Here is a 116,946-nt window from a genome sequence, read left to right as displayed (position 1 = left end):
AACAAACTCTTTGCACTTCTGCAAGCAGGCACAGAAGGATGACCAGATCCTCTTTGCCCAGGAGAATCTTTTCCCTCTTGCAATACCTCATACCTGCCTCTGTCAGTGACATCCTCTGAGATGCTGAGGAATGAAAAGAGCTCTTTGGCAGTAGAACTTCAGCTCTGACTCCTGACAGATAAGAAATTCTGTCTATGCTTGATACTTTTTACATTGCATTTGTTTTCTTGTTTGGTTTTCTACTTGGAGGATTCTCTACTAAAATGCCTACCACATTGAAGAATATTGTTCTTGGGAAGAAATGGTATATTTATGGATTGTTTATCTTATAAAGAGATGAATACCCTCTTTACTGAATTTGTCCAGTAGTGACTGCAAGGTAGGATAGCCAGTACATAAAAGCTTCCACTATGAGGAGCTGGTGAGAGTCAGGCTGGGGCAATTACACCAAATAATTTGGAAATTCTGCGGGTTTCATAGGATTGCATTTTCCAAACCCCTGCTGCAACATGCAAACTCTGCTCTTCTGTCTGATTTGTGTGTATGTCTTTATTTCCCACATGGAATGGTCTCTTTATTTTCAGAGTCATGTGCCTATTCAGCTGCTCTCTGGTGTTAGTGGTTGGGGCTCTCTGAGGGAGAATGCTGCTGAGAGTCCTTGTGGGTGCCTTGCCTGTTTTCATTAATGATTTATTGAAATAAAACCTTGCTTATGGTGTGGGGGTGCCTCCCCCACATGCTCTCAGATGAAAGAATTCTTCCTTGAATCCCAGTGGAAGTGGTACACTGGAGCCCTTTACCTCTGGATGAGACAAGGGGCCAGCTCTCAGAAGTCACAGGCATGGTTCTGAAAGGTGTGGTGACTGTTGCTGCAAATGCTACCACCCAGTCTGTGAAGCAGGGGATGGTGGAGAAGTCAGTGCTGGAGTGTTTACACTCAAGCTTCTTTACCTGCTCAGGAGACCAGCCTTCAAGGCCCTAATTGCACATTTAGCATCTTGGTGCTGTTAATTTCCAAACTTGATTAGGCAGAAACAAAGTGCTGGGAGGGGTTGTATTTAGTCCATGTTGGGGGGTATAAATATTCCTTTCTAAGCTGCTCTTAATGGAGCTTGTCTCTATCATTTTCCTCCCCTACATGCATACGCTTAAATTTATGAAATGCAACTTCTAAGTTTTTAAAGGAACCTTTGATATCTATTAAGAACCCAATGAAACATCTGGATGTAAATGTATGAGTCAATGTTTTTAGAACAAAGATTTTGGCTGTTCTGAATTAACCATCAATATCTGTCAGATTAGGAAGGCCAAAAAATGCAATCAAAGCACCCTTCATTTTACTGAAAGAACCTGCTAAGAATAGTTCCTTTGTAGTTATCTTAACCACACACCAGGGGTGTTTTTGTGTTCTTTCTTACTTTTTCAGAGCTGAAAATCACAGGGGCACACAGCTTTCTAAAGGTTTTTCTATTTTTTTCCCTGAACCTCCCCCTTTTAAACTGTTCTGATATTCAGCAGGGTATGCAATACCCTCAAGCTAACTTTGTACCTTGGAGCCTTCTTAAGTCACCCACCCACACACTGTGTGTGTATTGTCAGCAAATATGTTTGGTGTCAGAGGTGTGGGCTAGATTTTGGATATCAATAGTTTGAAACCGTGAAAAAAAAGATGGAGTAAGGAGTCTAAAGGTGGGGGGATGGAGAGAATGACATAATCTTAGTGAAGCTGAGCCAATACCCTTGTAGTTGATCACTGGCTTGGGATGTTTCAAGCACTGTGTTGTTAGGTATCACATTTGAAAAGGATTAATTGCTTTGCTTTCATTTAATTCTGATTGAGCCTTGTTGATGATTTCAAGAGCACCAGTGAGAGGGGAAAGTGCAGAGATCTCCTTGCTGCTGAATATAAAAGTTGATGACTTTCTGTTTCTTGTGGTACCTGTGGTGCAAAGTGGTGCTTAAGTGGGTACCACACAGCTTTCCCTTTCAGTTTGCAATTAAGTCCAGAGCTGTTGTGGAGTGAGGACTAATTATCCTCTGATGAGGTGCCCACCTGCAGAGCCATTCTAGATGCTATTGCAATATAAGGATTGCAAGAATAAATATCTGAAAGCAATCAGCTTCTAGGCATTTTTGTCTTTGTAGGGGTCTCTGACAGTGCCCCTGATGCTGCAGAGGTTTCTGTAGCTTAAGAATGCAGATAACAAAGCATTTACTCGGCTTTGTGTATCCTGATACATTATATCCTTCTGTGGTAAAGGAAGTAATGTTTGCATAATACTAGAGAACTCCACAAACACAGGAATAACCAGAAAAGTTAGCAAAATCTTCATTTTTTGGAGGAAGAGAGTAACAAATAATACTGTAACTTGTTTTGTAATGCAACACATTCTCAACTTTTCCTGTTGGCTGTATTGAATGTCTAGTCTTGAACACAGCCACAGTGATTTGGTTTGCTTCTATCTTAAGTATCCCTATCTCAAATATCAGAAAGGTACTCAGGGTAAGGGAATGCACCACACTTGTGGGTATGGTGCAGGTACAAAGGAGGGCCACAAAATGGCTGGGGCACCTCTTTTCTGAGGTCTTGAGAGAGTTGAGTTTGTTCAGCTTAGAGAAGAGAACATTCCAGGGAGACTGAATTGTGGCCTTCCTGTACTTGAAGTCCTCAAAGAGAACTGGAGAGGGACTTTTTACAAGGATTTGTAGTGATAGGACAAGGGGAATGGTTTTAAACTGAAAGTGGGTAGGTTTAGATTAGATATAAGGAAGAAATTATTTACAATAAGGGTAGTAAAATGCTGGCATAGGTTGCCCAGAACAATGGTGGATGTCCCAGCCCTGGAAACATTCAAGACCAGGCTGAGCTGGACTCTGAATAACCTGATCTAGTTGAAGATGTCACTGCACATTTCAGGACTGCTGGACTGGTAACTTTTAAAGAATCCTTCCAATCCAAGCTTTTCTATGATTTTATATTTGCAGGAATATCCTAAGAAGAAACATTCAGTATAAGTGTCTGCTCTTTAATAGTCATGTCTCTGTATATGAGCACAACACTTCTTTGCTACTGCTGATAAAATATATTTTTCTGATTTAAGACAAAAATAACCTAGATTAAAATGCTTGTTAGCACAAGAAAATTAATAATTTTAAAGCTTTCTTTTTATTCCTATAGCATTTTAAAATGTCTTGCATATTAAAAAAAAAAAAAAAAAAAAAAAAAAGAAGAAAAGTAAAAATAAACACAAATAAAATTGGCAGTCACTAGCAGCACTGTTCACCCTTCTTTCCCCCTTTGAAATTCATTCTGCACTGAGTTGTAATTGTGTTTTTCCTTTATTTAATGTTTGTGCAGAAAATGCTTGGTCTTTGGCAGTACAGTTTGAGTCTGAAGAGGTAATAAGGGTGGGACGGAGTAGGCACACTGCGTAATCCAGGCAGTATAAATGATAATCTACCTTCCCACCTTTACTCATAAAAGCTGCTGGAGCTCACTGTAGCTGCCAAGTTTGCATCTTAGAAAGAAGGGCTCCAAGACCCACAGGGAATTCCTCAGCAGCAGCTTCAGCTGCTCCCAAGTCCTGCAGGCTGGATGGACCTTTATCTGAAGAAGGTAAGCAGGGACAAGGCGACAATCTTTTCTCCTCTAAAGGAGAACATCAGCCAGCAACCTGGGGAGAGGATAAATAAATATACTCCCTGCCATTTGCACTTCTTTTGCTCCCTTCCCACTCACCCCCTCTTCCCTGCTCAATCTCCCCTCTCATAGGCACAGATGTTCTCAATGCAGAGGAAAGTGAAACCCCACAATTGGGTCCTTCATATGTTGTCTTCAAGAGCTCTGCCACAGTGTTACTGAAACAGGGAGATGCCTCATTGTCTAATATGCTGTTCTCCAACAGCTTTTCTTCAGCTAGATAGAGAGTAACAATTATATTGGAGATTAGCCACGGTGTTGTCAGGGCGGACTAGGCTGAAGAAGTTTGGGGAATAGAAATGCATATTAAAAAGTAACATTTACTGTTAAATAATATCTTTACTATTGACTTTGCCACATGATCTCACCAGGCAGAGGCATCTCTTTAATAAGCGAAATAATCAGATCTTAAGATTGTGTCAATTCACCCAAATGGGAAGTTATTTCTTTTTAAAAGCAACACTTCATGATTTTTCCTGATCTTTTGTGCTGGCAACTTTTCCACTGCTCCAGCTTTTGCCTGGCAGCCTATACACCCCACTGTGATGACTTTCTTTCTGCAGGTAAGGTGAGTTAGGTTGGCTACATGATTGCTGTACAAATCAGTAGTTTAGGCTGGGAACAAAGATTTTATTCACTCACTGTCGAAGGCATTCAGTGATGAAGCAATTTGGCATCATCAATTCAGAAACTTCCATTAACTTCTCAACCAGTTATAGTATAGCCTTGATCTTAGCATACTCTTCCCAGTAAAGAGAAAAATTCAGATTGTTTATTCTGGCAGACACTGGAGTGAGATTTTTTGTTGTTTAATCCCTGCAGTTCTAGTTTTATGATGGAACTGCACCTGAAAAAAGGCAAGTGCCCAGTGAGCCAAGCATTTTCTTGCAAATCAATCCTCTTGACATCTCCTCTCCCTGCCCCCAGTCCCAAATTTACTGCTGAACATTGCCAGGACTATAGAAGTTTGACCTCATGTTTCCTTTCCCTCAGACATAAGATATCCGTAAACACTCTAGCTAAACTGCAACTCCTCTGCATTTTAGGTAGAAATTATTTCTCAGAAAAAAAAAGTAAAAATTATGAGGTTTATGATTCATCCAGTTGCAAACACAGCCCTACAGAAAAAAAAAGTTGCTAAAGGGATATTTTGTAAACCATGCACATAGACTAGAAGAGTTCTTAAAACCCAGAAATATTACAAAAAGACCACAAGACTAAATGAAAGTAAGAAAAATATTTGAGAGGAGAGGATGAGGTAGGAGAGACAGAAAAGGATCTTTCTATAGCTTGTGCTACAGAGAAGGGCAGAAACAAATGTTAACAACTGTAGGTCTGAGAAACTGGAGATGACTGTGGAGGGTTGTACTGATTAACACTGTGCAACATTGTTCTGGGCAATAAATGGTGGCTGTCACCCTGTACAGATGTCTCAAATTTTGGAAATTACTCTTCTATGAATAGCTTTCTGAGGCTGGCCTTCTCTACAACCAGAAAAACCATCTTAGCCGTGGTTGTTTTACAGCTTTGGGAGGGGAAAAACAGGAGCTGTTCTGCATGTTGTGTTTCATTTGATTCCTGAGAATTCAGTAGTTTGGTGGAGTCATTTTGGCTATGATTCTAGGGAAGTGGTCAATTCCCTGAATTTTTATTCACTTGCCAGTTATTTTGTTTTCAGGGAGGGTTGCATTTGGGGTAAATATGTAAGGAGGGCTGAAGCAGAAGCAGGGATGCATTAGGAAGGTTTGCAAAAGGATTAAGAAGACCAAAGTAATGGCATCATAGTAATATGAAGAAATTGAGATATACAGCCATAATTCAGTTTGGCTGTGCATGAGTTGTTAGGAGACAAATGTATGTCAGTCTCAAAAACTTAAACACATAACAAGTCAAATATTTTATTAAATTGCATTCAAAATTTCAAGAAGGCATAAATATTTTTGCCTTGATTACATCCTTGAGGTTGCAAAACGAAAGGGTGTTGTATTTTAATTACATTTTGTTCTTTATTACTTTTATGTCTCATCCCTGCCATTCTGCCAGGAAAGTACTATTGAAATATGAGGTGTTCCTTATGCAGGTTTTTCATTTGTGCTTTTCAACATGATTCCTTTGCACCAAAATCATATCTCCAATATTCCTGTTCCATTCTGTTGGGATGTTTCTAACAAGATCACTGCCCCAAGCTGTGTTCTCTGCTTGTATGCAGCAATTCCAATCCCAAAGGAATGTGAGGACATGACTCTTCAAGACTGATATAATTTGAAAGGTGTGTACAAAATACTATGGAAGAGGTGGTAAAATCTTATGTTAATCTGACTTGCAGCTCTTTGATGCTAATATTGAATATTTTCATCTGGCAGCTAAACTTTTTTTTTTTTTGAGACATAAATTTGAGCTGGCCTTCAGAAATTGTTTCTAGAGGGAAAAGGGAGGAGGTTCCTCAGCAAAGTGCAGTCTTTCCTCATTAGGTTTTGCCATGTAGGTCCACAGAGGATCTTTTGATGAAGTCCTGAAAAAATCCGACCAAAACCCGACCAAAACCATTTAAGGAAGATAAAAAGTACATTTTCAAATGCTTTACCAGGAAACCACTTGTCTGAAAAAATTTTCTTTATCTGACTGATAAAGAAAAAAAGACATATGGCTTTATAAATCAAAATAAGAAAGGAGAATTGTTTAAAAAATCATTTAACCCAGTTCTAACACGAGCTCTTTTTAGGAGTTGCTTGTTTTGTTTTTTCTACTTATGCAGGGTTGCAAAATTTTCCATGGATACTCATTACAGAATACTTCCCACTGTGCTGAGTAGTGCCTAATGACTATTACTCATTATGGTGCTAATAGTACTGATTTGCTTTTAATGGGTGCCAAGGTAACTTGAGTGTTTGTTCTGTGAAAGATGCTGAGGGCAAGGGGGTGAAGAAGATTTAACAGGATGGCACAGGACTGGGGCTAGTCTGGGCTGCTATGTGGGAGTCATCTTGGATGAGAACAAGTATGTGACCACTGCACCTCTGCTTCTGAGGTAGCGATGGGGAAATCATTTATTTAAAAAATCCAACAAACCAACAGTGTCTTCTTGAAACTCAGGCAACAGCCTACCAGTGGAGTCTGAAGCCTGAGATGCTGTGGCATCCCTGCTTAGGCTGTCTTCTCCATCAGAGGCTCAGAACAACCTGGACAAGCTCCACACCAATCACTTTATTGACAGCTTTGTTTCTCACCAGATGTAACAGCAAGGTTTGGTAGCAGTGCAAGATCTGCCCAAGATCTGCAGATGTTATCTGGAAAACCCTCAAAAACTTTTGTTTTAAGTTATTAGTCCAGATGCAGGTTATCTGGAAGAATAAACAGGTGACTGTAGATATCCCTTGAGCTGGCAGCAATGTTCTTCACAGAGAAAGCTCTGACAAGAGGCTGTGAGCAATAAACTAGTAATTTGCAAGGAAGTCTGGGTTTGGACCGCAACCTCACATCCTACCACAGATAACAAGAGTATGGTGCTAAAATAACACAGATGCTCCTGAAAATGCTGAGGAGTCAGACTCTAGTCTATACTTAGCACTGTGAAATTGCAGTACAGCATCAACAAACTAAAATTCATCACATGTAGTCCTTCTATTTAATTGAAAACTGGGTTTGGCTATTGCAATGTCAGGCTTGTAAGAATAGAGAGAGATGACTGAAGCTAAACAACAAAAAAAAGTCATTATGATTTAAAGTCTGTGAAATGCCATTACTTACTGAAAATGACACACTGTCCATCTAGGTTGGAAAGAAGAGGTCAACAACAGCATCAGTATCAAATGAGTCTTCTGAGGTTGTGACCACAGATGGATGTGTACTGTGACAGCCTGACAGCCTTCTCCAGCTTCCAGAGGGTCTGGGAAAGATGGTGAATTCACTTTTTTTCTTTGAGGAACTCTGTTTCTAAAGCAGAACCATTGTAGGTCCAGATATGTGACCTCCAGAGTGTTATGCTGCCAGAAGAATATGTTGATCTCACTATGGTGGTATTTTTCTCCTGCTGATTGAAGGAAAAGGGAAAAAAACAGAAGGGAAAAAAAGCTTATTTTCCTGATAGAGTAGTGTATGAAAACATCACTTGTCTTCAAAATGCTGTATCATAAATAAATAATGGGCTGGGGAAGAATTTTTTGTTTACAAGGTGCTTCACAGACTCCATTGTCACACAGCAATTCCCAAGCTGCTTGAAATCTTGGCACCAGCACAGAGCATTTAAGGCAAAACCCCCCAATCCTTTGCAAAATAGCAGTATGGGGATGCTTCTGACATCCCCAGGGAGGGACATTTGAGAAGGATGTTGGTGCACATGTTTTCACATATCTGGGTTGCACAAAAGCCACTTCTCATATTTTCACTGTTAATGGTTTGAATGTGAAATTGCTGCCGAAGTCTGCTCTGAACACACCAGAGCCACTGGCTTTGCCAAAGGAGTGCCCCTGTTAATTTACAGCTCGTAGACTAGATCTGACCCTACAATCCTACAGGAATAGGGGAGAGCTGTTTTCCTATCTTTAAGGTTTTTTTTCCTCCCAGAAATCTTTTCTCTTTGGCAGTGGGAAAAGATAACCCCTGCTCTGGTGTTTCTGTAGAGGAGTATGAGTGGAACAGGGGGGCTCCCTTTCTTTTTGTGCAACCTCTCCTCTGCTTTCCTCCAGCCCAATCACAAGATAATCACACAATCTGAGCTGGAGTAAATTTAGGGATCAAGTCATCAGTCTTGATCCTCATATTCAAAGTAAGTGTTTACATAAACAAAAATAACATTTAAGATATTTTGGGGGGTTTTTGCCAAATTTTCATATTAAAAAGCTGCAGCTAGTTCAAAGCAAATTTGGTTGCCTGAAGAGGGAGTTTCTTTTTTCCACAGCCCATCAATGTTTTGTCAAAATGGGATTATCTGTGTATTTTGTTGATATCATGACTTGTGGCTAGTACAAAAGAAATTAAAGCTTTGATTAAAACAAAAGCCAGCGAACAGGCAGATGCTTCTGCATGATGTTTGTTCTCCCCTCTCACCCATGCACCTTACCATGGAGACATATGATGGGTTATAAAGCAAGCAAGGAACCAAACTGGTATCACCTGCAGAAAGTGTTAACTACAGCTCCTTCCAGGAGTCCCCACAAATATCCATGCTTACAGAGTTCAGCTGGATCAGTCACATGTCCAATGGTTGCTTATATAAGTCTGAGTTTCAGGCTACAGTCTCATGGGTATATTAACCAACCTGTCATCACCAAAAATTGAAAAAACATGTATTCATGCTTTGGATTGGAATTGTGTGCTCCAAGCAATGATTTGTTTAGTTATGTTTGGAATACCCCAACTTTGGTGAAGTGAACCCTAATTTGAAAAATTTTGTGCCTAGGAATGTTAGACAGCTGCAAGTCTGTATTGTAGTGCTCATACAGGAAAATCAGACAACTGCTTTTCTCCTGAGGTTTAGAAGAAAAAATCTGCTGTAGTCTGGAGTCCAACTTTCTCAAAAACTCTAGAAATCTGTCTATCATGCCTGCTGTTTTTCTGCACGACTTGCATAGTGACTTTGAAAATATGTCAATGGTTTGTGCAATAATATGTATTGGTAACACTGTATCCTCAACATAGCTGTTTTATAAAAGAATAAGAACACAAATGCGTAAATAATTCTTTGAGAGTAATTTAAATACCCAAACTGAGCATCAAACTGCCTTTTCAGTGTGTGGATCCTGGCAGAGGGACACAGTGCAGCAATGCTTGTCTTCTTCCCTGGTGGCAGAGCCAGTTCTGCTTTGTCTTGTTGTTTCACACTGGAAGTTCCTGCTCAGTAGATTTTTTACTAAGGGTTAATACCAAGGGTCAACCTCTTTCAGAATCACAGCTTTCAGGTTATTACTTTTTCTGTTATATACCTGTGGCTTCATATTTTGTTACACTTGATCTTGTAGTCCTGCATTTTTTTTATTTCTTCTTCAAGGCTGTTTTATCCCTGGATGTTATTGATCCATTGATGACAATGTCAATAGGTGATGTCATTTGTTAATTTTTGTTAATTTAATTTCATTGCTTTTTGTCATATTCCTTTTACTTTCATCATAAGAGTGCTTGTCATTCTAGGCTGTAAACTTGACAAAAACATCCATGACCATGACAAGCAACTCAACAAATTCAGGAGAAAGGTCCAGACACTTTCATGATGGCCACGTTGAACATCATCTCTTGGATATCTTACATTAAATTTACTGTTGAATCAGCAGGCAAGAATCTCATCCCTCAACCTGTGTACACTTTATATGCACACACTTTATTTATAAACTCCATATTTCAACAGTTTTCTTTGCTTCAATACAAGTCATCTTCTGTAAGTGCCTGGGGGCAGGGATGGGAGTGTTATATATGCAGGAGCAAAATGTATTGAATCAGTTCAAGGTAAAAAAACTCATCAAAATGCTTAAAAGTTTTAGAGATGGGTATTTTTTCCCACTGAGAAATGTCTTCCTTCTCAAAAGAAAGGTTACTTCTGTTTGCATTAGGAATTTACCAGTGACTTCAATTAAAATAGGTTTGGGTTCAATATTTTGCTGTGCCAAAAAATTCTAGAGAGATTTTTGTTAGATGGAGTAACTGCAAGCTAATCTTAATTTGTGGGAAATACAAATGTTACTGTGGTTGTCCAGGGGAGAGAGAGATTTGGCACCCTTTTACTGCTGCTTTTCTGTTTTTTGTGTGCTTTTATAGGCTTGGCTGGCCCTAACAGAGGTTAGAGCATGGGGATGCTCTCCCTTTCTGCAGAGCAGCACATGCCCCCAAAGGCACCAAGTTCCTCCTTCTGCTCTCCTTCTGTTTTGTGTTTGTTCTGCTAATTTTAGCATTATAAATAAGAGGGGAAGACTAAACCCAGAGGTCAGTTATGCTCTCTGAATCCATCTGTCCAATTAGGAAAAAAAGTAGAGATTGATCATCGAGGTTTAAAATACTGGGTGCCTATTGAGCTGATATTGATATATCTAATATCTAATGCCAAAAAACGTTTAAACTGTCTATGTCCTGTGTGACAGATAGATGGACAGACAGCTAGAATTGTAATCACTTAGCAAAGATATATATGAAGCATAAGCAACCATTTTAAAATGCTACTTATCCTTAAAAGTACCTATGTTAAAAGCTATTCCTCTTCACAGAACACCAGCACCAGAGCAGATACACTCAGATTTTACCAAAAAATAAAAAACAACTGAAACAGGTTAAATTCAAATAAAATGGAATTAATTCTTCCCCACACCTGAGGAGACATGACTGTGTAGAAATGCCATTGCTGAGGTATGCCCTTGTGGGACTTCCTATGAGCCAGTGCCCAGGATTACACTGCAGCTAAGTGCCTCCCTTTGCAGAGGTGCTCGTAAAAGAGGAGAAAAGACAACAACCACAACCAAGGGAAACAAGAAACTCTCTGCTGTAAAGCCTTCTGGCTTTTCCAACTGGTCTAATAAAACTCTTGCCCTCCAGTTTTCTCTCCCAAGAAAAGTAAGAAGTTTTTATGAACTTGAGTCAAGGTATTTGGAAATTTGGCAATGTCTACAGAAACCAGCCTGCTGATGAGGAAAAGAAAGCTAAATCATTCTGGTTTTGCCCTGAGCACAGGGCTGGATAAATATTCTTTTTCTAACAATGATTTTATTTTGTGTCTCCTCAGGCAAGTAATTTAAAACATCAACAGACATGAGTCCAAACTCATCATAAGAATAGCTGAAAGCATACTAGTCTTTATTTATATTAGTGTGAGATTAACAGAACTTTTGAAGTGTAGATTGTATGTAGCACAGCAGAGCTCCAAAACTATCCTAACTTGAGCCAAAGTCAGGCTGAGTCAAGAAAGAAAGGTAGAAATGGTTTACCTCTGTACTCACTAGTCCCAAACTTTGCTTCCAGCTCTGGTGATTAATGTGTATTACTTCATAAGAAGAATTTATATCTCCTTAGTGTGCCTATCTGAAAGCAAAACCAACCATGTCTTCTTCTCTACTTCTTCCTGAAAAAGAAAAGAAAAATTCAGTACAAGGATGTAAAATGCATGGAATGAGAATTAAAAATTTCTAAAAACCTTCACACAGTTACTCTGTTTACAGTGATCACTTAAATTGTAGGCATTTTCTCCTTTGAAATGTAAAAATAATATTCAAGTATTTGGGAAATGGAGTGGGGGAAGAAAGAGTGGAATAAAGCTTTAGAAACCAATACACAAGTGCTACATTTATATGGCTATATTGCTATTCTCCCCAGTGCATCTTTAATCAACATTAATAAAATAAGCAGTGTTTTGTCCTCTTACCTTGGTTAATATGGTTAAGACAAAAAACAAAATTTGATGACTTTTTCCTTTAAGACTTTAAAACATGTTTAAAAGCAGGCAGGTTAACATGTGTGCCCAAGAAAATGTCTGATGCTTACAGAGGCATGGGTGGAATGTGTCCACCTTGCTCTTCTTGAAGCAATGGACTTAGGTCAAGACAGAAAAGTTTTCTCCCTCCTTCTACCTGTGCTGACAGCAGTGTTCCCTAGGAACCCATCCTGCTGGCTCAGCATTCCAAAGACATCACCCAGTTCAACCCAAAACCTTTCCTGCTCTCAGTTCCCTATCCACATCGAGCACAAACTGGATTGTCAGTGAAGCTGGTTTTATTCTGCATAGGCATTACCCCACTTTAAAGATTCCAGCTGGATCTGCAGGATTCTTCTCTAACCATTTTGCATTGCATTGATGTCAAAGTCTGGATTTGTGGAGGTCATTTCAATGATAAAAATCATTACATTAAAAGGGTGAATGAAAGGTGATTAATTTACATTTCACAGGTGAGAGCAGAATTCTTGTTGCCCTCTATTAGAAAGATGGTGTAGCTACTGGCTATCTACTTTACAAAAAGTTTATATAAGACTTTGCATTAATTATTAGTATAAGATCACTGTTCAGTATTTAGACTGATTTCGACTGTGTTTTCTTCATATATTTAGTCTCCTAATGATGCAAAAAAAAGTTCTGGTGAAGTTGTCAAAGTCTCTTAATGTGAGTATTGGGAATTGTACAGCTCTGCCCACAAAATGCCTCTTCTACTAGGAAAGTTTTATTGCATGAGTATTGTTCTTGGGATTATAAATAGCAGCTAGTTGGAAAAGGTTGGTTTTGTCACAGTATTTGTAGATCAAGCGTGCAGCTCTGTAAAACTGTTTGGATGATTTATGTTAACGGAAAAATATTTGCTGGAAATTGGAAAGCAATAGGACTGCTATTCCTGCACTTCTAGCATTGCCATCACGATGGAGTGAGCAGTGCTGCTGTGCGTGGTATATTGCTGGAAGACAGGATAACATCACCCCCAGGTTTTGGTAGGAAGTCACAAGGATTTGGGATTACAGACTTCAGAGCTGCAGAGAAGCAGCAGACTGAGCTCAACAAGACAAAATCATTTGGTCCCATAGGAGATTTCAAGAATTCAAGTATTGTTTCCATTCCAATTCAAAGCCTTCAAAATGCCAATTTTCTCCTCATAGGCAAAGTAAAGCTCAGGGGCAATCTGGTGCTAGCTCCAGAGCCAAGGAATAAGGATGCCCTGGCCATGGGCTCTGCTGGCACAGGTCTCCCATGCTGGGCTGGGGGGAACTGTCCCCCCTCCACAGCCACTGCAGCTCACCAGAAATAGCACAGCTGTTTCCCATGAGTGTAACCACTTCTGCAACAAAACTCTGGCTTGTCTTGCCTGAGATCCTGCAGTGTGTCCAAGTCACTAGATGGTCCTGCTGCTTTGGCTTTTGGCTGAATGACTGGGAAGACCCCATTGGGGTTTTCTTTCTGTGCCTGTTTGCAGTGAGAGAGCAGGGAGCTGGACATGCAGGGGTCAGGTTGTGATATTGGGTGGGTGTGCAGCTGTTCCTGACAGCCTCTGCAGTGCACACCTGTCTCCAGCTTTGCTTCCCTTGTGGCATCTGCATCCAGGCTACTTGGGAAACCCTACTTCTGTCTGCTGTGCTGTGCAGGACAGACCACCATCCCTCCCTGCACTACAGCATCCCATGTTGTGTACAGGCTCCTAAAATATCATCAGCACCACCCTTGGCAAGCTGAGACATGCTGGACTACCTCAAAGGGAGTGTTTTGCACTCTTTTGCACAAATGCTTATACAATGCATGCTCTGGGAAGTACTAGTTGGACTTCAGTGTCTACCATCATGCTTTAAAGACAGCAATTTTGTACTAGATGTGTAATTCATACTTTTGAAGACTGAGTTTGTCATCTCCATGTGATTGAAACTATCTAGGGCTTTCTGTCATCTAAGAACATAATGCACAGTCTTCCTTGAAAATTAGGGAAAAACCTAAATTTAAGAAACATTCTTCATTCCTTCATCATCCTTTCCCTCAGAAAAGCTAAATGTGCACTTTTGGAACTGTTCTAAGGATCCCTCCTTTAGCACACAGCTTTACAAAGGCTGAGTGCCCCAGTTAGGTCACACCTTTGGCCTTGACAGGGCCTATCACACACTTGTAATTTCTCCTTAAATTAATCCATATCCACTTGCAGGTGTTAACAATTTTGTAGAAGAGAGTCTAAACACTCAGCATCTCACAATTTTCTGTTTTTCAGTAATCTGAGTCTGTACCTTTGAAATTACTGCTATAATAGGAAGAAAGGTCACACTAATCTATTCCCTCTAAAAACTGCTTTCATTTCACCAGTATCTAATTTTTTTTTTCTCTCATTGCTTGTGATGCCTTAGGTAAAACTAATTTTTGGTGCTTTCCTTTAATATGCATTTTCTTTTCTAGAAGTTGTTTTGTATTTTGATATGTCCCTCACATCACAGTGGGTGGTTGTGATCTGGAAACCCCAGTGACACTTGTGAAATATTGTCATGCAAAAGCCAAAAAAAGAAAGCATTACTAATTTCCTTCATGTACTAGTTTGATTGGTTTTTACTGAATTAATATGCTATTTTGGTTGAGTACCAGGCTATTTCTCTTCCATTTAAATGTGAAGAAAAAAAATTTCAAACAGCATAACTTCTTTTTAAAACTGATTTCATACAGCTCAAAGCTTTCAAGGGTCAATATGCCTTTTTGTGGGCCCTAACTTCCCGGTTTGGGGTGCCATGCTATTTTTTGTTTCCATCCAGGTTTGCAGAGGGCTGGGGAGCATTCCTCCAGAAAGAGAATCCTTCTGCTTGTTGTTCTTGCCCCCGCCATGGGAAGGGAAGGGAAGGGAAGGGAAGGGAAGGGAAGGGAAGGGAAGGGAAGGGAAGGGAAGGGAAGGGAAGGGAAGGGAAGGGAAGGGAAGGGAAGGGAAGGGAAGGGAAGGGAAGGGAAGGGAAGGGAAGGGAAGGGAAGGGAAGGGAAGGGAAGGGAAGGGAAGGGAAGGGAAGGGAAGGGAAGGGAAGGGAAGGGAAGGGAAGGGAAGGGAAGGGAAGGGAAGGGGAGCTCAGCTCCTGCTGTGGGAGTGTCGGGCACCGCACCACCGGGCAGGGCTGCTGGGGTGGCAAGGGATGCCAGTGCGGTTCTGAGATGCGCTTTTGTAGCCGTCTCAGTGCGAACCACTCGGGAGGTCCTCGTTTTCCATTTACAACGCAAAAAGAGCTCTCCCGACGGGGAATCTCCTGCTTAGCTCCGTCCGTCCGCCGCACCGTGCGCTCGCACTAAGTGCGGAGGCGGTGGAGAGTGGGAAGCGCTCCTTTGCCTCCGGGCTTCCTCCCGTGGAGTTAGAGTTGCCGGGGGGCCGGGGAGCTCTCCCGTCCACCGCCTTCCCCCCGCTTGCCCGGTGAGGAGGAGGAGTTGGGGTCGCTAACGCGAGCTCCGCTCCGAGCATCTCGGCGAGCAGCCCCCGCGGCGAGGCCCGGCAGGTGCTGCGGGCCCGGCCCGGCCCGGCGGGGCTCGGGGGAGCCGCGCCCGGCGGGAGCGAACAAAGCGCTGCCGAGCGAGCGCTGCCCCGACGGGGCCGGCGCGGTGCCGCCCGCAGCGGGGGCGGGGTGACCGGGGCACCGGCCCCCCTTCCCCACACACACACACACACACACACACACGCACAGACACACAGACACGGACACAGACACGGACACACATCCCCCGCACACGCACACGCCGAGGCGCGGCAGCGGGTGCGCGGCGAGAGGATGCGGCTGCTGCGGCCCTGGGCGCTGCTGCTGGGCGGGCTCCTGTGTGCCGGTGCCGGTGCCGGTGCCGGTGCCGGTGCCGGCCCGGCCCTGCGGAGCTACCCGCACAGCGCGGTGCTGGACGGCGCGGGCGCGTTCCGCCTGCGCTGGGGCCGCCGCGGCAGCGCCCTCGCCCTGCGCCTGGAGGTGCGCACCCGCGGCTACGTGGGCTTCGGGCTCTCGGCCGCCGGCGGCATGGCCTCCGCCGACATCGTGGTGGGGGGCGTGGAGGGGGGACAGCCCTACCTGCAGGTAAGGCCCTGCTCCTTCCCCTCGACCGCCGACCGGGTCCCCTTTGTCCGCCCGCCTTTCCCCCGCTGTCCTCTCTCGGGACGCCCTTTCCCTGCCCCGCGTTACTTCTGCAGCCTCCTTGCCCTGCATCCCTGTGCCTCTTCTCTTCTTCTTTCCACCCTTCGGGTTACCCCTATTCTTCTGCGTTCCTATCCGCTGGAGGAGATACTTCTTTCCGATCCGCTCCCTACCAACCTTCCCTCTAAACTTCTACATGGATTCCGTTAAAGGTGTCGGGTTTCTTCCCTCTTTATCCAGAAGATGAAACAGCCTCTCTCCTCTCTCTCCTTTTCTCTCTCCTTTGGGCTGTCCTGCCTGCCGCTGAGCCCAGACCCGCGGAGGAGAGGGGTGGGAGGGCACAGTCTCTCCCAGGGAGGTGTGGCACCTTTCCCCTCACCTTGCCAGTAGCTGGCGGAGCTTGCCCGTCCTGGTGCCGCCTGAACTTGCTCTTTCTAATCCCCCTGGCATGAGGGCAGCTTCCCACCAGCTTCCAGCCCTGCTGACGTCCCCTTCTGCCGGCGCACAGCCGGCGCTGCTCCTGTTCCTGCTGTTCCTCCTCTCCTCACCTCGAGGTGTTCTGACCCAGATGTTGGAAAGGACTTGCAGATAACTGCTGGGAGGACTCCTGGTACATGTCCTTGGTCTGGTAAAGCAACCAGAGGTGCCCAGCTCTATTGGCATAACTTTTTGGGGTGTTTCTGTAGTAGTCTAGATATTGTCAGGGCTACATCTGGGACAGGAGTGTGGAACAGAGGTCTTGATGCTGCTGACTGCAAGCCATCCCCTCCAAGAGGCACTGGTGGCTGGCAGAGTAGGAGCCATGAGAGGGGAGGGGACCCACACCCTTGGTCCCTTCTCATCAACCTGAGATCCAGCAGCTGGCAGGAGTTGCTCTGGGGTCGGGGGAGCTGGGTCAGCTTGTCCCACGGATAACTGAAAGGGGAATCACGTCTGGAAAGACGTATTGTCACCCCCAGCTGCTTGAATAATAACTCAGATGCAGTTTAAGAGCAGAGTTGGTTGTTAGAGTATGGTCTAGGAGAAGTCATCTGTCTTTCCTTCATTTTGTTAGAGCTAGTTGATATTTGAAGCTGCTGCTTAAATTTTAAGAGGTTTTTCCTTAAGAATATGGATTTTCTATTAACAGTTCACCATAAGAAAAAAAAAATTATCTCAAATAGTAATTTGTCAAGGTTTTATAGAATCAAAACTTTTCCAGAAGAACTGAGCTTTTAGTATAAACACTTTCCTTTTTAAAATTTCTTTTACTTTTTCTTCCCCCCGTTAGTTTGCTGTATGAAGTTCAGGCAAATATTTGTCTTCCTTAAGTTCAGACCAGTGATTTTCAGAATATTGCTTTCTCTGTGTATCAAAATGAAGATAACTTTGCTTGAAGTGTAAATAAGAGATCAATAGTAGTAAAACAACCCACTCTAGGCTGCTCATGGAGCAGTGAGCTCTTCACTCCCAGAATGAAAGGCTTTCTGAAAGGCTTTGCAATTCAGAAGACACACCTATTAACCACTGAAAGAAACCCAAGCTTTTTTCCTGGTAAGTTCGTAGATCCTGCTAGGGTAAAGCAAGCCTTTGTAAAAGGCATCCAAACCTAGTGTAAAGGCATCCAGTGGTGGAGGATCCATCACTTTCCTTAATAGTTTGTGGCAATAATGAGTCTCTGCTGCTCCTGATTGCCAGGATTAGTTTGTCTTGGTTTAGCTTTCAGCTATATATTTTCTCTACTTTATTAAAAACTCTGCTCTCCCTGCATACCGCCTTCATAAAGTTATTTATATGCTGCAATCAAGGCAATCAAGTCACTCCTCAATTTTCTTTTTTTGTTAAATAAGTAGATTTAGCTCTTTAGCATCACAGGACGTTTCTCCCAGCACTCAAAGCACTTTTCTGGCTCTTTTCAGCACCCTTCACAGGTTTTCAACTTCCTTAAAAATGGCCCCATATTAACTCCATTCTTCCAGAGGTTTTATCCACCAACATTCTATTACAAATAGGGAAGGACTGTAGCAAATCCATGCTGATACAAACCTACTGACATTTTTTTCCTGAAATTCTAATTTAGCACATAAATTGTTATTCTAAGAGCTATGAGTTATTTTGTTTCACTTTTAAGTAGGTAAGGTACAGAAGAAATAGTTTTGTCATGCTTTCTTGCCACTTGAGGCTTGCTCCATCCCCGTTCCTTCATCAGTTCTATGTAGCATGGTTTCTTTCTAAACTGAACTGGGGTTTTTAAAGAGTTGCTCAGTTAAAATTTTTCCTTGCACCAACAAGGAATGGCCAGAAACAAAGATGATAAACAAAAATTTATCCAGAGGCTTTTTCTGGTCAGGCAGCAGGGATTGCTAGAAAATGAGCAAATTGTTCTAGGATGTTGTTTCAATAATACCCAATTTTTCCCTTTTCTGGCCAAACAAATACAGTTAATATTTTAAAAATACATTCTGTGTTAAGTATATATCACCATAATTTAGATTATTTACTACTGAAAAAGATTTTTTTCATAGATAGCACTCTTGAAAGTATGTGGTTTTATGCCTAGCTGCACTCCATGAAATATGTACACCCCATAATGAATGTACTTACTTTTCTTTCTGGTTTTAGAAATATGTTTTTATTCCATGACCATCAGTTGGAAAATGTGCATCGTGGTCTAAACTCTTAGAGGGGTCATTTTTTGGTTTCTTTGAAAGTTTTGAGATGCTTGTTAGTGGCCTGACATTCAGATGTTCTGAAACACCTTTACAGCCTTTCAAGTGGGCATTGAAATTGCTAGTCCCTTGGGTCAATTTTGCTTTTCCCCCTCCCCCAAATTCTCTCTCCTTCTGTAAAAATAGAAAGTGTTCTCAGAGGTGAGAGTCCTCTTCTGGGAATTAACACGTAAATATAGTTAGACTACAGCTGCCAGTTGGGGTAAAAGCACGTACTTCTCCTGGCTGTGGAAGATCCATGTGTTGGGGTAGAGGAAAACTGCCAGATAGATTTCAAAGAAAAGAGAGAAAACCTTTCCTCTGGCATTTATTTCTCATCCTCTCAGAGCAAGTAAATGCTGTTCCCACCATCAGCAGGCAGTGTTTGCCTCGAAAAAAGCTGGTGTCTCAAAGTCCTGGATATCTAGGGTTGGGTTTTACTTTCCCAGTTTTCAGTGTATCCTGAACTTGGATGGAACGAGCTGTTTGTTTTGGTTTGCTTTTCTGTGTTTGAGCTGTATTTAATCTGAGTGTCTGACATAAGGAAAGGCTAAAACTATTTGGAAATCTGTGGCTTAGTTTTGTCTAAATATATCAAGATGAAAAGAGTTACGATGTCATGAAAGAAGAACAAACCTGTACTCATGGTGTACCAGAGCAGTTCTTTGAAGAGCAATGGAATGATCAGGGAATTATGCATTTACTGTCCTAATATTTCAAAAGTTTGATACTTGAAATGGGAACCTAAACGTATTTTGGGAGGATGCAGAGGACATAGCATGGATGTGTGTATACATACCATGAAGGAGGCAGAGCAGAAGGAGAAAAAGGAGATCAGTGAACAGACTATTCTCACACACCACTGAGAGCCTGGGGTGTCAGAGCAGTAGATTGTGTGGCTGAGCATGTTTGAGAACAAGAAGATACCAATGGGGGTCTGTATTGGAAAGCTGGGAGCTGCCTTTGTCTCTGTAGGGAGGAGTTGGACTTAGGGGAGTTTATTAGCAAAATGTTACCTTGAAATATTTCCATGGTCATTTGCAGCATGTGCTGCTCTTCATACAAGATCTTGGGGCAGCCTTGGATTTTTCATCTTGTTTTTTTCATTACTTTATGGTTTTTTTTGCTTTTCCTTTTTTTTTCCCCCCCTTTTTTCTTTCTTTCCCCTAATGCATCTCTTTTGTGCTTATGAATTGACACAGCATGCATTTTCTTGCTAGACCCATGCCTTTTCCTTGGTCTCCACCCCTGTCTGGAATTGTGCATCCCCACCCACAGCACGTAGCTGCTGAGAGCCCCGTTTTGGGGAGAGTAATCCTCCTTGATGAATGCCTATTTTGTGCAAGTTATACAAGAGGGTTGCATTGTTAGAATCTTCTGTTGAACTTGCACAAAAATAGTCCCTACTCAGGGTGAATAGGGACTGTGTGTCACTAAAAAGTACTTTATTATTCATTAGAGCCTTGCTTGTTAACTGTCACCCAAACTAAAGAATATCTGTTATCAAATGTATCCCATAGAGTTAGCTTAATTGCTCACAGGGAAGTACTTGGAAGAGATTTTAAAGGACAGAAAACAGTGAGCATTTTCAGTACTTAACGATATGCCGCTTTTAAGTGCACTCATGCCAACAGCAACAAAAGAAGTGTTTAGAAAACAACTTGAAAGGCACCAAGAGAGAGATGCAAGCGAGTGCCACACTGACATGTCTCAGTCGGTGTTTTGTTTCATGCCTTTGGGCACTGGGGCAGAATCTCCAGATGACTAATGTCTCCCTCTTGGCTTCAATGTGGGGCATAAAGAGACACTCCATGTACATCTCCACTGGCTGGGTGCTTTGTAGTTCCCTTTGAGAGGTACAATAGTTAACACAAGGAAGCAACAGTTGGTGAACAAAAGATGAGAAGAATTCTGAAGCTTGTAATTTGCAGGCCTTCAGGGGACTGTTTTCAAGAGTTTGGTTGGGGTTGTTTTTCTTTTTGGGTTTGTTTTCTTTGGTTATTTTTTTTTGTTTTGTTTTTATCTTTGTCATATTTTTTGCTCCCCTTTGCATTTTGTAAACACCAAGAAAATGAAATCTTCTCACATCTCCCAAAAATATGGAGTTTTAGACACTGTGAATGTTGCAAAAGCTTAAAATAATGGGGGGATGATTTAATTCCCAGTACAAACAAGTGCCACAGAAGGAGGAAAGAGAAAAAGGGAGATTTTCTAAGGCAGATCCAGAAATTTTGGGAACAAGTACGCCTAATTGTTGTGCTTGAAAATCCCCTCAGTGTTTTTAATCTTCCTCATAATTGAAGTAATTAAAGTAATTAAACCCAGAAAACTTTTACTGGATAAATGTGGCTCCTGTGTAAGGAATGCTCCTTGTGATAAGCAGCTCTAAGATTGTATCATGCAGTATCTCCTCCTTACTGATTTTCTTTCCCTTAAAACACTTTATTACATGTTTTGTCTAGTCTCTTTATGTCAGGACAGCCTTTAATATAGCTTTATATCTTCTGATATAACTGGAACATAAACTCTTAAATTAACATTTATTCTTGATGTAAAGACCTGTATAGGGCTTTGGGACTCTACCACAATGTCAAATTATCCATGTCAATATGCAATGTGGTATTTCAGCCTCTAGCCAATAGTGCCTCTTACACCTTCTTGTGCTAAATTAGACAGGTCTCCTTTACACACTTTAGTGTTTTCATTTGTGTGCAGAGAAGGTGATATGTTTTACTTCTCAGGGATATCACAGAAACAAAGGCATGCCACTGCCAGCTGTAAGCCACCTGGGCAGCATTTAACTGGATATAAGAAATATACAGAAGTGTACTCAAGTGACCCAGTCTGAATGAGAAAAGGCATATTTCTAAGTAAATAATTGTGTTTAATGTGTAAAAAATATAATCCCTCCTTTTGTGAAGAAAACACATGAACATATGCACACACATATACAGGCATTATCTGTTTCTGTAAACACACAAATGAAAATGTGCATCTCTGTGTCTATGTGTATGTCTGCATTTAAAGCACAGAATTATTTGCTAGAGATAAAACTTTTCTGTCCTTGTCAGAGTTAGTAGTGCACCTGAAGTGAATAATCCACACTCTAGTGTCAGCCAGTTTGATTGGAGTTGTACCAGCAATTGTGTCCAGCATCTCAAAACTGCCTGTGTGAGTGAGATCCAGGTTTCCTAGCAAGGACTGAATCACTTCATGCTAATCTGATATGTAGGTAAAAAAGCAAACAAAAAAACTCTAGCCCCCCTAACTCCCCCCAAAAACCACCCACCCAAACAACCAGAAGCAAACAAAAAACCCCCAACAAAAAAACAATGCAACTTGCCCCCACTCTCCCTCAAACTAGTAAATTAATTATAAACAGACTGCTCAAGGGACAGTGGCTGTGAACTTACTGATCCCAGTTACTTTAGGAACTTACTGCAACTTCTTGATTGCTGTTGCTGTACACTTGGTGTGGTTATTTTTTCATTTGCAGCCCATCTCAAGATTGGTTCAGTCAACTGGAATGCTCTCAAGGTGTTCTTACACAGCACAGTGATGCTTTCAGGCCCCTGCTTTGTGTTAGGGTGCTATGAGTGGGCTCTGCTTTTCCCCAGCACAAGGGCAGAGTAAGATCTTTGCCTGAAACTCCAGCTGAAATCTATTTGAGGTTGCAGAACAGTTTGGTTTGCTTATTTGTAAACTCATGCTCTGTTTGGTTCTTGCCAAATACAGTGTAAAAGCAGCTTCTTTTAGGTGGTAGCATCTAGTGTGTACTGGAACCTTGAGCAGCAGGATTCCATTTAAATTGAATGCAACAATAAAAAAAGAGAGAAATGTTAACCACAGTTATTTTTTTGGAAACCCAGAAAGACATAACTTGGTTACTATTTCAAACAAATGTTTTATTCAGTTCTTTTCCTTACTGTAGCAGTTTATCCACCCTATTTATACTGAGATTAATCCTCTCCTGCACCAACTTTCATCTTTGTTACAACTTCATGATCCTTTTTGCCAAGCTTCTCTTTGGTCCTGGTCATTGGCATCAGCTTGGTAATTTGGGGATTGTCCTGGGGTGACTTTAGGATGCTTTTTTCCCCAATTCTGTTCTGTTTATGCTGGATTATTTCTGCACCTTTAAAACTAGATCTGAGAGTGAAGAGGGGAAGAAGGAGAAGTGGTGGATTGTCTGAGGTGGCTGTATTCAAAAACACATGGATAAGAGCTTCAGCATTCTTGCTCATGGACTGTGTTTTCTACAGCATGGACAGCAGGAGAGAGCTCTCCTTTGCTTTTAGTTAGTTTTAAGCTAGCTGAGGCAGAGAAGTTCCCCAGACTGTGGCTTTTCTTTTTCTTGGGACTGTTCAAACCTGCTCTGCTCTGGACTGAAAACCCAGAAGAACAGCAGGAGCTCCCAGCTGTGTCCCACTGGGGCTGGGATGCAGCATTTCCCAGGGCAGGAGGGACTGAGAGAGACTGAGCGAGCTGAGCTACACCCCATGACAGAAACGTTCTGAATTTGCCATCTCTTCAGAACAGTGAGAAGTTTTATTGTTTAATATTATTCATTTTTTATGCTTATGAATACTTTGCTTGTTAAACAGTTTTCTTTCACTTTTCTCCAAGGAAATCTTTTCCTGAACCAGCTGGGGGAGGGGTCACTTGAATCTGCTTTCTAGAGGGACCCCTTCAGAAGTTTCCTCCCAAATTTGCTCTCAACCAGGATGTTCCAAACCCCATGGGCTGGCTACAGAACATCAGTGAGGACAAGTTGAAACCCAGCTTGTTTCCTGTCATTTCCCATTCCTGACTTGTCCCCTTTTTCACTTTTAGACTGCTGCTGGAACAGCAGTGATGGTCCAGTTCAGGAAGGGCAGCACACATAAATTGGGGTGGCTGAGTTCCTCACAAGCTGAGCCCACAAGGTGATTGCTGGATGGGGCCACAACCTGAGAATTATTCTATGCTCCTTGAGGTGGAAAGGTGATATATATGTATAATTTAGGATGGGAAATGGATGTAATAAACAAAACAATCTTGTACATTGTAAAGGTGTGGGGAGGGAGTGCCATAAACACCTGTTCCAGTCTGTGATGACAGCTGGCAGGGCTTTTGGGGTCAGGCTTCCCTCTGCAGCTGTGCTTGCATTCTCAAAGGAGAAACCAGCATCTCTCTACATCCTTAAGAAATTACTCTCCCTGACTGTTTGTGGAACAGAAATCAGAAACCATATATACCACAAAATGTTTTTTAAGAATGAGAGAGGCTAATGGTATCTGAAAAACAGTGTAACATGATCTGCCTCACATCTGGAAAAGAGTATAAAATATCTTGTAATGTCAGGAAGATTTTTCATTTTCCATATGTTGTTTCAACTTGTAGGTAATGTGAGGAAGGAGATACTTAATTATTTGATGGATTACACAACTTAGTGCAGAGTTCAACATGCCATTTTATGCAATATTATCGAAGGGAGTACAAAAAATTTAAATGTTTCACATGTAAACAATTCACATAAGTAAGCCCTGAAATAGACATTTTTGTTATCATGTAGCATGGCCAACACTGCTGAAGCTTTTTTAAACATTTAGTCTTTAAATTGCCAAATATATTCATATTAGAAAAATATAGTCACTTCACTCCTCTCTTCTACTAATTCTTATAATTCTGTAAAGCTGATGTGTAATTTGAAAAATTTCTCTTCATTAAACATATGATATGTATTTTTTGTGTGTATAAGAAACTGGAGAATGCAAGTACTCAATCATTACATAAATTCATGTTGTGGATTTATCCACGCACACTTGAGCATTTCAGAAATCCAGTTTTCAGGACTTGACAGTTATTGTAGATCTGTTGAGACTCCATGAAATTCCAAGGACTTATATCAGTATAATTTACCCTACAAGAAACACAGGTTTTCTAGTTGTATGGGGTAGCAAAACTAGATATGTGTAAAAAAAGATTGCACCATGTTACAGACTTTTCCTGCTTGTTGGGAAGAATAAAATGTTCCAGTACAAAGCCCATTTTAGAACTATCTGTGATAGATATCAAATCACTGTAATGCTGTGGATTAAAACATCCCACTCCTTTCTTCACAGAATTAAATAAGTGAAACTTGTGAATTTGGATGAGTTCTGTATTACAGTAGTCTAGACCTGAGAGAGTTTCAAATTAAATTTATTTTTCCTTTGTTTAGCTGAAGCCCAAATGCCCAACTTACCCTCTCTGGCTTCTGTAGGTCCATCCTCTGTACTGCCACTTTTCAAAGGCCTTCCAAAATATACAGCTTTCTCCTTTGACTAGGCAAAAGAGTGGAGTGTAGGCAGTCCAAATGTGATGGTTTTGATTGCATTTGCACAAGGACTTTTGGCAGCAGAACTTTATTTTAATTTTTCTACTCTGAAAGGAAGCGTAGAATATGAAAGGTACAGACATAAATTTACACAGATATATTTTTAACATGTTTTTGCTTTTCCATATTGCAGATTTTTCCAAATTCTGGCTGAAAAAGATGTGGCATCACAGATTGTCACTATGTCATTTTTGAAAACCTTTCCTTCATTCTGTTTTAAACACAAGCACACCTTAAAAACTTTTAAGCTCTGATGAGTAAATTGAGCAAAGTCTACAAAGTTTGACTTTAAATCTTCTGTGAGAACAGAGAGATTCATATGGTTCCTGGACAATATGGCATTCTTTTGTTTCAAAACTGGAAAACAAACCACTTTCATGTGAGAAGTTGAGCAATCAAATTTTGAGTTGTTCAAGGTTTTTTGGTTTTGTTGGTTTTTTTGTTGTTTTTTTGTTTTGTTTTGGGTTTTTTTTTAGTGTGTTTTTTCATGTGACATGATTTGATTTTATTTTTATGATGGACATCTGAATAGTTTTCAACAAAGGAAGTAAAAATAGCATTGCATACCTTTTCTTCTCATTTCTCAGCTTCCCTTCATACTGCTTTCAGGCAGAGTCTTTGATGAGCAAAAGCTGCTCTTGAATTTGTATTCCTCAGTATTTCAAAGTGTGGGTGCATTCACATTTGGGCAAATATGTCACACTTCAATAAAAACTGATGCTCACAAGGTTTCATTTCTTGTCCAGACAAACGCTCACTAACTTAAAGATGGAAGCAGAGATTCCACAGAAGAGTGTTTTTGGAGCAGGAATGGTGTCATGTATAGGCAATACACTGCCTCTTTCCATGTTCTGATGGAGGGCTAAAGTGGAGTGTTTTGATCCCATAAAGCATCTATCTTCAAAGAACCATCAGAAAACAAGTCTTATTATTTCTGTCTGGAAAACAGCAAATCCAAGTTATTTCTCTAAGCAAATACAACTCATCAGTTCACTTTCTTTCAGGTCCCAGGCCTGTGTTTTGCTCTTTTTAGTAATTTTTTTTCCATCTGCCTATTATCTCATGTATGTACTTAATCATTTGTATTTGTACGAAGTGGTGACGGGAAAAGAACTCTCTGGTGTCTTGCCCACACACAGATTTCTAGAGTGGAATTAAATTTAAGATTACAGCTCCTAAATGAACTTTTAGTGAGTTAATGAAGTTTCAGTTATTTTTTGACTGGTATTAAAATACTTGGGCATAACATTTTTCAGATTGGTTGCCTCAGTATTAATGGAAGGTGAAAGTTAGAAATCTCTCCAAAAGTGAACAGAGGTCCAAACAGCTACAAAAAAGTATAAATGCCTGCTGGGACCAGACAGTGCTGCATTATTTTACAAAGACACCACACAATTATTGGTGTCTGCCAGTAGCCTGTTTGGCATGAGAAATACATTGGTTAGTTAAAAGACCCTTCCCCACCCAGACCAGGCAGAAACAGCCTAAAGCTCAGGGGAGGGTGTGCAGAGTAATGTAATTTCTCCTAGAGTTCATGACATCCCAGTTATGATGAATAAAGCTTCTTGGTTGCTGGGTCCAACCTTTATTTCTGCAGTTACGTACAGGCAGCATGTTGCTAAAATTACTTAAGGCATTCTTTAACCTGTTTACCGAGGAGAGTTGCTTTCTTGGAGATTTTGTATAAAAAATAGTTCAGTGCCACCTCAAATTTATTGTTTGATTCCAAACTGACGTTGCAGAATTTTACATTCTTTGAAAAAAAGCTCAGTACCTGACATAGAGTTTAATTTTTAATATTAGATTTTAATAATGGACCACCTTTCTTTTATAATAGGATTATTTTACAGATGAAAATAGAGTACTAAAAAGGGACCCTCAACAGGATTACCATCTGGAATATGCCATGGAAAACAGTACACATACAATACTGGCTTTCAGCAGAGAGCTGCACACTTGTGACACAAATGACAAGAGCATAACGGTAAGGGTCTCTGACTATATGTAGACAGATGAAGTAATTAATACAAGATAAATGTATATGTGATTATTAAGCTTGTAATTAAAATATCTTTTTAGTAAGAGGGCAGAATTAAAGTCCAAAATATCTGTTTGCTCAAATTAACCGTGTAAAATACTTGTGCTAGTTTTATTAAACCATTATGTTTAAATTTCAGCTTTCTTTCTTCTTCTACTTTAATACATTATTTTCTGTAGTTTCTAACAAGTGTACACAGGATTGAAATAGAGACCTCTGGGCCATCAAGTCCTATATGCCATTGTTATAACCAGTCAAGAAAGGCCAAATTGAGAAATACTTTTAAGATTCTGCACTTGTAATTGATCTAAGAAACAGACTTTTTAAAAATTGGAGAAGATCTGTTTAAAGGGTCTGTTTGTTTTATTTCTTTATTCAAAACTGAAAGTGAAAAAATTTAAAGGTAAAACTTTCCATGGTAAATTAATTTTCATGGTAAATACTTCTGTTGCCCTAGGGATTGCTGTGCTATTTCCTAAGTGTCATTTTAAATCACATGAAGATGATGACTTCGGTATTGGAAATGACAGGTTAGAGAGATTTGCAAGGCTTTCTATGCTTTGGCTGTTTACTGCTTCTTTTGGAAGCATTGCTATAGGAGTAAAGCACTATATTAATTTTCTGTGTTTTTACAATATATGCAATTATAGCAACATGAGAGGCTGAAAATGCAGGAAGCAAGACCCACCTGTATAAACCACCAGTTTTCCAGGCACTCAATGGATCTCTGGTTTGCACACCTGCTCCAAATTCTTAGTACAATTTAGCATTTTGAGACACTTTAGGATTTATTATAGCACTTTGTCTCAAGGGTCATTATTGTAATCTGAGAATGGTTAACAGAGAACTGATCTGTGCAGTGACTGTAGATTGATTTTTAAGGTTTAAATCTGCTCTGTAATTGAATGTTAATTCTCCATAATATCTAAGGACAGTAATTCACTGAAGCTATTCACATCTTCACAGATATAAGCCTGGAAATTTTTTTTTGTGGGGGGAACATTCTGATTGCTGTTAAATAAGTAACATCTCTAGAAAAATGTTTGCATTGCAAATAGCTGGCTACTTCTTTATGAGTCTGTTCTGCCATTTGAAGATATGATTTCAGTTCACAACGTTAAGGGAGGAATCTATTAGAGAACAACTTAATTTCTGTATGTTTCCGTGCATTTCAATTAACCCATTGAGTACAAAACATTATTTATTTCAAAGGCCAAAGTGTGTAGGTAGATGGCTGCTCCTCTAGAATACATTGTCATAGTTTAAATACACCTGTGCCACAGCTATTGTAGGAATTACAGGAACTGTGTGAGGAAGGTGTTGCTCCTATCCCTTGTGGACATTTTGCTTTGTTTTTTCAGGAGAGCACAGTGAGGGTAATATGGGCTTACCACCACAAAGACATGGGAGAAGCAGGCCAAAATTACCATGGGTCTAACCGTGGAACGAAGAGCCTGCGTTTGCTGAACCCCGAGAGAGAGGAGGTCTCGTCTGCCTCTCTGCCATACTTCGACCTGACAAACAAAGACGTAAGTTACTCCATGTAGTGGGTGTCTGTGCAGGTGGGAATGAGGTGGTAGCCAAAGCCTTGGACTTACACAGCTGGTAGTGTGATTTTATGTGTAGATTGAATATAAGGAAGAAATTCTTCCCTACGAGGTTGATGCGGCATTGGAAATGCTGCCCAGAGAAGCTGTGGATGCCTCATCCCTGGAAGTTTTCAAGGGATGGAGCTTTGACCAACCTGGTCTAGTGGAAGGTGTCCCTGCCCAAAGCAAGGGGATTGGAAGTGGATCATCTCTAAGGTCCTTTCCAACCCAAACCATGCTGTGATTCTATGATAGTACTTCTATGACAGGGTTCTTGCCCTTTTTATTAAGACAGGTGCCTGTACCAGACAAGGACACAACGTATTGGTGCCAAATGTTTAAGATTCCTGTGCAGCATGAAAAGCATCACGTGACAAAGGTGAGTGATTCAGACTCAGAAAATTTAGAGGAATTTAGATAATAATTGCACTTAAATCAGTTCTTGCACTTTTGAAGTTTTTTTCACTGCTTACTGGAGGGAAAGCCTCTTGTCCATATTCACAAATATGGATCAAGTGTTTGTATATGTGTGCTCAGAACCTGGCTCAAGTGTGCCCTGATAACTGGCATGCATGGTGACAGACCCTCTTTCTCACAGTTCTTTTCTCCTTCATCCTCTCTCCCTTAAGAAAACGAGGCTGAAAATTATTTCTGTCTGTAAATATTTCTGGCAAGGACTAAGTAAAATTGTCTAAATGCATGTTACATCAAATTTCTACTTTTATATAGGAAAAATATATAATATATAATATATAATATATAATATATAATATATAATATATAATATATAATATATAATATATAATATATAATATATAATATATAATATATAATATATAATATATAATATATAATATGTAGGATTTTCTTTTAACAGATAGTAATTTTAAATTTAAAAACAATTAAATGGTGATGTTTGTTCAAAAAAAGGGCCAGGTTCTTATTTGATTCCAATCACCTTTCTTGTGATGACCAATGTGAAGCAAGGTTGCATCGCAGAAGAACACACACCAGTATTATCAGCAGTTAAAACCCAAATATTATTATTTAAAAAAGAGATGAACACTGTAGTTTATTTTAAAAATAATGAAAATGTGTGAATAAACATTCACACAAGGCAGGAGGTTAGGTGATTTGAAAACCCACATGCATAAACATGTTTTCCTATAACACATTTTGTAACTTTTCTTTCTGTTTTTAATTGAAAGCTTAAGAGTGCTGAGGGTAAGATGCTTCTCACATTTCTCCCCAAAAGCAATATACTGAAGACCCTATAAAACTTGTTTTTCTAATATGCTGAAGATAGCACAGTGAGATAGTTCTGGCCCTCATTTTTATCTTTCTTTGAACCCACAAATGCATTAAGTGTAGAATTCTATTTCTTCTTCTTTTTTTTACTATTGCCAGTCATATATCTTCAGTGCATTCAGTAAGACTGAAATTTTCAATTAATTCCGAGAGCTTTAACCTGTGATCCCAATGTCTGTATGATAAATACCTATAATTCCTCTGAAATATTGTGTGTTTCTGCACTTTATCAGAATGAGCAAATGCCCAAATTGCTGCCTTCAGGTGCTTGATATTTAATCACATTTGAAATTTGTCACAGCTACTTTCAATTTATGAAATGGAGAATTTGCTTGTGTTACAATATGCATGTCAAGATCCTCCTTAGTTTTGTTAAATTTGGTGGAAGTTGTAGATACTTGCTATTCTGCTAAAAAGTTCCCTAGAATTATTTATCATGTTTAATTTCTGAAATTATTTTCTAAATGTTTTGCATGAATTCACATGCAGTTGCTCAGTCTTTTAAAAATAGCATTTGGTTGAAGCTAAAACAAGATTTTAGTTCAGAAATACATTGGCTGATTTTTCAGAATAATTTTATATTCTTTATTTTTGCAATAATGTATAAAGAATATTAAAGTTTTAGAAACTGTATTTGCAAATCAGTGTATTTTTCATGAAGTTAAAATTAGAGTAGAATCCTCAGTGATTTTCCATCTTCAGAAAAGCAAGAAAATTCCGTATTGCTGCTTAAAAAGTTTTAAAGAAAGAAAAATGTAAGAAAGAGAGTAGATTTAAGTAGGAACACTTCCTTAGCCTTTCTTTTCGTGGGCATGACTTACATTTTCCTGAAATTGCATTTTTAGATGCCACACGGAGGGTTGTTGTGGAATTGTATCTATGTGCTCTTGCAAACTGATTAAACATTTCCTAAAGCCTACTGATACACAAAGGATGGGGCTTATGGCTGCTGGGGAAGATATTAGCTGTGCAAACAGAGCTTGAGTTTCACAAAGGGGAGGGCGGATGAGCTCCTTGGCCTGATCAAACTGTCTGGGTTAGTCAAATACTCACATAGATGCTGATTCTGAATTCCTTCTGTAGCAAGGCTTTCACTCAAACCTACACATCTCATTTTCACAGACAGAACAAAAATGGAGTAGACATGGCACAAATTTTTCTGTGGCATAATGAAGGAAACTGAAAAAAAATTAGACCTGTCATTAAAGGTAGACATCAAGATTTTTAATTGTCTATGGTTAACAAATGCCAGATTTTGAATTCAGATTCTGAATTTAAAAGGATGTCTTGATGTCTATTGATGTCTATTATTTAAAAAACATTATGCTTTAACCCAGAATATATTTAAGGTATTTACAAATATGTTTTGTAAATACAATCTAATGGGGCCACAGCTGGGTAACTGATAACACTTGGGTCTTAGGGTTGACCTGCAGCAGTGTTTTAATTTCTTCTGTTTGCACAAGGTGAAGAAATTACTAGTGCAAGTGATCTCAATATTAATCAAATTATGTAAGACCTTAGGTATTTTCTTTCCCTTTCCACAATACTCATGCTACTTTCCATGGGAAAATGGAAACGGGAAACAGCATAATTGACTGATCAAGCTGCTCTACATGATACACAAATTGTGCAAGAGATAAGATTGTAATCTTGTGTTCATCTCATAGGTAGAATAAGGACAGGGATAGGTGATTTCCCCTTATGCTGATTTACTAATGGAGAACAGATCTCCACTGCCATAAGGGGGCACCCAGCCAGGTTTAGAACATCTCTGTTAAATCTTCTTTTGTTTCACATTTCTTGCAACATTCTCCTCAGGGAGGAGATTGTGCTTCCTACATGTCCCTGCAATGCCTTCGGTTTCTAATGCCTCCAGGAACTTCTGGAGAGACAACTCATAATAACATGCCTGCTAAGAAATGAAACAGAATAAGAAGTTTCTCAATAGCAGAGCATAATAGGGACAATAGTGATCCAGAAAACAACCAAAACCAGGCACTGAGCTGGTTTTGTGGCTCTAATGTCCTCAGTATCTACCTGGCTGAACTGTGGCTCCTTTAAAAATTATTAAACTTCTACAGGATTTCCTCCCAGGGCATTTTCTATTAACAGAACCAGTTATAATTTGGAAAATAAGATAGGCAGAACAGATGAAAGGGATTGCTTGGAGGCATTCAAATCAGATATTTGAATGATGGCCCTGCAGTGGTCCCAGAGTGGTGGACTGTGGCTGCTCTTCACATGGGAGAGCCCTTGGCTGCCTCTCTGCAAACTCCTCCTGCAGCCACGTGTGCATTGGGCTGTTCTGCTGCTCTGAGCTTCAGGCAGTGCTGTGTGCCTCAGGCTCACAACCCAAGGGATTTTCACTTTTCTCACATGCAGAAGTCAGCCAGGAGCTCTCTCAGAAGTAGGTTTCTTAGAAAAAAGTGTTCCACTTATTAGCCCAGACTTTCTGGTGGCGGGTTTAAGATTGTGTCTTGCTGGGATTATTTGCAGTTCTCTGTAAATGTCATTATTCTGACTGGTCCTGAATGTGTCTTTTAATCACATTCCTGAAGAAAATTCTCTGGTTTCACCAACTGCACCTCAGGAAGGAGCTCCACTGCAGAGGGATCACTCAGAAGGAGGGAGAGCAGGATCCACTGGTAGAGCAGAAGCACAGGCAGGTCCACACACCTCCCTCTGCATGAGGTTTCTGTCTCCCTGCTAAAGCCAAGCTGAGGGCAGGTTCCTGGATGTGGGGAGCTGCACAGGCAGAGGCACCACTGCACCAGGGCTGGGAGCAGGGCTGAGAGGGACAGAGATGGTCATTCCAGGGAGCACACCCTGAAAACAGGTCTCTGCACCATCCTCCCCCTTGGAAATTACCTGGTTTGTCACTTTCTTTTTGCTCATTCAATTAAAAAAAAAAAAAAAAAAAAAAAAAAGTTATTAAGTGGCAGCCAACTGGACCTTTTGAAATCTTGTAATTTTTGTACTATTGAGGTGTCCAATTTTCATGATTTTCACTGTGTATGGATATGTGTGTGATGACACACATCTCTCTATTATGACAAGTTGCAAGACTATTTGCTGATTAGTTTTTTTTCTGCCTATTTGCTGAATTTATTTTTTCCTTGCTGTGAGCAGGCATCATGAAGATGTTTGCCAGCAGCAAGAAAGTGAAAATTTGTCTCTCATTCATGAGAAATACTTCCCAGTGTTTCAGTAAATAAAGCTCTTGCTTTATATTCAAAGCTTCTTCTTAACTGCTTTTTCTACTTGTTGTTCTACAGATGCAGCTCTTTTTTATTACTATCTTTAGTTTAAGTTTCAAAAGTCCATGTCTTCTGTCACTTCAATTTAACTGTAGTGCTTATTCAAATAACTGCATCTGCTAAGGATTTATTACTCTGTCTTCACATTTACATCAGCACATCTTCCATGTGCTTGACTGTTTTTTCTGCTGCAATTAAAAGACCTAAAGATTCAGTGTTTCTTCTGCTGTCTCTAGAATTTCTGAGAATCCTGTAGACCTGTGGTCTCCCTCTCCACCTGACGAATTGTTTAATGCTGTGTGTAAACTGCAAATTTAGAGTACAAACTGGTGTAATACTACATGCCAGACATGCCATAATCTATTTGTGTGAAGCTTTTCAGCATAGCATGCCTGTGCTAGTTCCAGCACTGTAAATTTCCCCCCTATGTTTTCTTAATTGCTTTTAAAAACACTCTGTTCTCCTCAGGAAGAGTAGTTCCCCAGCCTTCATCAGTAATAATTCCCTAGTCAAAAAAATCAAATATTGAATTTTACATTAAGAGTAGGAAAAACATTTGATGTAAAATAAACCCCCAAAATTGGGTAGTGTGATCACTTAGCTGTATCTGAGTCTTTTCTCTAAGAATAACTCATTTTTCCTTAGTTCTGAACTTTTTAGGTAGTTTCAAAACTAGCATAGTCAGAGAAATACCAGCAGAAATGCTGTCATGTGGCTGTGCCCAAGACCATAAAGTATTCCTGATTTTGGAAGAGAATTTTTTAAATAGGACATCCCATTTTAGAGGGCATTTGACATTGGAAAGAGGATAGTAGTTGCATTTTGTAAGCTCTTGGAAGTTTTTGTTTTTGAATAAAGCAGTCCTTCCACGTGCATCACTTGAACCTGCTTATGAGAATGGTGTGAGCAGGTTTAGCTCTGCTGAAATGGGGAAGAAGCCCCACATTGGGGACTTAGCTGTGTGGTCAAAATTCAGTATGTTTCAGTGCAACTCATGAGTACTCAGGCAGCATATTAAAGACAGGAAATTTTTAGCCACAGGGATGGGCTTCCTCTCATCCAACTTGACTTATCTATGGGTCTGAGCCAGCTGCTTAATTGACCTTACAGTGGCAAAACTAGCTGCTTGTATCATCCTAGAGGAGTTGTCAGAAATGTATGAGCTCAAGCAACCCCTCTATGGCTCAATCTCTCTGTCCACTGATGGATGAGAGAACCCAGAACACCAGCCTGTATTGGATGAGTAACTCCCAGATGAATGAATCAGGGGAGAAATATCCCAACTAGAAAGGTCAAGGGGGGAGAAGAGTCTGTGATAAAAGCAGAAATTGCAAAATAATACTTTAAAAAAAAAAAAATTGCCTATGGGAAAATGATCTTTTCTCAACCACAGCCCTGTGTAATTTTTTTGGCACTAAGCTTATGATGTGACTAGTGAAACAGGCTAATCATATAACCAGAAAAAAACTTAATTGCTGAGAAGTGTTACATTAGGCATATTTTTATATCAGCACTAAAGTTTTCCATTGCTGATCTCCTTAGCAGAGGGAGCCTCTTTTCAGCTGAAGAAAGGCCTGTGTTAGAACACACCAGCAGCTGCCAGTTAATCTTCATGTTCTGTTTCGGGGCAAACCGATAAGGAAGTAAAAACTCCAAAAACCTTGTTGCCAAGGGTAACTCTGCTTTTTGACAGTGGAATGCTTTAGTAATACCAAAGACCCCAGTGTGAAAATACAAAGGGACTCCAGTTTAAGAGACTGATTGATTGGAAGCCAGAAGGGCAGCTAGCAGCCTGCAGTACCTAAATGAGGGCACTGATTTCTAACTGGAGTGATACCAGACAGTAACTGCTTGTTACTCTCTGGCCTGAACTTTTATATTTTGTGATAACTCTAGCAAATTGCATCATGCAGCCTGACATAAAAAAATGTTCTATATTTTCCCATGCATTACCCTACAATGCAATTTCAGCCCCAGTAAATTAGATTGGCAACCAAACAATCATCTCATGCTGCAGAGCTTGTAAGCTCTCTGCCCTTTGATCTGCAGGGCTGGCTCTTCCATGCAAGCCTGAATTGGCCCATCAGACTTTGCAGTGCTAAAGATTCATGTAACTGAACAGGCTGGAAATTAAAAGTTTCCCAAGCACTGTCTGAGGAAATAACAGAAATACATTATTCTCTCATATTCTGCTAAATTATTTCATATGCAAAATGGTTTAAGGTATTATTCCATTCTGTGATCACAGGTTAAATTATATATGACCACAGATTTTACTGTCCTACCAAACTTTATATTTCTTACAGGTTTTTTATTTTGCAGTAGTCTTCTTTCATTTCACTTGTGTATCTTAACCATAAGAATTCTTAAATTAAGCAATTATTTCTACATTATTTATTCATTCCATACTTGGTATGCAAAAGTAATTTACTTCATTTCTGTCATCAGCAACATTGAATGTCTAGTTAATTTAATCCATTTTCTTTGATTTTTGCTTTCTAAATAAAAACAACATCCATCCATCATGGCAATGCATTGACCACACCAGCAGGTGGTAGGAAAATATGTGTGCTGTGTGATTTTTTTAGTTAAATAAAAGTCAGATGACAGCAGCCTGATTTTAAAATATGACCAAAAGTAAGCATGGAAAAGCAGAAAATACAATTTTTGTGAAGATCTCTGTGTTTTATCTGCCAATTCTGAGAAGATTTGTGGGGTGATCTTCAGGAGACCATTACTATTTATTTACCCCATTTTGCCTTGTGCAACGCCTTTATTTTTTTCTTCCTCATCCTTCAATTTATAAAAATTTTAAAGCAAACCTTTGGCTAGGTGATGCACTGGAAAGACAAAAAAATTGTCTGCAGCCAAACATTCAGCACTTCTTATCATAGCAGGCAACAAAACCCTCCAGAGCAGCACTGGGCCTTAGATGAACAGTTCCAAAGCATCTTTTGTGCAGATACCAGAACAGCAGGCTCGTAGGTAGCAAAATCTCCCTTGATGGGGCTTGTGTGGATGGATCACAGAACAAACCTAGCTTGGTCCTACTAGCATCTTGGCACTGTTTCTGAAGATCAACCTTCTAATGCAGACAGATCGCATTGTAGCAGCATCTTAAACAAATTTTCAGTAAGGCAAATTTAAGTTGCTCCAATGGTGTTTAAATGGAGCAGAAATTTCTATTCTGATCTAATTGATGTATTTCTCTTCAGCACCAATCTTTTAATCTGCAACCCCAACTACTGGTGTTAGTTTTTAGAAAATGATATCATGACTCTGTCCATCTTTGCTTTCACTTGCCGTGTACAGTAGTCACACTATGAACAGAGCATAGATTCATAAACTCCACATTAGTAACAGTGGAAAAATGGGGAGACAATGGTCAGAAAAGGCCTCTCCACCATGTCCTCACATAGCAGACTACAGGGGTGGCTTCTGTGAGAAGCTGCCAGAAGCTTCTTCCATGTCCAGCAGAGGATGGACATGCCACTGGCCAAAGCTGGACCCATCAGAAATGGTGGGAACACCTCTGGGATAACAGATTTAAGAAGAAGAAGAAAAAAGACTTATTGTGCAGATGTAATTGTGGCCAGTGAATAGCAGAGTGAGAACATGCAAGAGGAACAACTATTCAGACCCCAAGGTCAGTGCAGAAGGAGGGGCAGGAGCTGCTCCAGATTCTGGAGCTGAGATTCCTTTGCAGTCTGTGGTGCAGCCCAAGGTGAGGCAGCTGAGCCCCTGCATCCCTTGGAGGATCACAGGGATGGGGAGATCTACCTGCAGCACATGGAGGATCACAGGGATGGGGAGATCCACCTGCAGCACATGGAGGAGCCCAGGCTGGAGCAGCTGGATGCCTGAGAAGAGGCTGAGAACCTGTGGGAAATGTAGAGTAGGCTCCTAGCAGGGAGCTGCAGACCCATGGAGAGAGGAAACCATGCTGGAGCAGGTTTCCTGGTAGGACTTGTCACCCTGTGGGGAGCCTACACTGGAGCAGGCTGTGCCTGCAAGACTGCATCCCAGGAGCAGTGACTCACCTTGGAGCAGTTTATGGCAACTGCTGCCCATGGGATGGACTCACACTGGAGAAGCTCATGGAGGACTGTCCCCATGACAGGGACCCCACCCTGGAGCAGGGGAAAGACTCCTCTCACTGAGTAGGGGGAGGCACAAGGTGTGATGAACTGACCACAATCACCTTTCCCCATCTTCCTGCACTGTTGTTAGCTCTCCTTACCATGCCTTAAGTTGCTAGGACTGACACTGTGTCTTTCTGTTTTGTGAAGGGCCAACCACAGTTTTGGTTTCTAGAAAATTGCTATGGTATAATTTTAATGCAGACTTTAAAATAACTATGTAATCTGGAAATAGCCCTTTTGTGTGACTTCCTGCATGTATTGATGGGTGATGAAGTCCTGCAAAAGAGTATACCAGGATCTAACTCTGGATGAGAAAACGTGGAAATAGTATTAATGTGATCGTTACTTAACTGCATTATTTTGTAAGTCCTCTTATGTTTGTATATTAACCCTGTAAATACAAATTTTTAGAGGGTTATGAGTGGTTTCTGAGTTCCTGAGAGTTGCTCTGGAGGCTGTCATGTCAAAATCATGAGCCTTGTTCTTCTTTTATCCCCTGCTTTCCCTTCAAACTGAAGGTGCCAGGGTGTGCAGGTCAGTGGCTCCTCTGGGAGCTCAGTATCTATTGAATGCCTGAGATCTTTCTCACATGTGTCCCTTTTGGCAGCCCCTCACAGAAGCCAGCATGTCATTTTCAGAAAACATGTTTCCTGGTGGTGCACTTCTGCATGTGCAAAGCAAGAAAGGGACATGCTGTCAATTCTTGTGTGTTCCGTCTTCAGGCAAAGCTGCATGCTCACTCACAGGCAGGAGGAGAAAAAGTGTAACTTTATTGAGCTGCATGATCAAGGGGAAGATTTTGCAGTTCTACAAAAGGATTAAAACCTCTTCCATTGTGGCCTCAAAGAAATTAACATTGCTGTGCAACAATGGTGATTCCATGAACAAACTGGAGTACCTTCGCTGACTTTATAATTTATACTATTCAAATTATAAGTTCCTCTTGAATAAATATAAACTCTTTATTGGCTACCTATTTTGGCCTTAGACCTGAAACATATTTGGTTGCACACTACTTTATTATGATACTGTTTTCTTAAGGAAGTAACCATGTTAGTGATTACTTGCCAATTAATTCTGCTTGCAGTGTGTCAGCTGTGCTGAGACTTTGGCCATCCTGAAGACCACCCCACTGCCAGTGGCTGTGCTGCTCAGGAGTGCAATGAGTGTACTGCCAGGATGCATAACCCAATGAAACAAGTTTTGGCTTGACCTGAGCTTTTTATTACACTGCTCCTCAGGGTTATAGTTTTTAACTATTGCTAAATGCATTATCTTAAATCTTCAGGCATACATCAGGCAGAAACAATGTTTTCTTGGTATTTCTTTGAGGTATACTTCTTCTGGATTTAGTCTAAATTACTGTAAGTCTTTAAAGTCTGAGACTCCTTATGAGTGGCAGAGATCCAGGTAATTAATTAGGAATAAGAACTTCAGAATGGGCTTGATGGCAGAGAGGACAAGTTCTAATGTTTTGGTTATTGTTTATAATGTTTTTTGATTCCTCTTTCTTAAATTTTTTAATTGTTGGGCAGAGTGACCTGCAGAAATTCTGAATTTTTGTGATTACAGTGTAATTATTAGTAACACTATATGGTGATAGAAGGATTTATGTCAATTTAGATATATAGCCTTCTCTCCAAGCTAAAAGCACAGCAACAGATAAATTTTACCTGAAAGTATATATTCTTTTCCAATAAAAAAATCTAAACCTCAAAACAGAGGTATGGTAATTACTTCTTAATGCTGTATACTAATAAAATCTAAATAAGAACTTTTGTTGAGCAATATGGTCACAGAATAAACAAGTCTTTTTTTTTTTTTTTTTTACACCCAGAACAGAAAATATCTGTGCTTTGAATAAGATTTTCCATTCATGTGGTAAGGACCTTTCCTCCTCAGTGATGTTGGAATTTTTGTTCTAAGTTTAAAAGAATACCCAAAACCAGTTAAGCCCAAATGCCAACAAGACAGATTAAATTAATCAATCAATCCATCAATCAATCAGAGAATATTGTTATTTCAAATCAAAATTATTTTTGGCATTTGAATATCACTTTGAGGAAAAAAAAACCCAACCCTCCACACATATTAAGTGCAAATCACACACACTTTAATGCCTAAAATTGCATGGTAGTTTCAGTCTGGAAAATTTCCATCCTCTAAGGAAACCTTAGCTAATCACATTATGAGATTAGGGTGCTGGAGATGGTTTCTGTTGCCTGGGTGTTTTTCTTGTCTACATCCCCTTTTTTATTTAAATACAAAAAATCAAGGGCTGTCACTAAATGCTCAGGTTATATTTTTCTCCAGCTGGCAGGTATGAAAAATGTCTACGAGAATAATTTGGGTTAATGTTTTTGCCTTGGACAATTCAAGTTAAGCATTAATGCTCCCTGTTGCACCTCAGATGTGATAATCCCTGATGACCATGGGGAACCCAGAAGCAGTGGCTTTGCCCTGCTTCCTGCAGTTAACTCACCAAAATAGACACCTTTCTAAGTGGCACAATATAAACTCAGAAGCATTGGGATAGAGAATGATTTAAAGGATTTGTTAGAGGTGATGGCTGAATTTTGGATCTGGATTGTACAGTGAGGAAAGCAGAGATGAGCACTAAGCTGTGTACGTGCAAATGATCTCAGGAAAGATCACAGCAGCTATTAGAGTCCCTGCTAGACCACAGCCAGCTGAGCACTGGAAGTGTCTCTTCCAGCTCTAACTCTGTGTGGCATTAATTTAATGCTTTCTGACAGGCAGGGTAGGGTGGGGGCATGGGGAGGGTGGTCCCTGCCTGACCCCAGAATGCCTTAACTCTGGGCTGAAAGTCAGCAGCAGACTCCTGTCCCAGATGTGACTCTGGTGCAGCCAGGCTCTCCTGGAGATGGCTGTTTGTTGTCAGTGTTAAAATCCTGGTCTGCCCTGGAGCCGTGGGCTTCAGCATCTACCCAGCTCAGGGCGTGTTTGCAGCTCTCGTTTTAGCTCAGCACACTCTGGGGCTTGTGCAAGCAGCAGTGTTAGGCAGCAAATGTCTGGTGGTTTTCTTTCAGAATATAGGAAAATGAAACCATATTACTGAGAGGTTTTTTTTCTGGAATACATAGATTTTTTTTTTTTCTGAAAAAGACCCAGCTTTATAAAACCAAATATTTTAAGTATTTGCTTTCCTGAAGAAAATTTGAAAACCCTAAAAGTGATGTTTTTGATAAATATTTGATCATTTCACAATTGCATTTTGAAAAAACTCCGAAAAAATCTTGATGAATTTTAATGAGAGGAAATCATGTTACCCTGTGAAAAAGTTTTCTATGTCAGATAGTTTTTTAATATATGTGCTTGATACACCTTTTCAGAAGAAGTACAAAGATCAGAGTGATCAGTAAGAACGTAGTAGTTCTTCCTGATGAGGAGTTCAGAAAGCAGAGACCCTATAACTTGGTGTTCTGTAAAAATTTTCAAGTGAACTCACACAGGACTCAGTTTCACAGCCATTGCTTTTTGATCTGAGTTAGAGACATGGCAAGTTCATATAAATGAACTAATCAACCACAGACTAGAAACCCTCCTAGATATAGCAGTGCTAGTATAAAAATCAAATTTTTACTCTTCATTTTGAGACTAAAGAAATAAATTTTCTTCCCTGTGTCACCACTGTCTACCTACATGAGGTGTTGTGTAAGGTTGCAGCCTTTTATAGAATAATTTATATTGTAATATACCCTACCATCATGTCTTTAAAATGTAAGATTCATTTGGATCTACCTGTTTGAGCCAGAAAAAATAAAATAATTATTTTCTTTGACACTTTAATGCAGAAATATTGTTGCAAGGAGATCAGAAACCTGTTGCTATTTCCATATATAAAAATAAAGTTAGTTTTTTGTTTTCTGACATTTAATGGGCCATATTTTCTAAATAGGGACACTATGGTGAGACTGTGAATGTATCTGGATAACTTTTATCATCTGCACCAGCAGGCATAAAGAACAAACCATGTTTAATACCATCAAAGAAATCAGAACAAATAAAAAGGTAGAAAACCAGGAATGAGCAAGAAAGATTTCCAGGTTTTTGGAGATCTTTTTTAACTTAGGAAATCTAACTACTTGGACTACTTGAGATGTTTGCATTTTCCTCCTGCTTAATACACACTTTAGTATCTTGACCCTGCTTATCATCAGCTTGAGATGCAAGGTACTGTTATGTTAAAATTTTGGCTTCTTTTATGAGTGGGAAAAAAAACCCCAAAACATATGACAATGTTCAGATTGTGCAATAGATAAAGTGATAGTAAGAAACAGAGAGGAGATGATGATGAGTAAGCCAGCTCTGGCAGATAGAAACATTTTCTTTGTTCATGTGATGTCAGCCTGTTGCCTAAAATAGGGCTTCTGTTAAAGTGAGAGATGAACAGCACATATGCCATCTGGTTTAACATTATGATGACCAGAAAATTTTTCATTTTATATTTTTTTTGAAAGTCAGCATTTTCACAAGTCCTAAAAGATTCAGTACCATGAAGGGAGCTCTGTAAATCCTCTCAGCCTGCCTGATGAGTACAAACCAAGCACCATGACCATAACCCATACTTCTGATTGAAGAAGGCAATGCCTTCACTTACATATGAATGTGATGTATTTAAAATACCTCTTTCCTTGGGAGCCCTGATTTGAAATTCTGAGGGTTTTTCTTACAGCTATTATTTTTTACCTCTGTTAGTGGGAGTCAGGTCCATGTATTTCAGTGTGCTCAGTTTGAAAGACTTTTTGGCCAAGCTTTCAAGAAGGATGGAGAGGAAGAAGCATAAGGCAAATAATCATGAATAATAAACCATGATCTTCTTCCTGCAGGTTTCATGAAAAACAGGAGAGGCTGTGCCTTGTTGCATGCACTTATGTTTTGCAATCCCAAACACTTTGGGCATTTTGATGTAGAGTGGATGTAGGGCTTTTGTTCTGCATGCCTCTGGCAGTTAGGAAATGTCAAGCAGAAAATGCACTTTGCCTGCAGGGGAAGAAGTCACCGAGGTGCCCAGTGGTGCAGTAACTCTGCAGGCTTGTTCACAGCACAGCAAAGAGATGAGCCCTGACAGCTGGGTCTTCCTTGCATGCCAGCAACAGTGAAAATTCCACAGATGAGCCTCAAGAATGAAGTGAAGAGGGGAAGATAGGTAGTCATATGCATATTCCTTTCTAGTCTCCTTTCAGGTTCTTTACTTCTTTGGCTAACAAGAGGTTGGTAGGAAGTGGTGAGGACAGAGGAAGGAAATACATTTCAAAGTCACAGGTTTCTTCATAATTAATGAAAATGAAAGGCAGATTCCCACTTTCACTACAACCCATCTAAATTACTCCATTATTGCTTATCTGGCTCAAAGTGTCATTTCAGAGTCCCCTTGTAGTAAGAGACCAGAGCAAGCAAGGCTGTGTGTAAATAAGAATCCAAATAAAAATTTACTGTTCACTTTAATCTGCAGAGTTTAATGATTATTATGTACCATGCCTGTTTTTACCACCTATTTTTGGGGTTTATTTCACTCTTTTGCCTTAATGTGCCACTTCAAATTATTTTCTTTCCATAAGTATCCTAAAAGTTGCACAAATTAACAGAATGGTCTTGGCAACTCTCCAGAGCTGGTCCTCTATTATTGTGACTGGAGATCAGAAGTAGAGCTCTGAAAATTGTGTTATCTTTCATTGAGGTACAAGTACTCTGGTTTACAGGCCACCCTGATCTAGATACTTAATTATAGATACCTGCTTTAGCAACTGATTTTACACTTAGGACTACTTATGTGCACTTCTAAATGCATTAATGATTTCCTGAGTTTGACCCCTTATTTGAGAAACTCAGTTGTTCCTCATCATTACTTGTAAGACTGGCAAGAAAAGATTTTGTTTATTTGAGGAAAAAGAGAATGAGGTTTGGGAATTTCTTTTTGGCTTGGAGCAAAGTAATCTGTACAGATGTTCTTTGTGGAAAGTAAGGGAGGAAGTGTGAGTCAGCTTAAATAACCAATTTATTCTATAAGCTGAAATGAGCAATAGCTGAGTAAATAGGGCAGCACTCACCTGGGATGTAGAAGGGCACATTTAAACCCCTGCTCCAGCTAAACACTACAGTAGAGTGTGGAATTGTATTTTTAAATTTTCTTTTCTGCCAGAGTTACTCTTGTGAGTAAATACAGTTAGTTATTCTTCAGATCAGAGAAGTGTCTAAAGGCTCAGGTCCTCTTCTTTCTCTTGTTTCATTTAGAAATAATGCTGTGAGCCTTAGGGAGCTAGCCATTAAAATATTTCCTTACATTTTGGAATAATGCAGGATTAATGAGATTTATTTTCTGGTTAGAATTTTGACCACTCTGATATATTCTTTCATTCTTATTTATATGCTGTTTAAAAGGGGAAGGAGAAATTTCTCTTTAACCTAGTTGTAGTAAAAACGTGTGAAAAGCATAACTTCATTGCTGCTCTTCATTTTTATTTCTGCACCTGAAAAATGTGTGTTTTCCTACAAGGTGCATTGGAAGATGTGTAAGGATTTGTTCTAATTTTTGTTTTTCTTTTCTTCACTTAAGAAAGCTGAACAAAACTGCTTTTTGAAGTGCTGTAATTGTTTAGGTAACTGACACTGAAAACCAAAGACAGGATGTGAGTTTCTAATTTTGGTGGTGTCCCATTGTCTTGAGGGGAAGCTGATTTTGAAGTAGTGGTTGTAAGCACAGCAGGTGCTGGGATCTTGCAGCAGGAGGCAGAAATATCACATGTTGGGACAAAAGTTCTCTTTTTTCTTGGTAGATATAGGGATAATGTTCCCATAACCATTTCCTTGACTAACATACACAGTATGCAGAGCTTCAAAATTCTTGTATGCATGTACACATTCTGGTATTTATTGTATAAGCTGCCATGTTATGACTGTGTTTGGTCTCTGCAGTACTTGGATAAATATACAGGTGTATGATGGAGCAGAGGGAAGAAGCAACATCAAACTGAAATGGGTTTCTGAATCTTTGTCTTTCAGTCTGATACGTTGGGGAATACATTCTTATTCCATGGAAAACCTGACTCATCTACTTCAAAAATACCTTTTGCTTCTATAGTGCAGTAATTTACAATGATGGCAATGCTAACTGAAACTGGGATTACTGAGAACTGTACAGATGGTCTCTTATGGAGTATTTCAGTCTTGCCTCCGGAATAAAACTTTGGTGCATCTGAATCAATTGGCATCCTTCCACTGATTTCTAAGTGCAGTGAAGTGGGCTGTGCTCTTCTTGGGTGGACATGCAGGTACCCAGCAGCATCTGAACTCCCCAAGAGCCCAACTTCAATGTACTTTGGAGATTCATGCCAGCAAGAGTGGCCTTAATGCACACAGGCTCTGGCTGCTTCCTCCTGCCCTTCCTCTTTTGTAATTGATCTAGAAGTCTGAACAAAATGCAGAGAGAAGTTGTGCTGTCAATATTTTAATAATGTAATAAACTGCTCCTGCTTACCCTGCTCTTGTCCTCCAGTAGCACATGAATATGCTTGCAAAATGAAATGGATGCAAATTTAGGATGCATATATATTCTTTTCCTGGTTAAAGTAACCTTCTCTTTCCTAATACTGAAAGGCAATACTGCATGGCACCCTACATCTTAAGATCTACATTGTCAAAGCTTTACTTTTTTTGTGAAAATATTAATCTTTATCTTATTGAACTTGAAGTTAGATATGCTAGAATAGCATTAAATCTTTGAAAGCAAAAGCAAGGGAAAAACACCTTTCATTTTAATAGTGTCTTCTGTATGCTGACATTTTGTGGAACATGATTGTTCTGTAATGCAAAATAACTCTTTTCAAGAGTATTCATATTTGCCCCAGGGACATAATCTCTGACAGAGATGATTTAACATCACCCATCCAAACAGAGAGTGAACACTTACATGGAAATTAAATAATTTTAGCTTACATGGAAGTTCTGTGGTCTAACTATACTGGGGGCACCGTAGCACCACTGAGAGCCCTCCAGCTCATCACTGCCACAAACAGGCTGGAGCACCCAACCTCTCAAGAATGACTTCATGGTAGAAAAGTTATTACAACTGAGTGGATTAAAAAAATAATAATTGTAATTTCTTGTAGCTGTCAAAAAATTTTGAAAGTCTCTTTTGAGTTGCTGATGAATGTGGGGTATACCTCCAGGCTCACCCTAGATATACAGCATTTGAATTAATACAGTTATATTACTGTATATTTTTACAGTTATTTTAAATAGTACAAGAGAGGCAGAAACAGGGATGAAAACCTCTGAATAGTTCAGACACCAAGCTGGTTCAGCAGAACACACTTTCAGCTGGTTTGTATCCCCCCTTCTGCTGGAATGTGGCTAAACAAGATTGGGCAGGAAGAAAGAAAAATGACAGTGCAAGGCTAGGATGGGAGAAGAGAGAACAAGCAAGATTGTAGCAGAGGTTTTGTCCAGATACAGAATGTTTTTCCTGCCCCTAATTGATGCACTTGGGCAAAATGAAAATTTTGGGAACTTCATTCCTTGACTTTGGAGAGTGCTGGGGTTACATCTCAAGTTAAGTACAATCTAACATTGAGTCTCCTCTTTTGAAATAAAAGTACCATAGAATTTTTATCCTGTCTTCATACCTGCATTGAAATAGTCACACTGAGATATGTTTTCTTTTTTTTCCTTCACCACTGATAGGTTGAGCCATTGATCCAGAAAGGCCACGAGAACCTGGTGCACCATATCCTGCTCTACCAGTGCAGCAGCAATTTGAATGACAGTGTTCTGGACTATGGGCATGAGTGTTACCACCCCAACATGCCAGACTCTTTTCTTACATGTGAGACAGTCATTTTTGCTTGGGCCATTGGAGGAGAGGTAGGATGAATGTCTGTCTAGCATGGTTCATCAATGGGACTTTGTGAGGGTGTGTATCATCATGAAATGTCTTCCTAGTATATTAGTGATTACTTAATCTGTCTGTTTAAAAGGGTACAGGATCACAATCCCTAAATGCCTCACCAGTAAGTCCTCAACCTCCTCTTGGCCTTTCAAGTATGTAAAGCAGTGGTCATCCTGAGTGACAGCCCAAAAGCAATGAAAATATTAGAGAGGGAGCTGATGCCTTAGGGGAGAAAGATAGCTTTTGAGCATGGAAATCTGTCATTGTATCAGCTTGTCCCATCTGATGTGGAAATACAGTGCCTCCAGCAATGACCAGTGTCTGCTACCTGTGGATAACGACAGAAAGAAAAGCAGCATCTCTAGGTGACTCCATAAAAGACACAGAGGCACAACTCTCCAAATGAAGTTACACATAAATTTGATTTTATATTATAATTATATATAAATAAATTTACCTCATCAGAACCTGATTTCACTGTTGCCCCATTCAGGCATATCATTCTGAAGTTTCCTACCTGCCCAAAGAAACATCATTTCTGTGCAGGAGAGATCCTGTGCTGGTGCAGAGCCAGCATAAGAACCACTTTGCTAATGGCAGTGGGGCTAATCTACAGAAAATACAGGCTGTGATGCCCAGTTTACCCCAGACTATGTTTGCAGCTTATTTCATGTTAATTTAGGCTGCAGTTAATGCTTTCAGCTGACATAACACAGCATGACTGCCAAAAGAATCCCAGCTCTTTATGCCCTTGATTCACTGTGTGCCCACCCAAATGATGGTTTGGGCACAGAGAGGGACTGGGGTGATGATACTTTCTGGAACCTTCTTTTGGCAGCCTGCAGTCCAAAACCATCTGCAAGTGCTGCAGTGTGAAGAAGCAAGGGTTGTTAAATGGGCCCATCAAAATAAGTTTAATCCACTACAAGCATTATCCCTGGTGCATGCTTTGTGCATTTTTGCCACCAGCTATGCTCTGACCTAGTATTTGTACTTTCAACTGTCTTAATCTAAGTGAAATTAAGAATTCATATAAATAAGTTATTCTTTGACAAGCCCCATGGAGGTTTTTGCAAGGATGATCCTGTTGTTAAAGACCTGTAGAGAGGCATCTGACAGATCTGGGTTACATTTGGGTTTGCCCAAGTACCCATTTCACTAACTTTAGCTTACCCTTATGTAGAATGAAATTGATAATAATTTTTACTATATACTAAAATTAATTCATTAATGTCCATCAAGCACCAGAAAGTTGGATTATCAAATTTCACATTTCAGAAAGTTAGAATGTCAAATTGCATATTAAAATATTAACTATGTACTATAAAATAATGCACATTAATTCCAATTAAACTAAATTTGGTAAATTGGTTCACTTAGGAGATACTGCTATTTTGGTTTGAATGGGGAGTGAACTTTTGAAGTAAATCTCCCAGTTATCCCCACTTACAAAGCTTTGTTTATCATCATGAGTGGTTTGAGAATTTGCACAAGCCTCTCTGGTATGAGGTTACAATAAACATGCAGGGGTGAACCCAGCACCTTTGGCAACAGAGAGGGTTCAGTGCATGGAACTCACCAGAGTTAGTCCAGAGGAGCATCCTTCCAGGGCAGTGGGTCCAGCACAAGCTGTTTCACCTTGCAGAGATACTTCTTGCACTATTGGCTTGCTAGTGGAAACTTAGCCATAAAAATCACCTTTATTGTTCAAATAATTTTATTTGGAATACAGTCACTTGTGCACAAAAAAGTTAATTGTATGCAACCTCAGTATTCCCTGGAAACTACTCCTTTTAGAAACTGGGAACATTTTAGATGTTGATTCACTTCTTCATAAGGGTTTTATTGTCAGACTAAGTGCTTGATGGTGCAATGTTTGTAAGTTTAAAATGGAATTTTCCTTTTCTGCTCAAAAAATAAATACAGAATAAATAATCATAAGATCACAGGATAGTGCAAGTTGGAAAGGACCTCAGGAAGTCTCTAATCCAGCCTCCTACTCAAAGCAGGGTCAGAGGTGAGATTAGACTAGTTTGCCCAGAGCCTTGTCCTCTGGGAAGCATGGGATCTACTATTTTATATTCACATAGTTATTAATTTTATTGAGTATATGATAGGTATACTTATCACAATGCCATGTTCAGAAAGCTGTAAAAGAAGTTAAATTTGTAAATTTTATCATTAATATGATCATATCATTGCAAGAAGGAGTCAGTGTACTTACAAAGAGAAATTAACTCTTAACTATGGCAAAAAACACTTCAACTCTGCATTCCCTTCTGTGTGTATTGATTTCCAGGGCTTCACCTACCCTCCTCATGTTGGGTTATCCATTGGCACAGCAGCTGACCCTCTGTTTGTCCTTATGGAGGTGCACTATGACAATCCATCTTTCACAGAAGGTTTGTAGCCTCACAAGCATTAAAACTTGGCAGACTGGAAAATGTACTGCACACAACTGCTCATACCTGCACTGCATGGCAAACAGAGCTAATAAAAAGCTGAGGGTTGTGTTTTTCTGATCAATAGCTCTTGGTTCACAGTGTTTTTCCCACTGCCCTTGAATTATTTTTTTTTGGTAATATTTTTTTAGATAAACATCTACCTGAACTGTTGGCAGTTTCTGAAGTAGAAGTACAGACTCAGGTTTCTAGACCATTCACTGGGTAAAATCAGTTTATCTTAAAAGATAAGCTTTTAATTTATAATGGTGATTTAAAATTGTTCTTCCTGAATTTAATTTATATTTAAAAGAAGTAAAAGGAAGAAACCAAGGATCCCAGGAAAATCAGGGGAACTTTGAAGATGCCTTAGGGACAGATACTTTTTTGTTTTGAAGCAGAAGTTTATTAACCTACTGTACCTGAGAATATTGTGGTGGTTGTTACATATTAACTTAGTAAAATCCAATGCAGGATAATATACTGGCCTTTCTTTACACCCCTATGTTAAAATAAAATTTGCCATGTGGGCTATGGTTTTCTGCCTTACTGTCGTTTCCCATCTTCAACTTTTAAATTAATTATCCTAATTTTTTAAAAAAATTTAGTGACAGACTCTGCTTTTAGCATGTGGGATACAATAAACTTCATTTGCATCCTTGATATTGTATACTTTTTCATCAACTGTTGTATGAAAGCCCAAGAAGTCACACACTGAGAAAATGTGTGATTTGGTTGTGTGCCTAAATCCATAATTTATTTTTAATTGACTGTGCTGTATGATAGTGTTGGTTTATCTGAAGTAACACATATGAATATATGAAAAACTGGAAATCAGTAATGTTTTGTTTCTTTTTAAGCAATAGGAACAATTTTGCCTGGCTGGGACAGTCCCAAAAGAGCTGGGAAAATTCAGACAGCATAGGCAGAGCAGGGTGTTTGTAATCCAGGTCATGCTTCACCTCCTCCCTGGGAAAACACACAGTGAGATTGTGCCAGGAGTGCAAGAGAGGAGACCTGGTGCTCCATCTGCTTCAGGCTGAGTTCTCCTGACACAACAGCAAACATGCCACTGGGTCACCTTCCTTTGTGTGTTTTGGCACCTGCATTTGCCCAGTTTGAGGTGAAAGGCTGCACTGTTTGCCTCACAGTGTGACCTGGGGTAATGCTTTCCTAAGTGACTCAGATTGGTGGTGACTTTTGGCTCCCAGTTAGGAGGACTTGAAACATTTTTTAGTTTAACACGAATGGGTTTTACTGTTTCTGGTTTTGTAGTCCTTAACATCCACTTCTCATTTGAAAGGTGACCTCTTTTGAGACTGTTTATCAGAAACTCTGACACAGCAGAGTTATGTCATACATAAGAGTGTTTCACATTTAGACATTAACAATGTCTAACAATTTCTGAAGCAGAAATACCACAAAGAAAAAATTCAAGTTGATGTGGTTGTTCAAATATCTCCAAGGAGGGAGTGAGTATGGGTTCCCAAATGCTAAAGCTGGGATGTTGTAGGACACAATATATCACCTTAAATGTGATTCATACATTGCAGGAGGCCTCATGGCTGATTTCCATTCTTAATTGCCCATGGACAGTTCATGTCCTTTCTTCCTTAATAATTATATGCACTACTTTTAGGTATTTTAGTGGGTAACAGTCCCTGCTCTGTCCCTCTGCCATTTCCTTATCTTAAAATAGACTGCTGATATCATACTGATGTAAAAATTGGCTTCAGGCATTGCTATGTCTCTTTTGTTTTTCAGAAGACTAATATAGGTCACTAGGGAGCATCTTACCTTCTCTGAGATATTTGATATGTTTTCTGCATTTTTCATTTTCAAAATTGAAATTAATTACTATCCAAAAATACAAAGAAATGAAGAGATGAACTAAGAGAATATAGTTCCTGTACAACAAATTAATCCTTTGTTTGTGTATATCTTGACTAATAAAAATAACTAATAGAAGACAAGTATTCTAAGCACTTAGATGATAAAGGCAGCATAAATTAGTATTAGATGCACTGACAAACACACATGGCTAAATATATGTGGGTCAACAAAATAGCTTTGTATTATTTTGACTCTTAAAACCACAGCCTTCAAACTGCAGGGCTTTGGTTCTTTAAACTAATTTTTGAAATCAAGATAAGTCTTTGAGTCAGTCCAACATTAAAGTACTCTGCAATTCTCTTGTCTACCTCACTAGAGGTATTGTGTTGTCTACAAGTCTGGGATTTAATAAGGAAATTTTCATGTTTAATTAATGCTCTCTTAATTGGAGAGATTGTAAAAGGGATGTATTTTTCATCTCAGGCTGTAATGTAACAGGCAATCCAAAGGGAAAATATAATTAATGGTAGGACCCAAGATGAAGAAACAGAGAAAATTCTCAACTAGAAGACAACATGTGGCATGAAAATTTTAAAGAGAAAAACCACATATGGTTTCACTAACTTCCATGTTATAGAGGTGGATTCCTTGATTTTCCTGTAGAAAACTTACGGCGTAGCATGAAAATCATGAAGCAATTCGGTGTGGTGTTTTTTTCTTCTTTAAAAAACTGATTTTTAGCCATGGCTAACTGTGTTCTTTTGTTGCAGGCTTGATAGATAACTCTGGTTTGAGGCTAATTTATACTCCAGTTTTAAGGAAATACGATGCTGGGGTTATTGAAGCCGGTCTTTGGGTCAGCCTCTTCCACAATATCCCACCAGGCATGCCTGAATTTGTGTCAGAGGGGCACTGCACACTGGAATGTCTGGAAGAGGTATGTCCCTTGCCTGAATCCACTGGTTTTCATTCGTGGAAATAATTGGAAGAGTCACTTGAACTTGTTGGGAAGATTGATAGTTACAGTTAAAAGACGTGAGCAAAGGTATCTGGTGGAACATGTCCTCCAAAATGTTGTCTTTTCGAACTGGGTACTTGGCATGCTCTCTGCTCAGGCTGCTTTACTTATTTGAGTAATAATGGATGATATAGAGCTTGCAATGTTTTAATTTTGTGTTCAATATGTAAGCATATGCTGCTTTCCATGGCAAAGCTGTTAATAACTCAGAAGAGCTAGCCCAGCAAGAAAAAAGTTGAGACTAATTCAGACCTGGGCATGGGCAAAAGGCTTCTGTTGAGAGGTATTCTTACACCAACCACAGAAACTGAAGACTTGAACAGGTTTAATACTTATTAAGTAATGGTGACATTAAGACAACTTAAATATCTTTGCAGGTAATGGAAGCATTGCCTAAAATCTATGGTGACTCTATAATGGGAGATTCTTATATAGTTTGTCATCTATAGAAAAAAGTTGAACTAATATTATGGTTTAAATGAAGGCCAAATTACAAAATTTAGAATTGTTCTTGGTGGTGTTAAATGTTGTGTATTGTCCTGGCATTTTTTCTGCCCTAAAACTCTTGAGTAATCCATTATCATGAGGTTTCTGACCCTAGGGCTGTTCTTGAAAGGTATTGTGATTACAGAGTATTTCTACTTTGAGCTCTGAACAGGAATTAAAGTTGAGCATACTTAATGCTCAGTTTAGATGAGTAGATGTCAGCTAGAATGGGGGTGATGCCAGATTTGTGTCAATTTGGAAAAGTTAATTTGCAAATTTTTTTGACCTGGAAAAAAGTTTTAGGTGTAAACTTACAGTATTTCATACCAGTTCACTTAAAGATGGAAAGCAGAGGATGTTACAACTACAACCTCTCAATTTAAAGTGCATCTCGTGGCATCATTCATAACTGCATAGAAATCCCTTTCCACAACAAACATCCACATCCATTAGTATCAGCCATTAGCACCAAAATAATGTGCAGGTTTTAGTATGATTCCCTTGAAAGTCTTAAAACTATTGAGAATTACTTGCAGTCCAGTTGACTTTAATTTTAAAAAATGTGTGTATTAGGAGTAGAAACATGTTTTTGTTATAATAAATAATAGCCTTTTTTGTACATAAACCCTGAATTTCACTTAGAGTTTTGGGTTTGCTCCAGACTGCATTTTTCCTTAAACTGAGTGAATTCAAAATGCATTAACAAATGCATTTTCACTCTGTTTGTAGATGGCATTACACTGCATTACTTTGGGTTTGGGAAGAGTGATGGTGTTGTTTTCTCTTGGCCAGGCTCTAGGTGCTGAGAGACCTGCTGGGATTCAAGTGTTTGCAGTTCTTCTCCACGCTCACCTTGCTGGCAGAGCCATCAGGATGCGCCACTTCCACAACGGCGAGGAGCAGGAGCTGCTTGCTTATGACGACGAGTTTGACTTCAACTTCCAGGAGTTTCAGTACCTGAAAGAGGAAAGGACCATCTTGCCAGTACGACACTTAATTCTTCTCCTTTAAGAGATGAAGTGCCTTACATTTTCTCACCTTTAGGATTAAATTTGCTACAGAATTTCTAAGCGTAGCATCATAGAATTCTTGGATGTTCTGTTAATTTTCCCACTTATCACAGAGTCACTAATGCATTAACTTTCTGTGTCTCTGAGTCACAGAACCGGCTTGTTCCACCAAATTGAGCTATTCTTGGCATATGTTTGATATCCATAATAACTTGATTTGAACTTTACTATCACAAATGTCTGAGCAAAGAAGATTAGAAAATCCCTTGTGTGCCCGGCTGTACCATCTTCATGCATTTAGAAAGATAAATAATGGAAATTCCTCCCTGTGGCTTTACAGAGCTGTGGGTCCAAGTAAAATATCTTCAGTACTTGCACACATCCAGCCTTAAAAACATGTCTAAAAATCAGACAAGTCTTCTGTTTGTTTCACACTTTTTCTTGTTGGGAGCAAAACTCCATGCTCATGTTCCACATGATGTTTCACTAGTAAACAAAACCCTTTGAAAGAAGAAATCATGTAACTCTCTCTACTGGATTCCTGAAAATAATGCAGCATAATTTGTAGAAATATTCCAGCTACAATTATATTATAAAGCAGTACCTATGCATAGGTGTTGCACAAAAAAGTCTGTATTTTTTGTGGGTCACTCATTTAAAAATAATTTACTCTTCTTTTTTTCCACCCAGCACCTTTTTTAAGTTTTGGCATGATGACAGAAATTTTAGTGCTGCAAAGTCTGGCCAGCAGAGCAGCTTGTCCTAGTGCATGTGAACAAACATACTATTAAATTGCCAGATGCAAAATGTCAAAAAATTGAATTTGTTTACGATTGGAACCACTAAGGGAGATGGACCTGAAGAGACCATTGAAATGACAGAACTAGTATGGTCAGGAGCCCCATGGTTTATACTTCAGGGGCTTCTCTTCAAGCCTCTGTCTTAGGTCTCTTCTCCCACTCTGAAACTTTGATATTTGTACTTTAAAGACAAAAAAGCAAAAATGCTTACTTTATAATTTAATTTCTACAGCAAAGCCTGGATGTTCAAGTGCAGAATTTACTCTTTGAAGTCAAATTGCTTGTAGTCTAGGGGCTTCAAAGACAAACTGGTGTTACCTCCTTCAGGAAAGAAGGCTGAAGGTTTTAGGAAGAGGGCTGGCAGAAGATGACAGGTTTGCAGAAAAGCCTGTAATATTTTTAGGAAAAAACATGCAATTATAGCAAAAGGCCTCTTAAAATTCATGAACATAATGGAATAGACAACAGAAAAACTATAAAGGGTATTTGATAGTAACAGCAGCTTGACAAAAAAGCCAGCTCAAGTAGAAGATGGAATTCTTTCTCTGAAGAGAACCATTTTTTATGCCTTTTATTGATTTTGATTTATGCAAAACTACAAGTGCAGCTTTACATACATCATCTGTGTAATTCAGAGAATAGTTTAATCAATTAATAGCGTGATTTTGCTTGTAGGATCTTGTTATTCTCTCTTTCTATAAGCTCTCCTAAGAATGTATCTTTCTTTCAGCTTGTGGAGTCGAGGTTATTTTTTATTTCACATAGTAGCACTTTCTTCTCCATTTGGAAGCAGCAGATCAAGTCTCACAGAAGGACCAATTTTAGTGAATGTTATCCAGTCTGTAAGATAGGAGAGCCAGAGACCTCACTGGCAGGAGCAGAGTATTCCCACTGGAGCAGTGATACTGTGCCAGCTCACGCTACTTGAGAAACCTCTGTCTCCATGTGGCTGACAGGAGGCTGACACACCTTCTTCCAGCAGTCTGGAGCACAGATTGTGCTAGCCTTGATCTAGAGAAACAGCCTGTAGGAAAGGAGAAATTCTCAGCCTTTGAAGGGTGTTCTTTTTTTTTTTAGGGAAGTGTAATTGTTGATAAGGGAAGACGATGATACAAAAAAATCCATTTGATTATCTTGGTGATTTTTAGATTTGTACTTGATTAGGTACAGGAGGGGAAAGTATTACCAAACAGTAGATCAGCTTGTCAAGACACCAAAAAGTTATTTGTATGTGCTTGAGAAGGTAAGTATTCAGTCTTTCCCATACATATCTGTCAATGTAGTGAAGTCTTTGCCTGCCACTCCTCTACTCCCAGGCTTGGCAGAGATAGAGTTGTTTTTGTGATGTGGAAAGCCTTCTTTTCCTCATTTGCCAGATATTTCTATTGAAGTTGGCAGTGTAAATTAGCCTGGGTAAAGCAGCACTGGATGAGTTTTGGAGCAAGAATCATTTGCATACATATATAATTTTCCAGAAAACTGGATGATAACTGGGTACCTTCATTGCTATTTTAAAAGAAATCCAGACAACAGTCTTAATAAGGCTCTGTTTAAACACATGGGGGATCCCTGAGGATCTGGGATAATATGAATGCTAAGTGCCAAGGCCTTAACATATGGCAATTACCTAATCCTTCACTCTTTCAAAAAGTCATATCCACTGCTCCAATATTTATTTCTTAAATGCTTGCTGTCATCTGTGGTTACCTGAAGCTGATGTTGATAAACTTCAGAACTGTGAACTTCCTAAATTTCACATTTCAGGGGGATAATTTAGTCACAGAATGCCACTACAACACTGTGGACCGAATTCGCATGACATGGGTAAGCAATATTTTGGTGGATCAAAATAAGTACACAGATAATATTGGAGACTAAAACCTTTTACATAGAACACTATTTTAAAAAGTGAATTTATTTGCTAATGCATGTGTGCACATAATTATTGATTGTCTTTCCTTTCATAGATTCTTAGGTTTTAAAGTCATCTGAACTACTGTGATTTAGTCTGATTTCTTTCATAAGGCATTCATATGACTAGTTTATAAAAATAAGCAGGTCAGCTCATAAAAAATCCTTAGAAGTCAAAATTTTCTAGCATAAGGAGTGCTTTCCTCACAACACATATTAATATACAAATTCTGCATACTCTAATGAATTATTTTTATGAACTTGTTACACATTTTTCCCTGAAGATATAATTGCCAGTTCTTATGTATTGATTTTTAGAAAAACTTTGCCCAGGATGTTTCTCAGTTCTCTAGTTTTGTGCCTGACATAGAATCCAGGCAGAACGAAGGTCCTTTGGGCTGGGAAGAGGAGTTGAGAAGCCACCCCTCCCTTGGGAGGGTGTCCAGCTGTGGTTTGGCACAGGCAGTGCACAGTCTCCCAGAAGCAGACTGACAGGTTAACAGAGGCCAGGCACTGGCCATGCCATGCAGTCACTGGGTTTTGGAGGTGAAGTACATTTGGTTGCTTGGACATGATCTGGACTGTGCCAGTTGGCTGGGAAGACACAGAGTGATGCCAAAGCCACCGTGTCTATGGGAGGGATAGAGCTGCCTGTGCCAGGATCTGATTGCACCTCCTGGGGAGCAGCTGGATCCAGAGCTCTGGGAAGTGAGACCTGAGCATGTTGGTTTGGCAGGGAAGAACTGTTCCTGGCATCCAGAGAGCAAAGGGATACTTCTCCCTGAATAATGGCTTGCATGTAGGCACATGTAGTAGTTATATAAAGAAAAGCAAAAGAGCAAGAATGAGGGCTTTTGAGATTTTGTCCTGTTTTCCTGTGTGGTGACCACACTAACTCTTGGCTCCGGTGTTTTGTTTTCTCCGTTCCTATTCCTGTGGTTCTGTGAGACTTGTGGAGCTGTTCCCACCCAGGACTCAGGAACATGCAGTTTCTAATCTTGTTCATGTTTACCAAGATTAATTTTAAGTTAGTTGTTTGCCCCATGGTTCTCAATGGAAGACTGTTTAAGAGTCTGTTTCTTATGTTAGCTAAAGTGTTATTCTAATTACTGATTTTATAATGCATGCTCGTTTTCCCTTGAGTCAACATTATACTTATCTTCCTTCTTGCTCTTATGTACTTACAACCTGAGTTCATATAGATTCATATTCCATCCCAGCCTCCATTTCACTAGGCAAAGCTCACTTAATTTTTTATTAAACAGATTAATTCTCCTAAAAGATTTTTTTCTTCATCTGTTTTACTTTCTGAAACATGGTAAATCTAGTACCTCAGGGGCAATTGGAAGCAAACCTGATATTTTAGATAGTACACCTCAAAATAATATGAGCCTTATTTTATTCACAGTTTTTCTTTCTGATATCTTTTAACTTAGAAGCTATTGCTTGAGCTTCCAAAGTATTTTGTAATTAATTATGTAATTATTAATTATTAATTATTAATTATGTAATCACCTATCATGCTACTTGGTAACTTCATGTACAAGATAAACTTGCCAAATTGGGACGTCTGATTCCATTAGCATATAAATAGTAATCAGTGATTTAATCAGTGGGATTCCAGTGCTACTCTGATGAAAGAAAAATCCCATTTTCAGGGTGGTCTGAGCACCAGGAATGAAATGTGCCTGTCATATCTGCTCTACTACCCGAGAATCAACCTCACCCGGTGTGCAAGTATTCCAGATATAATGGAACAGCTCCAGTTCATTGGTGTTAAGGAAATCTATAGACCAGTCAGGTATGTAAAATGTTTATGAATATATGCAGAACCTCTGCTTCTGTCTGTGAGATTCTTGGATCATTTTTATACAGCTTTCCTTTCTTTCTGTTAGCAAGAAAATAAACATGGTCACTCATGCCCCTTTTTTTGGTCCATATACTGTGCTGCTATTTCTCCTGTCAAATTATTTCACATCTTTTTTTCCTTCTAAAAGAAAAGAAATTTGCTTTTTTAAGGAAATAATACTGTTCACATTGTTTTGTTTGTTTTGGTTTTTTTTTTTAACCACACACATCTGTAAAAAGGTTATATATCAATATATTAAATCTATCAATTAATTAAAATATGTCAGTGTTTCATATAAAGAGAAATAAATTTGAAAGGAGTTTTTGAGCATGGTTGTTGATTTTCTCTGGGTAGATTTGTTGACAGGAATTCTGAGAACAAAAATGTGTTCCTTATAGTACTTTAAATTGAAGCATCTCAACAGCAGATTGTAAACAGTGAGAAAAGTCAAGCAGAAAGTTCCCAAATGAATGAAATGCAGAAAAATAATCAAACTATAAAAAGCTGAATGCACATTTCATGGTGAAAGGTGGATTACATTTGTTTTGTTAGTTGCACTAAACTGAGGTAATTATAAGATTTTAAAATCAAATGGATAGACTAATAGTGTATCATCAAAAAATTTAAAAGTTGTCTTTCCTTATACAGTTTATTTTAACAAACCATATAAAGCTATTATTTCAAAATAATTTTACATACAGGCTTAGTGGTCTGTATTCTGAAACTTATATTCAAGGAAGAAAAGTTTGAAGGAAGTTACAGCACAATCAATGTCTACATAATTGTCCACACTATTTCCATTTACAACCTCTTTTAATACAGGCAGAACAGAGTTTCTAAATTAGTCCTCTCTAAAAGCGTCTTTCTGAGCTTAGAAAGAAAATATTCCAACAAATGTATGCTCTCTTGAGTGTTCATTCATGATAACTGTACTTAAGGAAAAAATGCACATTTGGCCTGGGGAAATAAAGATGTTCTGAATAGAGTAAGTATGCAGACTGTCTGCCACAAATGGAATAGTAATTAGAAGAGGAGATTATTAATGCCTCTAGTATTTATGACCTAATCCACAATTCTTGTTTCATTAAACTCTGTCAGCCTGAGGGTATGTGACCTGATCTTCATCTCTCTTGTGTCAGTCTAACACTAGAATTGCTTCACTGACTCTTCCAAAGTCTCTTTTGACTTACTAGGGGTAGGATCAAGGCATTGTGCCTCACTTTAAAACATGTTTTCCTCTCTCTGGTGGCAAAGACAATGGTTTAAATCATGAGGAGCAGGGATGAAAGTGATTGAGCCACAGTAGTTGCCCAAGTACCAAAACACTTGGTTAAAATTACAGCCCCTATGCCTAAATGTTGAGTGGAGCAGAACTCTGGCATAGGCAATTTCCCCAAAGCTAGTGGGAGGCAGCCTACTGCAAGATAACACAGATCTGTCTAAAGTGTCCTGGAAAGATAGCTCATGCTCCAAGCACAGTATTAATTAGGTTACTTGAAAAAGTTTTAGATACTTTTGTTCTTCCGCTAGCTGTATTGACTTTGTGCTTGTAAAAGTTTGATCCCTTCACCATGTTGTTTCCATTCAGCAAAGCCAAACAAGGAGAAAGCAGAAACAATGAAAAAGGTTTGGGGTTTTTTTGTTTTTGTTTTATTTTTCTTTGTGACTTTTTTTTTTAGTTTTCTTCACTAAATGAAAGACATGAAATCTCATTCTTTCCCTTTCCATGTTTTCGGCTGGTGGGAAATGAGATTGTCCCCATTTGTTCACAGGAAGGATTCCCACAGTTGGGCAGATACATCTTTCAGAGCAGTGCAGCAGGTCTCTAAGTTACTTCTGGCCAAAAGAGCCCTTGCAGCTAGCTTGTAGGAATATGCCAAGAGGAATGTCCACAACTCCAGTTATTATCTGCTGCCAACCTGTGCGTAACAGAACAACTCCTGTGCTAGGCTCATTTTGACCTGAGCATGGCAGAACCATCTAGAAGCAGCTTTCTAATGGCAAAGATTCCTTGGCAAACTGGCCTGCCAAACCTAGGAGAGGGTGTGGCTTTCTTTTGTTTCTGTTATTTTGAGAAGTTACAGCAGAAGATCTGCTTTGTATTGCTTGTGTGTTCAGTTTGTAGATCAGAGAAGAGCAACGTGACTCTTGAAGTCCTTAATTTCTAAAAGCATCTAGCAGCAAGTACTAACCTGCTGACAGCCTTTCATAAGTCTGTCAAAATCAATGAAACTGCATCAATTTTCAGTAGAAGAGAACTTAGTTGAGAATCTGAGCTAGGCATAGTATGCATAGTAGTAGTACGTTTATTTTTCTGACTGTATTCTCCAAAAGTTTTCCTCGTTCATTTCAGCTTGATAGTTTTTACTTATTTTTTAAAATCTAATTGTTTATTTTTTTCTTTAGGACTTGGCCTTTCATTATCAAGAGTCCTAAGCAATATAAAAACCTGTCCTTTATGGATGCAATGAACAAATTCAAATGGTCCAGATCAGAGGGTCTCTCCTATAATCAACTTGTGCTTAAACTACCTGTGAACGTGAGATGTTCAAAAACAGATAATGCAGAATGGTCGGTAAGTCTGTGTGTTGTAAAAGGGGCAAGGATGCCATGGAACAGATTTGATTTACTGTGTTTCAATCTATGTGAATAAATATCTGATTATATGTCTTCAGGATGTTTACACAGCTGTATTTCATTTGCATACAATAACAAACAATGAGAATGCTTTACCAGCGCTTTCACCTAACTTGAGTTCTACAAGCATTTAAAACTAATAGAAAAGTTGAACCTTTAATCAGCACTTGGGATCAGCAACAGGAGGATGGAGTCTTTCAGTAGGTCTTGAACAGAGCAGAGAGCAGCCACGTGTGTCCAGATTAAGTGACCAGCAGGGAAGCTGTTCTGCCTTGGCTGCCCCTATGGTCAGGGACTTATGCTAGGGTCTTGCAACAGATGATTCAAAATCCCTGAATCAGGTCTCCACTCTGAGACACCTTCTAGGGGAAGCTTATTGACTCCATAATGAAGCCTCAAGAATCTACCTTCTTAACTTGGGCTTCCAGACACACTGAAATTGTATGAATACTTTTCCAATAAGTCTTGTTTTTTAATGGTGCTGGAATTGTGTATAGTACTGGGACAGAAAAATAAAGCTGGCTAGTCTGTTCCCTTTGTGCAACTTAGTAAGATTTTATATTCCATGGTTTTACTTTCCCTATTGTCTTGATGAAAAAACTTGTAAGATAAAAATATAATTCCCCAATAAATTGTTATTTATTCTAGATACCTGTTGGTATTTTACCAGAGTATTGCTGAGAAAAGTTGTCATCTTTAATGTTGGTATGTGTTTATAAAGAATGGGTAGTGCATGTCATATCATCCCTGAAAGGGATGCTTAAAAATATGTATTTGTCTTTAAACTCCTTTACAGACTCTTAATTCAAGACTCTTACTTTTTTAAGATTTTCTGCTCAGAATGACAGGCAGTCTCATTGTACTGGCTTATTTCCAATTGTGATTTCAGTCCAGTGCAGCAGAGCAGCTGTGAGATACTCCTGATGAAGAACTTCCTAGGAAAGGGCTTCTGCCTCTTCCTCCTCCCCCAGGAAAATAGCCCATGCTTCCTCATAGTGTCACACAGTCCTTTCAGGTGGTGAAGAAATTGCCCCTCCTGCAGCAGCATTCTTGGGTTTTTCAAACATAGGTCAGACTGTTCTGCCCATTGGAATTCCTGCCAAAGGAATACTGTGTGCTATACGTAATTGAAGAGGTTCTTGTTTTTTTTCAGTATTATTTGTCTCATTGTAGACCTCTTGTCAGAAGCAGTTGTAGACAGACAGTACATGTGACTGTTCACCAGTTTTGGCTAAACTTCTTGACCTTTACAGTTGCTGTCTAGTAGCAGTTGCATAGACACCCGTACACTGATTATTTGTCAGAGGACAAGTTAAGGTGATGAAAAGCACAGAAATTTTATCAAGAGAGGATAGGCTGCCGTTTTTTTAATGGGATACTTTCTGGAATATGCTGTTCCTCTTTATCTTACAGGATGAAGGAACAATACTTACAGCTTAAAGAATGTAGTCAAAGAATGAGCTCACTGGAACTGGGAATTCTTAGCTCTTCCTTAATCATAGTTTCCTTTTTCAAATGACATGGGCATATTCTTCAAAGCTAAGATTAGGACTTTTTCCATTCCCTTCCCTTATTAGTGATATTACACTTGAATGACCACCCTCATCAAAATTAGGAACAGATTTAACCTGAATGGCCAAACAATCCCTGAATTGTTACAAGACAAAAAATTGAAGCAGAAGAATTGAGTTGAAAATACCTTCATCTTTCTATAGAGTTGTCCCCTATTTCACTTTTAGTTTTGTGCTGGGTTTGCTCGGATTAAGGCAATAGTCAGTTGGGGTTTCTTTCTACAGTACAGGATAATGGCAACATAGATGAAATCCCCAAAGCAAGCATATGCTGTACAGGTGGGCATTCAAACTTTCAAAAATGTGCCCAGGAGCATACTTTCTGAAGAGCTTATTTTCTTTAACATGTAGGGAGTAAATTTAGGAAAAGCAAGCTGAGCAGTGTACACAAATGTCTCTAATTTCATGTCAAAACCGTAGCAAACATGTAGTTACATAAAATACCAGAGTTCTATGGGAAGAGTGAAAAATGGTCAGTATATAGCAATATGACATGGTTGTGTGTAACCTTGCTTGAGCAGGGACATGGGACCAGATAACCTCCAGGGATCCCTTCCAACCACAACCATTCTGTGGTTCCGTGGAACAACATGTACACAGTTTTAGCTGTTTTGTACGTGCAGGTGTGAGCCCTGCACACAGAAATTAATGTATTCAAATATCATCCTCTATCCCCATAGCAGAGTGGCACTGCCAACTTTCATTTTTATTTGACAGAAAGATGAAAAAAACAACCAAACCTGCCAGACAACCCCACAAAGCAAAATAAGGTTATTCAAATCAACCAACCAAAGTCTAGCCATGCTTTACTGGAGAGGATGCCAGTGTGTACTGCTGCTCTCGAGCTGGGAATGTTGGATATGTACACTGGCTGATCATTTGGCATGCAGTATCCTCATATTTTTACTGAGCTTGATGTTTCTACAGTGGGAGTCACAGCCCAAGCACTGAACTATCAATAGATTATCAGGCAAGCTGCCAATTATCTTGAGAGCAAAAAGAGTTTTATGATCTTATGCGACAAAACGCTGATAATTTTTTGTTATTTTAATTTCAGATCCAAGGCATGACAGCTTTACCTCCTGAAATAGAGCGACCATACAAGACAGAGCCAGTAATATGCAGTTCATCTTCCTGTTTAAATTGCTGTTCATTCCTTATCCTGTTGTGTATTGTGTACATCACAGCCAGTACCATAGGAAACACTGCACCCTTTGTATAATAATTTTTATTCATCTGTGTTCTGTATGCCATGCAAGTTCTGATGTGTTTGCACTGTTGCTATTGTAGATTTATTTTTTTACTTATTAATAAACTAAATTTGCCCAATCAAAACAAAATGTGTACATCCTCTGGAAACTGTGGGGTTTTTGGTTTTCAATGTAAAATATGTATGAAACACAGTAGGTGCACTGACACATTGCATATTGAAATCTTCTCCTGTACGGTTTTCTTATACTTTGTCCTGCCTCTTTCACGTGGTGCTGATGCCTTAAGTTGTAGCTTTCATATTTTCCAGATTCTGTACTGCATTAGTATGTAACTCTGAACTTCATATAAAGTGTTAGCAAGTTCTCTTCACAGTTTAGTTGGACAAAACAATCCTTTTTCAGCCTGAGAGCCAAGCACACCGTTGCAGCTTTGGGCCCAGAAAGCATCAACAGTGAATTGAGGAGAGCAAACTGTGAGGTTGGGACTTCATAACCTGGAGCTGTAACTGGACAATTAACCCCAATATGTAAAGGGACCAGAACTTTAAAAAGTGTGAAAACTCATGACACATCATGCATCTTGGGTGTAGCCACAGCCAGGCTCTTGTACTGCCCCAGGTGTATCCTTTGAAGACCTTTTAATAAATACCTACTTTATTCCTTTAACACTGTCTAGCCTCTGTTCAAGGTAGCCTCTCAAGGCATCGGTGCTTTCAAAGTCATCTATGTATATGGGAAAAATTAATAAACTAAAAGCAACTTAGTTAACCACATTCAGCCTGGTCTGTGTTGTATCATTTTACCTTGGTTCTAGATATCTGCAGGTATGGACAGGTCTTGCAAACATGTATTTGGGCATGTCTGGCTGATGTGTGCCATAAAGCTATGGGAAGGATTCATTCAGTGGGGACACTTCTGGGAGCACCACACTGCAAAACCATCTCAGCTCCTCAGACATGGGAGCTGTGGGTGTTAAAGGGATGAAAACACAGGCAGAACCCCAAATCTCCCCATAGTGAATCCTGTACAAGTCCTCTGGCTTAGCTAGCATTTCTTTTTCCCCATCCCAGGTAGTTCAGGGTGTTCCTTCTGTCTGAAAATATCTGCACAGTGAATAAATCTTTGGTGAGAAGTAGGTACTCCTTTTCTAGATTTGATCTGGACAGCAGGAACAATAAAGATTTATCTCACATTTAGGCTCTGGCATGCACAGGGAACTGAGCCTGCCAGAAGCTATTGTTAGCACATGCTGAGCATTGCAATAGGCCAAGCTGCTCATTAAGAGATTGTTTTTCTGTCTAGTATGTACAATGTTTTATTTCTTTTGGAAATCAGCAACTTTTCAACTCAGATGGTGTTGGGTAGGGAAGATTCCTGAAAGAGACTCAATTTATTGCTCCCCAGTGAAATCCTGCCACACAGTAGAAAAGGACTTTGAACATTAAAACAAAAAAAAAAAAATTCATTTTTGTAGCCACACTGCAGTTACAGCAAGCTATAATTTTTTCAGTGTTGCATAAACATTTCTGGAATGTGGCTGTAAAAATAAGTTGGTCTGGATGCTGAGAGTGCTTCCCTGATCACTGCAACACCTGCTCTACCACTAACCTGTATAGACTTAGTTACATGCAGGCTTTGTTATGTACTTTTATGCCATTGAGCACTTCTGTGCAGTGTGGTGGGTCCAGAGAAGATCAAGATCCTGAGCAGAGATAAAATGGTTTCTGCCCATTTTTGTTCATTCACTGGTAATGACTGATACCAGCTCTCTGTGCAGTGCCTCCTAAGGAGGGCAGGCTGTTTTATGCAAAGAAATATCACATAAGAAGGAAGATGAGAAGAGGATTTGGCAGCTGTCTTCTCTGAATTTGAGAAGTGAAAAGGAAAGCATCAGAGGTGTAGTGCTCCTCTGCATGTAGCAAAATTACAATGCATGTGATAACTGACAGGACAGAGTCACTGAGGCAGCTAATGTCTCAAGTAGAAATGAAAGATTTAATCAAGGATAGATTAATTTTCTAGGTGCTGTAACAATCTTTTTAGAGAGCTTATGCATAAAGGGAGTTTAAAATGAGCCATGAAGGTAAAAAGTTCACAGGGCCTGCTTTATCCTCCTGATGCTGAATCCATACTTGGCTAGGAAAAACTCCTACATGGGAAAATTCTTTACCACTGTTGGGTAGCTACTTTCTCTAAATATATCTGGACAGTGATATGTTCTGTAATTCTCTTCAGTCCTGGACAAAGTAAGGAATTAGTGTATGCCAAAGAGCATATGGGTATTTTGGGATTAAACTGCTGAGGTGTCAATAAAGAAATGTAGCTATGTAGGTGTCTTCTTCCTGCCAGCAGAAGTATGTTCTGGTTGGTGTTCCCAAATAGACCTGGTTGAAAAACAAAAAACAAAGGGTAGTCACCATTAATTATATGCAGAAAAGTCTTCTGGGTGATTATTTTTACAGATCTGTTCTGAATGTGAAAAGTGAGGGGCATCCTCCATCTGATATATCATGGAGTCTAAGGTGCATCCTATTGTAACAACAGCTGGAAGGGACCTTGGACTTTCTTATGCTCAAATCCATCCCTAAGATGGGCATGTTTTAACAGCTTTTCTTCAAGGAGCAAGGAGGAAAATAACAGGGAGTGAAATAAGAAAAGAGCTTTTGTGTTGGACAGGGGAGCCCTTTCACATGCAGTGTTGTGTCTCATTTGCTACTACTGGCATCCATCCTAGGTTGACTTGATTTACAGCAAACATAAAGCAGATCTAGGGTTAATTTCTATTCTGTCTGCTCTCTGATTCAGTGCAGTTTCTTATCTACAGGGATTTCCTTTCTGTGGGCACCCATCCTAAGAACACGTGAACAGATGGGTGTTTGTTTTTGCCATCCAGTATGGCACAAGATGATGATGATGTAAAGCAAAGCCAGCTCAGAAAGGATGTCTGTGGGAGATCGCTGCCAGCATATCAGGCAGACCTGCCATATACACTAGACACTCATTTTTATTTAACTCGCAAGTGTTTTATGATTTCTGAAGGAATGGAAAGGAAAATTTTGCTTCACAGGTAAAAAAAAAAAGAGTGATAGAGTTCTGGGATATTTCCAAATAAAAGAATCCAAGACAGATGTGAGCACATACTCAAAGAAACTTAAAACCAGAAAACAAGTAAAACAGTCTGAAATAGTTGAAAATTCAAACAAGGATAAAAGTGAGAAATGCCACGAGTTTACTCCATGTCACTGAAGAAAAAACATGTAGCAAGCACACACCTAGTCACACTGCACATGAAAAAGCTCTCAGACACAGATCTCTGTGGTTTTCTCTCATTATTGAGCTCTAGTAAAGCATATGTTCTCTGTGTTTCTACCCAAAGCTCTCATAATAGTTATAGTTAAAATCATACACAGTAAATACTGTTATCAAGCAAACCATGGTGAGGAGAAGATGTGTATACACTGGAAAATCCATGACTTGAGGATGATGAGCCCAAAAATGACTACACATAATTGGTTATTTTAACAATTATGTCATTCATGCTTTTATTTGTGTGAAGAAATCTGTTGAAAGTTTCTAGTGAGAAGCTAAATACATAAATATTTTAGTGGGATTAAATATTTCGTGGGTTGCATTCTCCAACAGGTGCTGAAAATCCCATTCTGCTTTAATAATTTTCCCCACAAAATGGTCCAGTCATCTGTCACCTGCAGGCTATCTGTAGATGTACTATTTATAGTATTTAATCCCTTTGGGGTCATTATTTATCCATTACAGAGCTTCCATTTGAACATGTGGCTCTCCTCAAATATTCCTCTTACCTGAATCGACAACCATTTGGGATTTTGCCTGGGTGTAGTAAAACCAGGATGTCTGGGATGGGAACACTGGGGTTTGTGTAGCTCTAATATTTGTTGCTGTAGAGGAGAATGTCATTGTGTGATCTGATACCCCATCCTGGAGGCCCATCATACACCCCTGTCAGCCCATCCTTGGCTGCACAGAGTGACATCCTGGCTGGGTGCAAGTGTGGACCAGGCAAGGGTGAGAGGCAGAGCCCCAGCTGGTGGGAGAGCAACTGCATTGGGATTAATTCTTTCCCTGGGGAGGTCTGGCTCATTAAAAAGAGGCCTGTTTGGCCATATTATCCCAGATGCCATAGGGGCACAAATTTAATAAAAAAAATCCAGCAGGAACATTGGCCTCATTCTCCTCTTTCTTCCCATCAAGCAGAAAGTGACTATTTTTAGACCAATTATTACTACTGGAATGTTTAAGAACTTTCATTCCTTTTGCCCTTTGCTTCTTATTTCTGATTTTTGGTACATCTGTGTCTTCCATAAGGATGAGAGAGAGAGGGAGAGAGAGCAAACTTATCCTCAACCTTTTAGCAGAGGGTAAAGCTGGGAGAAGAAAATGAGAGCTGTGACACAGAGAGCTCCTCTGGCTCTTTTCCTCCACCCCCAGAGAGGTCTCCCCAGGTCACAGGTGCCCTCATGACCATTTGCCATCCCCACACCAGTGTCCTGCACTGAGGCAGGCACAGGGTGCCAAAGGGGATGGGAACAGCCATGAAGTTTTCCTATTTCAGACCCTGCAAAGTGCTGGTGGTGCAGGTGCATTGTCCCATCTACCAAAACCTAAGCCTGGTGCTGAGGGTACTCACCTAGGAAAAAAGGTATGAACACAATTTATGTTTGCACATCAAATCAAGCAAAGTAGACTATTTACCTAGACTGAATTTTTAGTTTTGTGGTGCCTCTAGTTTACAGGAAAACAGTAAGGAACCAGGCAAACACTAGAAAATTTAAGATGACTAAAAATGTGACTTACAGTCTGCTTCTGGGCATACTAGCAAAATATTTACTTTAAGCAAATGTCTTTTTGCTCTGCATGCAACAGACTCGTGTAACAGGAAATCTGGGGCTTCACATCTGCTCCAGGACAACATATTGCAATTTCACTACAACCAATGGAACTAACACTGAGGTGTGGAGGTGAGCTCTGAGACACAAGGCTCCTCTTGTGAAGCACAAACAGATTGTGTAAATACTCCTGGAGACTCAGAGAGTTATTGGCAAAGTAAATTGCCTTTTGTGAGGCTGCTCTCTCCTTTCCTATGGATGCCTCCCATTGGCTGCATATCCATCACCTTGTAAATGCTTCCAAGCTTCTTGCATCCTAGCAAGTGAGAAACCAGCTGGGAGCTGAGTGTGCTTCTCTCACTACAGACACCAGACCAGACTAGTTGTAGTTTACAGCTCTGTTACAAAATGATGGCAAAGCAAAAAAAAAAAAAAAAAAAAATTACTCTGTCTCTCTGTCTTTTAGTTTTAGAGGTTTGACCAAGTGTTTCCTGAGCACATTGCCATTATTCCCTCTTTGCAGTGATTTTTAAGAAATGTAACACTATTTTTTCACTAAAAATTTCTATTCTCTTGAGAGAAAATTTGGCAAAATCCAAGCTGCTAACTCCCTCCCCTGCTCTAACCTGTGAACTAGAGAATAAAAGGTTCTTACAGCTTGGCACAATACTATGAAACATGTTGCATTATGAAGGAATAAAAATAATGTGGCAATCTGAAATGGCTGTAAGCACACATTCCCAGTACAAGAGAAAATACATTGAAAATGCTTTGTTAAGGCCCATTTCTGTGCGTCTCTTGTTGGTTTCATGGAGAGTTTATGCCCTCAGCTTTAAAAGAGGATGTTGTGCAGTAGATTTTTCTTTCTCACAGGTTGTTTTCAGATTGCATGACTAGTTTGTCTTTAAAAGATACCTTAAGATATTTAAGGGGATAAGGTTTGAAAAAATTCTTCATAACCTGTGCAAAACCTTGCAAAACATGTCTGGGGAATACAGTGAACGTATATATAACAAGTCTGCACAATTCTGTGCAAACCATAGAAGCTGCTCGAGTGTTGGCCCTTGTTTGTGGCATCATGTAATAATTCTGGGAGAAGCTGTTCCCAGATTGTGCTTCTCTGGGAGACTGTAAGTGAAATACTGAACCTGGACACATTTTTAGACTCAACAGGCTGGATTCACTGCTGATGTGAGGTGACAAATCCATTACAGAGCTCCATGAATCTACCTCCTCCTTCAGCAGTAGAGGAGTTAGTGTTCTAAGGCTGGCAAGACAGAGAAAAGCAAGTCAGAAAGCTGAGAAAGGCATCCCAGGAACCAACCATGGGGAAAAAATTAAAGATAGATGTATCCAGCTGAACATTCCTGCAAAGGTTAGTGCTTTTTAGTTAGGGTGTGGAAAAACTGAGCTACAGAGAGAAAAGAGATGACTGCTGAATATGAAATTTGTAGGTATATTTGAAAAGCATGATTGATGGAAAGAACAACTGAGTTCATAGTTAATATGTTGAACTGAGCTTAGGAGTCCGAAGGCCAGTGGTGTATCCATGCCATCTCCAGAAATATATCTCCAAATCATTCAAGACAGAGTGATGATGAATAAATCTGTGAAAATGGATACCACAGGGAGACAGAGGACTGCCAGAAATGTACAGCGACTGTATTGGTGCTGAGGTGAAGAAATTCTTAAAGAGATTTTTTTGGGAGGACAATTAGGCAAAATAAAATTATGGAAGGCTGGAAAAGACAAGTAACCAAGAGTCTCAGATTATGAAATCTGTCCATCTTGCTGTTCATCTCCTATATGAAGTCTTAGCAACCTTATATCTGGGACAGGTAATCTTAGATTTGGCAAAACCTCCCCACTTTGAAGGACATTGCTGTCGTAGCAGAAGGTAGTCTGGAAACCAGACAAGATCTTTCCTTGTAAATAGAAAGATAAAACATGCCTTTTCCAAGGACCTCTTTTTTTTCTGTAACTATCTAACTGTATGAAAGGCCTAATATCTGTCTGCCAAAATTGATTCTTAGAAACTTTTCTTTTTTTGGGTTTTTTGTTTGTTTGGTAGGATTTGGGGTTTTTTTGTTTGTTTTTTTTTTTTTTTCCAAACCAGACTGGTTTTTTTTTTTAAGATTGTGTCTCTATTTTTCTGTAAAAATGTTTGTATGACATTGCAACAGGTTAAAAATTTTAGAAATTACAAGGTGAGGAAAAGATTTCATAATAGAAAAATGTAACTATTATATTCTCTAGTCAGTCTCAACCCCAACAGGGAGAGTAAAATGAATCCATCTATACAGTATCCTCTTCAAAGTTTAATTTTCACTGAAAACTGTCACTTTTCAAATATTGCTGTTTTCCTTCCATTAGCAGTTGTTGGACTAGGGGCTATCTTAATTTTTTTGGATTTACTTCCCAGCTGGTTTATGACTATAATTTCCTTTCTCTGGCTTCCCTCTCATTATTCCTATTCTAATCCTAGCTAGGATTTTTCTATTGTTCTGCCTCCTTAAAGCATGTAACACAAGATCCCAGCTAATGATAGTGCTACTACCAAGATTTTCATTTTTCTTTTCTCTTTCTTTTTTTTTTTTTTTTTTTTTTTTTTTTTTTTTTTTTTTTTTTTTTACTCTGTCTGGCACAAAGAAATTGTTATTTTACTTCTTTGGCCCTGATGAATACTTGAAGCATTCTCTGCTGCTCCTGCCTACAGAGTGGGATAACAGCAGAGGAGGAATTTTGAAGTGTTGCCTTCTGGAATGGTAGCAGGTAATTGCCAGTTTTCCCACAATATGCTGTGGACCTAGCCCCCTTCCCACCTGCCAGCCTTGAAGCAATGGACAGCTGAGATACCCAGGCAGGAGAAATGGACTTGCCAAACTTGTTAGGCTCTTCATGCCTTTTTTTTTTTATCACATCCAGCTTGGATTTATTACACTGATTAATTTGCAGAGGAGGGAGTGCTCTTTCCCACAAGCAAAAGAAGCAAAATATTTCTTTCCCCCCTCTCAATCCTTCTTAGTTTCCTCTTCCATTTTGCTTTAAAACTTAAAATAGAGAGAACCAGACTGAAAAAATAACTGCTTATTGAATAGCACTCTCTGCTGCCCTCTGAGAGATCTGCACATGGTATCAGCTCTAAGCTTTTCAATAAAAGGGACACTTCACAGGTGGAAGAAACAAAGAGCTGGTGTTAAACAGCCCTAAACCCTGCTTTGCCCTCCCAGGCAAGAGAGAGAACTCAGTGGCAGTGATGGAAAGGCAGGAGGAAAGGCCCTCAGAGCCCCATCCTCAGCCCCCATCTGGTTATTGCCTGCTGATGAGGGTCAGGTGCAGGGGAAGAGCTGCAGCCATGCACTATCAGTGCACTTCAGAAAATGCCTTCACAAAACTGGAAAAACCCTCAACAACAGCTAAGCATCTGCCTCCTTCAAACAGACCATTTTACTAAGGTGCTGTCCAGGGACAAAATCTGGGACATTTTATGTGTAAACTGCTACATCTATAATTTATACCAGTATAAAGATATTTGCAGTTGCTGGCCTGCTCCCAAAAGGAGAAAAATTGGACAAAAGTAGAACCAGAAAGGTACACTTACCTACACCAACTTATACTTATAAAGTAGAATTATTCTTAAAGTTTTTAATCCCGTTCTGAGCTAAAGCAAAGCTGCTACACAGACAAAACCTCATTCTAAAGACACGTCATTTATACTAAGTTTTTAATTTTAACAATGTAAATAGCAGTATCTGAGACTGTCAGGCAACCCAAAAATGACAGGAAATTTTAAAAATTAAAAAAAAAAAAAAAAAAAAAAAAAGGAAAAAAACCAGCATAATCAATAAGGTAGAAATAGAAAAGATTAAAAACTATGGTCCTGCCATCTTGTGGTACTGAAGGAGAATTACTTGAGTTCTGCAGCTGTCCTGGTCTTACTTCTCTGGCAGCCAGCAGTGCCTCAAACACCCATCACTGCCTAAAAAATGATAGGCTGTGGGAGAGGGAGGGGTTAAAATACTGTAACATTTCAGTTGTCACCCAACGGGACCTACTAAAATACTTTTATCAGTTTTATCTGCCTGGTTTATTTGTCCATTTCCCTGTCCCGTTAGCACACAGGGTGCTTAGCCTGCATTTAGAAATACCATAACTATTTGGGTTTGCTGAATCTGGCATCCCAGGAGGGGTGAAGCTGCTGCATGTCCCCAGGTCCAGCCAGTGACAAGACTGAGTGTGTATCCCCATCAGGCACACGTGCACCAACATGAGGCATGTTTTATATGCAGACACACAGACTCACCCCAAAAGCAGCACCAACAGTGACACTTGCACATGCACAGACAGCACAAACAGCCTAACCCTGTTCCCTCTCCCAGCAGTCCATGATGAAGACCCATCAGTGGGAAATACTAGCATATACATAAAGGGAATCCCTCTGATAGCTGTCCCCTGCATGGACAAGTGTCCCATCACCCTGCTCAGCAGCTAAACCAGTGTGCTAGTGTCTGACACTGCACACTGACACACAAACCCTCTCCCACTCTGGGTGCTGGTACCTGGACACGTGGCCCATGGTCCTGCTCCAGCTCCTGACACTTGTACCCCCTTACCTACACACACACAGAAGGAAATAATTGGAAATGGAGCTGAGTGAGAAGCCAGGGCAGGATGTGCTGATGCAGTGCAGGGCATGGCCATACAAGTACACAGACCAGCAGCCTCCCAGAAATGCCCCATTTCTTTGATGGATTATTAGGATTCCCCACCAGCACCACACCTCTGTACTCTGTGCAAAGAGGTGAGACACATAGCAATGTACTATTTCCTATGCTGAATAAGCAGCTGGTGAATTGCTTAAAACCTGCCAGCCAGTTCTTAGCATTATTCATATTTCGCTGTATTTATTCTCTACAACTGATAAGGCAGACACCTTGTACAAACCACAGATGAAAAGACCTGACTTTGCAACCTGGAAGACGCTCTTAATTTGTTGTTTTTTTTTTTCCCTGCAATTTCATCCTTAAGAATAGCAAGACAAGAAAATCAGACAGAAGCTGCCCATGGGAATGCCAGCTGCTTTTCCCAGGTGTTGACAGTTCAGCAGCCAAATGCCCACAATTCAGTTTCTCCTGGACAAGGAGAGAGAGAGGCATCTGCAATTTTTCATCAGCCAGGAGGCATTCCAAGCATACAGTCCAAAACTCCCTGGTTCTTGCAGACAGCTGCACAGCACAGAGGAGTGATGGGTAGGAAGAAGGGAAAAGCAGGAATGACCCAACAACACATTTGCTGGAAGGTGAGGAGTGACTAGTGAGGAGACAGTGAGGCAGTGAGGAGAGACTACAGATCTTGCTGATTTAGAGTGTGCCCCAGGCTCACCTGTACTATCTGAGTTCCCCTCTCCTTTAAGCCTTTGTGCCAAGCCCAGCCCCAGGTTTCAAATGAGAGGGATACTTCAGTGCCTTCAGGGAAAAGGGATCAGAACATTTTTACCGTATGAAAAACAATGTATTTTTAACCAACCTCTTACTTGGAAACCAATGAATCATTTTGGCTGAATTTTTCCACAAACAAAGCAGCCTAAAGCAGACACTAGGCATGGAAAACTTTGTCCAAATGAAGCATTCAGAAACATTCTACGCTACTGAAAATAGGACCTGCAAATGGGAAATGATGGGGAAACCTCAGTAATAACTGATTCTGTTCAGCAATTTTAGAATAATCCTGCTGGAATGATGAATAACTCAACAAAGATGTTTTTATTCGTTTGCACCTTTTTTCATCAATGCTGATAGTTACCTCTCTTCTAATTCACCTTCTATGGAGATATATAGCAGTAGCTGAGACAAATTAATGAACTTTTCAGAAGCTAATATAAATTATTACCACTCACTGTTATCATCCTGTTCTTCAACATTTTGATCACATGGGGAAGAATTGGCAAGATTTTTCTGAATTGTGATTATTGGAAGTGCGAACTACTAAAAACTTGAAATTCAGTGTTTTTGTTGAGTTTCTTGCAGGCTTATCCAGACTCTGCCACAACTGTTCATTATTAATTCAATTGTGAATTTTAACATTTTAATTTTTAAATTCTGTGCTTTTGTTTAATGAAATATAAATCACCTGGAAAATAACATATCCAAATCAGTTAGTTTGCCCCCTTTCCTCTTCTGCTCTGTTCTCAAGTAACTTCTCAGTAGCACAGGGCCTATGCCAAAAATATTTTTTTTTAAATAGTAGGTTAGGTGAGAGTTACTTGGAAAATAATACATATTGTTTCTACTGTATCATCCCTTCGTTGGAAAGGTTCATGGCTGCCCAAATAACAAAAAAATAGTAGGAAAGAAGGCTTATTGAGGTTTGCACAATATTCCTAAATGCATCTTCCCACTGACTGTCCTGGAGTGAGTGCTCCCCAGATCCCCTGCCAGCACGGGGCAAGGGCTTCTGGCTGCCAGCCTTCTCCCACAAACCAGAGGCTGGATCACAAAACAAAGCCAGCTTGTTATTGCCTCCAGAGCTGAGACAGCAGGTCCAAAGGTGAGAGGGGCCATTTCATCCAGTTCTGTAGCTTTATTCAGCCCTTTCAGACTGGGTTTTGGACTGTTTTCTATTCATCTTCCTTTCTGTTTTCAGCCCTGTGCCCTGGTGGGTAGGTGACAGGACACGTGGGCTCCCTCATCCCTGTGTGCCTGTTCCTGTGCTGCTGGCAGCCAGGGAAAAAGCAAGTGGGCATTGCATCAAGAGTAAAATTGAGCTCATGACATCAGAGGATCCAAGGAACAAAATCCCTATTCAGGGTGAAAAACAGGGGCAATGTGTAACCTTGACTTCCACACAGAGCCCAGCTGAGAACTATTTTAACCAAATACAATAAAACTAATAGAGAATTATGCCACAGCTGTCAGTGGTGAAAATACTCCTTTCTCCTTCCCAAAACAGTAGTATCTGGAGATCACCAATCAGCACCTATCAAACTAACTCTCCTCTTGCAGGACATTTTTAAGCACAGCGTTAATAGTTCTGCTCAGAGCATTAGGAAGAAAAATTTAAACCAGAAAATGGAAGAAAAGTAATTTGGTGCAGTGGCAGAGTATTAGACAGCAGACAGACTAAACCACAACAGGCAATCATTTTCCTCACTGTTTGGCTCTCTGATTCTCAAGATTCTCTTTTGGCAAATGTGAGTGACCCAGAGTCACTGCAGATGAGAAGCCCCATTAGGGCAGGAAGGGGCTGCCAGGATGCTCTGCTCCCTGCAGCACTCTCCCAGGTAGAACTCACTGACACTCATCCTTTCTGTAGGTGTGGCTTCAATGCAAGACATCCTTGCATCTTAAAGACAAAACCAAAACTGAGAAGTGAGGCAAAAGTTATGTTCAAGGGGATTTGTTATGAACTGGCTCTGGATGCTTACTAAACATTTATACATGAGCTCTCAGGCCATGTATTTCCCAGGCAATTAATCATCATCCCTGAAGATAACTATGCCCTTTTAGCTGTAATATTTTCCCTTCTTTAAGCTCACATTCTTTCCTTTCTTTGGATGAGCCAAGAAATGTCATTTTCCATAGGAAGCAGTGAATTAATTAAGTTCATGTCTGTTAGTTCACACTTTCATCAGTCAACCTGGAAAAGGTTGCTTCCTAGGAGTTGTAGAGGCTCACAGGGCTTGTTTTGGAGCCCTGTGTTTTAACTCTTCACACTTTCTGACTGCATCCTTCTCCAGAGCCCTGTGAAGAAAGTCACCCTCCCAATCAATAACACAATGTGCCTCATGAGTATGGAGCTTGTCAGGAAAAGTAGCTGAGTGAGGGACTCTGGCTCTGCTGGTCAGCTGTGTTTGTCCAGAGTGAGCTAACAAATATGACCGAGTCAAGATGGTCAGTCTACTGTCTGTGGCAGCTGGCCAGGAGCTCCTGGGCAAAGAGAGGAGCTCAGAGACACAGGAAGGCAGCAGGCAAATGTTTGCTGTTGGTGCACAACTGTTAAAACAACTTACGCAGATCACAGTGGGCTGAGCAATCAGCAAGGCTGAGAGGGTGACCTAGGAAAAGGCTGGCATCCTGGTATGATATCTGGGAAAATAGATGGTTTCTTTCTTCCTGTTTTCTTCAGAAAAAAACCCCAAAGCAGTCTGATGGGGAAAATACTTTCTCTGTGCAGACGCCATCCTCATAGCAAATATAAATCAATAGCAAGTGCTTTCTTTCCTCTCTGTTTCTCTTTGCCTTTTTCTCTCTTTCCATATCCCCTACAGTCTATTTTTCTCCATGTACACACACATGCATACACAGTTGAAGAGCCAACAATCTTCATTATCTGCAGGAAGCTGCTTCTCTCACCAATATCACAGTGTATTACTGGGTGGCTGGCAGCAGAGCAGAAACAGGTTGAGCTGCCAGCTGAGGCTCTGGGCTGGAAGCTGAGAGATGGAGAAAAGAGAAGACTGGATATCTGACAGCCTCTGAGTACCAGTCAGCCTCAATCACTCACTACCTCCTTGAAATTTCTTGGCCCTGGGTGCAGACTGAGTCAAGATGTTCTCTCTGAATCTGAGATTACTCAGAAGGTCTGTGATTTTCGAGTTGGTTTACACTTATTTTAAATTAGAGCTTTAGCCACTCTCTTCATCTAAATGAGTTTCTCTTTTAATCACAAGTGTTGAAGAACAATTTATTTTAAAGCATGTGAAATTGCACTTAATTTGACCTCACTTTAATTAATGTATGACCACATAAATAGAAGATTGTAGACTGTAGAAGTCATAGAAGTTTTGAAAAGTACAATCTTGAATCAGCACAAGAAACATTTATCTTATGCTATATCTCAGGAGGGGTGTTTTGAAAGTTAATTTTGATCCTCTTCAAGACAGATGACCTGATCTACAATTATCAACAGCAACAATAACAATTAAAAACAGCAAAGAAGTAATCTTTTGGCTTCCTGAAGTTTCACAAGACAGTTTCACATGATCTTTCTACTAATTGTTTAATGAAATTATTAACTAATCATTTATTAATTTAATTTCTTTGAAGGGAATTTTGTTGCTCTGGACTTCTGACAGGCACCCAAACTGGGTGCTCAAAAGCACTGGCAAGGAGACCTAAAATAATTTTTTAAAAATTTCACATACCTTCCTATATATTCAGAAGCAACAATTCAGCCTTATGACAACTGCTGAGTCATGCAAACTTTAAAAATTAGCCTACAGACTCTAAATATAATTTCTTATTCAAATCTATTGCACTGCTCATGATTTCTAAATCTCTATCCTTCTCTCACTCCACCTGTCTAAGGAGTGACACACATTATTAGGGTACTATTGGAGATTATTTAATGACAGAGGGGTATAACTGCTAGGATGAGCCACAGCTGTGTACTTGGATTTGGTGTCTCTGCAGGTCTAAAACGATTATAATACCAAGAGACCTGTGCCAACTTTTCACAGCAGAGGATGTCATCCTTTGTGTTCTGCAAGCATCTGTGCTCAGCATCTCCAGAAGTTCTCTAGAAAGTGACTGGGAAGTGACACGGCAGAATTATCCAATAATAACAAGTTATTTAAGGTGGTAAAGTTGAGAGTGAACACTGGAGGGCTGCAGCAGTCTCAATCACTGTGAGACTTAAGGAGCCAGTTCCTGACTCATCCTTATATTAATGGGTATTAATCCAAGTTTTAATACTGATGCCTCATAGAAGATTTCATCTCATCAAAGTACAGCATGGGATTCTTTTTATTCTCTTAATCTGCAAGGTCCTAGGGGCATAAGAAATCAGTAGGAGTTTCATTAATTCCTTCTTTGGGCTTTCAGCACAATCAGGGGAATAGAGAGCCAGGTTCTGGTCCTGAGTGACATCAGTGCCTCTCAGCATGCCTGCATAAACACCAACAGCCTTCAATTTCCCCCAGATATTACCTCAGAGGGTTTCTCACATGCATTATATAGTTAGCACAATTGGTCGTTTAATGCATTTCTCTACCTCTCCTGGGGTCCATGGCATGCAAGTGAGACAGGGTGGTTTGTTCCTGACCAATTCTAGGTAATAGAAAATCTAGTATCACAGATAGGAGACTGCACATTAGAACAGCTCTTGAATTTGCTCTAATTTGTGCTGTGGGTGCCACAACAGCAGCCAAGAATCAAAATGGGTGACAAATAGGACTGAGCCAGAGATAGTGATCTGATGAGCTACATTTATTCATGTCTGATTCAGGTGAGAGGAACTTGGTCTGTGGAAAGCAAAAATCACAAACAATTCCTCTGTTATGTTGCATCATAACACAAAGAGAGATTTGTAGCTATGCCTGTGCAGTAATTTAAGAACAAAAATTGCAATTTTTTTTATAGTCACTTTATGCAATTCATGCCATAAATTTTTAAAGAGTCCAATGCACACATGGGTTTGAAATCAGTTGGATAATAATTTTCTAATACTGAGGGGTACTTTGTTTTAACTCATAGAACAGATAGTTGTGATCAGTGAGTGTTCTTCAATTATCTGACATGGCAGAGGGATGGTTCAAAGTGTGTCTTGTGGGTGAAGCATTGTGTCTAATTATTCTATTATTCTAATTACTGAGGAAATAAAAAAAGAGTAAATTAATTTGCAGTAGTTTGGCATTAGATGTGATTCACTCCAATGAATCTCAAATGCTTTAAAAATTTCCAGAGTGGAAATGTCTGTGGATACATGAGAGACAAAAGACCCTTCAGGTCTGCCAGTTGAGACCTCCAAGTGGGAGCTCAGCAAGGAGACCTCTCTGTGGAGAAATGAGTGTGTTTCCTACCAAGGTTTCTGTCTTTCCTTCCTCTGCTGACAGTTTACTCCAGACCAAGGGTTACCTCTTCCCAGCAGCAGATTCCCCTCCATTCATGAGTGCCCACTTGAGCCTTTCCTGCCCCATCTGTGCAAATACACCCTCTCCTTGGCCAAGAGCACCCAGCTCTCTTGGAGAGTCCAGACACAGCAGGCTCCAGGGCTGGCTGTGAAAGTGAGGAAAGGACCATGAACAGTACAATACTGATGGCTTGGCCAGCACTCCAGGCACTCAGGGCTCTCCAGCAGGCTCCTGGAGGATACACCTATACTTGCATCTGGATAATCATTGAAATACACAGCTTTATTATTCCTTGCCTACCCTGGATCTCAGTACAAAGTGCACTCTAGGCGATTGATTTCTGAGAAATGTAACATTGGATCCGTGATAATAAGCTACAGGCAACATACAAAATGTTTATGTTCCACCACAGAGTCCAAATTTGTGAAATAAATATTTGTGCTCTCGTATGTCTGTGGGATCCTGCCATAGAGAACACTATGTGCTGAAACGTGTTCAGGAGACGCCCATGGCAGGACTTGGGCAGACCTTTCCTGGTTGTTCAGTGCAGGATTTTCTTCAGACTCCCTTCTCATTTTCTCTGCTTCTTTGGAAAAGAACCCTCTAGAATGTGTTTCTGTTAGTGAGTCATCTACTATATAAACTATAAATTGTATTGGAATCTTACCACTCTGAAATGTACAATTCTTTACATCAAACAGGATTTCAGCCCAGAAATAATAAAAAATTCAGCAATATTTAGGAACTGAAGTGATGGAGAAAAAAGAGATTAGAATATAGATAGGAATGCACCTAATAAACGTTCTAGGAGGGTAAGGGAAGAGGAACCATCTCCCAGGCTTGCACACTACTGCAGGGTGGCCCTTGAGTTGAGTACCAGGGAAAGCCAAAATACTGAACCTCTCACCAGGCAGGGCTGGCTCGCTGACAGCCTTCACCAGGGTCCTAGTCCCCATGAGTTACAGGTTCTAAGGAACAGGGAATGGAGCTCTCAGCCATCTTCTGGCAAGCAGAATCTGGAAAGTTTGGTTCCCAGTGTGTTTCAGATGATCAGATCCCTCTCCACAATTGCCTCATTCTTCAGTTGTGTTGATGCTGCCTTGAATGTGCTGCTTGCTGCTGGTTGGGGAAGGAGGAAAAACTAATTTATATTCCACCATGGGCACCAAAATTACTTTCTTTGGCTCTGTTTACAGTGTTTTTTCCTTTTCTCTCTCTGCTTTTGCACATTTAGATTTTAAGATGTGATGATGTTTGAGTATCTCATGGATGAACTCCCTGCTAGACTAGCTGGAGTAACAATTCAGTCTCATTGGCAGTGATGAAGACTTGAAGTTCTCTCAGCTGCTTATGAAAATTTGTCTTGCCAAATTAGATTTTGTGAATAAATGACCCCTCAAATTTTATTCCATATCTTTATTTATGCATATATACACATATGTTAAACACGTCATTTTAATCCTTGAAATTAGTTGCAGATTCTGTGAGCATAGTCTTTGAATTTATTTGTACAGACTGCATTCACTTGAACACTTAATATTTATTTTACCATGCTGCTGACTAAATCACTGCAAGCCAGAAGCAGAATGGGATATCAAAACAAAGGATGCAAGAAAATTCACAGCTATTAACAAGGATGTTTTGGAGTCCAATAGCACAGCTTTTGCTTCCTCATAGAGCTTGCCAGTGCTGCATGCTGAGCTGTGACAAGCAGCAGCTCTGCCACACTGAGCTGTTCCACAGCTATGCTGTCAAACCTCTCTTTTAGCATCTCTTGAGTGAGCTATGATGGCTTTATTATTTGTGAAAATTCTGGAAAATGCCTGTCTTCCTCAGCATGAGTTTCTGACTAAGCCAATACAAGCAATGAAAATAGCCATTTACATACTTTCCATATGAAATTCAGATCAGAAAAGCATGGAAATTCTTGCAACTTCTACCGGGAAACAGTGAAACCACAGCAAGACCCGACCTTGACTTGTGCGATCTGTGTTCTCAGCTGAGCTGCATTCGGATTTTCCATGTTTTCTGTAAAAGACACATGCTTTGAGTGAGTGTTTCTGCCTTGGCCCATCCCCTCTTCACACCCTGAAAAGAAAGGTCCTGTGAAGGGCCAGGACTGCCATATGAGTTCTTCTCCCTGAGGGCAGAGCCTGGGGAGAGGCAACCGCCCTGTGGCCAATGCAAAAAGCTGACAGCTGCCTTCATCCAAATGTTGGAAAGAGACATCTGGCCACTCGTGAACATGAAAGAAGGACAATGAGAGCTTTCTCAGGCTTGGTATTTTGATATATTAATAGGAGCACAGACACAGACACATGGTATTTCAGCTCAGCACTCCTCAGACCATGTGTAGGTGCTGTCTTCACCTGGAGCCTCGGTGGGAAAGACATGGACAAGCTGGAGCAAGCTCAGAGGGAACCTCTGAAGCCTTGGAGAAAAACAGTTTCCTATGCAGGGAGGTGGATGGGCCTGAGGTGAAATGAGGGGTCCATGCTGAGCATAAAGAAAAGCTTTCTCCTCCTGAGGACAGTGGGACCCCTTATGCATTTGCCACATATTAGTGGACACAGCCCTGAGCATCCTGGTCTGAGGATATAGCTGGCCCTGCTGTGGGCAGGTGTTTGGAATAGAAATTCCTGCTCAGCCTCTGGCTCAACCCTGTGATTCTATAATATTTAAATAAATACATAATAAATGAGACTCGTTCTTCCAAAGTGATTGCATGTTCTAAAAGGCATTTGACTTTTAAAGTCATCAATCTTTCCCTCTACTTATCAGACTAGAAAAAAACTCTAAATAATGGGCACTGTAATATCTTGTGATTTTTTTTTCATCCTGCAAAACAAATTACCAAACTTTACCATTGGAGGGAGATAGTGATGAATCTTTTGCTCTCAGATGAAATGTAACAGTACATGCAGAGGGGAAAGGCAGGAGAAACTAATGCTTCCAGGCCAGGTGGTATACTTCATAAATCTAAATGGACAGTAAATTGCTGATTGTCACTGCATTTGCTATTTGTAAACCCCATGAATAGATATTGCTCTGCAGACTGATGAAATGGCTGGTCCCTGCCCTGGAGAGCCTGTGACCTAAGGCTGTAGAGATAAACTTTTAAAAAGCACCCAGACTGATGTGGATCAGTGGAAATTAAACTAAAAATCTGCTGCTTAGGATGGAATTTTCAATGTTGTAATGCAGCTTTAGTCTTTTAGATGTCTTACACAGCTCTACTGCCTGGAAGGTAAGAATCCTTTCACAATAGGTAGAGAACTCTAAACTCTCATCAGCTGGTTAAAAAAAATGCCAGTGTGGTTATAAATAAACCAGAGGGAATACTATCTGAAGTTCTACTTCTTCACAATCTTCAAACTGCAGGAAATTGGAAGAGTTTTTTAATCAGAATTCACTATCCTCAGCTCTCTTCGATCCCTTGCTGCCTCTGCTATGCTAAATTCACACAGATTATGGCCATTTTCAGCTTTCTTCAATAATATGAAGGCTAACAAAGGAGAGAAGAATGTGAAATTTAGTTCCTTTCCTCTGCCTTTAAAAACTGGATGCAGTATTTCTGGATTAAGCCACCATGAGAATTTGATGTTCCAAGACAATCTATGGCAAAAAGCAGCATTTTACAGGGAAGAGCCTTGAAGAGCAATGAACCAAGGAAGAGGGGCTCTTCTCCCAAAGGTAAAGCCTCCAGCAACATAGTCAAGCAGTCAAAAATTATGGCAGCTGAGATGCTTTCCTGGCCATGGGAATATGAGACCCAAGAGTCTGTAAAACTGTTCATTCACTTTCTCTGACCTACTGAACATGTGGTTTTTCACTGTAGTTTTTTTACTCAAATCATCAAGGAGGATCTCAGAGTAGTCTATTGCCTGGAATTTATGGTGTTCACCTCCAAATGCTTGGGACATGGAAAGGCCTTTCAGAAGAAGATGGAACTGAGACTGACCCTCTCACATTGCAGTTCAGAGCTTTTCTTGTAGTTCAGTGGGAAGAGGAGGATAAAGCAGAATATTATCTGAGGCAAAAAGGTGGAAATATTTCTACTGTGGTGATACTTCATTAGCAGAAGTAAGAACACCTGCCAAATCAGATGAGCAAAGCAGACCAGCACTAGCCTGAGATATGCTGCACAAAGATTTAGAAATCTGACAGAATGGAAGCCCTTGCAATGGCTGAAAGCAGATGAGTAAATGCCAAGAGGGGTTGGAAATCAGGCACTTTCAAAGTGATTAGGCTGGAGTTATTTGTTGTGACCTGCTGTGACCTGCTGCACCTGTGAACCCAGCTTAAAGATCACAGAGTCAGAAATTGAATGATAAGATGATGCCAAGATACAGCTGAGAGTCACTAGCCAGATCTGCATGCCTAGTTCATGCAAATATGAAGCAAAATTGGATGTTTTGTCCCACACTTCAGAAAGCAGCTTTTTGGCACATTAGGTTGGGACCTATGATGACCAAAGATTGTGTCTCATCTGAGGAAACCCCTTATTGAATAAAGGTCTTAGAGTTCAGGTCTGGCAAGTCCTAATACATGTGTTTAACTTAACTCATGCTAAACACAACAGTTCTTTAATCAGTTCAAACATGTACATAAATATTTTTAGCATAGACTAAAACCATAATACATTTTGGATTAAATTTATCCATAACTGACTTTCAGTTCAGGAAACTGAACTTTCAGTTTCAGTTCAGGACCTTAATTGTCTGATTCACTAATGCCAAATTGATTTGAGCTGATTTGTACTGAAAAAGAAAAGGCTTCAAAGCAGGAAGACTTTTCATTCCTCCATCTCCATCTGAACTTCAAGGATTCAGCACAGTCTGAGTGTTTGATTTTCAAACACAGACAATGGCAGGTAGAAAGGCCACTATTCTCCTACCCATGTTAGAACACCTTTTAGGAGAGCACTACCAAATACATGGTCAGATTCCTCAAGTAGGAAGAGCTCACCTCATGCTGCTGCTCCCAACACAGCCTGAGTGTGCTGTAACAGGGGATAGTAGTGGTCAGACAAGGTATGAGAAAGAGATGAGGTGGAAGGGTGCCAAGAACCTCATGCTGCTGTCCTATATTTCCAGTGGCAAGCAGTCCCTGAGATGACATGTCCCTGGTAACAGACATGCCTTTGGCTGATCTATAAAGTCAGTAACTGATTGTTACATTTATATGTGTGTTAAGGTTAAATTATGGATTGAATAAAGGTATTTTGGGTTGAACACACTTTCAAGATGGGGCTTGACTGCCTAATGACAATGTATAGCAAGTGGAGAGAGAATAAAATCTTTGAGCACTGGGACCAGGGGGACCTGGCCCATGTCAGGACACTGTTTGTCTGGGCAATGCACACAACATCATAATTCCTTCCAGATTTCAGCCAGCACAGATGCCCCCAGAAGGCTCTGCAGGCAGCATAAAGGAGGAAAGACAAGTTACTGCTCCCTCCTCTCTCCAGGTACTGGCTGGTCTGGGTCTGGGGAATGATAAAAGCAGTTCAGAGCTGCCTTTCCTACCTATTATATTCAGGTGCCTGATATATGAACTTTGTGTACAGCAAATCTGATCTTTACTATGACATCCCTAACATCTGGGATAGAGATTATGAAAGAAGGGTTGGAAAGTGAGATACTGCAATATCTATAACTTTGCCTGTAAAAATGAGTGTGCTATGGTATATTGCACATAGATTTGATGCAAGGAAAAAGTCTAAGTATGTGCAGTACATGCAGAGACCTTACCTGGAGTTCTTTATATTTCCTGTTACTCAGAGTTTCATCTTCCCCATTCCCTATCTCTTTTCCTGTCTGTCCCTTCCAAGGTCAAGTGTGCCCTCTCTACTGAAGCACACTCTGGTTACACCATGCTCACTACATGGTGCTCCACAGCCTTTGGCACCAATTTGGCACCTGAGCTTGGACAAGGTGGCTGCTATGCTAAACACGTCTGAGTCTTCATTAACAAGCACATTCAAATCTAGAAACCATCATGTTGTGAGAATAATTTCTTTGCCTCACTCTCATGAAACTTCTGAATCTAGAGCACAAAAACCATTATAAAATTTTCCATCCCTGGCAGTGGGGCAGTTTCACCTCTAAATACACTGTGAAAGATACAGTAAAATCAGTGAAGAGGCAAAATGTCATTGCTTTGTTCAGAGATTGATATTGGCTATTTAAGTGTTTTCTTTTATGGCTAAACATAGAAGCTCAATTTACATGTATCTGAATGATAACAGCTTCTGAAGAGATTGACACACTTTTTAGGTTTGGAAATTATGGACTGATCTGTACTTGATGGGAATAAGCAGTTTATGTTCTGTAGAAAAGAAATTGTGTACCTAGAAGAAATTTAACCATGATGAAACTAAACTAAGATCTTACCACAGTCATCCAAAACATCCTAATGTCGCTGCCCTAGTCTATATGAATATTTTTAAAGATTTTGTAGTATTTTGAAATAAGTGAGGCATCATTTAAAATTTTTCTTCCCGAAAAGGCTTTATTTCCTTGCATTTAACTTCACAGTCTGAAAGATTAATACATATACACTTAAAAGCAGGTTCCATGGCCATATAAATGGTTTTATTTTCCCAAAATCTGGGTACCTTACAGTTGCCCTTGGAATGACTAAGTCAACAGGAGATGCCTGGATTTCCAGAGCTTATGAAATTCAATCTATTGCTTTAGGTGCATAAGTAAGAATTCAGGGCTCAGATACATGATCTAATTATGTGGTTTAGCAAGTTGACACTCATGATGTGTGATAAACAGTCCTTTCACTTAATGCAGTTCAAGTCGTCCCCAGAACTCAGAATTATTTCTGCTGCAGACATAAATGGCAGAGCTCCCGCTGCCTGGAGTGGAATAAGTTCTCTGCAAGCCCAGGATGTTTTGCTTCAAGCTGCATGCATGTTGACATGCCCATATGGCATTTCTTCTGGCTCTGCCACTCCTCCCTTGCAGCTGGTGTTTGCGCAAGGCAATGGATGCGTGCCCTGTTCCAGCTGCACCTGTGCCAACAGAAAGAGGAGTGCCACAGCCTCCTCCCCACTCTGCTACTGGAAGTTACCAACCCCTCTGAACTGCTGGCCAGGCTCTACGTGTGACTTCCCATAACTTGTACAAGGCAAAACAAAGGGGCTCTCTTTAAATCTTAGCATTGTCTCTTCCCTTTTGGATGGATGTTGGGCAGGAGAGAAGGTGATGAGCACATGGAGATGAGGTGCTGCTTCAGCAACCTGTTCAGCTGGTGCATGGCCACAGCCTATGTGCAATTGCTAATTGAGTCCTCTGCTGTCAAGAACCCCTGTACCCTGGCAGCAGACTTGTTTATAAGGCCCAAGGAATTTCTGCAGTCAACATTAATGCAGACTGATGAACATGCTAATACTGGTTCATTTAGATTTCTAAAAATTAAGTAAAGCCATTAAAAAATGGTTTGCATTAAATTTAATAAAATTAAATGGAAGCAAGCCAGGATTCCATTTGGGATGGTGAAGCTGAACAGAACAGGAACAGAAGAAAAAAAGGTTGCTGTAAAGTGAGAGATGGCTACTAGACAAACAGACATGTTTATCTTTCAGGTATTTTTAAAATTTTTGTGATGTTTCATTTACACTTAAACCAGCATCAGTCATATTTCTCTTGGTTTCCAACGACTATTATTTTTAAACTGTGTGCATTGTTGGGAAATACAAAGAGGACTTAGTGTAGACAGTATACCAAGCCAATGACTAATTTTACTTCTGGATCCTTTCTGGATGACTTTTTGTGATGAGTTTCAATCAAACCTTAATTTATACTTAAGTCAGTCAAGAGAACATTTTTCATTTCATGTGCAGTTTCTTCCTACATTCCCCCTTAGCATGTGAGACAGACTTCTTGGAAATGTAAACTTGGTGAAATGAATTGTATCAATAAATCCCAGCATTTGTAAAAAAGCTGTCCTAATCTGGAATTCAGAGCAAGGCACACAGCAGAAAGTCAACAGGCTACATTGCACACTTGGGAAGAATAAGATTGAAATAAACACAGAAAGCATCATTCCAAATGAAATATCTTTCCCAGGAAGAAGGTGAGGCCCAAATCACCAGAAGAAGAGGGTGAAGATTTGATTCTCAGGGAATCAGCAGACAGAAGAGTGTCCGAGAAGTAAATCTGTTTTCTATCATTCTTTTCCAGCTAATGTAATCTTCAACAGGAGCAACTTGGCTGTTCTGGTGCAAAAGATGGTACAAAGAAAACTGGAAATCAGGCAGTCTGTGTTATTGTCCTGTATTATCAGGATGGGTTAACATGGAGTGGAGCTGACAAATCAAAACATTGAGGCAGTTTTTATTGTTCAGACTGAGTCATAACTACGTATGGTGCAGTTTCCAGTAAGAGTTTATCTTTCAGACAGCTTACGCACGGATTGCCATTCATCAAGGAATTTGGGGTTACTGTAAGCAAAGATAAACCAAAAGGCAATATACCAAAATAATTTATGGTGTGGGCTTAGTTGGGAAAACAATGACTGACTGCTGAAGGAGTTAGTCCTGATAAATTCAAATGTATCAAAATGAATATTGAATGTAATTTCTGGGTCAAAAGCTATAATCTCTTTCCTGAAACAGATGTAAAAAAAATATGATCCACTTAGTTCCCATTCACCAGCTAAAGCAGGGCTACCAGTGCTGTTTCCCAGCAGCCAAAAGTACATGGCTTCTAGCTCAAGATGCTGCCCATTTTTGCCTAAATTGTGTAATTTTCTCAAATCCCATTGGCACAGCAGGACAAAGATGTAGCTGAACCACTGTGTCTGAACTCTTCCTTTATGTCAGTGGATGGTTAACATGGTGGGAGAAAAATTTGACACTGAGTGTTTTGCGTTTTGAGCATTTATTTTTCTCAAGAAATATCTCATAGTGCTGGTTTCTTTTTATTTCTATTGCATGACATTTTTAGTCTTACCATGGACTTACTAAGTTAAATTTTCTTTATCTGGGGAGAGATTTAAACTGAAGCTGACTTAGCTTAAATGAAGCAGCCTCTTTGATCTCACTAGAGAGTGATCAGGAAGAAACAGGATCCCCATGGCTTGCTCTTCAGAAACCATCATGGGGAGATTAAATTTTCTAGATTAACAAATGCATAAAAATATCTATCAGGTTGGCGGTGACTCAGGGAACATCCCTCCTTTCCCATTCTCTGTGGTGTCTATTTTGGACCTGATTTGCTGTAAATTTTGTCTAATCCTGTTTTGAACTGGAAGGTTTGCTCTGATTCCTCAGTGTGGCTCCTGTGGCAGCATGTTTCAGAAGTGCACTGCCTCCTCTGCAAAGTGACTTCTACCTGTTTAAAACCAAGTCCTGTTTTAGCAGTGGAGAATTTGAGTGAACACCTCCTTCCTCACCTTTTCCACTTCTTTCCTCTTTGTACAAACCTTATCCATACTGTTCCCTCCAGGTGAGCCATCTCAGCCTGCTGCACCTCGTAGCTATCTCATCCCCTAAAATGACCTGCAAATATCCTTCTCCAATCCTTTAGTTCTTAAATGCATGAAATACAAAGCTCTTATGCAGTATAAAGCAGAATTTTTGGAGAAGAATGTTGTGCTACATTAACATCCAGGAGACCAATTGTTACCCAAGGCCACTGTGTCTGGTTTGTAACACTGAGCTAGCTGAAAGTCATCATAAAAAAAACACTCCCCAGCCTGCCACAGCAATGTACAAACACACACCTTGTTGCTACTGGAAGATTTGAGGTATTTTGTTTTGGAAGAATTTAGATCTGGTGGTGAAATCAGGCAGCTCAAGTCCACAATTCTTCATGGTATTACTCTGTTTCCCCTTTTTCAGGAAAAAATGGGCACCCTACCCAGGCAGCTGAAAAGAGGCTCGCTGTGCACAGCTAAGTAAACCATCATTGTCAGGAATGTGGGCACACTCCGGTTTGTGCCAGGCTGTGTGTGCGCTCCCTGCAGAAGCATTTCCTCCAGCTAAACCAGCGACTGCCACAACGACAAATACTGCAACAGTCACCCAATTGATGGGCTCAAATGCTCCTTGGCCACCAAGAGTGAATCTCTGCGTGGAAAACACAGGGCCTGGAGAACTGCTGCTCCTGCATCTTATATCAGCTTTTTCTTTTTTCCCCCCATGATCCAGATCTGACGTGCTTTGCTTCTTAAAATTCAGAGACCTGAGAGATTGTTATGGTAACTTGGTGTAATACAATGCTTAAATGTGTTCTTTCACATGACATTAATCAACTACATCATTGGCTTGTCTTGGTAGAAGTATGGACCTATATGATGAAGGCAAACAGAATATGTGCTCTGATGGTCCTTCTAAAAGTTTACAGAGTAACAGCACCTCAGAGATGGCTGTCTGGGAATAAAGCAGCTATTTCATGAACCATTGTCACATAGTTCCTATCAGTTCCTTTGAATTCACACTGAAAAGTGCCACAAGGAACAAGGATATTTTAGCTCTCCTAAAAATAGCACATATAGTAATAGTACTTTTCCTAAGATAGTTTGGAAACCCAAGAAAAAGTGCAATTTTCTCTTTTTTCCCCTCCAAACTAGCAGCAGTGGCTGTGTGGTAATTTAGTTTTCTTCTCTTTAAGAAATACAGTACATTCCTTACTCCCAGCCACCTTGACCACTAGCTGTTGTGTTTCCTACGTCAGAGGAGATGAGATCACTAATGCCACCAGTAATGATGCCTGCAGGAGCTCCTCTCTTCTGCCAGCTCATAGGATGGGTCTGGATAAACCATGAGAAGGATCTACAATCCATTTAAACTCCTTGCTGTTTAAGTTGGCTATTAGGGTTATGCCGTCACTGCCATTTCTGGCTTCCTGATGGAAGAACAGATGACTTTGCTGAGCTGTCTTGGTTGAGGAAAAATGCATGAAGCAGAATTTTAAGAAAATAATTGAGGAGGAAGGCAAGGACAGAAGTTTTAATTGAGACAAATGGGGAAAATAAAATAGAAATTTGAAGGAAGAGGAAGAAAATAATAAACCTTCAAGCATAATCCAGTGAAACAAACTTGTGGTCAGATTATGTCTCCTCAAGGTATTCAACAGAGGCCTGACTGTGTCCAAGTATTGCTCTAATAAAAGGGAGTGATAAGGTCATTGTGTGCTTTTATGTTGAAAACAGGTTTTGCAACAAAGCTACACACCAATATTATTTTTTTTTTTCATATTTTACTGACCTTTATCCATAGAAAATAAAGAAGCCAGAGAACACAGGAAAAACCACCAAATTACAGATAGCACAAGAAACACCTAGCTCATTCTCCTGTGCAGTGCAAGAGTTGTTTACTTTAAAATGAGTAATGACAAGGCTGTCTTAGAAAAGCAACATTCAAGGCTGATTTTTAACTCTTCTCTCCACGAGATCTGAAAGAGGCAGTTCAGACTGTGGAACAAGAGAACTGGCTCAATCTCAAGGATGCCTCCTTGGAGGTGGTCTACTGGAGGCTGTGGGCATGATTCTCCACATGACCCAGTGTCTCCTGAAAAGAACTTCTGCATCCTAGTGAAGTAAAAAAAAATACAGGACACAAAGGATGAATTATTCTTTCATTTGCTGGTGCCAGAGAGAAGAGTGTTACAGACAAGTCTCTACAAAGAAGAGTTCATAATGGGACATACTATGATATTTTAATTATCCCTGACCTCAGACCTCCAGCTCAAAGAGGGATGAATGCACTCAGGAATAACTGACAAGACTTTTGCTGCTGAATATGCCTGCAAGGAATTTGCCTGGCAGAGTGAGGGCCTGGTCCTGCCTGTGTCCAACAGATGTGAAGAGGTTTGAAGGGCTTGTTTGAAGCAGACTGCAATAAGGATTAGTTTCTGTTCCTGTTTTTATTAGGGTGCTTCTTCATTTCCTGGTCAGTTGGCACACAGGCTGTGACATCCCTGAGGAGACAGAATGATGCTCTGGGAGCTGACACCAGCACTATTGATACAGTGCCCTGTGTTTTGGAACAAAGCCCTGGAAAGACACAGAAAAAAGTGGGCAACAAAAGGGTGTTTTCTGAACTTGGCCTTTCCCCTTCTGCACTCACCCACACTTAAGAGGTTGGTGAAGGCTAGCTGCAATCTATCCAGAAACCAAGTGCTTTAACAGATATAGTTCAAGGTGTTACTTACTATACAAACACACAAGTTGTTTGAAATTTTATTTTCCTTACGCAATTTCTATAAAATTAAGTGTACCACAGCAATAGTTAATTGGACATTCTTACCTTATTCTTTTGTTGTTTCTGCAATGCACTGACTTCTGATACTAATGAGATTTCTTTAAAGGAACATATCACATATCTCCCATACTTCTGAAGCATGGAGTGTTTTGAGGTCCCATTGACTGAAATCTCAAAATTTATGAGACTGTAAAATGTGCAGCTTTACTTCTGTAGGTGCATTTCCCATTCAGGGTCCAAAACACCACTCAAAATCTCATTCATAATGAAAAATGTGGGTTAGGGGTTTTGTAACTGGATGGTTTTTAAATTATGCTTATCAGCTGTATGTTGGATAGATTTTTAAAAATTGAAGTGCATACAAATACAACTTGCTTGCTCTTTTTTCCGTATATTTACCAACAGCATCTGACTGTGGAGCCTAGGAAAAAAGCACAAGTGATATTGATGAGGACAAACACCACTACTACAGAAAACCTGATACTGCACAGATGTCAGCCTACACACAGCTAACAGTCTGACATGCAGGCACTCAGTGCTTTGTGGACTGCTTTGTCTTTTCCCAGTACAGACAAAGTGAGTCACTGGGAATTATACACCAAAGTACTCATGTGTTCCTACCAATAATTTCCAAAGTACATGAATGCAGGCAAAATTTTGTATGTGTGCATACATATTTAATAAAAGCTGAAATATGCCAAACTAGTGACATTTCTAAAATATTTACTTTAATAATTGCTTTTTAATTTGCAGATGTTGTTGTGGGTTTTTTGTGAGATACCTACAGATGTATGTGAGAGAGTTTGCTGGCTCCACTGAAAGCTATAAATCCCAATAGATTACCGAATGGAAGTGGTTCACAGTCTGCAACTGTGTTGATAGTGATAAGCAGAACTTTATTGAATAGTAAAAGCTCATTACTACCCAAAGCTCAGTCAAAACAATTCCTTGAGAGAAAATCGTTCTTCAGACAATGGGAAACTGTATTTGATGAAATCAGCAAAAAAGCACATTGCCCTCTTTCTGGTAGCCATCAAATGCTTTTTTTCTTAACTTGAAAATAAACAAGCCTCAAGGAATTTGTGGTTTTATACATTTCACATAGTCTTTTGGGTGGGCTTATTTTTCAAACCTGGATGAATTTGCAAATATTTAAAAGTTGTGAAGTAACTTTCCACTCTGGTAAAGAAGAATGAAAAGAAAATTCCTTTTTTTCAAAGACTTTAAACAGTCTATCCCCAGCCCATATTAAATACTTGGATGCAAACAGCTGCCACTGCTGCTTTGGAGGAACAGAGGACTTTACAAACAGATTTCTTTGCCTTCAGAATGTGACAACAGAAAAATAATTAAAAAGTCTACATAGATTGTTTAAAGTCTTTATTTACCCATCTTTAATCTGATTGAGATTGGTTGATTGCTGCTTTGCAATTTTTAATCTGTAATTCAGTTTTGCCATATTAGCCTACTTAGCTTCCCTTGTGTGTCTTGGGGTGGGCTCAGCTCTCCTTTAGGGATGGGGTTGTGTGACGAGGTGTTTGTGTTACTGTGCAGTGACAATTTGTCACTTAAATGTAGAGTCCCTGGAGCGGATTCCTTTCCTGAGAGCAGAAAACAGCAGCCCCTTCCCTTGGCTTCTGCCCCACAAGAGTTACATGGAAGCCCAGTGTGCAGTTCTAATGGGACTAAATGGTGATGCAGGCAGGCTGTAAATATACAAGATTATCCATGAACTAGAGGAGTGTTTGAGAATGACAGGGCTCTAAATTCCCCTTCTGTGGACACAGCTGCATAATACCAACCATGTGATGAGAAGTGTATAAAAACCTACAGGAACTGCCTTGAAATGCCCTGATTACTTAGGAAATGTGTCTCAACATCTTCATTAAGATTACAAAACCAAATATGGAGATACACTTCAGCTCAATTTTAAGGGCTGTTCTCCTTTGCAATGATTTTCTGAACCTGTTTGGTAAAGGACTGTGGATGGGTTTTAGAGTTACCAGCTACAACACAGTGAAAGTTATCGAAATACAAGGAAATCCCACAGAAAAACTCAGCTGGAATCTTAAGATGTCAATATTTGTATCTTCATCATTAGGAAAAAAAAATTAATCTCAGCCTGCCAACCTTGGGGACATGGTGTAAGGGTAGTCTGGGAGGCTTTGATATAAAGGCTGGACTGATATGCATGACCTGCTATGGGAGGGTTCCATTATTAAGTAAGAGTAAAAACCAGGATTCAATAAATGTGCTATCCAACGGGAATTAGGCACATTCATATTATGGTCTGGTTTGTTTCTGCCCCTGGCTGTATCTTTGACTTCTTCTGCCACACTCAGACAAGTCACTTTACATATATGACAGCTGGTATCCACAAGTAAATTGGCCACTGAGCAGGAAATTAGCCCACAAAAGGCTCAGATCCCAACTTAACTTAAACATTGCAGAGGAAATTTTGATCCTCAGAGAAGAGGCTGGGATTTATTATTCTGGTAGTTATCATTTGCTGTAGCTACTAGGGTTCATTTGCTTCCCCTAGTTTTATGACAGTGTAAATAATGAAGCATCCATGAAGCTTTTCTTCATTTAAAGAAAAGCTGTCAGGTAGACATCAGCCTCTAAGTGTCCTAGACAAGATGCCACTCAGGCACTTCTTAACTTTTGAAGGGTGTTGTCAGCCTGGACCAACACTAATTTTATTTCTACTCAGTTTGCATGAGTTTCTTGTGCCCTTTTAGAGAGGCATAAGAGTGATCTTGATAGCAATTCAGAGGAATAGCAAATATGTGGGCCTCTCAATGAGCCCTGAAGGGAAACAGAGGACTTGTAACTGGGAAAAGTGACATTTTGCACTGTGCAGGAATGTGAGCAACAGAGGAGAAAGAACCTCTGTATTTTACTTCCTGCCAGGCTAAAATCATGTCCCCTCAGTAAAGGATATCGAAGGCAGCTGAAGGATGTCTTATTAGAACTCAATTGCCAAGAAAAGTGGGCAGGAGTGACCAGAGAAAGCTGTGGGTTTGGATTCCTGTGGAATAACAAACTCCTGACTTCCTGTGCTGCTCTTTCTCTTGGGGATGTGCTGGTAACCTGCCAGCCCCAGTCTGGTAGTAGCTTAAAGGAGGGTGGCCAAGTGAATAGCCCTGGTGGTGTGAATAATGATTAAAAGGTTACAGAAACCCCATTTGACTAGCTGGAATCACAGGAGCTCAAGTAGACCTGGTACTCTAATGAGCAAACAGCGGCACGTTTACTTCTGTAATTGGATACAATCACCATGTGTGGATGTCTTTCCTATTTACTTCTTCAGTGTGCTTATCCCTAGCTGCTGGGGCATTCTTTCATCTACATCAGCCAAAACATCATTTGCTTGAGCTGTGTAAAATAAAATGAAACCCCATCCCAGACTAGGAAGTTTTTCTCCAGGTCGTTTCCACCTTTCTTTGCACCTTTGATGTGTGACCCTTGCCACCCACCACCCTCCCTCTCAGCCAGCCCTCCCTGGAACAGCCTCGGAATGAAAGGATGGTCCCCAGGACCAAGGAGGAGGCTGTGGTTTCCACGGATGGCTGCCCACTGCAGGCACTGCTTACTTGTGGTGTTTATTTCAGTCCCTCCTAGCTATGGTGCCTGGAGTTGGAAGGGTCAATCCACAGTTTGGATTGGCATATTTTTAAGGTCCTTTCTATTATGAAATATTTATGAGAGGAAACAAGGTTGGACATTCCTGCAGCCAGTCCAGTGTAGGAACGCTATGTGCCTTCCTCCCCCAAACATGTAAATGCAGTCAGTTATTTAATGGAAGACTCACATACCTTGTTCCTTTACATTTCAAGTGAGCTGTCAGAGGAATGTAAACATTTATTTGGAGCAAGCCCTCAGGTAAAGGATTACCATATGCCACAGAAGGAAATTCCAGCATGCCCACCCAAATTTATGCTGTGGAGAGAGCTATGAATAGAAAGTTTGTACACTGTTATGAATATGGATAAAATACATCACTCACGGCCAGGCCATGAAAAATTGAAAAACACATATTTTGGATCGCACAATATTTTCAAAAATATATTTAAAAGAAAATAAACATGGGATCTTGTGTGTTCATTTACTGTTTGAAGTACCTTCGGGGAAGACAGACATCAACAAATTTTCTTCCAGACCACTCACTTCTCTTGATAACAGGAGGTTTTTTTTGGGAGAAAGGCAGCAGTCTCATTCCTTGGATCTCTTTGTTTCTTTAGCCAGTGCCCATTCATTGGGAGTTTATGCTGAATTCAGCAAAAGTAGATTCATTTAGAGGGCTATATTCAGTCTTAAAGGTCAGAATTCCTCATCCTCAGCCACGTTACAAGATGACCTCTTCATGAGTGTTTCATGACCCTTATTCACCTTGCAAATGTGTTTAATTAGAAAATTATTATTATTATTATTATTATTATTATTATTATTATTATTATTATTATTATTATTATTACTACTATTATTACTACTACTACTATTACTATTACTATTACAACTATTATTATTATTATTCTACAGCCAAACAGTAATCATCAATGTTTTGGTGTGGTCAACATCGGTTTCTTTTGAAGTGAAAGGATTTCTGCTAAATGTTTTTTTAAAAAAAAATGGTACAACTTGCTTCTGGGGGAAGGACAGCCCCACCAGGCAAACCAATGGCCTCTGGATACCTCAGCAACATTAGAATGGGCAATAAAAAGGTCCTGCCCATGCTCTAGAGCTTGCTACTATGACCCAAATCTATACAGAGCTTCTGCACTTCAGTCCTCCATGTCAGAAATGCTGTACACACTCCTTTAGGTGAGAGGGACTCATGAGGGATGATCTGCCCTTCCTCTGGGTTTATGTGTTTGAGCCAACTCAGGAATTTCCTCTCAGGACCCTTCAGCTGCCTTTTCCTTTCTGCTTTCTCTGTGCAGCATCTCTCTCCACTGCCAAGGGATTTTTTTTTTTTTTGCGTGGGTGGAAGTGACAGAACAATACTATGGTTACATAAGAACAAGTAAAACAACCTTATTATTAGGAAAAGAGGAGTGTGAGACAGTGGAAGAAAACAGTATTTAACAGCAGGAACACTTAGAATGGCATCATACCCAAGCCAGATAATGTTAACATAGAGGAAGGGAGGAGTTTGATGTGGGATACTGAGCTGCCTTGATTATCTTTCTCTGTTATCCCAAAGCCAAGTTTATTTTAACTGGAAATTGCACATTAGGTTGAATGAGAAACATATGGAAAGACAAAATTACTGATTTAAAGTCTTAAAATTTGTCCTGCCTAAGGAATGACAGCCCAAACCTCACTTAGTTAGGCAGCTGTGGCACATAATATCAATGCTCAAGCTAAATACATCCAAGGCAAATATCCATGAGCTCCCCAGGAACAGACACACCCCTGCACCCTTTTCTTCAGGCTGTTCCTACCCAGGAGAATTTGCACCATAAGTTTCCTACACTCACCTGTCCCTGCCCTCTGTAGTTATTGCTTGGCATGGTCCAGCACTCCCTTTGTGAGAGGTTCTCAGTGCACAGCAGTACCTAAAGTTATTAGCACTGAGAGATGGGGAGGATATGTGTTTTGAGATGAAACAAAAAGGTACAGCTAAAAAGCTGCATCTTCTCCCTTCCTTTTTCTGGTGAGACAAAAATGATAGCTTATTTAGTTAATTTGAAATCAATTAACACTTGACAATTAGAGACAGAGCTATTGAGTAAGAGCTTTACTACAGTGTAGGTTGTATTTTTGCCCCCAGTTGTGTCTTTTAGACAGGTGGAAGAATACAGACTCTGAAATTTTGGTGATGAAGAAATTATTGAGAGTAGATATTTGGAAGTTGGAGAGTGAAGATAGTGACCTTCATGATTTTTGCACTAATATATTGTTTCCTTTGAGCAACAGATGCCTTAGCAGTTAATTCTTAATCTGATGGGGCAGATATTCACTCCCTGACCTTACTGTGAAAGGAAAACAAAGTACCATTCACTCCAGACTACTAACACTCAGGCTAAAAAAGTTCTGATCTTTAGGTGAAACCTGGTTCCTGAGGCAGCAGAGAGAAGTGTTGGAATGAAATACAGAATGGCAACAAAATAATGGCTTCAGACTACTCAGCACCATGATGCAGTGCTGAGTGAATGATTGAGTTGTTATTGCTTTTTTCTAGCTAAGGAAACTTAAACAAGAAGCTTTCATTGGTGGTGGCATAAGAAGAAATGAAAATCTAATGTGCTCACTTACAGACTTCTCGAGATGTAGATAATCTGAAACCACTTTGAACTTTTAGCATCTGATGAATTTTTAAGCATGAGGCTCTACACAAAATATCTGAGTCTGGCAAACTGGCTACACAGTTTAATCTTAAAGTGCATCAGTCACGTCACTGTAGGTGCTGAAAAGTGCCATCAGAATCCAGCACCCACATTTGAAAGCTGAGTGTGGGAGCAGATGAGGGCAGGAAACAAAGAGACTTTTTATCCTTGTGCCCACTTGCACAAACATTGCAGATGGTCTGAACCCCTGCACTCACACTGTGTGCCTCTGTGAGTGCAAATCACTTCAAAGAGATTCCTGGAAACACTACCCTGAGAGGCTGCAGCCTGCCCATGCTGGTGGGACCTGGGCAAGACACAACCCTTTTAATTATGTCCCCTTAGGATCCTCGGGCTGGACCCAAGTTTGAATACCACAGTTTTCATGGAAAACACACTGAGATGTGGCACACTCACTCTGTGGATTAAGGCTGTAATTTGACAGGGGACTCAGTTCATGGTATGACAACCCATAAACAGTGTCCCACTGCTTTGCAGAGGAGAAACAGAACAGACTGTCCTGAAGCATTCCTGACCTGCTGACCAAATGATGACCAGAAGACCTCTCAGCCCAAACCTGCCAGAATTTGGGCCCATTTTTTAATGTGAAAATTGTTTCTACAAGAAAGATGTGTCATACAGTAATTTACTGGCAAGGCTGATTCCCCCAGGCTGTGGTTGTTTCACCTGCAGGAACTTTTATTGAGCACAGTCTGAACTTGGAGCCCAGCTTTGTCACAAAAAGTCTAGTGTTGAAGTAGACTAAGAATAACAGATCCCTGTGAGTTTGACTGTGGTCCTCTGTCTCACTGTCAGCTGCTCTGTTTGTACAGGGAGTCAAGTTCCCATCAGATAAGTAATGATGTTAAGAGACAGGCAGTACTCTCAAAACCCCATGGTTTTAAAGGAAACTGATGTCTGGGTCATGTATTTTGGGGGTGCTTGCAGATACAATGCACATACATCCTCTCAATTGCTCCCTGATTGCACCTCTACATGAACAGTTTGCCTTGAAAATTAAAGCCCTCAGGGAATTTTCTGTCAGTGGCTATCCAAACTGTGGCCTGAGAACAACCTGAGCTCTTTTGAGGTCCATTGGAACAACTGCTGTCATAAGAAAATGTGCATTTGATTAGCAGCAAGTAACTGGCAGTTCTGATTTGCAGAGTGGAAGCTGGAAGCTGATCAATGTCCTTGGGGAGCAGGCAGAGGTACCTGGCTGGGCAAGGACTATGCTGGGGAGAGGCTGCCATGCTAGCTGAGGATTTACAGAGGGCACAAAACTCAGGCAAAGTACCTAAAACTCTCCCAGTTAAATACTTGAAACCTCCAAGGATTTTTTAAAAAGAAAATATCTTGCTTCTTTAATCAATTTTGTGATCTGGTGGCAAGAATGAGGTTATTCAGTAATGTTTACAATATCATATTTACTGTTACTATATGGATTTATTTTAACCCTCTAATCTGACATTTCTTAATGTTAAAAATTGCAGGTACACCTGTAAATCACATGGTGATGTTCCTTCTTGTATACATAAACTTAGCTCTTCTTTCAAACTAAAAAAAAGGAGCTCAGAAGCAACTTAGAAAACAAACACATGAACAAAACTTTATATATGGATATTTCCAAGATCTTGGAAAACAGGTGCTAATGAAGAGGTACCATAATTTTGTACAGAAAAAAAAGGTTGAATAGAAAAGTAATAGCTCAGGGGATCTACTTGTTCTACTATTATTGATTGCTTTTAATTTTTATTTGATTCTAGTTAGGACTAATGAACACATTGATTAAAGACTGGTTAGTTTACTTCATGGTTCAAAGAGTGAAAAGTAAGAGAAAGATATCTTGCAGTACACGATTTATAAGATAACACAATCAATTTATTCTGTGTGAATATTGGCTCCTTTGTATTTCCAGACCAGATTTGCAAAAGTATGAAGTCCATATGGTTTTGTTACAGAGATAGGATAAGCATCCAGATTTTGCAGTTTTTCTTGACATTTGATGTATTTAAATCTTGATGTTATTTCTGTGAATATCCATGTTGATTATCACCGGATGTGTAAGAGACAAATTTAGAATACAGATCTTTCAATACTGAATCAGAGGCTTGATATTAATTTATGAATAACGAGATCATAAATGCCATATGCTTTTGTCAAAAAAATTAAATTGTTTCCAAGTAACATCTGTATTGTGAATATGATGCAATTATCTGTATCATTATTAGGACTGACACTTCTCTGGGTTGTGAGCATGTTCAAATATACCCACACAAATGTAAAATACATGCATTTGTTGTGGGTTTTTTGCTCAAGAGAGAAGGAACATTTTTATTTCTTTTGCTAGTATCAGTGGCTGCACTGATTTCAAGGAACTGAGTTTGAAACATATAATTAAATTTTAATGCCTATGATTGTATATATAATTTACATGCACAAAAGTCAGTTAATTGCAAGAACAAAAGACAATCCTTTAAAAATACATGAAAGTATTTTATTTTCATGTGCTGCCATGCTGATAAGGGCAGGTATTTTGGGGTGAAATTCTACCAGACCTGGTGTGTGAGCCTCATGTGTTGTAAATGGACACGTGGCCTTTTGCTTCTTGTTTGCAGTCACTGCATTTTGAAGAGGCAGGTGAAAAATAGATTATAGATTGACATATGCCAGATACAGAGAGAGTATTCCATTCCACAGGCATCTTGCTCTTCTCTGAATCTTGATGACTTCAAAAGGAGATAAAGGTCTCAGGTATCTTTGCACCTCCCATTGACAGTCCCCCTTAACTGGGGGCTGGTCTCTGTGTGCCAGGGAGGGATTTGTTGTTGGCTTGGGGCCCTGAGTGGTCAGCATGTGCCTGTCCCCCCTGTCCTGCATGCAGGTGGGCAGAGGGTCACAGGTACCCACAACACACCAGCCAAAAAGCAGTCTCTACCCATCTCATGGGTAGAGTTTCATAAAAGATGAGAAACTTCCCAGGAAACCTGACAATCTGCTTGTTTTACTACAGAGGATAAAGCCCTAATTGTTACTTAACTCAGCAGTTTCAGTTAATGAAAGAGCCAAGATAATTGCTTGTGGTTCTGCTGTTCTTTTTGATTTCCAGACTCTTCTGATTTTGACGACTGAAGTAGACTGTTCCAAACATGAAAAGATTTATTTCCTATAAGGCACATCATAAATTTCCTGGCAGAGCTGGTCTAGAGTTGCTCAAAGTGTTTGTGGAATATGACTGCGGTCACAGGATCCAGCAGAAATTTTACAGAGGCTGGAAGTGTCAGGAGGGTCTGGAATAAGCTCCCTTGCAGATCACTTACCACCTGAAACACCAAATACAAAATATTGTCCTCCAGCAGTCCCCCCTAAGAAGAATTTCTCTCTCCTCCTGAAGTCATTGAGGAGATACCAGCTTTAAGAAGAGCTGAAAAGCTATTCTTGATTTCTGTAGAGGTTCCACACAAAACTAAAATTTACCGTTTTTTCAAGATAGATTTCTACCTCCCCTTTAGTCCAAGTTCAATTATCTGGAAATAAAGAAGGAAATGCTTAAATTCAGCTTCACAGGTCTTTGTCACCTCAGGGGAAGAAACCAATGACTGAAATCCACTTTCTCCTTTGCCATAGAGGATGACATTGTTGGCCTCCTAAAAAAAAGTCTATGTAAGAGTGAGTGATCAACATGCTTAAAACAAAATGACATTCTGCAGGAAGTCCAGCATGGTGCTAATCCTGGTCTAAGAAATCAGATAATCTTTGAACAGGTAGTCTTCCAGATAGCAGAGTATGATATTCCTTGTTATTGTTGCTGCTATTGCTGGGTTTAGTATCACCCAGTCATCACTGATGTAGATTCTCCCTGAAATGTAGCAAAATTTCTAGTCTATGACAGTGCCTGACAGGCCAGAAGTAATATCCCTAAGTAAAAGACTTCTTGATAAAATGTGGTTAAAAGAAAACTGATTTTTACATAGTTTTGCATAACTAGTACCTTTTCCAATCACACCAGGTGGTTAATGCTAAGCTAGATCATAATTCAGTCTACAGCTCATTCTTCATGGAGCTTCCAGAGACAGAAATTACAAATTTCACTACTTGGACTATATTTACATAAATTTGCTCTCACTTTATTCATTAGCACTGGAATGATTTTCCTGTACTCCATTTTCCTGTTAAATGTTTCCATGATCCTCCTTCCTGTTAAAAGGGTTCTCCAACTCTGTGTGACATTTGTCCTTGGTGCCTTCCTGGCATCAGATCTACTTTTACAAGGATCAGACTAGAAGGATACAAGCAAAGCAAATGTGGACAGCAGGTAGAGGCAAACAATGTGAAAAAGTTGTTTGACATGGCCACAGATTTTCTACTACAGTTATGTTTTGAACACCATAAGTCTGCTGCTCCCAGAATTTTAAACTATAATTTGCTGAAGCATTGTGGCACACCAAAATTGTTTGTTACACAGAACAGTGAGTTAGCTCAAGTATTCTGCAAGATTAGAATTTGTTCCATTTAGTCCATGTTAAATAAGAATCTTGCCCATACTTTCTATACACTTGCAAAACATGTTTGCATGTGCATTCTCATAGCTTTAAAAATAATAATGGCCTGTGTGTGATAAAAAATTTCCAGGGACAACACCAGTATTATTATTGGAAAAAACTTGGAAAGGATTAAGAATAAATTAATTGGGTCTGATTAAAAAATATTTGCTTGTATGTTTATAATCTCTGTGGACTCATAGGGAGTATACTAGGCATGTCTGGTACTGCAAATACAGAGTGCTTTCACTGTATTATTTTTGCCACTTAGTGGTGAGAGGTAACATTAAAATGATTTACTAAAATTTAGAACTTGCAGAATCTCAGTTAATGAGATCTCTGTTCATTATTCTTGGCCCCAGCTCAGTTTACTGTGTGATGTGCCTTGTATCATAAGACTATGATCTAATCATTGAAGTCACTGGGCATCAATTTCACTTTGGCCTGATCTCTTGTTTTTTCAGGAAGATGGACTCTGAATTAATAGATCTGTGCCTAATCTCTTTTCTAGCCTAACCTCTACACATACAGCACAAGACCAATACTGTACCTAATCTGGAATTCAAGTGAGCATTTCCTCTGCAATAGACCTTAGTACTTTTTTTTTTTTTTGTACTTACAGATGTAATTAATAATTAATATTAATAATTACTAATTTTACAGATCCTGCAGTGAGCCTTTCAAAAGCTCTACCAGCCTTTTCCTTTTCCCCTTGAAGTCATACCACAACTTCAAAGGGAGAAGAAAACAGGATTTCATGCATTTGGGATATCTAATACCACAGCACTGGATCAGCACAGAAACCAGTGCACATACTTGAAATATATGAATATCTTTCTATGAATATGCATTAGATCACTGATCTCCTAGCTATTAAATCTATCAAATGTATTACATCTATTTCTATTTCTCTCCTCCTTGAGATATCCATCCAATAGGCTTCTGTGGCAAAAAGTGAGATAGGATAAAAACAGCCAACAGGGTATTAACCACTATGCTCTACTTCAAAAGATGTGGAGATGGTGCTGTACATTGCAAAACTTGTAGGTCCAGCTGTTTTATGAAAAAACAGATCCTCCCAAATATTTTTAATTCTGTAATATTTTCACAAACTGTTTAATTTATTACTGGAGGAAGGAATGTGATATTTTACTAGCATTTACTTAAAGAAGCATGATGTTTTTTATTATAGCAGCTGGAATATAGTAAGTAACAGCCTTCTATCATCATTTTCAACAACCCAGTGCTGGCTTTGCACCAAGGAGTTTTGAAAGCACACTGTGTATATCATACTTATGTGTCTAGCTTTGGTTCTTCCACCCATGTTATTCTGCACAGGTTCAAGGGGAGGTGAGGAATGAGAGCAGACACTGAGACCAAAGGAAAGTGAGACAAATCCCATAGAACAGTGTGTGTGGTTAATTTATATCCAGCTTCTAAGAGAGGCAATGGACCTCTTGATTTTACCCAAATGCAGAGATACTACTGAACATGTAGTTGTGGGGAGTGAAAGGAATTAGGATAGTATGTAATGACACAGCATGGTATGGCATAGTCAGTACAATGTAGAGTTCTGCCATCCTCTAGGGTTTAAACTCACTACACAAAACTTTCTACAGGTTTAGCTCTGTCATATGTAACCAGAGCTGGGTGTTGAAGATAAATAAATAGCATCAACATGGTTCAGTAAAAATCTGCTCTACTGGGCATAATGTAATGGTACTTTTAATTTAAATCAGCTCAAATTAATTTTCAGTGACTATACTGAGCAGATGAAAAGTGTCTAATCGGGCAGCAAAAATACACTGAAGGAATATTCTCTAGTACCTAATGCAAAGGAGCAGAGAATAAAAGAATGAGATTTCCCCCCATATTCTAGGGAGTTAGAAGAAGAAGAAGGTGAGGAGTAGAGGTTTTATTTTTATCACCACTGCCGCCCCAAAAAGCAGGATTTCTTAAAATGGGGGATCTGAAATGAGTTTGCCAAAGAGTGAGAAATGGGCTCCACTGATTTTTTTTGTCTTGTTTACACAGCCCACGGCAGGAAGATGATTGGTGCACCTGGCAAATTGCCACAGCAGCTATCTCCTGTGAGTCTGTAACATACAGATCTGTATTGCACATGTGTCACTATGCTTGTGAGCTCTAGAGCTCTTTTGAGAAAACTATTGCCTTTCAGATAAAATAATCTGAACATCATATGCTTTTTTTGATTTATTCTCCAAAGAGAGAATATTTTTTGGATTTTCTCTTGTTGCTTTTCTCAGGATCCCAGGAAATCATAAGCTGTTCCCAGCAATATATATAATATATAATATATATATATATATATATGCATTCAACTGACAGGAACTCAAAACAGATCTCTTGCTGACAAAAATGCAAATGAAAACACTCATATAAATCTCGAGCAAACTGTATCACTGATGCAACAAAACATATCAAAACTCATTAATATCTTGTGAACACCATAAAAACCACATCAAGCACAAGTACACAGCAGGAGAGATGTCAAACAAGGGGCAGGGTGGTTTTGAGCCACAGTTATATGGTATCAATGTCACTATCCAGAGCCTAGTAGTGAAACAGAGAAGCTCAGTCATGCAAAATATATACTAATGAATTCCTTTAAGGCAATATTTTAAATCTCCCCACTGTTCTTACATATCCTAATGTTTGGGAAAGCCTTTGTTTACTCCTGATAAGAAGAGTACAGATTTTCTGAGCAAAACACAACAGAAAGAATGATTAATATTTAAGCACTTTTACTACTGGGAAATAATCTAGGAAAGAACTTAAATGGATTACCCACATGCATGCTTGTTATCTGCAAGATAGCATTATCTGTGCTTCAGCTGCTGAGGGATGTCACAGTAAGTTAACACCATAAAACCTATGAAACACTTGAGTCTAGAGCCTAAAGCCTTTTTAGTAGAGAATGGAGCAGTATTAGTGCAACATTAGGTATGATTCTCACTTTAGGGAGCTAACAGTGCTTTCTGTGCTTCTAACACAAATACCATTAAATGCTCAACTGAAATCTAGTAGGGTGCCAGCCATTGTGATACAGCAGGATTTGCCTTGGAATGTCTAATTTCATAGAGAAAAACATAATGACAGTTTATGTGTTGCAAACCCTGCTTCAGATTTTGCTTTCTTGTTTCCTCATGTGCTATTACCTGCCCATTTCTTTAGGATATAAAGAGAAGCAGAAACACTGTTTTCACTCTCTATTTGCATTGCAATTACCACAAGGACACAGTGCTCCAGGCAAGTAAAAATTTTTACTATTTCTGTTTTTTGTTTTTTGTTTTTTGTTTTTTTTTCATTTTTCTTGTTGTTACTTATTAAAACAATTATTATAAAGTAGAAATGGCTACATTTTGACTTGCCCCTATGCAGAAAAGTCTGGAAGACAAATCTCCCATATGTTCCATTGAGAGAGCCCTTTATCAGCTAGAGAAATGTCAGATCTCTTTGGTAAATACTGAAAGGCTCCTCTAATGCTGGACTTCACAGTTTGATTGGTGGCCTAGCAACTTTCTTAGTTTTTCCATTAAATTTTTTATTCGTATGCTATTACAGAATGAATTGGGTGGGAAGCTCTTGCTAGTTCATGTGTGACTGCATTTGCTATCTTCCTCCCATATAACAAAAATAGAAGCATTATATGTGTCATATCTAATATAAACATTGTTCTACTTTGTGAGTAGTTGACCATGTGGGGAATAGTAACATGGAACCAAGTGGGTTTGGTAACCTCAAGCATGAGCTGAGGCCCCAGAAACTGCTACACCTGAGTTTGCAAGGTGAGGAACCCTGGAGGCTGCTTACCTGGGAGATCACAGGGATGGAATGGGGCTATTCCTGTGCTCCTCAGCACCTGGGTAACACTGCTCTGACACACTACTGTGGCATCACATGGGCACTTTGTCAGTGCTGAACAGGAACAACAGGGAATGAGAGGGAAACTGAGGAGCTGGTCATCTACTTTGCTGTGGGCAAGTGAAGATGGAATCCAGGGCAAGCACAGTTACAGCAGGAAGGGAAGGTGTGGGTGAGGGAAAGAATTGCTCCTTCTCACTGGGCTTAAAATTCCAACTTGGTTTTAGCAACCACAGGGATTTACTGCCCTTTCAGTTGGTGGGATGAAACCCAGTTGGATGTCCTCTGGTGACCCACTTTTGGGTCATGCCCCAATGCTTGTAAGCCGCTGGTCTGACAGATCTCAGCAATAGGAAGTTTATTCTGATGTGGTTCTTGTACTGGTTTAGGAGATGTTTGGGAGGGTGGTTTGATGTAGGTCATGGAGCACTGATGTGGTCTGTCAGTATTTTTCCATCTGTTTTTGTTCAGGGAGGGACCTAGTTTGAGTTCCTTTCACCACATGGCAAGTTCCTCATTGCACAGATTCCTTCCTGATCCCCCTGCATTTTAGGAATACCTAAAAGCCAGACTTGACAAAGTGTAGGAAGTGTCTGATCCTGAAGAGCTGCTGGAAAAATCTCACCCAGGATTGCATGCCACCACTACCAACATTGGCACACCAGAGGCTTGATTTCAGAAGGTGTTGTGTAACCTACTTTTCCTTGGGTTTTCGGAAATACTTAAGCACCTGACCTGTTTCATTGTGTTTGAAATCTCTATTGATGGCTTTTTGGGAGCCACTGAATTGAGATTCAGCACAGCAAAACCAGGACCCTGTGCCATTATCTTGGAGTAGTCATAGCTGGACAACTGGATGTCAGGTGCTCAGAACAAACTACCTTTTTCCTTTGGAAGTGGTAGACACTTCCTGAAAGCAGGCTGGCTTGCTTAACAAGGCACAGGGGAAGCACTGAAAACAGTCTGTGCAGGTTCTCCTAATACCTGCAAATGCATCTGTCTCATTCCAGCAACTGAGTATAGAGAATGAGATTCACAGCTCAATTTTCCCAGGTCCTTTTGAAACCTGATCTTAGTTAATAAGAAAAATTGACATTTCTATTTCCTTCAGTATAAGTTTCATTGACATCACAAAACAAACATTTTGAAAGGATTTATTGTTATTTTTTCTACTAGTTTTCCCTCTTCTATTTGTGTTCTTGAACAAAAAAAGTCATCTATCCTAACTTCAAAAATTCCATGTAAAAATCTATGTGTTGTGTAAAATAGAACAAAAAAGCCATTTCTGACAATGACATACTGACAAAAGCCCTACTGAGAGGAAATCCATTTGTCAGATTCACTTCAGTGATAAAGCCTGCAAAATTCTGTGTCCCATGCTAACAAACAGGAGACAAAAATAAAGTCACAAAGTAGAGACATTAAGTCTTTCTTAACATCCTGGACAGCAGCTGCTGTCCTCAGAGAGAGACTAAAAAATTGGGAGAGGAAGTAGATAGGGCAGTGTGTGGTAGCAGAAGAAAAGGATGATGTAACTAACATAATGATGATATCCTATTTCCTTGGTGAATGACTCAAGAACTCATGACTCCTGCTTTCTATGATGAACAAAACAGAATATACTGGCTTTTCCTAAGAAGCACTGCCTGCTGCTCCATGGACATAACTGACCTATGGTCAACACTGGCTGAGGTAGATGTCCCATGGACTGAGTGGTAGCAGAGTAAAGAACTGGAGAGGAAAGACAAAAATACCTAATGACAGCTTGCTAACCAGATCAGAAATTCTCATCATAATTCAGCCCCTTTCTTGTAGCACAGAGGTGGCATTTTAGGTAGCAAGTAGAAGTGATTGTACTAAGAAAAAAAATTAACAGATAAACAGGGACTTTATTTTTCAAGGTCTGAACACTTTAAAATCACGCTGGAGTTTTGCTACAGCTCAGTGTGTTTGGGGATGGAGGGCTGGGCAGATAACTTGAGTTCTTTGATCTGAGTGGGTAAAAAGCATCATATGCTGTGGCAGTCTAAACATATCTTGATGTAGATGGTGTAAATTTAAGACTAATATTAGTGTTTCTCTACTCTGCATCACCATTTCTCTACTAGAAATGGCAGTGTCCATACAGTACAAATATTAAACAAATGAATCTCTAAATGCTGAGATAATCCAAGAAAATCTTGGGCATTCTGGCATGATTGCATAGAAGGCTCTTGGCCTGTTTGTGGTGCCACCAGTCTGAAAGACCTCATGGACTTGGAACCAAAAGGAAAAGATTTAAGATGAGAATATTGAGGTTTTTTCAGGTAACTGCTGTTGTAGAGCACCAAAGGGACAATGGCTGCTTGCTGAGCCAGAATGAATTGTGCTAAACTACACTTACATGGATTTTGTTGTTGTACACTGGCACAAGAGCAGTAAACAGAAGATGGTACTCAGCAGCCCAGCTGCAGAATCAGTAAAATGTGTGACAGGAAAGAAGAGCTTGGCAACCAAACTCAGGCCATATTTCAAGAGGAAAACTGAGACAAATTATATTTCCAAGTGATTACTGTATAGAAGCTTTTTTAAAAACAAGAATATATATTACAAATAATTTTCTGCTGATCCCTCTTTATGCAAGGTGATGTTTAAAATTTATGTGTAAAAACCAAAAAGCACATTCACAACAACAAGCTGAGAAAAAAGCATTCTTAATTTTGTTAACCACTATTTGGAATATTACTTGTCATGATACATGGTGAAATATTTACCATAGCTAATAGTAGCAAGGTCAAAATTCTACAAACTATTTTTGAGAGGCATAGAGTACTAGATTTAACAGAACTTTCTCCTCTCCAACTCAGGTGTTTTCTGCACTAGTCTGGGAGAAAAACCCATCAAGAGATGAATTACATAAAAAGGTAGCATTTTTTATTCAAGAGGTGTCTCACCACAAACTGCCATAGGAAGGCAGATTTATCTTGGAAAATACTTCTATGTTATTTGTCTGTGTTTATACTTTTCTCTATTTATCCACATTGAACACTCCTGGAGAAGGGCACTGGCTATGGGAACTTCTGGTCAGATTGATACATGTTCTGTCCTAGATCACATGAAGTACAGTAAGAAGCATGATGCAAAACATTGCTGTTGTAGTTTCCTGACATCAGAGAAATGTAAAATGTGTATTACAGCCATGGAAAACAGGGCCAAAATAAAACTGTTAAGCTAGAAGAAATGGTCAAATGATTCCTCTTAAACATCAGAGGTTCATTTCTAGCCAGAGTAATGGGCCTCTGCATTTATAAAGCTGGTCAAAATGAGATATTGCTATTATTTACCCAGCAATCTTGTGAAGCAGCTGCTATTTCTTGCCAGTATCTAGCAGTAGAACTGGCATGCACAATCAGCCTATATTTTGGATTTGGGAAAAAAGCATGTAGAAACAAAGTTTAACATTATATACTGTGAAAGTTTCATTTTAGTTATTATATAATCTTCATGTAGCTTATGGGCATCCCACCTGTGGAAGAGAAGCAAAAACATTGAAACTGCCCTTCCTTGAAAAATTATGTCCATTATTCTTGGACTTCCCTTGGACAAAAGGAGGGAGAAATTCAAATGTGAAGCCAGGTACAGCACCTGTATATGGTGAACATGATAAATGATCATGAACCTACACTGTATTAAAGTGTGCAAGCCTCAGATCTTGAAAAATGTGCATTTGAAGTGATTGCAACTTCCCTGTTTACACTACTTTTTCAAAAGGGTTTTTGCCAAATTTTTCTTCCTTCTTAAAACCGTAGCTAGCTTTTTTTATTTTCCTATATATTATTTCATAAATCTTGGGCAAATAGTATTGATAGAACAGTGCAGAAAAGGTTAAAATGGGGAAGGAGCAAGTGGAGTATAGGACAAAATGGTGAAAGAAGTATTGTGAACTTAAGTGAGGAAAGTAAGCATTGTCTGAGAACTTCAGCAAAAATTCTTCCTAGCCACAGTAGGAGGTCTCAGAGAGGGCTGTGAACTTTGCATGTTTGATGGAGGTTTCAGGGAAGCATATTTTCACTTCAAAAAGAGATGTTGAATCCTGTAGGTTGAAACAATATTGAACTGAACATGCTAGCTGGCTACTTAAATCTCAGAGCAGTGGAAAAGCCAAGAGAAATATCAGGGAGTCTGTAGCTTTTTAGGGAAAAGCCATATGATGAAAATGAAGTACAAGAATGATGTAGCGATTTCCATAATTTACAGTTAAATCCTGGAAGGATAGTTTGAATGTCTGGCACAGATGATATTATTTTCAGCTACATTCTGATGTCTTTAAGCCCAGAAGCAGGGAGGATCAGGCAAACTCCATGGCAGAAATTCAACCCCTATGGGCATTTCTGATCTGCCACTGTATGCTACAATTCTGTGTGTTTCCATCCATTTGATTAGGCTGCTAACAGAAAATATAGAGTATCTTGAACAAGTTTCTGCAGTCTCCATCAGCACTTAATGGGTAAACCAAATTTAGGCTAATAGGAATACAATTAACAACATCTGAGGTACTATTCCAGCTAGGATTTGATTATGACTGATTATGTTGCACACGTCAACATCACTGCTAATCTCTGGCATGAGGAACCGATTAAAAGGGATTTTTTTTTTCTTTTTTACATCAATTATATTTTTCTTTACAAACTTCCTGCAAACAATCTGTTGGCATCACAAAACGTGTTCTAATCATTGGTGGAAGTTGGGCTGAAGCAAATATTTTGAGTGAAAGGATGCCAGAAGTTTTCCTAAGGATGATGACATCCAGATAATTATATGCAATCTTCTTTTCCAGTTTGTATGCAATGTCAAAACACCCATCCATATGCTCTTTGCACTTTCCTGAAAAGATGATCATTCTCAAGCTTGCTGTCACATATCCAAAGATAGCAAATGTATTTCAAAGGAAAAACAAACAAACAAATAAACAAAAAAAACAAAAAAGAGAACAACCCAGAAAAACTGGCAACTTCACTGGTAAATTTTTTTTTTCTTCCAAGTGGATGGTAAGAGTAGATCCAGATTGTTTCATGGCAACCTTGCAAAAAAGCTACAATTTTACAGCTCACAGGTGGAGCCTGGTCCAAGAATCAGGAGTAGTTTTGCAAGTCACCACACCACTCACTTTATGTAGATTTATGGAGGTAGTTGGAACCTACTTGGCTTTAGGGGATGGGCTGTTGTACTACTTTTGCATAGGGAGAGGAGCATCAATGATCTGAACCTCATGGCAAGAAAAGGAAAGCATAAAAATAGTGACACTTTATTGCTGTAGGAGCACAGTGCTGTCCCAAGGGCTCAGGCACAGCTCCAGAGGGGTCCTATCATTTTTGGTGGATTCTGGACACTAAAAAGGAATCATTTGACATGAAAAATACAAGTGGGATTTGTTGGCTTTGCTCCTATCTTTGAGGAGTTTTAGCACCTTTGTTAGCTTAGCTAGCTTCCCTCCTCTTTGTCTAGGTCACCTGCTGTCATCAGAATAAATTGTTGATAAGTCTGTTGCAGACTTGCTTGGGAGATTTCCTGCCACACCATGTGCTGAGTCCAATGTTTCTTTTAGGGCAAGTGTTTTGTTGTTTTTTTTCACTGTATCAAATGGTCCTCACTGAGTTACAGGGTTCACCTGAATATTAGTTTGAACATTGTAATACATATGTACATTCATTTCAAGTTTTATTTTTTAGGGACAGCTGCCATTTTTCAGTTTCTCCAGGTCCAGTATGCTAGAGTTGATTGAACCTCTTTTCTTTGGAAAAAAATGTTGATTTGACGCCACAGCTCAGTTGTTTTGCACAACAATCATTTTTTTGCCAATTTATACTTGCCAAGAAAACAAAAGACTTCCCAAAAAATTTTCCTTTAAAAAATTTTCATTAAGAAGTCTTAAAAGTACCCAAATGCTTAAATATATTCTTTTTCTTTTCAAAACATTTGAAATACTAAATTTGACTTAACATGAACTTCATTTACACTTTTTATTTGTCAAATATTAGACACTGATACTTTGTCATTTTGGTTTTACTGAAAACATTTTTTTTGTTTATATTTAATTCCAGCGGACTGAAAAATCAATTATGCATGACAGATGGAAACAATAAGTCAGACAATCTGCTTAGTGCCTTCACAGCTAAAGTAAACACAGCTAATTAGATATAGATGCTAACAGCAACTCTTCTAAAGCTAAATAATAATTCATCAAAAAGGATGGCTTTGTGTCATCACCACTTGGTCAGGGCTTGGGAAGCCTGATTCCCAGTTTTGCTAGCCACATCATCTCATGTAAGTTATTTCATCCCACTCAAGCTGATCACACTGGCACAAACTGACACCTTCAAAGTTGAGTCAACTTTCTAGTGCTAGATGCCTGTCTAGGATAAGATTCCAGGGAGTGGCTATTTCTCTGTACTGACCACAAGACTATTGAGATGAATCCCCCTTTTTTATTGGTGCAGGCAATCATTTTATATTTAAGAGAAGAGAGTCTTTGGACAAAGACGTGTTTATTCATCACCTTTCAAAGCCATCTAAGGTAGTCTGCTCCCTCTCTGAAACTATAGCAGAGTCTTCAAAAAGGCAATGGTTTGGGTTAGTGCCGAAGGATGTGACTGTCATGGCTGAATTGCCTGTCCAGCTAAAGAATGAAGATACAAGTCTCTCAAAACATTTGTCTAGTGAAGATAGAAAACACTGTTGTTAATATATTCCTTGCTGTTCCCTTCCAATAATCAAAATAATGTGGCTGCTTTGGCCAGAACCATGCCTGCCTAGACCATAGGACCCAACTTCTTTGGTCATGTTATTCAGATGCTTTAATTAAATCCTTGTATGACCCAGGCAGTTAGCACAGATAATGTAATTGGTAGGAAGATCTGCTCCTAAAGGATGGAAGAAGACATGGGTCTTTGGGAAATATATACACAATGACAATGAAATTGGGAAAAAAAAAGATTTGTTAGCACAGTGTCAATGATGGGGGTCCAGCACTGATAAACACTGATATTTTGTGAAGTTCATTCCATGGGGATATTGTGCAGGGGACTAAAGACCTGTGGTCTTTCATGGGAAAGAAGCAGGCAACATCTCCTAGGACTGGAAGAGACCACAGCATCCTTTTGATGGATACAGCCTGCCTGTTCAGCCCCTCACAGGAGCAAGGGCCAAATACCAGCAAGAAGCAATTCTGTACTGCTGGATTAGAGCAGCCAGGGCCACAGCATGCAAGAGTTAGTATCCTCTCCTGGAAGATGGAAAAGGAGACTTTGTCTCTCCTAATTTTAGTCAAGATGCTTACAAGACAATATCCTGTCTAATCCAGTTTTCTAGGTGCTATTGAGTGAGGAATGGTTGACACTTACAAGGACAGTGCTCCATATCCTGAGCTAGGTGTCACCAAGAAGTCTTTCATATGGGCTAAACATAGACTTGTCTCTCTCTTCTGCTGACAGAGGAAATATAAATGACCAATTTAGACTGAATATGTTCCTTGAGGACATCTGAAGTTAGGTGAGATGCATCCTGATTCCAACAGTCTCAACCCACACACAGTCTCCACTTTATTCTCCACAGTTACAAAATGCAGTTTCAAGACATTCTTCTAAAATGTCCTCCCTCAAAAATGCTCTTGGTTTCAACATTTCAAACTGTTTCTGCCCAAGGCTCATTAGTCTGGGAAAAGCGATCCTAGCAGTTCTCATAGATCTGGGCAGAATTCCCACAGATCATTGTTTTTTCCACTCATTGTTTTTTTGCCTTTATTTCATGAGCTGCTCTTGAGTCAGTCTGCCTTCTTATATCACACATAAGCTTATTCAGGGCCTCATGCCCACGTTACAGGGCTGAAGAGTTACCATGAGAGTAGTAAAAGCCATATGTGACATTCTTAAGTACTAAACACATTAGTGATTTGTGGCATCAATAGTGATTAAGAAAAGTCTGTGGAGAGGTTTGTAATTTGGTATTTCCCTACTAACGTCCTAAAATCCTAGTTAACCCATGGCAGTTATACAGTACCCCTGCTACGCAAGCAGTTGGAGCTTCTTTTTATTCAAAACAGAAGCTGTTTGAAGATTGTCTGCATATATTGGTACATCAAATTGGCACACTGAATGTGGATGGAACCGAGGGAAGAAGCATTGTGAGATTCCCAGTACCCAAACTGCTCAACACTAACCTCTACCACTGTCACCATTATCACTGTTCACATCCAAAACCACATCAGGCAAACTTTCTTGGCTGCTTCAGCAAAGTAGCTGAGTTGAATTGCCTCAGAAACTGGACTGTCTTATCATAGCTGAGGATGTTTCCACAAGAAAAGACTGGAGACATATGTCCATGGTACGAGACAGCAGTGCCACTACAAGTGCTTTTACTATCCTGGGAATAACATGAAGGACTTAATGCCTGTTCCTGAGCACTACATTCACTTTAAATTGTACATATACACCCAAATATGCATTTTCCTAGTCAACAGAACTATTGTTACTGTTTACAAAGGTGCAATGCAGTTCAGAAAAAACCCCAAACTTGTTCCAGAGCTCAAGCACTTTGAAACGTGGAAGACATACATCAGCACACAACTAACACTGGCTGTAATAGTAATACTAATAATGATAAGTATTACTAATATTAGTATTAGATAGTTAAAAAAAATATACATCATATGTTGTATCTGTCTGCTGTTAACAAATTACATGACTGTAGAAACATTCCAGTGACAGCTTCTGTACCATTTCTGAGCTGGCTGAAACAGAAGGTCCCTGGAATATGCTCAGGAAATCCAAATCTGATGAAAATGTTTGCCTATTTCCAAACCAGTGAGGCTTCTAAATGCATTCAAGCTTTTGGATGCTTAACCAAAACAACTTCATTTGCAGTATGCCTGTTTGTGATTGATACCATGTGAAATTGTCATTGTGAAATTCAGAAGTATGAAAACTCATCTGGTTTTATTATAAACTCAGCCCTTGCACATTGTAAAACTCATGTTCACATTATTCTTTTTTAGCTCTAAAACCTAGGGGAAATGATACCTGCTGACATCTATAATGCTAACTAGGGATGTTCAAAATAAAAGTGATCCAGCAAAATCTGTTTCAAAATCTAGACAAAAAATACTTGCTTTTTAAGCCTGAGGAATGGCAAGGTAGGTAGGACTTGAATACAAAAATAAAATTTACACCAAATTCTGAATATTTCCATGCTGGTGCCTGTCTTCTTACAGAGAGCTTTAACCTATTTTCACTCACTGACATTTCCAACATCAGCAATGCTTGCAGTATTTTCATGGGTGGTCCTTGTCATGTTCTCATTAACTGGAGGTCAGCAAGAACTCAGTGGTGGAGATTGTAATTCAGATGAGTCTTCAGAATAAGGGAGAAGTAATCAAGCAGTACAGAAGAAAGAATTAACAAAACAGATCTAGCTCTCAAAAAAAAAAAAAAAAACCAAAAAAAAAAAAAAAACAGGGAATGTGAAATAAAAGGTTTCACAGAGTCTGACATTGCTGCTGGAGTTGGAGTTTCTTGTACTCCTACACCTCTTCCAGGAGTATCCTGTCTGCCACTTCCCTTATTTCAGCACTTCAAGAACTCCCTGAAGGTCTAATAGGTCCCACAGACCAGATAATCTGTTCATCTTAAATTCCTTCTTCACTTAAGTCCTCTGGTCATTCTTCTCTGGTCCTTCTTCTCTGGTCCCTACCAGGAAAGGCAGTAGATCCCTCACACTTTTCCAGCCCTCAGCATTCTCTGACTGTCAGTGGGTGAATATGTTTTGGGAAGACTTTCAGATGTGAGACAGGAAAACTGGGATGTGTGAACATGTTCACTGTTAGTTGCTGTAAACCTGTTTTGCCTCTAAACAATGCTAAGGCATTGGAAGTTGGTACCAGTTCTCACTGCATGATGGAGCTCCATGGTTTCCTGCCTCTCTTGGCTTTCATCAGAATCATTTGGGTTCATCCCACTGACATTTAGATTATTCTCTGAGATTTTGGAATTGGTTCCACTTACTGAAATATGGAACTGTTAAGAAATGGAGCTAGGGCTTAATTGCCTTCAGCTAGTGATTACAGGACTAACAAAGATCTCACAGAGTAAAACCATGTTAAAACCATGGCTCCCATAAAGGCTCTTAATACAAGCCACTACATATGAGCTTGCAGAATTTATCTTCTACCTCACATTTGAAAACTAAGAGCTTGCATTTGTACCCATCCTGGGTTTATCAGGAGGATGTCTCTGTGGCTGACAGCTCAGTGCTACCTCTTCAGTAGTGGTTCCAGGCTGGATCCCATTCCAGCCAGGCAGCCTGAAGGACCCCCCAGGACTTTAAAAATATCTTGAAGCAATTCACTTCTTCCCAAAAATGCCTGTGTGGCCCTCCACTTTCTTCAGGTTCTATTTCTACAAGCACAAAATTGCTCTCCTGCATTTTGTGCACAGGTTTCTCTTCTTCCCTTCTTATAAATGATTGGACAATCAAAAAGCTGGGCCTCTGGAGCCAGGTGTTGCCTTGATAGAAGTCTTCCCCTGGTTTCACTTCAAATGCTCTTAAACTATGCAGTAGGATTTGGGGGGGAAATTATCTGGATTTCACAACCCACAAAGAGTGTGACATCTCTTCCTCACAGTCACATTGTGAGGCAAATTGAGTAACTCTTCCCCAGCACTTTGGGAATGACAGTGGAAAGTATTCCTGTAAATGTTTCCATGATATTTCTCTTTAATTAAACATTTCACCTCTCATACTAAGAAATTCACTCAATATTAATCAATAGAAAGAGCATGAATATAATTTTGGTCATGGGTAGAGGGAATACTGTAAAAAGAAAAATTTTTCAACCATTTTTGGTCACTTCTTAGTCTTTTAGGACACAGGTGAGTCCTGAACGCCCCAGCAGGTTTATATGTGACCTTCTACCTCTGACTGTGACAACCATGTAATTTTGACTTCTCATGTGTAA

At 39.7% G+C, this 116,946-nt stretch overlaps 1 protein-coding gene across 1 annotated transcript; it reads left to right on the top strand.

Annotated features, from left to right (window-relative positions):
• The first annotated feature begins 15,798 nt into the window (after nt 1–15,798).
• Nucleotides 15,799–64,042, top strand: MOXD1 (monooxygenase DBH like 1). The gene is made up of 12 exons (XM_056487471.1): nt 15,799–16,156; nt 27,096–27,242; nt 28,658–28,825; nt 29,181–29,264; nt 46,299–46,478; nt 48,803–48,905; nt 51,548–51,714; nt 53,074–53,265; nt 55,856–55,915; nt 57,661–57,803; nt 60,258–60,426; nt 63,117–64,042. Exons 1-12 carry the CDS (start codon nt 15,866–15,868, stop codon nt 63,279–63,281), a joined length of 1,869 nt encoding a protein of 622 aa, XP_056343446.1. The 5' UTR covers nt 15,799–15,865; the 3' UTR covers nt 63,282–64,042.
• The last annotated feature ends 52,904 nt before the right edge of the window (nt 64,043–116,946 follow it).

This window comes from Oenanthe melanoleuca, chromosome 3 (assembly GCF_029582105.1).
Source record: "Oenanthe melanoleuca isolate GR-GAL-2019-014 chromosome 3, OMel1.0, whole genome shotgun sequence".
Taxonomy (NCBI): Eukaryota; Metazoa; Chordata; class Aves; order Passeriformes; family Muscicapidae; genus Oenanthe; species Oenanthe melanoleuca.
The sequence above is the reverse complement of the archived record's forward strand: the minus strand, read 5'-3'. Positions and strand labels throughout refer to the sequence as shown.

What these genes read in the sequence shown, in the direction of transcription:
- MOXD1 (XM_056487471.1), top strand. Translation starts at nt 15,866, where the DNA reads ATGCGGCTGCTGCGGCCCTGGGCGCTGCTGCTGGGCGGGCTCCTGTGT. An exon ending in AAAAGCATCACGTGACAAAG is followed by an intron (nt 29,265 to 46,298) that starts GTGAGTGATTCA and finishes CACCACTGATAG; the next exon opens with GTTGAGCCATTGATCCAGAA. An exon ending in CTTGGGCCATTGGAGGAGAG is followed by an intron (nt 46,479 to 48,802) that starts GTAGGATGAATG and finishes ATTGATTTCCAG; the next exon opens with GGCTTCACCTACCCTCCTCA.